Below are 144,179 nucleotides of genomic sequence, written 5' to 3'. Positions count from 1 at the left end.
TAAAATGATATGTCTTCTTTCTTGGATCACAGACTTTCTATCTATTCTTCCTAAGTACACCACTACCTTGAAGTATGAAGCAGAGTTATTATATATTTCAAAATAAATCAACATTAAACTTCATATCCTATAGTGATGATGCTCAACATTTCTGTCTTCTTTCCAGTGTGAATGAGCATAAATTCTCAATTTTTTAATTATAAATTTTCCTTACCTTCAGGTAGCTTCCAGACCCATTCCATGTTTTATATAAAGGCCAATCTTCTGAGGGAAAACAGGCTGTATATGGCGTTTTTGCAAATATCATAYAAGTGTTCATACAAGGATGTCAAGATTATGCTCAAGCAAAACTCAGAGATTTCTTGTTGCATTCTTTATAAAAAAAAATCCTGTAAATATCTGCATGATCTCTTCTTCACACCATCCATGTGTTAATGTTTACATTTAAATAATTCTTTGCATTCATTTGACATTTCAGTGTTATTGATGGCACCTATGGTTCCCTTCTGGATCTTGCTTTTGCACACTCTCAAAATTTCTTCTCCTCCTAGCTTTCTTCCAAAGATATCAATATAATCTCTGTGTTCCCTGCATTTCATGTCAAGAATTTAGTGTCAGTTCTGTCTCCAGCTTCATATATCCTTAAGATTTATCCTTTTTACTTATTTATTTTTCCTGCAGGCAAGAGCTAGGGACTGCAACTGTGTGAAGAGAGCAACAACTGGCCTTGCGACTCCACCTCTGCCTTCCCCTGAAGGGTACAAATAGGTTGGCCCCAGAGGTCGCCTTGGCTCTTCTTGGGTGACAGCAGCTCTGTCAACTTGCGGGGCCCCTCAGGAYGGGGATGCTCTCCCGCAGTTACTTCCCTGGGACTGAGTGTACGTTGGCCCTGAGGCATCGCGTGGGTAAGGTCAATCAGAACCGGCTTGCCTACTTCTTTCGTTTGGGTGGTTACAGTAAGTACAAATTAGCTAGMTTTGTCTGTTTACTAAGTAGTTACTACTAGCATAACTTTTAGTGTAATTAGAAGTATTTTCATTAAGTTTCTGCTAATACAAATTGTTGCTTTGTACTGTTACAACTTACGTAGTAAATTTTGATCTTTGAAACAAGTTGTGGAGTCATGCAGTAAATCTCTTCCCCCTCTTCTCCTCCCTCCACACGAAACCCACACGGTCCAGGATTGTAAAAAGATAGTCGTTCATCCCACGATAGGCAGAAGTGTGGGGAAAGAACAGGGAAGGAGTTACTGGAGCTTGTTGGAATGGCTGATGATGGTGGGATATTCAGGGAATTTAACTGTTGCACTTTACCAAGTCTACTTGACAGACATATTTCTTCAAATAATGATAAATTTTGCAATCTAAAAGCAAATTATTTACAAAAACCTTAATCATTATTCCAAGATGCCCTACAGCAAAGAAAATAATAGCAAGAAAAAAGCAGTACTATTTCGTTATGGATAGAACAATGCCTCCAAGAGATACTCGAATAGAAATATTTGATGTGTAAATGTGTTTATTCTCTATACAGAAAACTTTTTTTTCATGAGGAGATGTTCTGATGACTTAGAATAAAATATTGTAACTTCCTCAATTTCTACCWCATATTTGAAATACTTAGAAAATAGAACACAATGACCTATTACTGYAAGTACAGATATATGTTGCTTTGAATCCACTTTTTTTTTAACATTTTTACTGTTAAGACAGCTGTAATTTGAAAAGTATCTGATTCAGAGTTTCTAAAGATGCTCTTTTGCGGTTATTATACAGTTCTCTGGCATTATTTTTATTAATAATTACTTTTTCAGAAAAAAATGCATGTTATTCGTTATTATGACTCTGTGATTATTGAGATATTATTTACATAAAGAGCCCCCAAATATCCAAGCAAAATGGTACCTGACACAAAAACTGTAATGGTCTTTGAGATCTAATAAGAAAACAATCAGTCTTCTCTAAAGCCACGAATGTATAATATCATTTTCAGTAAAAGGTGCATATTTTTAAATTTTTTCATTAAAGCTTCTTATAGTTCTATTCATGCCTCCTATCAATAAATTTTGAATAATATTAAGTTTTAAATATATAGAGGTATGATACCATATTCAGTGAAATAAATAATCTTTGAATTCAAGACATATAAGGCAAAGCCTATCAATGAGACAATCAGTCAATAAAGATTATAACTAAAAATGTAATGGTTCAATGTATGACAAATGAAAATCAAACAGATGAAAGTAAAACTACGTCAATAGTTTATAACGATAAAATTAAATATTTAAACTGATCTSATTTCCTGTCACCAGATTGCTTTCAATGAAAGAGCAATATACATAGTGTCTTATTGGTTCTTTCAACCAAGCCTTAGTGTGTTTTTTGCAGATATGTTCCTTATGGTCTATTCTATTGCATTTTTGTGGGCTGGAGTCATACAGGTTGTTCTGCCCTTGCCAGGATTTTCAGCCATTTTCAGAACTGTTGATGTTCTACTAKTTTTGAAACTACTGGTAAAAATCATAAAGATTTGTGGAATAGATTTGGGTTTTTAGGTGGTTTTGAGTGTCATTACTACATCCTTCTCCTCTCACTCTCTCTGCACTCTTGAGAATCATTCCAGACTCGATGAAAGGGAAATATACCTGCGTCTGACTTCATGGAAAGTCCTTTTCGGCTCCCACCCCTGAAAAAAAAACGATAYGAACAAAGAAAAAATATATTCTTATCATGATGTAGTGACTTCAGATATCATCATCAKCAGCAGCAGCACTGCGCAGCCAGCCCTTTCAGTTTTCCTCTTAGTCTTGACCACAATATGGATGAGAGTATAACACAAAGAAGAAAGTGAGAATATGAATTTTTGTTTTCAAGGACAGAAATATTGCAAGCAGAAAATCGTCATTCTCATGGTGAACAATTCAAACTTTTCTAATTTTAAGTTGGCATTTATAAAGATTCTAATAAAAGTTTATGGGAGGCTTAAGGAAAACAAAATAAGCTATTTACACAAAATCAGTGCCGTAGACAAATGGAGACAAAATAATAGGTTCACTCAATCATAGCATTATTCCAAGAAAGATATTAATAGGTGTTAATTATCCAAACATAATCTGTAGATATATGTAGATTCTATCAACAGTTTGATAATTTCTACTTACGGTTTGTTTAAGGTTTACTGAAAATAATTTAAATTTCTTCAATTCAAATTCTTCAACTATTCTTCAACTATGACATTTAGGGAGATAAGATCATAAAAAAAAATCTTCTGTAGAAATATCAAAGCCAGGTGCCATCAGAGATTAAACACCCTCTGCTTTCACTACAGGCCTTGATACCTTCATTTGTCTGTGTAGTGATCCTAACCACAAGACATTGAGCAGTTATTCATGTAACTGTGAATCTGAGAAGGTGCAGGCTTGTGCTGTGTCAGGCTGCACTGTGCCACATGTGTAGCTTGGCTGTCAGGCTTATACTGAGCTGTGTATATATTCCTTGGTTTCAGGATAAATCTAGCTGGTTAATTGTAGCAGAGGAGACTATAGGCAGCTCCCACTGGGTACCAGCACTTTTACCACCTGCATATCTTAATCTTTATCTTAAAGTGAAGCAGCAAGTTTCCAGGTGAACATCCTTTTGTTGGACAGTAGAAATGATGAATAGAATTGTTTTCTTCTAAGAAAATCCCGTAAGAGCTCTAAAGACCAAAATGCCAGCAAACCTCTCCACAGGTGGGATCTGCACCACACAACATGCCTTGATTGGAGATTTATCTCATGCTGCACAGCTCAGGGCTCTCAGCATCTGAAGAGATTTAATATTATCTATACAATCTTCCTTTTTCCTTCTAGTGCTAGCTCCAGTAATGATATTTTAATAAACACACTGTGGAGTCCGAGTGCCTTTCTTACTGAGATCACAACAAACACCAATTCCAGTGCCTTGCTCTGGTGTACCTCAGTCTGTGCAACTTTATTTGTACCTGATTTAACCAATATGTTCTTTTCTAACGTGCAAATCTTTCAAAATGCCCGTAAATCAACATTATTTTAATTTACCAGTTTCAGGATCCAAATATATATGAAGTTTTCACTTTTACCGTTATTGCTTTTCAAATCATGATGTTGAGAAAAAGTTTGAATCCCCTGAAATGCCTGAAAATTCTTTTCTTTCAATGGGGAAGTAAAAAGTTCCAAAACCACCGTGTGGGTAAACTTCTCTGCTTCTGATTTATAAATAAGAAAAATTCTGTTTTGTAGGAATTAGTTCAGTCTTTCACAACATACATTGAAATGATAATTGCCACAGATGCAAGTAAAATGCTTATTTTTCACCATGCAGTAGAAATAATAGATATTTGGAAATATTTTGTGCTCCCCTCTCTCATAGTCTATGAACTAAGCTGAAAGAAAAACCTATCCTCTATTTTTTGAAAGCAGAAGATGAATTTAACCAGAAGTATATTCTACATAAGAAGGTAAGAAAGCAATGCAAGGGATCTAATGAGACTAACTCTAAATGATTCCTCATATATTACTTCTCATGTTCAATAATACCCAATCTGTTTCATAGAAAATTGTTTATTGTAATAATTTAAATGTGATAATATTACATGGAATTATGATGTAGTTTTTACCAGGATCTTTGTAAAGACGCTCAAAGCGATCAGAACTACAGGACAGCTAAATGAAAAATTCAGGTAATGCCTTTAAGATCTCTAGGTCTGGCACTTCTTTTACTATCAAAGTATCCATGGTGAGAAAGAAATTTAAATTCTATCAGGTACTTAATCTTTTGTGAATTGGTTTATCCTTTCCCTAGAATTTTATGCATGTACAATTTCTGTGCATAACTTCTGAAGATTCACAGCATAAATAYCATCTGTTTTCTAGGATCTGCAATGTGATGCTTTTATGTTTAACCTCTTCCCTCCTACTGCTCAGAATTGCAACTAATTTAAAATACTAGAACTCACAGAATTTCTTCAGGACTTTACGGAGGACAAGAGCCAATGGTGGGAGCCAAAGTCCTGCAATTGGCAGAATGAGAAGACTGMTCCTGGGAAACAAGGAAAAATACATTAATTAGATCTGTAGTAAGTGTAGCAAGATCAAACTACTTGCTGACCTGATTTTGCAAGCTACTTACTAGTAGCTTCTTGCAAGTTACTTACTTACATAGGCAAATATATAAGAATAGGCRTCTTAAGAATCCAGTCAGGATGAACTACTGCTAAAAAGCTAATGCAGAGTGGCACAAAAAGGATGAAAAGCAAAAATGGAGTCCAAGTCCAGTTATCTTTTTCCCTTTACTTATCAGCATGAAAATCTGAAAAAGAGTTACCCACCTCTCTTTACATACTTGCTTCTCATCTTTCCTTTCTCTGGCCTGGTGATTAAAAACAGGCACCAGCCAGRAATTCCAGTAGATGCAGAGAAAGGTAAGGACATTCAGAGACTCCAGTTTAAACTGGACTTGCTCTGTGATGGGCTGGCTGGATAATTGCTTTACTCGCCTCCCTTCTCCTCTTGCACAGTCTCTTCACTGTAGATCCATTTGGCACTTGCTTCTCTTTCCGTTTTCTCTCTTTGCCTATGATTCTAGTCATCTTCTTGTTAATTTTTTCCCTTCTAGTGTATTGTATCCCAGCTGAACATAATTCCTATCTCCACAACTCTCAGACTTGACATTTAACGCCATCATACTGTTTATCTTTCTTGACTCGATCCTGTTGTGTCCCACTTGAAGCTTTAAGGAACAAGAGGAGTCTGCTGCTCTGGTTTGTACCATGCTTAGTATAATAGGACCCAGTTAACTGAGCTGAAGCATGACCACTCATAATAAATGCCAGCTGGGTTGCAATGAGGTAAATGAGTTCAGTTATCTAGATCACTGTAACTACACGGCAGAACATGTCACTAAACAAGCTAGTCTAAACATAATTAATGAGATTCAATTCACTTCACTTTAGACATCAAAATATACAGAAGTTAATTTTCTTGTAGTTTATGTCGAAATGATCTCTATTTCAGTCACCTTTCRTTCTTCAAAAGATAAATAATCACTTTATAATTTTATATATCACACAACCTGKTTTTGTTTCTTGTTTTATTTGAGAATATTAAAAGTTTTCTCCATTTTGAGGTACACAAAATAGGACTGGCTTTATTATTTTATTTATTTAATTATTTCTGCAAAATCCTGTTGTCTGCATTGTAGCTTAGCAAAAATAAACTCAGAAGTAGTTCCAGTCTGTAAATAWTTTTTATCTGCTTCAACTCCAGTATGTTATGATCCCCATAGTTATATCTCAAGTAATTAAGATTTAGTTTACCAGCTATCTATAGAATCAAACTGGAAGACTCAATGGAGCACCTGAATGAACACAACTTTCAGTTTAATMATCAGTTCCTAATTCTACACACTGTTTCATGTATTTACACTATTCTTGTACCTTAGGAGGTATAAATTGATCTAGTTGAAAATTAAGTGTTTTTATGTGATWTAGAAAGTGTAGAAGATAATGTGATCAGTCTCAGAAAAAAAGTCTTCTTTGATGCTATCGTCATTCTGCAATACTTTAGAATTCTTCAGTAATTCAGTTCTTCATAAATCCTTTTATGGAGGGCCTTATCAGTGTARATTTTATTGTTGAACAAATATTTACTTATATTTTTATTTCACTTGCATAAAATAAATGTACATAAAAGTGAATAACTCTTGATGAACACAGACCAGGGAACAGCTGCCAAKAAATGCGTAAAAGTAGAGCAACTTGGTTGCTTTATTTACAATATTTTCTTTCCATTGTGACCCTACTCAGTGAAAATCTGCAGTTTTATTTATATATTTTGGTAATCCAGCTGTTGCTCAGGAAGTTACTTTTTCTGAAGTTTGTTTGTTAAGGTAAAAACAAGATTTCTGATATGGTAAGAGAATGAAAGAGAAGAAAACTCTGAAGAGAATGATAAGGGGAATATGACATAAGCAAAATGATTGCATTTTTTATCTGTTGTGTAACAGCTGAATAGCTGAATWGCTTCACCCATAGCTCATAAATAATCTTTATGTCTCTTGGCTGTAACTCTGAGTAAAGGCTGAGATATAACAAGAAAAATCCACGTAAAATATGTGTATATCTTGTCTGAAACAAATGATTGTGGCTACAGCTTATTTATGAAGTTCAATCCCATTCTAGTGCCATGCAATTAGCACAGAGAGCATTTGAGATGTATTGCTAATTAATTGTTAATATAACCTGCTGGGAACATAACCAAGACAGACACTAAATTGCAAAGCTAGTTATTAGGAGAAGGAGAGCAGAAATGATTTAAAGATTTTAATCAGAATTCTGCCTAACACTCCCCCCCTTAAACATATGTCATACAACATAGAGAAATRTTATGTCCATAATGGGAATTCCCTATGGAAATTTTATATTAGAAGTAGTGTGAAGGTCAGCATACTTGAGATTATGCTCAGTAAACAAGAAAGACAATTATGTATACATGTACATAATTACCACCACACTTTACATAGAAATCARTCTGAAGGAGACACTGCGAGAGCTGGGCCTCTTCAGCCTGGGGAAGAGAAGGCTGAGGGGGGATCTTATCGATGTCTTTAAGCACCTGAAGGGAGGGTGTCAAGGGGACAGGGACAAACTCTTTTCAGTTGTCCCCTGTGACAGGACAAGAGGCAATGGGCAGAAACTGAAGCACAGGAAGTTCTGCCTGAGCGTGAGGGGGAATTTCTTCCCTGTGAGAGTGACGGAGCACTGGCACAGGTTGCCCAGAGAGGCTGTGGAGTCTCCTTCTCTGGAGATCTTCAAGGCCCGCCTGGATGCAACCCTGTCTAMCATGCTCTAGGTGACCCTGCTGAGCAGGGAGATTGGACTAGATGATCTCCAGAGGTCCCTTCCAACCTTACTGATTCTGTGATTAATGAGATCACCAAATTCTGTAGGGAGAAATAGTGAGCTGATGAATATACAGACAAAAAATCACAAGAACTTTGAAATAATTTTTAATTGTCTTTTAAACTTTAAGGATATTGTCAGTGTAAGAAAGGAATTCTAATTTATTTAAAGTTACTACTAATCCTCAATCTTTTGTCTTTGAATAATATTCTCATATCTCAAATGTTTTTTACAGAAGAAAGAAGTGTTACTGTTAAAGAGCACTGGATATCCATGACTGAAAGTAGGTTATAATTATTCCCTTGCTGCAAAAATTCTTTTCATGTAATAAAGTGATTATAACCCTTTGAATATGTTGACTTTCAAAATGTAAGAGCCAACTCTAGCGAGCTGAAGAAATAGTAGAAATGTTTGGGGATCATTGAGATTTTGTCTTAGTCCTGTCATGCAGAATTTGAAAAAAGAGAAAAAATCTTTCATAAAACATACCTGCTCTGAATGTCAGTCATTCAAAGAAATGCTGAAAACCAGAATATTGTTTTTTCTGAAAACTATATATTTTCTTTTTAACTTACCTGACACTGTTTGTCTTTAAGGGGGACCTACTTTGACTGCCTTATGTTCCCATTCTCTCATATGGGCGAGCTACTTTCATTCAGGCAATTTCTTGGGAACAGTTTTCTGGGAAGTCTATGACACTGGCTAGACAAGACGCAAGGAATTTTCTCTATCAGTTTTAATTCTTGATACTGAAAAATAGTGTGTTAAGTATTGAAACTTAAAGATGAACATAAATATTAGGAAAGAGCAGTTTTGTAATGAATAATGCCAACTCAATCAGACTATGATAAAGGAGAATAAACCAGTTTTATTAAGAACAGTTTTTTTAAAAAAGTGCTCCATGTTGAAGARCAGTTTTTAACATTTTAGATTCCATTAGATTCTTTTGCCTTTTATTCTATTCTCTCATTTTAACCACAGAAGCTGGTATTCTTAGGCAATCAATACTCCTTTCTGTAAACAAGTAAATTCACAAACAGTTGTGGTGCCAAAGAAAGGGAAAATAAGGGAACCTAGTTATAACCAAGGCCATTTAACTGGCAAAAGAAAACTGAGTTATTCCCTGGTCTCCCTCCCCAACTGTGTTAAAGGATATAAAAYTGTCAACGGTTCCTCAGCGCTGCTTTATTTTTTTCCTGCACGTAACTAAACCATTAGAGAAAGGCAAACATTGTCCAGACCCCATTTGTCCATGCTTTCAGGTAGGCCTCCCCATAACAAATATCTGCGTTTGTTTTGCTTTCCCAGAGTTTGCCAGAATCAGCTAATGAGTTAGATGTAGTAGATGTGGTCAAGGCCTTATTTGCGTAGTGCTTTCAGGTGGGCTTTAATGCTGTGGCAGGCTGGGATCTGAACTGCTCTCTGGAGATGCCCTTCTCCATCACCTACCGAAAGTGTGTAAAGCCARTGGGTGGTTTCTATTAGATGTCTACTTTTGAGCTTTCTGAATTGCTCTTGAGATGCTTCACCTCTCTCTCTCTGCTTCAGCATGGTGCAGCGGGGCCTCGCCACCTCATCTTGTGAACACTGGACGCAGCTCACGAGGCAGCGGTGCTGCACTTCGCTCGACTCTGTCTGTACCCACCCCTGCTAAGAAAATCTAATTTAGGTTATCTGCACTGCTCTCTTCAATCCCAATTTTCTTTTTTTGGGTGCAATCCCTATGTTAGACATTTAATACTGGTGGCCAGGTTCTTGTATTTAGTGCTTAGAAGTATCCCAGTAGTGAGTGACAGCAGTCACACACATCCAAACTGATTTACTGTCGGGGATTAAGAGAGTTCTGAGGAGAAATTTCTCAGCCCCTCAAGCATTTCTTAGAAGACCCCATGAGAAACAAAATAGTCCTAAACTGCTTAATCCTGACTATTCCAGAGAGACTGGTGGATAGACTTAAAGTAACTGTACTTTAAGCACGAAATAACAGTAATCATGTTTACTGTTAGTAATCRTAAATATATTGGCCTGTTAAAGCAACAAAATATTTGCACCACCAATCTAGAGCATTCATACTGTTATTTCCTTAGAAGGTGGTAACATCTTGGCTGCAYTGAAGTCAACACAATCTTTGCTATTCATTGCAAGTAAAACAGGAATTCTTGCAATCTTTTTGAGCTTTGCCAAGTCCTCCTACATGAATATTATCTCACCAGTCCAAATTTAATTTTCTTTTTTTTTTTCATTTGAAAAATTTTATTGCTTGCATAAGAGCTCCCCTTTTCCTTCCTCCAGGTCAGAAACATATTTCATTGGATATGACAGGTCTTAAGCCCAGTATATTGCGCATGCTAAGAAACAATGGGGAAGTTAAATTACTTCAACCTTGAAAATCGTCTTATCAGTTTTGAAGGCGATAGAGTCAGTACTTCGTGCTTTGTAAGTATTAAAGTAATGAATTTCTGGCAAAAATGTGTTTAGCTTGCAAAATCATATTGGCTAAAGTACTCTCTCCTTGAATATTTGCTTTTCCATATAATGTATCTCTACTTCCAAAGCAACTTTTACTCACTTTTTACTGTATGTGGACTTTTTTTCAGAAAAAAAAGAAAAATCATTATGGGGATGAGTCCAGAAAAAATCATTCTTAAAAAAACACCTTGAAAGACAACTTCAGCTCCTAAAATCCAATAGTTACTGCAGTATATCAGATGAACAATACATCCAGTTCATAATTATGCCTCAAATAAATGATAAAGTTAATTAGTCTTAGAKTCTTAGTTAGAGTAGATCCACTTAGAGGAGCAGATCTACTCATAATGATTTTTTTCTTCTTTAACTTTATAACATTATTGATTGAAAAAAGCTGTAATATCTATCTTTTTGATTTCAGAAATATACAAATATTATATATTATAATGTATAATATAATCATATATTCACCCAATCCAGTCTTTAAAATACTTTCTTTATAATTTTGATGGGACTCACACCATGACAATGAATTCAGTAYGGTAATTGTGCATGTTCTCTTTAGCAATTCAAATGTGCTGATTTTTATTTCTGTTGAATAACATAAAAAAAACCACTATTGTATTTTCTGGTCATATTAATATTTAGTAAATATTTTATKTAAGCTATGTAAAACACAAKCTAACTTTATTATTATTATTATTAATGACTTCGGTTAACCTATATATCCTATGTGTCCTCATTGTCATATCTTGGTAATCTTCTCTAGCTTAATTTATCTAATCTTGTTCAGGTTGATCAACTCAAACTCACATAGTGTGACAGTCTGGTTAGGTTACTATTCGATTTTTTTTTTCCTAGATTATATTTTATCTCAGGTTACAAATGTTCCCCACTTTTTTTTTTTTTTTAACCTATACTTTGAATTCAGACTTTGAATCATAGCTAATTTGCTCAGATAACCTCTGTACACGGAAGAAATAATTATTTTCTCTTGTCTTTGGGGAAGATGGGTTGGAAGGTTGTTTGCTTAGCTACCTGTGTCCCATGAATCTCTTCTAGTGYGTAGCTAGCATTCATTCCAAAGCTAACAAAAATTAAATTCCCTTTATATTTCTTCTCATAGACCTCAGGTCTGTGGAGATCTGCTTTTTCTAGGTACTAAGCACTAAATCTTATTACTTATTATAAATATCATTCTTTTATAGCAGAGAGATTTTCTTTTTTTGCTTTCTTATATATTTTTCATTCTAAAGAGTCATAATATGATTTTTGATATTATTATTATTGCCAAAAGACTGCTAGTTATGATTCTACCATGATTACTGTTATTTCGTGCTTTAAGTACAGTTACTTTAAGTCTATCCACCAGTCTCTCTGGAATAGTCAGGATTAAGCAGTTTAGGACTRTTTTGTTTCTCATGGGGTCTTCTAAGAAATGYTTGAGGGGCTGAGAAATTTCTCCTCAGAACTCTCTTAATCCCCGACAGTAAATCAGTTTGGATGTGTGTGACTGCTGTCACTCACTACTGGGATACTTCTAAGCACTAAATACAAGAACCTGGCCACCAGTATTAAATGCCTTGTTRTAAATGTTCAGCCTCTTCTCTGAGGAAAAAAAAAAAATTAGAAGTTAAATTTTTACAAGCTTCTGTTTCTGACAAATTACTTCAATATGGATGGACGTATTGGACCAGATTTATTCTTACTGTAACAGACTTATAATAGAAAACATTTGTAWGCAAATTTTTTTCCAGGCACTTTTGGGAAGATAATACAATACAGATACTACAATCATTTTATCTACTTTTTGGTAACCAGCGTGCAGCCCTATCTTCCAAAAAATTGTCATGTGCTTCCAGAAGTTGTGTTAATAGGGGTCTTATGGACAAAAATTCATGTTTACAAAAATACTTCTGTTAAGCTTGGACAAATTCTGTAATGGTAAACTCCATTTTGTCTCCTTTTCTAACTCTTATAGATCTATTGGGACAAAGTATTTTTTTTTTTTATTTGCCTCCTAAACTATGCATCTTCTAATAAGATTCATTTCAAAGTACCTTCAATTTTTTGAYGAAAAACAAAGTGATATAAAGTGATTTTTCTAAATACTATATCTTTCAATGTGCAATATCTCTGGAAATACTAGGAATGTATTTTATGAAATTTTGGCTACCATTATGACTACTGTGTCTTATCTGCTCCTATGGAGGTTACTAGAATATAATGTAATTTTAAATATTCAAAATTTACCAATTAAAGAAGATGAAAAAAAAATTAATTCAAACACTGAAAATGAAAGTACTTCACAAAAAAATCAGAACTACTGTAGTAGAAGTCTTTGTGTAACTATATATGGCAAATTCATACTACCAGCTGCATTTCCATTCTGAATAGCAACTATGTAAAAACGATTCTTTTATAGATCTATTCTTTCTGTGAGCTAAAGAATGACCTATTTCTTATGTATTCTCAGAGACACTTTTTTATGTACTTTAGTGATTTTTTTTTTCAGTACTACTTGCACTTTAGAGATACTGTGCCACAAAGCAGTGGAACAGATGAGATTAATCCTAATCTGCTAGATGCCCAATAGCAGATGGAGCCACACTTTCAGAAACAATGCATTTTTAATRATAAACACTTATTTACTGAAATCAATGAAGTTTCAGAAGTGTTACTGAGGACTGATATGTTCTCACAGCATCTTCCTTGTCAGTAAGGGAAAAAAAAAAAAAAAAAAAAAAAAAAGCTTGATTTTTGAATTGTCACTCAGAAAAGAGACATTGGACATGATGTTTATCAGCAGTGAATCACTTTCAGTATTGACCAAGCTAAAACACAAACTTTCTACGCAATAAAAGAAAAAAAAATGAAGGTGTACAAGTGGAGCTCATAACAGGAATGTTGAATAATTAAATACCCAAGCCATGCTTTGATGTTTTCCAGCAGGAAACACTAAAGCTCTGTTACATCTGCTCTTGTGCCAGAAAACACTGTTTTCAGTATTATATTAGCCGAAATCATCTCTGTTTCTTCTAACATGAGAATATATTTTTATTTCTTACAAGTTCTAATGATCATACTTTGCTTCATTTGCAACAAGCACTACAAATTCTTTTAAACATACTGTCTCTAACACTAATTTTACTGAAAATTGATAAACAGTGATGAAGGTTGAAGTCTTAACACACATGGGACCATACAAAAAGCTTCAACAAAAGTAAAAGGCCCATGTTACAAAATGTACTTACATTTATATACCTAGAAATCTAGCCATTTTTTCATCAATGCATTTTGCTCCCTGCTTTTATATTGATTTCGTTGAGAAAACTTCTTTTTATCTATGATTTAATTTTAACCAGCCACCGACATCAAGAGAGAAGCTTTCGGTGCTTGAGTAATGCAGAGTAGGTTCCGAATGATTTATGTGTGAATTAAATATTGATGATGGAGAGCAGAAATGCGATTTTGGAAACTTCTCCTTCCAACTTATAAAAGTGAGATCACATTGACGAACAAAGATCCCTCAGTTCCAAAGAGTAAAATCTAAGAGATTCTTGGCTTTCTTCCACAATGCAGCAAGCTGTCGCACATTCCTTTGCGACACCGAATGCCATCAAACTGCAATGAAATCAGTAAGAACTGAGAGTACTCAGATAYGCATCGGACAGAGCCTGCAGAACTACCTGTTCATTCTGAGGTTTTCTTTTTTTCTTTTTCCTTTTCCTTTATGTCAGATTTTAAACTAATGCTTTGGTTTGGAATATTTTAAATGCTTTAAAATCTTAGAATTTCTTTCATAATTGCCACTTATAAAATTTCATTTTGTTCACATTTTATTGATATTGTGACATCTTCAAATCTGTAATTCATTTTTTTTAGGCTATTGGGTGCAAAGTTATTGGATGTAAAGGGAAATGTTATTAACAGCACTATATATCTTGCAAATTAGTTTTAATAAATCAGGGTTATTACTGTGATATTTAAATTGTACTGTGTTAAGCAAATTAAGATCCAACACATGTATACAGACTAGTTGTATTTTGAAGCATTTCTGTCAAGTAGTCAAGAATCTGTGTAAAATCATTATAAATCTTAGAAATGAGTACTTCATTCACAGGTAACAACTTCTGTTTGTTAGTGGAAGATAGCTTCTGTGAAATAATTAGTAAATCTTGTTTAATTGCACTTTCTAGCAAAATTCAATTCAGACATGGCTACTTGAAAAGAATGTGGAGATCTTGAGTGGCTTAAATTTCTAAGACCTATGTACTRGAGAAAACTTTGGGAAAAAGATCCAACAGACTTATAAAACTATCTACTAGTTGCTTTACAATCTGTTTTCTTTTCATCCTCTTTATACTACTGCATTCATATTGGTATTACWCTAGTCAAGGAAAAACATTAATGAATAAAAATAGTTTCTTCGCCTTTATTTCAGAATAAACAACTTCCTTATAATGATATTCTGTATTTTATCCCAAAGTATTCCTAAGTGACATGTTAATCAAATACTTTCCTGCAAATTCTTATTTAAATGTTTAGGGGTAAGCAGTTTTGTTAAACGGAAAAAAAGTAATCTTTGGCAATGATTGATCTTTTTTTAAGTTTAATACATATATATTTGAAACTTTTCAAAGACATTCCTATAGACATATTTAACATAACATTTCAGTTTTGGTCATTCTAGTGAGTTTCTGGCCAAATTTGTTCATGGCATTTTATGCTAAATGATTAAAATAGACCAGAAGCATTGTCACGTAAAAATATTTATTTCTATGTGCTGATTATGGTCAGAAACACATGTAGAGATATGTGGATTTCTAGCATTAGATGAATATCACTGCAGGAATTCCAAACCAAGGCCTGCTATGTTGTAGCACCTACAGGCTGTAACTTTGCAACTTTCATGAAACAATTCAAACAAGTAAGTGAAAAATCATGTTTGAGACTAAATTAGAAAACCTGCAATTCAAATGAACAGTGTTAATATCAAAGGGAGTATACTCAAAGGTGAATTAGTAGAAACTTTACAATAGAATAAATCTGTGTGCTCATATCCCCTGAAGAGGAAGTCATATTTCTTACATGACTAGAAACATTGTCCTCAGCTTCAGCTGATCTAAACGGAAAACGTGTTTAAATTAATTAATCTAAAAAGGATAGATGCTAATCACCATTTTACTGCATTCTCAAAATAACTTTTTAATAATAAAATAAATAGATAACATTAAGCTACTGAAGTTTTCAAAAAATTCTCTATAAAACAGGATATAATTCCATTACATTTTACCCTTTCAAGAAGAAGACAGATTTGATCTATGGAATATCAATATCAAACAATTTCCTCATATATTTAATTATGCTTTTGTTTTAATGAGAATTGTTCAACCATATCTGAGGTCTCAAAAAGTGAAAAGAATTGAATGCTTCATTGAAACAAGTCTGAACAAACTGCTGAACAATATGGTAGTATTTAAAATTGGGAGAAGTTCATGAAATAATCCGTCTGTTATGAAATGGTTCTTATTAAAATAACATTACTATATTATTATATCCATAAATAAATTCCTTTTTGATATAAGGTATAAAGAATAAAATATCAGTTTACTGTAAAGGTGATGATTGAGAATTTCAATTAAATATTTGCCAGAAGATACCAAATCCCCCATGCTTTTTTTTTTTTTTTTTCATTAACTCAGAAAGATTTCAAGGGAGTTTTCACTTTGAAAATCAGATTTTTTTTTTCAGACGTTTTAGTTTATTATTTACGCCTCATATTTCTCCAATTGTGTATTTTTCCAAGTTCTATTCTTATAGGTGCTTGCCATTTCAATAACCTTACCTTACTGCTGCCCTCTCTACTATGTAATGACAAAGGATAATTAAATATTAGAATATTCAATATTAGACATCTGGTAATGTTTCAAAAAGGCTAAAGTTGTAACCTCTCAATAAATGAATTGCTAGCCCAAGAAATATATTTAGTAATAATAATAATAATAGTAATAGCAATGGTACTAAAGTGACTGAGGCAGTCTATCTAGGGCTGTAGAAGTATCTACTTTTTGTTTTACAACAGCAGTTATGTGTTCCAGAGACTGAACGAGGCTCAGAGGACTTAGTCCCTTGCTCTTTTCCAGTACTGCTGTATAAGCTGAAGACTTTGCTATGCTCAGCTGGCTGCTTGTTGATTATCATTGTTGCCTTTTGTCATTTTCATTCAATTTTTAAGCACTGCACTTTGCATTATTGAGCTCTACTTTTTGAATGCCATTAGCTGGCTCTAAATCTGCCTAAGAAAAATTTTAAAAGCTTGGCTGTCTATCACAGTTCACTGGAATAAGACTTGATTTTGATATCTGATATTGAAGATTATGCTCCCAAATACTGAACGTCCAAGGCAGAGTTTTTCTGGGTTATTGTGAAGCCTTTTTTGTTAGACTCAGCCAGCTGGAATCAGCACGAAGTAAAGTAAATCTTTTCCTCATGTCTTAAGCAATAAATGGTCACTGTAAATCCAGYTGAGACCAAAGCATCATGATCTTGATTCTATTAGTGGAAAAGTGAAATTTGATCTTTTCCTGGAAGAAGAGATAAATATAGATATATTTTTTCTTTTTTTTTCCCCTTTTAAACTTACATACCTGATTACRCTGAAAGTAATACAATTAAAGTTCTTGTAAATTATGGAGGGAGAGAAAGGGCTGTGCATTTGTTTTCCCTTCACGGACTTGCAAGCTTTTTTTCTTTTAGAAGACAACTTAATGAAATTTGACTGTATAAGCTATCCATTTCATTCTTGAGTGTTTATGTCATCAGTTTTTCAATAGCAAAGATAATTTTTTAAAGACAATTTGAATGACTATTATGCTTGCTACAGCTGGTTCCTTTCATTACTTGTATCTGAATACTTAAATATTACATCAAGTCACTAGAGTGAAGCGGAAAAAAAATACTTATTTTCTCAGGTCGGTCTGTTAAAAAATAAAAAAAATAAAATCAACAACAGGCTTCTATATACCTATTGTCTCCTAGGAAAAAAATATATACTCTTTAGCTTATCAATATTATCATTTTTCATAAGCTCACTAGAATTTTTTAAAGCATTGCCAGCAGAAAATTCTGCAGTTATTTGAGAGAGTTTTTAAGATTTTCTCTATGCAGGCAGGAKAGAGAATGTCTTCCTGAATGTTAATTAATCACTAACTGTTTGAGATTTTTTTTTTCATTCATTGCTATAGTTCTTGCACCTTCCAGAAGTTTCAAATTTATTTCGTGATTTTTCTTCCATCTGTGAAGGATTCAATCCATTTGCTAATAAGTCCTTTACATGSGCTCCCTTTTGGGAGCCTAAAGTCCTTCCCATTTCACTTCTCTACAAAGATGAAAGAATTGCAGATAATATGCACACCATATTCAATTCCAGACTRCAAGGTTTTTAATACACAACATTAATATCTACAGGCCTTTTCCTGAAAGGTGCTGAACTCTCATAGTTCTGATTTATTTCAGTGAGTATTAAGGATAATCAGAACTTTTCAGGAGGTGTTCAGCCTTTTCAGGCTCATGTTCAGTTGCTATCGGTCAAGGAGGACACAGCTGGTCAGACCTGGAGGGCAGTCATCAGTGTTTGGAAGCAGAGTGAAATTATAAGATGCCTTTTTTTTTTTTTTTTTTTGGTCTAGAAAAGGTCTAAAAATATGGTAAAAACAGAAAGAATGAAGTACATATAAAGTCAAATATAATAAATATTAATTTTATTTATTTCATTTTATTTCACTTTTTAAAAATTTCAGTCAGTTATTCATGTCATTTTAACAGCCTATTCTGTTAGTGGTGCAGGTATTTGATTAGGATTAAATATTTCTGGTAGTAACTTCTGATTTTCATCTAACTTCTAACTATCTACCCAAATTTAAATTTTATTATTTTCTGAACTTTACTTACTTCATGCATTGCTGGCATAATCCTAACTGCAGTACTGATGAATGTAAAATGCATTATAGATCAGAGCATATTTTGAGAACATCCCTGACAATTCTGCCTTTTATCTCACATGTTTAACTTTCTACTTCCTATACATCTTTATACTTCTTCATTCATACTGTTGTCTAGGATACCATCATTTCTTGCAAATGCAAATTATTCAAAAAAAAAAWWWTTTCCAGACTTCTACAAAAAAAATCACGCTTTCATAGAATTTGAATTACTTRCTTATAAATTGCCAGGATCACGATAGATGTAGTTTTCTTTTTTTTTATTTCTCTCTCTCTCTCTCTCTTTTTTTTTTTAATGCAATCTGTCACTAAAATCATGCAGGCTCCTTAGCACTTTGGGGGTTCATTATGAAGTGTTACTGCGTCTGACACACATGCAGTTTGTTGCACATGAGAAGAATGAGTGAGCATACCTCTGTTCTGCAAGGGCTGTTTTAGGACATGGTTTGCTACAGGTCTCATTTCATGCACCTCATCAATATGACAGGCCAAAGCTTAAGAAAGTCATTTGAATAATTAAGTGATTTTGTTCAAGATTGTACTCAAATATTCTGAGTGCTGTAGGTATGAAAATTAAATATGCAAACTAGTTGAAAAACAGTCTTCCTTATATTAGTCAACCATGTTCTATTCCAGACCTGGTGGTCACACACTGAAATGGCATTTTTTTTTTAATTATTAAATGCTGCATGAAGCAGTTTTTACAAACTTGAGTACTGGAAGAGGCAGCAGCTCTCTGCCATTCAGTTCGCAATTTGCTTCTCAGGGTTAGCAGGACAGGCACCATTTACATACTTCACTTACAGCGCAGCTCATCTCTCAGCATATTCTGGGAGCCAGAAGTCCTTCCCACTTTGCTTCTGCAAGAAGATGAAGGAACTGCAGATATTTCTAGAAAATTATTCTCTGACTCTGGCAGAAGCCTTTGATGAGTGCTTTGATATCGGACTGACAAGTAATATGCCACAATCAGATCTGTCTGTATAAAGAAGTCACGAGAAGTTCAACAGATAAACTTAAGAAATGTCTTCCTCATGAAAAAGGAAGTCAACCAGACACCTCCTCTCCGAAGAGCTGCAGAATTTCAGCCTCTACTAAATTCCCTTTACATTCAAAGATGCTGCTGATCGTAGGGCTATTCTCTTCTTAAACCAAAGTTACTCTGTGCTCACGTGCTTGCTCCAAATGTCCCTTTTTTCTTCAGTACTCAGACTGCAGAATTCAAGCTGGGCTTATCCTGATCCGTAGTAGAAAAACATCATCTTAGTAGCCATTGCAATATGGTAACCGTATGAAGTTATGGTTGGCATTGGAAAGGAAAGGAAGAGAACATGTGGCAATGCAGAGACTACAATTTTATATCAGGCTCCTAATCGAGTATTGAAATGCTCCTTCCATAGAATTAAAATATTCTCTGCTGTGGAATAATACCAGAAAAACATACCAATGTATTGAACCCTATTTTCTTGAAAAATCCTTAGGGATAAATTCCTTCATAAAATGTATGCATTAAATATCAATATATCGATGTACATAATCATACATACAGACTACCCTAGGTACACTAGCATCTGATCAAAAAATAGTTATAGTCAGTAAACATTTATTGCTGAAGACCATTTAGTAAACAAATTCAAAGAGACATATCTGAAGCAAAAGATTTTTTTTCTTGCAAAAATTAGAACTGTCTTATCTTGTTGAAAAGTCAAGATTATAGGTATGCTTTGAAAAAAAATAGTAAAAAAGGTCAATTATTTCTGTAGACTTCGATCTCTTTTTTTTCAAATTTTCTATTAATTTTGATTTAAAAATAAATAAAGAATGAAATACAATCAGTTTTTTAAAACTAATTCCAATAAAGTATTTCTAGAATTGAAGTTATACATCTTTTTTTTTCTTAATGAGRAATATTACATTTTCTTTCACTTTGTTAAAATTTAATAGAATTTTTCTTTAAAATGTTTTTAGCCTTCTTCCTTATTAAAATAAGACACAGAATCTTTAAATCTGTGAATATTTGTGTGGTTGTGGTTGTGCATATTTCCTTAATGACATGAATATCCCTTTGCCAGTTTCAATAAAATCTGTGAGAAGAGTAGATATTCCAAGACACTTATCCTCCTGCAAGTACTAGGAAAACTTATTAGTATTCTTCTCAATAAAAATAAAGGCTTAGATTTTTTCCAAGAACACTACTAATGATTCTTTTTCCTTTTATTTAGTTAAATACATGGTTTACGAYAGAGAAAAAGACTGTGACACCTGCAATATTTGCTGTGTTCATACAGTGCTTATGTTTCATTTCCTTGACTTCTCTTGTGAAGAAACAACATAAAAAAAAAAGTTTAATACTTAACTTCAGTACAAACTACAAAAAGTTTGATTCTCTAGCATCTTATTGGAGTTTCTGAGCTCACATAAGAGAATATGTGTTTATACTTAAAGTGAGTCACTGTGTTATCTTTTCCCATCATTGTTGCAAAATATCTAAAAACGTTATTAACAATCAGTAGAGAAAAATGACTGTTTATTCTATTATAATCATTCTTGCATTATTTTCATGATTTCAGTGGTGCTTAATATTGTGCATGATGATTTTGCACAAAAAAAGACTGCTGGCAATAAAGTGAACACTATGAGAGAGTATTTTTAAAGACTGTTCTTGAGAGATAGAATATAATATAAGCTATTTCTTACAAGGACACACATAATTGCACTTACGTGAGTAGTCTTATGAATGTGCTCTAGCCCGACCAGTAAAGSATGAATATATATATGTTATCCTCCAGCTGGGTAGCCTGAGCCTTAATGAGAAATGTTCATTTAGCATGAGTGCAATTGGTACATCAGATGACTGATGCTAACGCTTGATCATAATTTAATTACTGTCATATGGATTCAGCTAACTTTTTCATTTGTTTTTACTTTTTTTTTTGGGGGGGGGGGGGGGGGGGGGGGCTGTTCTAAGTCCTGTTCCAATCACTCTAGGAAAAAGGAACGTTAGATCAGAATATTTTAGCACAGGGGACCAGGTAATAGTCCATAGCCACCTATGGCCAGTAATTTAACACCTTTGGTGATAAATGCGCTAGCCCTCTATGCAAAAAAGCAAGAATAAGTGCTTTCTGTTGTTTTTTATCTTAAAATCTGTAACTGTTAAAACACACCTTAAAAAAAGAACCAAAGATGTATGATAAACTCACTACCTGAGTTGACCAATTCTCTGTATTTTCTACCTGAAATATAAAAAGCGTAGGGTGTATATAAACACACACATATACTACATGTATATGCACGTACAGCCATCAGACTTCCATCAGATCATCCCATTATTCCGTATTCTGTATTCCGTACTCTGTATTTTTCATTCTGTATTCCTATTTTCTTTCCTTAATAGAGTGGCTAAGAAGTTAAAGGAAGGGAATAAATATGCCGTACCAGCTTCATTCTCCACATCTTGCTATTGTTTCTTATAGTCGGTTTAAATTTGCTGCATCCATGTTTCCTACCTTTTTTCATTTCAATTTTGTCAAATAAGCCATATTCACATTAATATCAAGTAAGTAGCTTTGTTAAGAATGGGATAAATTCGGATACTGTTTCAGCTGAAAGAAAATATTTTTAAAGGATGCTGCCATGGAGATACCTTATTTCACTAATGTAGAAATCACCTCGGAAAAATTTCATTGCCTTCACTTTCTTTAACAGCCATAGTTGCCAGCTTCTTATCCAACTTAATTTAAAAATAAGAGAACTGCAAATTTCAGACATAATTAACTTGATCTTCGACTACAGTGTCAAAATAAAAGAAGGGGGAAGGCAAGGGCAGGTTATATTTAGAAATAACTGTAGCATAGCAATGTAGGAGAATGGGAATTTGAGAGAGAGATCTAAAACAAAACAGAGGAATATATTATCCATTACTTAAGCCAAAATAGGTGTATCTGAAATGCTGGTCTTTGAAGTGAACAGCTGTGGACAAACTTTAAATAGAAATTGTAAAACAGCTGCTGAAATTTAAAGAAAGATATTTCTGCATTCTTTACTGAAACTATCTGGAACTGTCTCCTGATCTTAGTAAAATTACTTTGATTTTTGTTAGTGAAAGATTTGGCCCTAAGAATTTCCAAAAAAAAATTGATATATTGGAAAAAAAATCATAACCCCTAAAGATACTGATTTAATAAGTCCTCTCTCTTGGGTTGATATTCTTACTTTTGAATGTGCTCAAAGACAAGAATTCTTCAACTGCACCATTTTGAAGCTATTGGAAAGGGTCTTTCTTTCTGAAAACAGTCCTTGAAGTGGAGCTTATTCTTGATCTGCCAGCTCCTGATCTTATCAAGTTAAGCAAATTCCCTGCATAGCTGCAGCCAGCTGTGCTGTAACCTATCTCACCTTCATCTCTCTTTAAATAGCTGTAATTCTTGAAGACTTTTATCTTTTCTTCAATTTCTTTATCCTCAGTTAAGTTTTTATTCAGAAGCTATTTGCAATCTCTTTCTGAGACTAGACCATGCGAAAAGATACATCCTCTCAAATTAATATGAAAAAGAAAATATAGAAACAAACATTACATTCATGTTGCCAAAACAAGAATGCCATTAGCTGTATTGACAGCAGAAGATAAGGTGGATTCCACTTTTATAATGAAGATAAACATCTGGCTATATTTAATGCATAGGATGCATTCTTCATATGTGACAGTATTCACAACTGGTCATTTTCCTAAATGGCACACAAAGTACAAATTATTGAAGAAATGCATGAATCACAGAGAGAAATTCTAAGATTAAATCATATAAGAGGATTATGACTATCATCATCCCTTCACAGTAAAGGACACATGAATAAACTGTTTCTATAAAAACAGATCTATAGCAGAAATAATAACAACATATTAAACACCAAGATATGCCAAAGAATTGTTATCATAACTTTGTTGATGAAGAGTTAAGAATTCAAAATTGTACCTCAAATGTTTTCATTATTTCAGTTATCCATTTATTATATTTCTTTCAGTATAGATAGCTTGTATTTGTATATAATATGTGTAGATATATATATGTATATGTGTACATATGTAAGTTTCTGCAGTTTCCACAATTATCATGGTTTGAAGTATGCTTATGATTGCCTGTATTGCAAAAATTTATCTGCTTAGTACCTTAGACACTAAGTTCCTAATTGTGTTCTTGTAGCATATGCTGAAAGTGTCTAGGTCACTCGGATTTTGTAAATTGATTAATTTCTGTTTTGTCCTTTGCAAGCCTCTACTTAGAAGGACAATGTATGCTTATTATAGATTGGGAAGAGGACACAGCCTGTAGGGCATATATAGAATGACTCTGCCTTCTATTATTCTTAGTGTATCCACTTCTGTTTGCACTGTAATCAATGAATGCTTTGAGAATGACTTTTAAAGGAGCAAAAGTGAAAGAAAACAAAAGCTAGATATATAGCATGTCTGCAATTTTTAATTTCTCATCTTCAGTACTAATATTGCCCCCAAAATGCAGCTTTCAGAGAAATTCAGTGGAAAGCAACTTGGAAGAGATTCTGAGTAAAATATTATATCACTATTAGKGGAATGAAGAAGAGTAGCTTACCTAACCAATAAAATATTTTTGTATAGCCTCCATCATCGTTCAYATCACTGCTAACTTCTATCAGTTTAACAAAAAATGAAATAGGAATAAATGTGTCTCATTTTTTCAAAGGTAGTTTCATTTTCACATGATGAACAGATGTAAACAGTCTATTCTRGTTACTACTCACACATTAACTTGAACAGAATCAGGCATATACGTATTAATATGAATATAAGTAGTGATGCTTAATAAATAAAATATACAATTCTTGGCTTGGTTTCACATAGGTGAAGCTGTCATTGCAGTGCTTAACTTTTAGGACTTTATGTCACTGTAAAATTCTAAATCATAAAGTTTAGGTGTCTTACAACATGGTTTATACAAATCAGCGTGGTGGAGAAAGTAATACTGAAGACAGCAAAAGATGAGAATAGCAAAAAATATATATTTCACATTTCCTATCTGTAAAGGTGTGCTGTTACTATATTCTACATTTGGGATTTCAAATATGAGTCTTCTTCTGGAGTAAAACACTTGAACTACATTAGTCATTTCTTTCTCATTGCATAATCTCTTTTAAATTCCAGAATACGAAACAGTTTTCTGAGACAAAGAAGACAAGATTTTCTATCCAACTGATTTTATTAAGTATCTTACCATTTGCAAAGTATTCAGATGCTAGGATATGAGGTATTCTGAGTGAATCTCTCAATCTGTTCTGTGAAAACTACTCTATTTTGTATAAATATTTTAATATTTATTGGAAGAGAACCTAAAGTGGAAACATGCCAAATGTGCTTTCAACTTTTCAGATTAGAGCTTTCCAGATCCCCAAWAATATTGTAGTCATTAAATAAATACATAAACAGTTCTTGAAACAATAAATGCAGCCCAGATAATCCCACACTCCTTTAGGTATGCATTCTAATAACTAAAATGCAGATTCAGGTATTTCAGTGTGTCCTTTGCTCCATTTTAGAGCTGCTTTGAAGCAGGAAACTGCAAGGAGGTACATTAATCTATTCCATAGCTGAATAAGTGGAATATTTCTCTGCTTGCCTAGAATCCAAATCTCTGCTCGGGAGTGAGTAATACAGTTAAGTCTGGGTGTCTCAYACGGCTGGTGAATTGTTCAGTTGCTAGGCATTAGGAAGCATTAGAAAGATACCATCACAGCACTTTCATGGTCTCTTGGCTGAGGTTACTCAGGGGATGCAGAACATGCCTAACAGATTGCAGATAGGATAGTAACTCACCTTGCTTAGTATTTAGACATGCTTCTGCATTCTCACCGTCAGGCGTTCGGTTGCTTGGAGATATTAAACTAGTACATAGCTAAGGGGCAACTAAAATTTTGTACTTGGAGGCCTAAAAGGACATGTAAAAACCTAAATCTCCCTTTTGAAGTGACTATCTGAATTGTATACGATCATGAGTACATCAATAGCGATTGTATATTGTATGTTTTAATTCTTTCCATCTCTTTCTCTCTTCTTCTCTCTAGCTGTCCCCTTCTTTCCTTCTCATTCCCTCTACCTTTCAAAATGTATTTCCTCCTACATTTTAAATATTCATAAAAAGTACTGATAAAATGTCACTGCTTTATCTCACTTTTGAGGCTGATGAATTACCCTTTTCTTCTAGACAGGCTATAATGCAAATTAGGATTTTTTTTTAAATGTCATTCCATTATTTAATTGGAAATACTTGTGATGCATCTAAAGAAATCTAGAGAAATCAAGTAAAATTTATGTTATGTTCATCAAGAAGATAATAATTTATAAATAGCTTAACTGGTAACAAAAATGATTAGGTTACATAGGCCACTGGGTATTAGGTAAACAATGATTGACATTAAAAAGTTTGAAAATTGCCATTTTCAGGAAAATTAAATTTATTATAATCTTTATCATATTCCTGTAATTACAATGCATTGAGACTATTGACTAAAATATAGAGTAGTAAATTTACGGTGCTATTAATAACCCAGTAATTCTATATTTATAACACTGATCTTAGTGAAAGAAATGAATAAATGTGTCCAAATGCAATTGCTTTGCACACATATTTTTCTTATGAATTGAGATCTATAGCGCATTTTGGACAGACAGCAATTACTATTCAAAGGGAAGATTCACATTCACTTGGAGGAAAGTTAGATTGTGACCTGGAATTGAAATCTTTCTTTCCTCCTTCACTTTTAATTCTATTTTGAACTTCTATAGCCAAAAAGTCCTTATTTCAGTAATTAGTCAAATAGAATATGCATACATGGATATAATAAGTCACACATAATTTCCTCCTGCTCCGGTCTATTTTCCATTAAAATTGGGACATGTCATTTCAAACCCTTGTTCAGTACTTGTCTACTTCTGTTATACACTTTAACTTCCATGGAGCGTCTTCCTTGAATCTTAAGAAAGATTCCATGAAGATAACTACATATACTTAATGTGAAGAGAATATTTTTTTAAAAGGCACATAGATTTATCCACTTATATACATATAACAGACATAGATTTATCCACTTATATATGAATTATGGAATAGACGAAATCTGGTGGTATACATCAAAAATAAATTTAAAATAAATCATTTTATATATTCTTTTAATGTGCCAAATAACCAAAGGCTTCATTGCCTGATTGATGTATGATTGGGAAAAAAAAAAAANAAAAAAAAAAAAAAAAAACAGTATCCACCATTATTTGTCATTTGTCAGTCTTAAGGATATCTTGGCCAAGCAAGTATTTTGTGGCAATTGGCAGCAAACCTTATGTGACTCTATCATTTCAGAACATGCATCTTTCAATTCCTGAATGATTTCCCTTACTGCAGGCTACTGTGCTAAAGGAGAACTGCTTTTCCTTCTTGAAGGTCGCCCATTGGAAAAGAAGAGCTGCTCTGATGAATCAGTACTTATTTGCCAACTGTTTCATCTTTTTAAATTGAATTTTCCATTCTGAAAAGGTAATTTTTAGTATTGTTATTTTTTTTCCACTTGGAATAGAGCACAAATCTGAAATCTCACTGGCATGAAATGGAACTTCCACTTTCCAGCCCTAGATATGAGCCTGTAGTAGAAATTCAGGGGTGAGGGTCTGTGCTAGTGTGTGCAACGGATGAGATCAAATTAGATGTATGTAATCAGCAATTATGGTCTTAGACTCTATGAATTAATTAGACAAATAATACTCTATAGTGAGTGCTGTTCTTTTAAAGTTATTTTGATTTCAAATTCTATATTAACTACATAACTAAGACAGGATAAAAATATGTATATTAACAATATGCATGCACAGTATCAAAAAATTCTTCAACAGAAGACAAAGCAGTTGGTAATATACATATTTTCTCATTGTGTTTCTTCTTTAATATCATGCATCAAGTAGGAAGTGTGAATAAAATGCTTATGCTTGGATTCAAACTACTGCAGCACTTAATATTAATTGTTGTTGACAAAATGGGTGTCAGAAAAGAACAACAGTAAAAAAAAAAATTGAGTGAATATCTTTTGTTCAAATCCCAGCTCCATTAAATCTTCCAGACAGAGCTTCCTTTGTGGAAAATTTATAATTCCCACTTTCCCTTTTAAAACAGTAGGTGTCCCTTACATGAGCTATAACTCTTGCATAATTGGGCAGGCTAGGACTCTTTCCAAATTTTCTGTGACAGGCATAATTTTTCATGAACACATCTGCCATAAGTAAAAAAAAAAAAAAAAAAAAAAAAAATCTAGGAACAATTATCCACAAAAACTAAATTATGTGATTTACACAGTGTCTATAAGATGTGATATAGAAAATATTGTCTCTGTTTCTTTTTCTCTATTAAATATTTATTCTGTCAGGTGGCACTTTAACCCCCTTCTAATAATATATAATACAGGCTTCCTTCTGCTATTTGTTTTCTCATGTACTACTAGTTTATCAAGGAAAACGTGCCGCTTTATATGGAAAACATACAAGCCATTTGAAAAAAAGACACTCCAGATGCAGTGCTAATATCAGGCTTTATATCACTCCAAAGGCAAGTTTATTCTACTATTTTTCTTATACAGATTTGATAAGTATTACAAAACGTAGAAAGCAGTTTGGGTATTCCTGTTCATAAGCTTAAATTAAACTCCAGTAAGATCAAAGTGCACGTTCCTATTGATTTGAGCTAACATAGGAGCTGAGTTTATTTGTGTGGTGGTGTCATGGTCCAGATTTCAAAAAATAAGGAGCTATTATAACACCTTATTCTCATGCTATGTTTACTACCTCAAACAAATTTCACTCATTAGTTTGCCTTTTGGATCACCAGAAACCAACCAGGCAAGAAATTAAGTATGACTGAGATATAAATGAAAAGAGCAGAATTTTGGACATAGAGGGCATTAGCCAGACTCAGACTAACCTCTCTGTATTTGAGATTCTGAATTAGCAATTCTTTCCTTGAGTTAGGTCTTTAGCTTCATATGAGGAAATGAAAGTTAGTGGTTGTTTCTACACTATGAAGCAAACGCTCTCTGTGTTGTACTGTACAGTCCTAACTCAAGCTGCGCAGACTGGCTATTAACTGATTAGCAATGTATAAGCACATAGTGACAAGGAAAATATTCAGAATAATAAATATTCATGAAATAAATATTCAGAAATTCAGAAAAATATTCACCTAACCTTGGAATTGCATATATTCCTGTGTTGCCATTTTTTTAAATGAAGTGCCTTCAGCATCTAAATTGTTGAAACATAATATAGTCTAAAGAACTATATATCATAAATCAGGATCAAATTTCATTATGATTTCTTTAAGAGTGACTTAACAGTAACTCTCCCTTTAGGAGAGGTAACTAAGCTTCCACCTATGTCCCCAGCATGTGTAATCTCTTTAGGAACTATCTCTGGCTGTCAACCCTTCAGTCTTGGTCTTGATTTCCCCATGGGTAACATGGGATATATAAAACCTTAAACAATAGGAATGAGACCTATCAATATCTATTGATACCACAATCAATTCTGTGACCGTGGAATGAGGGAATTACAACCATCCAAAATGTAGCTAAATCATTAAGAAAGTTTGTTGGTCTTATCAAGAAAAGTTTTTTTTTTCTTAGCTGTGCAGACAAAACACTTCTGTCCTAGTTGGAGTTGACTGTAATTTTTGTGACAAATAAATTAAGTCTCATCATGATTATATTTTAGTGTTCATAGAGCTCCCTGCAGACTGTCTGCAAGTTGTTCATCATCTAGTAGAGTTGATTTGACATCAGTTTTAAATTCCATAACAGCAAAGATGTCATTCAAACCACTCTTGACCAAGGTGACTTAAATTATCTTCAACCTGAATGCATTCGGAGGTCCAGTATAATTATTCTAAGACTGTTTTCTGGCACAGATGAAATGACTAACAAAATAAAAAAAAATAAATCAAAATGACTGAATTACATTAATTTGTCAGCAAGAGCTCTAGGGTAAAAGAAAAGGTATGAAAAATGGTATGTTCTGCATTGAACTGCTGTTAATATGGTAAATGTGTCTGAGCATGCTGTTCTTTCCTTTTTTCTGAGGCATTTGCACAAAAAATGTCACCGGTTCATATGTGCCAATTAATATATGCATTTGTATAGGGTATCATGAAGATAATTTTAGTTCAAATAATCTTCTACTAGCTGTACCACAAAAGTGAAAAATATCTGGTATGAAGAGATGTTTAGCAGATGTAAAACTGTCATACATAATCTATAAAACATTATATCAGCGACAGGGCTGTTGTTGATAAAATGAACAGTGGCTGCTTGGGCTTTAGATAAGTGTCCCAGTTCTGCCAATTACAAGGTGACAAAGTTAATTCCCTTAAAGCCAAAACTCTGAGATATATTATCGTAACACCATTAAAAGCCATTCAAGTCCATATTCCCTGGAAAGTGACAGAATTATGAAAATTTGAATTCTATAGCAAGGATCRGATTTTGGAGTGAATTTAAAATGTCCTATGGGAGTTTTAAGGCTCTGAGACTGAATGTGACATCTCCCATTATTAGGAATCCCACCCCTCTGGATTTCTTTAAAGCAAGTGATATAACATCATACATTGATTGGCAAGCTGAAGTGTTTTTCTGCTGTCAATCCAAAAGCCTAAAATACTTACAGGTCTTAAAGAAATCACTGAGGAAAAACAAACAAACAAACAAACAAACTAACTCTACAATTTCTATGTTAATTTTCTAAACATATTCTTCCATGTTCTCTAAATCCATTAATAAAATTTCCACTGGGAGGTCTTAGTTGCCGTCATGTTGATACATGGTGCTTTGAACGCCAAAGGAAAGGGATATTATGAAGAATTCAATAGAATGAATTTTATACCTTATTTAAAGATGTACTTATACTAAGACTTTGTTTTTCTTCTGTGTTACAGCTCTTTTGGACAAGCTTTTGACTAAATTATACCTTTCTTTAAAAGGCTGAATAATATATKCCTTGAATGTCCTGAATAAGGGTAATGGAGAGGTAGAATGAAAAGTAAACTACAATTCTCTCTGTACTGATGCACTGGTGTTAATTTTTACCTACTGTTACCCATCTTTGTTTATAGTTGTAAACAGAACAGTCATTTTCATGCTATTTCTWATCTGTGACTTGGATAATTGATGAATACCAAAAAGGTATTCAATCTAGTTTCTGTTAATATTGTTTATTGTGCTAGCTAGCCTGATCTTTGCTATAATATTACCAACTTCACTGCAGGTGTGCCCTAGCAAAGAAAAGTAAAACAAAGACTAGACCTGAAATGAGGTAAAACAAATTCTGGACTTAACTGGCAAGGAGAAAAAGGTGAAGTGAATTTGGAAAAGAAGAAAGTATAAATATAATGTGAAAAGAGATGAATAGTCACATGAAGAAAAAATCCAGGAAAACAGAGATGAAGGAAAAGGGGAGAAGTGATTGTTGGGGCAGGACATATAAAGAGCAATGAGAAATACAATACAGGAAAGAGGTAAGAACTTGGAAAGGAGGGGGGACATGAGGTGAAGAAAATAAAAAATAAAATAAAAAGAAGGCAGTCAGTTCAGGTATGATGAGTTAATAATGACCAAAGAGRAAAGTGCTTTATACTTTATGTTGTTTGTTTCTTTTTAGAAYTGATACTCAAGAAACATGGAGGCTTGTGAATAAAAAGCTGAAATATATGAAGTGATCCAGGCGAACACGAGCAAAATTTTGGCTCCACCACGAGTTAGAGCTCTTTTCTATACACTTTAAAGAATAAGAGAAACTTCTGTGATTGCTTGAGAAGTCAGTCACGCACTACTGTGGTAGAAGTGGGCCCAGCTACTCGTTTTATAAGAATGAAGAAATAAAGCCAGTCCCTGAGATTTCACTGTAATAAAGATGATATTAGTTTGAACACATGAAAAAAATATTCCTGCTATAATTATTTAGGTGTGTATTTTGTCATATGAACAGATATCCACACAGGCATAAGCACGTGTAACTCTCAGACATACTCACGTAGAGGAGTAACAATATTCCGCAGAAGTACAAGTTTTTGCTGTATATGTGTTTACACATACATTCTAGAAAATGTCAAAAGTGTACTTTATTCTCAGAAGTTAAGAACTAAAATTAGTGTTCAAATGTGACCAATCATTTAACCGACCTAGAGGCACTGAGAAAGTACAAACTCAATGTGCCAAGGAGCCAGATGCTGCCTTTGGAATAATATTTTTCAGGTCTTGGCATCGGAAATCTGTGGTGCCATCCAAATGATTCCTATACACTATAGAAGCTGATTTTTTCAAACAGCACACTAGCCATATTAACTACCCAGCTACGGAATTGAAACAGATGAGGCTTAAGGCATAAGCATGCCTTATTTGGACACAAACTTCCCCTATTTGGACATAGGGATTGCTGTACACAATAGTGTCTCTTTCAAATGGATACTAATCTTACATGAAAGTAAATGTAGGCATTTATTATAACTGAGGCTATCCCTTTAAAATGATACTTTTAAGCATTAGCCAAAAGGATGAGTATGTGAAAATCAAAAGACATTGTTGTATATGCTATGTAAACCTTATTTTCTCTGTCTAGCACAAATCGATGAATTCTGCTCAGTGCAATGTTAATGCCATATAAGCTTGAAGACAATGATCTCAAATGATTACTATGAACTGAAGCTAATTATACACACATATTGTTTTGAATGATTCCTTGAGGAAAGACCTGCTTTTTCACAATAGGAATTTGAGGTCTGCTGGCAACCCAGCCACTGATGTTAATGGGAGTTTCACTGTTTATTTCAAGGTGATTGAGATTAATCCATGAAGCTCTCGTTGTAAGACTTTTCTGGATTTGTTTTTTTGCATAACTTCATGATCTTTAATGCATAGTCCTCCATGCAGTTCAAGGAATAGCAAAGTCACATGAAAATTTCTGGATAAAACAAGCAGGCAGAATGTCAAAGCAGGCAAAACTGGTCCTTTTGCAGCTGTGTGAAGAGAAGACACTTGTTCTCCTCACCCTCTCACAGCTGCTCATCCCCAGTCCCCCATGGATGGCCATCACCCTTTTCATTTGTCGACTAAGTGCTAGTATAGAAGTATTTTACTAGACCTGCTTAAACTGCTGAACTCTCTTCAGTGTTGTTTCAGTGTGTTTTTTTCTATGTTGTCAGAAGATTTACCAAAAGGCTTTATTAAAATATCTATATTGACATTGTAAAATCAAGTATGAGAGTTTGAAGGAATACTTCAGTTTATATCACTCAAGCCAGATGCCTTCCTGTGAGTACACACACAGCAGTATTTGTCATTAAAATCAGTATGTAGTGATATAACATGGGAGTCCATTTTTCACACTGTAAGAGAGGGGCTTGCCCTATACATGAATTTGGATTCTGACATCTRACTGGTCTAGTTGTTCTCCGCAAGGGCTATGGAAGAGTTTTACTGACAGAGATAAAGAACTAGGTAAAAGAGGCAGGCYAACTCCCTTCTGTACTAGAAAGCAYGAAAAAATTCWCCTGTTCACCATTATAGTATGTTGTATTTGATTGAAGACCGCTGGTTCTAAGATTTGAATACAACCACTTCACTACTTCTGCTCTAAAATATCTGTATGATATTAGAAAAACTTCCAAAACTACACATTTCATAAGATAATTTAGTTTGGAAGGGAATTCTGAAGGCCATTTGATGCAATCTCATGCTCAGAACAGTGCACACTTGGGTAAAGTTGTTCAGGGCTTTTTTTCAGTCAATTTTTTAATATCTTCAAGGATAGACATTCCACAATCAGTTTGGGTAACCTCTTCCAATATTTGATTACCTCACGGTGAATATATTTTTATTAAGATATAACCATAATTTCCCATTTTCAGCTTGTGTCCTCCTACACTAATGACATGTATTAACAAAAAGGGTCTGACTCTATCTCCTGTATATCTTCTCTATAGATAGACAGCAATGACATCTCCTCTCAGATTTACTTTCTGAGGACTGAATACACCCAGCTCTCACAGCCTCTCCGCATATACCATGTGCTCCATCCTTCTGACCAGCTAAGTGGCCTTCACTGCATTCTCCCCAGTATGTCAATATTTTTCTTGTACTGAGGAGCATAGATCTGGGCACAGCGTTCTGGATTTGGTCTCACAAGCTCTGCATACAGCAGTAGGATCGTCTCCTTGGACATGCTGGCTGTTCTTGCTAATATGGTCCAATACATGCTTGGCTCCCTTCTCTGGAAGAGAACATGTGGTCAATGAATGTATCTTCCTTATTTTCTGAATACCTGACTTGAGAGCTCAGGGGCCTAATTTGCTGACAGGTTGAACCTAGAGCTCAAAACTAAATAATTCCCAGGCATCTCAAAAAAAGAAAAATAAAATAAATTGAAAACTTTCACCTTAATTTCTCCATGCCTCTTTTCATGACCTGTAAAATAAAACCACTCCATTTTTCAGAGGTATCATAAAAATAAATTAATTAATGTTTATGATACACTTTGATCCCAAGAGGAAGAGCTCAGAAGATAAATAATTCCATCTTTGGAGCAAAATCTAATTAATGTACAGAAAAGAAAAAAAGCTTAACAGATATAAAAAATATTGCAAAAAAATGCTTTATAACAAACTCCATGGATCTTAGGTAATAGTTTCAGTAGAACAAGGGAAAATAGTTCCATCTTTGGAGCAACACTAATTAGTGTACAGAAAAGAAAAAAGCTTAAGAGATATGAAATCATTGCAAAAAATGCTTAGTAACAACGTAAAATGCTTAGATGGTAGTTTCAGTAGAAAAAGGGACCTTACTGAGGAAAAAATGTGTATGATATGTATTAAACAGACAGTATCATAATACAATAATGCTTATGAAGGAGTTAAACTATTAATTGTAAAGGTGTATTTCTAATTGCTGCATTCTGTTTTTTTATATATAAGAAAAGAACTGTTATATACAGAGTTTTAGGTGCTCATACAAACAGAGAGAGAGCCTATGATATTAGTGTTAATTTTTGTTATATATTCCATTGTWATTGTGGTAGTGAGTTCACTGATTTTTTTTTTATTGCAAAAAGCTTCATATACTCACACATCTATATGCACAARTATACACAATACTGATAATTAACCTTTTGTTCTACTATTGATTTAGACAGTATTATCCAAAATATCAACTTCTGTTGCAGGTAGCTGTCCTGATATGCTCTCATAAAAATCCTCTTGAATATAAGGTTTTCAGTAACTTAGATCTTATATGCTCTCATAAGTAATAATATTCTGTAAAAAAAAGTGAATCACAACTCTACAAAATATGAAGATATCTGTTCTAAATGTCTTACATTCTAAGACCTTTAATACTCTCTAAGTTACATTATTCACAGTATAATAGGAAATATTCTCATTAATATAATCAGTCAGCATGCACAATAGACACACACATACAAGGCCTGAACCTCAGCTTCTGTGACTGAGGTTCTCTTCTGCTCCACAGCTCACCCAAAAGAAATATGTGCATAGGCTGCAAACTAATCTTGGCAACATGAGGTGAGTTTGGGCTTGAGCAAAACCTGAAGTTCACATATGATATACAGCATAGTCCTGTCCTGTTTATTCTTCTTATGTATTTTCATTTAGAGAATCATAAGGTGATGATTAGCAAGACTTTGTATGTAAGACTTCATTCAAGTCTTATTAAAAAAATATTTGTGTCTGATTTCTCACAATGGAAATGTGGGAAATAGATCTCAAAATACTTACRATTCCATTCTTATGGGTACATTGCTAGGYTCATTTAGTCAGTATTTGTAACACCTCACAATATCAATAGATAAGACATCACTAAACAGGAAGCTAAGAAATCGGTTATTTTCTCTCTCTCTCTCTCTCTCTCTCTCTCTATTTATTTATTTATTTTTTAACCCCAAACCATTTACTGATGTACTACTACTTGACCTTAGTCAAATTAACTCTAGGTCTCACTGCTTGAATATTTGTCATTTGGAAGTAGATATATCATCCCTCATAAAATTCTATTAAGACTCATTAATAAAAGACACCAAAAGAGCTAATTATTCTAATTAAAAATGGTATGGTTTCTAAAATATTATTTTCTCTGTTTGTTTTTAAAAGAAAAGAATATTTTCATCCATATTGTTATTCAATTTTTTAATTCATTATTTGGTTTTATAGATACTCAACATCAATAACTTATTATTGTCATTTTAAATTGGTATTCAGAGGCTCATGGTTATTATTAGCACAGTGCTAGAGTACAGWAACGCATCCTCCTAAGAAAGCTGTTGCATCAGCCATTATAAAAATCTTTTTTTTTTTAATCTAAATGACAATAATGTAATTAAAATGTTAAACAACAGAATCACAGAATGATTGGAAGGAGGGGACCTACCAAGGAATCTGTTACAATCCCTTACCAATGTGCAGTAGTTGCTTGCAATATATTTTATACTACCTTATATGATCTATTTTTATATATCCAAAGAGATATTCCTCCTATTATTCCTTTCAGATAAGATTTAAACTGTTTCAAGAAAAAGGAAAATCTTCTGATTCATTATAATGTTAAGAAAAATCTTTCCTGAGTAGACATTCTGTATATTCTTATCAAACAGATACCACTATGTACCTGTTTATGCATTACATAACCARAAAGAATATTAAATAAGTGAATTAAGAATCAAATAACAAATAATATAGTAGTTTTTAATCTTGTTTTTATAATATTCTAATAAGTATGTCAGCAGAAAGATTGCAGATAATAAGAAAATAGTGCTCATTGCCCCAAATCAAAACTGTAATGTTTTTCTCAATTGTGGCACTACTATGTCACATCTAGGTGCAAAGCTGGTAATCATTCTTAGGATATACCCGTCTGATGCAAAAGAAGAGAGAAAATGTTTGTAGTTTCCTCACTGCTAATCTAGACTTTCAGTATCTAGGAGACTCAACACAGATACAAACTCATATTCTGCTTGGTTTAGATTAAATATTCAGGTTTCTTAGCTCGCATGAAAGCATCATAATCAATTGGAATGGAATATTTTAAAATGATTTTCTGTCAGTCTTGTCCATTAAAATGGTTTGGAAATGTATACAAGTTTTAAATAAACAAAAGAAGTTTTAAAGAAACAAAAGTCTCTACCAAGAAGTATCAGACAGATTTTGAAGTCTGGTGTGCAGGTGATCACTTGGGAGACCTTCAGAACATATAGTATTCATTTCCTTCTTGATATTCTCCCCCAAAGGAAAAAAAAAAAAAAAAAAAAAAAGACCTGTCTTAAGCAATCACTCTAGAATATGATTGTTATTCTGAATAAATCAGTATTTCTCCCTAATCCTGACTGAAGTTTCTATCTCTCAGAAAGGCAGGGAGCAGCCTAGGCACTCCACTTCTGCACAGATTAGTCAGCTGCTATCAGCGACTATCACAGATGTCTGTGAACCTTATTCTTAGAAGCATCAATCTTTCCATGAATATAGTTGATAATATGATCCTCTATCTGAAGGGTCTAGCTTAGGTAGTAGGACACCTAAGAGTCAGATGCCTCAATCTTCAGCCAAAGTCTCACTTTGTGTATAGTGTTAGCTATCACCAGGATATAAACCGGCTGTTTTACATTTGCTTTGTGTTCTTCCCTACCTCCTTTCTTTTTTTCTTCTATGTTTTCCCCTAGTTTAAATCATCTTACTGAAATTACTGAGCTTAACCCTCAGTTTTGTCTGATTTCTCCTCTGTGGGAGGAACTGCACACTGAGGCAAGCCAAAGCTCTGCCTGCCCAATCTTGGAGAAAATTAGAGCTATGCRCAGACTGTTGTTTTGTTCTGTTTCCAATAGCTTGAGGCCTTCAGTCACACACCCTTTTCTCAGCCACTCTGTTGACCTGCTCCGTATGCCCTAATATTCCCTGTTGGCAGCATTTACTATATTTGCAGGCATTTTATACCACCAAATGCATAAAGGAACCCATAGGAGTTGGACAATCAGGCCCTGAAGGGTTACTGTATTTGTGTGAGTAAAGGGAGCAGGATTTCTCCCAGGCAGAGAGCATCACCCTGTCTTTACTATTCATCTTCAAGAATGCATTTGAAAAGTAAGTCTGTAGAATATTAGTATTTTGGCTAAAATTCAGTTGAATAATCATTAGAAGCCTGTGGCAAAACCAGAGTCTGAGTAACTACAGACAGAGAAAGAAAGAGCTTTCACAGGAGGCTTAAGTTTAAATATGTACACATATCCTTTGGGGCTTGGGATCTATTTTAGGAGTTCTTGTATTAAAAACAAAAGCATAAACTTACACTTTTGCTGGTAAAGATTTCACTACCCTGTCTTCTGATGAGACAACCACCCATTAAGAAAACAGTTCTTCAGAGGAATAATTTACACATCTTAGGAGAAGTTGAGTTGATTAGCATTAGTGCAAATTAACATCAGGGACTTTACCAAGTTCATCCAGATTAACTGTGTTTCATAAAAAAGGGAAAGGCAACAAAAGAGAAGGTGAACTTTTTTGATCAATTGTATTTAACATTGTTTTTTTAGAAAAGCCTTTAAGGAAGCCAGACACAGCCAAACAGATAAGGAGAGCATATCCTCTGTTCCTAAATTCATAACACACTAGAGACGGTGGTAGCTATACAGTCTATACTCTCTGTAATCTTTCTGTTTCTACATCTGTAACATTTACAGTGGCTTGAGGAGATGTTATATCTAAAGGCAATATGACTTTATGGGAAAATATTCTTTCGGCAGCATCAACTGGCCTTGCACACACTGAACTTGTGAGCATTTGTTCAAGGGCCTTGCTCTCAAATAAGGAGAAAAACTCCTCTAGCTGTAGGTCAATCAAAGCAAAAAGCAAAAAAACTAAAAAAATAAAATAAAAATAAAAAAGGCAAAAACCGAAAAAAAAAAGAAAAGATCTCAGGGACAAGGCAATCTAGCAATCTTATCAGCAGCTTAATTCCCCAAGAGGGCACCAGGGGCCATTACATGGCCATTAGCATTGCCAGCACTGGAGTCACAGACACAGCAGAGGCAGCCAAGCAGCCAGCCAAGAAATCAGCCACGGGCTTTGCGACAGACACAGATGTTGCTGCTAAAAAATTTATTCTAGACCTTGGCATCTGAGTCCTTTATCTGTCAAACATGTCCTATATGAGGCCCCAGCTGTTAAGTTCGCTGTTGGAGGAAGAAGAGAGGAAAAAGCTGAGTAGTGTTTAGCTCACCATCAGTAGGGCCCACCCTAAGGAACCATAAATTACAGTTTCATATAGTGTAAATATTTCCTTACATTTTTAGATATAATGATTTGTGGTCCTTGGTAATCTTATGCTTGCACTGAAAATTCATATGCATAATATGAAACATTAGTACATCGCCTAACACTTGCTGAGGTTGCCTTGTTCTACTGTAACATCAACAATTATAAAACCCAGCAAAATAGAACTTCTTCAAAATACTCAAGAAGTATGAAAACAATAGGATTTTTTTCATTGCAGGATTGTGTGTGTTTGTATATTCTAGCTGATAGCGTGTATAGATTTTATAAACTGAGAAATCAGGAGATGAGATACATACTTAGAAGAAGGACTATTGCCTAGAATAAGGTAAAATTAATAATAAACTGTAGGCAATCATTTGCCCACAAAACAAGCTATATCTTGCTGTGGATGAAAATGAGGGATTTCTTTTCTCTGTGATGCTATTAATGTATATTCTAGTAGTAGAGTATATCTTAGTAAATAAAATGTATGTAAAGGGACATGATCAAGGTTATTTAAAAAGAACTTAACAAAAGGACATTTTGCTATGCCTAAAATGTGGACAGATAGTATTTTTGTTATGGTCTTCAAATGTCCAGTAGTTAGAGGACAGATAGAGCACTACTGCTCTATTCTGGTCCATGTGCTTAAGTTTCTTTTGTATAAAAAGCAGAATTTGGGGAGCTACTGAAACAAAGGTATCATACACTGTTGACTTACACTCAGATGAATCTGGGTGATGTTCTTAAATTCCACAGGATATCTAACCATCTATCTCTTATGATTCCAGCTGGTGTAAAAATGTTATTATCTACAAGAGTTAATATCTCATTTAATAGAACTACCTTTTCTGGCAGTTTTCAAAAATTTCCCACAAATTGTAATAGTCTAATACTTCTTACTGGGAACTCTAGGTCCAACTGTAGTCAATGGCAAAATGTTTGTTTTCTCACACATAAGAAGGATTAGGCTGCTAGGATAGAGAAACTACGGTAAAAGGGGGATTATGGATTAACTATGTCTAAACTTGATTGCCTCATCCATGGTATTAGAATAATTCACCCTGCAGGAAAGAGAATAGCTGAATAACCATCATTCTTGCCCTTTAAAGACCTCACATTTGGATTATTGATCCAATTTGCTCAGGAAGCCTGACACTTGTTTGGCCTTTCTCTGCTTTTCTTCCCATTTCCAAAGATCACACTGTGTTAGCTACAGTCCCAAGCTCTGTGTATGCTTTGAAAGATCTGGTACGTACACTTGCCTTAGCTTTCCTTACCTACAATGCCAAGTCAGTGGAGCACCTTTCCTCTCCCCTGATATTCAATAAATAATATTACTTTTGAAATGTGAATGAATATTGCTTTTGAAATTTTGATTATATCGCAAGTTCTCCCAATATCTCATGGATATTGTAACAATAATACATAACAGCCCTTTAAAATTATTAATGAAAATTACCATAAATAATATAAGTAGATAGCAGCAGATATAATCAGACATAATAACTGAATGTTAATATATATTATGATGGGACAACTCAAGCAGTACAAACTGGCTTAGTGGAACCATAATTGCTTGCATCCAGATACATATAAATATGTATTTTGTTCTATAAATATGTATTTTGTTCTAGAATCTTACTTACTCATGGGTAAATTCATAAATACCATTTTCTTCTTCTATCTCTTCTTATAAAAAACTATCGGTTTCTAGTGTATGTCCTTTTTATCTTTACCACCATTCTCAGTTAAAATGTATCTTTCCCCCTCCATAGCTGTACTGTTAATGTTGCTAGACCAAACTTCTGCCCTTTCCATAACAAATAACTAACTGCACTCTGACCCTTTTAATGCTATATCCAGCTGCTCTTTCTTATCTTTTAAAGATAATCCCTGAGGGTTTGAGGACAGCTGCTCCATTCTGTTTGGACTAATGTTGTTATAAATTCCTGCACTGTTTTGTCATCTAGTATGCCCTTAATCAGAGCTGCTACAGAGTATATTGTGCACCAAGAAGRAGTGCTAATGAGTATAAGGTAACACAACAAACTTTTAGGCAAAGGTAAGGATTTGAAAGAACAAATTCAAGAATAGAGAACAATTTCTCTTAGGTCCATCAAAGAAACCTCAGATTTGGCTGATACATTAAAGTAGACCTGTAGTCTACTACAGTAGACCTGATTCCTCTTTCTTTTAAAGCACTAGCAGAGGATAGATACTACTTTTCACCAAAACTCATAGGACCTTTGCAGGCAAATGTCCTTGCCACAAGCCTAAAATATGAGATTCCTTCCTTCCTTCCTTCCTTCCCCACTCCCTTTTGCTCTCATGGCCCAATGACTCTTGGATTGCCTTTTGTTCTATAATGCAGTGTTGCAGGGAAGGCTAAAAAATATACCAAGTAATAGTTCATTTATTAACACAGTCTCCTAGAAAAGGTAAATTTGATCCTCTCAACTCAAAATGAAGCAAGAATTAAATCAATGTAATTCACTTCCCCAATGGTTGTTCTAGCTGGTAGACTACCTTATAGAAATGACCAATAGTGTAAGTAATGATTCTTTTCCGGTTGTGCTTTCTAAAGTTACCTAATTTGCCAATTCTTTCTAAAACAAGTTGTAGGTAGTTACTCTGGGAAGGATACAGTAACCTGTAGTCAGCCAGTCAATCATTACTCTGACAACTTGGGTCAATCACCAACTCCAGAGAAGGACTGAGTTTTTAACGTACCTTTCAATCTCAGCATTTTTTCTTAGTTTGCTCTAAGAAGCTCTCTGTGATGCACAATGCATGTTCCTTCAAGTATTCCTCTATACACAAGGTATTGTCTGCCTTACATCCAGTCAAAAAGTCCTAAATAGCCCTGTTCATTTTTTTTATAGAGCTGGGTGTCCAATATAAGGTTTCTGGATTTCCCTCAGAAATTAAAAAGTCCRCTGTGCTGTAATTGCCATTTTTTAAGGCAACTATTTCCTCTATAAATCATTTTTACTGGTTTTATAACTGCCATTTTAGGACCCAGTTTTGATATTCAGGCACCAGTTATGTGTGTTTAGGCTGCAGGGCATACTTGCTGTGCTGTGCACTGTCATCCTTTTTCTGAGAACGTCTTGCAGCTATGTCACAAGTATGGGGAAGGGACATGCCCCATTGTCGCTTATGGACATTCAGAAGGGGGAACTTATCAGAGTAAAGATTATCAAATATGCCATTTTTGGGAGAGGGTTGGGGGGGGTGTTTTCTTCTCAACAATTCATGTCTTCTGAGGAGGAATGGAAATGGRAAGCCATAGCTCAGATACAGACCCAGGAATGAGGACACAAGCTTGGAAAAATCTCTCTGGTAGACGCAGCCAAAGSACTTGCCATCTACTTCTCCAGAAAATCCTGTATGCCTGGACGGATAGGCTAGTGACTAGAAAAATGTGAATGGATAAGTAACTGAATTCTCAGTCCCCCAGACTTGAATCCAGATTTCTCATTTTCTGAGTATGTCCTTATGAAAAAGAGGCAATAATATGATGGCAACATACAAATACGATACGATAGCTTAGTGAGTAATATATTCATCAGTAGTGTCTTTCCTGCCATGAATTTTAATTTTTTTTATGAAATGAAATAGATTCAGAAGGAGACTCTGAAATCAATTCAACATTATGGCCAGCTAGAAGGCAATCTGGCTAGAAAACATTCTTTAAACAGTCTGGGAAAATTAGCCTGTTTAAATAGAGAAATGTAAGAAAGACAGATAGGTGTTTAGCAGTGCGAACAGGCCATCCTCATACAGAAAGGGCTGTGATAAATCAGTTTAGAGACTCTTGAGATTTAAAGACTTCGGCACTATTCATTTTCTTACCTGAACTAGGCTGCACGTGCTGTAATGGAACCGCAAGCCATAAACTCCAGCAAGCTGAGCAGGGACAAACCTAATTAGCATTTCAATAAAACATTTAAAAAGAAAAAAAAAAAACCTTCTCTGAATACTCCAGTAAGTGTTGCTGATGAGTCAGCAAGTTGTACTGTCCCCTTTTCAGGCTTGATTCAAAGCACTTGAATATGTTTCTTAGTTTTAAACATATGTATAATCTTACTGTACTTAGAAAATAACTCAGTGCTTGTCAGCATTCCTTATTTAAGTTAATTACATGCTCGAGTGCTTCATATAGTTGAACTTTGTATGAGTATGGGTATGGATATGAACCAATGAATTTGTATATTGCTACCATGCAATTGAAAATAACTTTTCAATGAAAAAATACCACCATAGAAGCCATCTCGTGTTTTTTTTCTTTCTTTTTTTTTTTTTTTTTCTCATAAATGTAGGCATATTAGTTCTTCATATTCTGGAACGTAATAATTGTATACTTAATTATAGTTCGAAAGTCATACTGATTCTATGATAAATATATAAATAATTCTATGATAAATATATAAATATGCATATACATATATATAAAAATATAAAAATTGCAAATTTCTTTCACATTACAGTGCATTTCTTTCATGCCTTGGATTCAATCATTTTTGGAGTGGAGTTCAAGTAGTAATATTGCTTTCAGTATGTAACTATACCATCTAAAGAAAATAATTCTGAAAAGAAATTTCCTCATTATTTCCACTTCATAGCGGATTTTGTGAAACTATCTATATCAAGATAATTTTAAAACAACTTCTTGTATGAAACAAGATTATTTTTAGCATCTCTGTAAATACACTTTAATCTAAAAACAATTTACCTATATCTTAACCTATTGTTTCAGTTAGAGCTGTGTTAAAAATTGCAAAATTCTTCAAACTTTCAGAAGAGCTGAGTCAAATAAATGGAGGACGGGGCACCATTGTCAATTTTCCAGATGTTTGAGTTATTCTCTCTTCATTTACTAGCATCTATTCCGAGAAAGAGAKTTTAAATACTTCTATTTAAGGCTTTCTTGATTAGAATACCTAAGAGAATGTTTAATTAACATACCTAATACAATTAAAACAAGCATAAATCAGAGTTGTTTGCTGAATCAAGTTCAAACAGGTAARTTAAATCTAATCTAAGAATATACTATTGAAAATAACATGAAGCCAAAAGAATAATTTGGAACATTTGTTAAGAGGATCTTCACACTTCTCTGTATATTTATTGTGTGCTTATTTTATGTTAGTATAACTTTTTAAAACAGTAGTTATTACAGGAATTCATAATTGAAATTTGAAAACAGGTGAATCGTTTTATGTATATTTTGTTTCAGTTCTGGTTAAATAATCCTTAGGCTAATACAACTGAGATTTAAATGTCAGATTCATGAATACGTTGGGAAAAAAAAACATTTTTTCCTTTGCCTTCATTAAGAATTTGAGGTATATCCCACCCTCAAAGTCAAGACCCTGAGTGCACCAGCAGGCTGTGCCCTGCTAGTCCTGAACTGCTGCCTCAATTTCCCTTCACGGTCTCAGACCTGAGCCCTCATCTCACTGCTCCTCACCTCACCTCTCCTCGTTACACCTCACTTTGCACTGTCTGATGATTACGGGGCTGCTGAGGGACCTTGTTACCAGCAGCCAGCTTTGCTCAACTTGAGGCGAGGGCACTGCTGAYGCTGGGGTCACTCTGCTCTTGGCCTCCCAAAGGAGAAGCCCCACCGCAAGGCTCCCTGATCAGCCCCCTAAAACACAGATCCTTCCCTCAGGAGGACAGAAGTGCCCTAGTTAGGATGCTATTTGACCACGACTTCCTATAATTAATGGAGAGAGAAACCTCCACAGACTAGTTTAGATCCTCTATATCAAACAACCCTGGAGGTGCTCATCCTTTTCTCCTCTGGTTATAGGACTTAGAGAGGATCAATCCTATATTATGGAAAACAAAACATATGTATGTAATGCCATTTCAGGTGTCATAGGATTTCTGAGAAAGCTACTATAGGCTGGCAGATATCACAYGGGACATACCAGAAACTCATCTTATTTGAGCTGGAAACCAAACTGAATACACTAAAGCCATAAAATGACATCACACTTTTAGGATCCTAAAGTTGGAATCCAAGAGTCAGGAGGATGGATTTAGTTGCAGTTCCTATTTCAGGTTTTCAACCTGAATTCTCTTCAACCTGGTTTCTTTTCTTTACTSTCTCTGTGCCTTGATTCTCCATCCTTTAAATATGATAAGTACTTTTCTATCATGCAAAGCCACAAATTACATGGATGATTGAGATGTGTTCCTTTATTATAATGGAGATAATATTTAWGTATGTAATGAAGTATATGTATATGTAAGTATATAGACAGACTCAATGTTTAAGTTAAATCTATATTACCACTTTCCAGTCACTAAAAATCAAATTTCAGAAATATTGAATTATAAGAACAGTCCCCTACATAGTTTTGCTTGAACCAATTAGCACTTTTCCCAGTAATTCTCAGGTATCATCTGAGAGATACWATAGAAGTTCCTAATGTTAGGATGTTACCATACTGTTTGGCGAGTAAGAGAATTTAATAATAYGAATGTAAGCTCTTCTGTGCCAGCTGGCCTCAAGACCAAAGAACAGACCTTGACATGTTTAATTTACAAGGCTCAATGTAGCTCTGGTACTCTTTCATTGTGCTCACTCAGTGGTAAGTCCCCTAACAAAGAGTAGGATCCTTGACAAACAAAAAAGAAAAGAGCCACATTTTTATGGGAAACAAACAAACAAACAAACAAACAAACAAACAAAAGCTTAATAACAATTGTACCTAGGGTAAATGAAAGGAACAGCAATATTCCTTCCCTTGAGTTAACTGACCTAATGAGCACAAAAATGAGCAAATTTCCATAACCTAAATGGATTTTTTTTTTTGAGATTTATAGAGAATGATGTCATACCTACTGAAATTGCTATGTCTAAAATTTTGTTATGGGCAAAGGCAAACACAACCTATATATGTTACATAGTTTATTATTTGTTTAAACAAATAAGATTAGACTCTTAAAGTCTTAAGAATCATGTCAAAATCCAACAAACAGTTATTATTAACCTGATTATAATGATAGTAATACAGTCATTGATTAAGACTAATGTACATAAGTTTTCTTGTGGACCCCTTTCCTCTGGTGTTACACTTACCCTCTGCTGGCCCTCTGGCCACCAGAAGTTTCACTCATCCTCAGGAGTGGGGGTGGGGGAGGTAAACAGGATTCATCAGCTTCTTGAGGTCTTTACTAGAATATGATGTTTATTGTAGAAGTTTCTCCCCAGGTGGGGGGTTATTTTTATACATTTGGTTAACAGTCTGCTTACCTTCACTTTTTCATTGGTTCCCATCAAAAGTTCAGCTATCSGTAGCACTCAGCTGTTACTTATAGCTGCATAATAGCTTCCCAAAGCACCATAAAGGGCTAATGTTTCTTCATTAGTGACTACACAGGATTGTCAGACCTTTACAATACAGGGCATGCACAGAGCTAAGCCAAGACAAATTAGGCAATAGTCATCTGACTCCCAGGCAATTACTACCACAGCTAAAACAGGCTAAACTCAGCTCAGGCTCCAGCAGGCCAGGAAAGCCCTGATAGTGTTTTCTTTGTCAGGTCAATACAATGACTCCACTAGCAATGGCAAAATCATATTTTCTAGCCTTCAAAGTAAACAAAATCTTCTCTGTACTTTGGAGACATAAGAGAAAGCATCTGATGGGTGCCAGGATCAAAAATTCATTTTAAAATACTGTTTCTTGATAAATTCAGTTTGTTATTTCATGAGAGGCTACATTGCCATATGAACAAGATAAAGAGCAAGAAACTTGCATGTGAAAATACRGCTTGAAGATTCTGTTCATAAACCTAGTGAAATCAGTAGCTAACTATACAGAGGTTTTGGATCAAGCTCTACAATCACACATACATATGCACAAATACTATAACTTTTTAAAATTTCTGGACTAAATTAGCTATGGGTCCCAATATTAAGGTCCCATCTTTTGAATGTGCAGAATGATCAACCATATGTGAGCACTTATTTTTTTCCTGCTCATAATTAAACACACACACACACACACACACACACAGCTTTTTATATCTCCTGTGTTAAAAATATATTTATGCATAAACATAATATTATATTATCTAGATCCTGTAGTAAGTTAGTATGATTATAACAAAAAGGTGGGGTTTTTTTGTTCTTTTTTTCAGTTTGATTTCTTTCCCCCCCCCCCCCTTTTTTTTCCTTGACATTCTTGCTTGTAAACTCTTTTTTCCCTTTCCAGGACATCTGGTACATAAAAACAACAGCAGAACAGATCCAGACTTTCTCATTTTGTAATTAAAGAAAGCCTGGATTTTTAGGTCTTGCTGTGAAGATCACAGTATGTATATTTATAAGTCTGGCATATCCTTCTTGCTGAGTGACTAACCTAGTTGCAAAATTTTTTTTAACATTCTCATAAGCACAGATAGCTGATAATTCACAGTGTTTGTGATGCTGTGAAGGGACCTAATTTGTTAAAAAGCTGACCTTGGAATTAGTTTTAAGGAACAGGATCTAAGACATACAAGGAAAAGAGGCTGGGAATTTCACTGGGCGTAAGGATTCATCTGACCTATATATCTATATGTCTAAAGCATAGACATCTATAACATTTGAGCTAGCCACCATAGCCTTCCTTTACAGTCAAAGGAAAGAACAGTAGTTCTTATACCAATTTAAATATTATAAATACTAACTTGTATATCTTATACTGAACTTAGACATCTAAAATAGGTTAGAATAGTGACCTAAAAGTTCATTTTGCTTCTTTGATTAAGGGTGCTTGAAGTAATTAGTTAAGATGTAGTTATTTCTTCTGCAAGTCTGGTGCAGCTAGGGAGCCATGCATACTCTTTTTGTGCAAGATAAGGTCAGTATGGTATTGCTAGAGAACCTGAGGGCACATTTAGTAGCAGGAATCTGCATTGCATCATAGTTTCTCAGATATTTGAATGATGTTAATGTAAGTTGCAGGTCAGTTTAACCCAAATTCTAGTTCTTTTGYGTCACTTCTTGTGTTGCAAAGACAGTTTGACTTTTGTTTGTAAAACTATAAGAAAAATTCTGACTAATTAAAATAATAAAATTTCCATTCCTTGACAATTAATCCTAACATATATGTCCCCGTGCTACAATCAAAGGACTAAGAAAAAGTGTTAATGAGAAAATGAATTTGAATTCCATCTTTTTACTTTTTCTATCATTATATAATCAATATCTAAATAGTTGCTTTAAGAAGCCAATTTAATTATCTTCYCTGTGGAACCATTTTAAGAAATGGAAGTCTTCACCATTAACATTCAAAGAAATGTTTGATTTAGGTTGTCAAAACTATGGCAAAAATGACAGAATCTTCAATTTAGCTTTCACAAAACTTTTTTAAATAGCCTCTGGAGATTTATGAATTCATTTAGAAACACATAGGAAGATGCGAAGTACCAAGAACCATTAATATGCTTTGCTTAAGCAAAATCTATCAGCTACTGCCAGTTACACCATCCAAGGGTATGTTTTCCTGCTTTACAGATGGTGATTGCTCTCATCCTGCCTATATGCACAATAATCTTTATACGTGGACCTCTGTGCTCAAGTAACGATATCCAATAAGTGAATTTTTAGGGAATCTTTCCAGCACTAATCTTTGCTCAAAATTATCACATTCAAATGCAAGAACAATTTCTGACACTTTGTTCATCCCAAGCAGCATTACTTCAGCAGAACTGCTTGTGTCTAAGTCACAATTCAACAGCATAAAAAGTTGTTCTGCTCCATTCTAGGAGGAATAAAAAAGGGAAGTTTTTGGAGGAAATGTATTTCTCAAAAAAGTGTTATATATGTTAAAGTGGTTTTTGACTTTAGGCACCTTTAGGATACCTCATGCATAATTTAAATCATCTAAGAAAGCACAGAGTCTATAGAGAATAATTCATATAAGGTGTACCTATTTTAGAATAGAATAAATTGTATTCTAGAGATGTCTATTTGTTTTCACAGAATAAAAAGGGAGCATAAACAACAATAGTAGACTAGACATCTACATTTTAGATTTTTCAAGTTGGATGAGATTAATCCCATGCCGAGTATCTGTAACTTTGAAACACTAGCAGTTTCAAATTGAGAAATCTAAGCTCATGAGCAGGATCATGAACATTTTTGCAAATGTTGATGTTAATGACTACAGACACATGAAATAGATATGCTATAAGAGCTACTTATTTTCTGGTATTGATAGTAAAAGGACAGGCTGCTTTATGCTTTTCAGAACTTTTTCAATTTATCTTTAGTTTTGCTAGACTAAATCCCCRCAATGGTGCAAAGTTAAGCTCTATTTTGGTGAAGTTAATTTCCCAGACAGTTTGTTATTTTCCTTATAGAGATTTTCTTTCCTCCAGTTCCTATTTTACTTTGATTGTATTGGGGCAGCTCACAAATGATAGAATCTGATCTTTTGTGAACTTATCTGCTTACCTACCCAGGAGAGTTCCTGAGAAGACTAGAGAGGAAAAAAAAAAAAAAAAAGGAGAGAGAGAGAGAGAAAGAGGAATAAAATAGACTCCAGTCAGTCTGTCATCAAGGCAAAAGAATGTCATCCAAATTCCACCTAAAAATTTGAATTTCTGAAATTAACATTTATAATTGTAAATAAATCAGTGTGTTCAATGGGAACAGGAGATGATAGTCTGAGCTGACAGAGAGAAAAGTTCACACTTGGAATGTGTGTTTCTCCTCTCCTCTCCTCTCCTCTCCTCTCCTCTCCTCTCCTCTCCTCTCCTCTCCTCTCCCTCTCCCTCTCCCTCTCCCTCTTCCTCTCCCTCTCCCTCTCCCTCTCCCTCTCCTCTACCTCTCCTCTCCTCTCCTCTTGGTGGTTATAGATAAACTGCAAACTCACACTGCTTTTGATCTGGATTTGGTTTGTGTTACCTTTTTACCCTCTTTAATAATCACTGCAAGGAGGAGAAGGACACTATAAATGGATCTGAAGTCCTTTACTTCTCAGCAACTAGATAAAATTCCCCACCTCTTTTCCAAGMTGATCAAAACGTGTTCTCTGTACTGTGATCTTTTTGCTGTAAACTGAAGTACATTATCTATTTCTGCCTAGAGCACTCTTTTCCCCCTCACCCCTGGCAAGCTTTGAGGAAACCATGTGTTGGCATTGTCTACCATAAAACTTTTGTGCCTGATCAGACTGAGAAGAAAAAAGGTCTCCTACCTAGAAATCATGAGAATATTGAAGGTGTTGTTCCATCTAATTCTTACTCWAAGAAGTTATCAAAGAAAGCATTAGTTTGTGGAAGAGTAAAACGATTACAGCATTTAAAATTCAAATTTATTAATAAAGACTTCACAAGTCTAGTTGATCCCAAGATATTTACTTTGTGGTCAAAGGTAATTAAATTAAACTACAGCTTAATTCAAAGGGAGTTTATACAAAAATTCACCAGTGAACTTTGTACAAATCCATAGTAAATGTTGCCACCGTTTAAAAATAGACAAATTTCTGTTGTTTCCCAAAGGAACCAGTGATGCTGTTTTTAACAATACCTGGATACTGTCACCTATGTTTTATTAAAAGATATGTAGCTAAAGAAAGTCTTCATCACATGAAATTAATTCCAGTTATTGCAGTAATCTACAGGACAGCTTAGGTGCATTTCATACTGTCAGAGAGAAATAAAAAAAAAATTGAAAAAAAAGAATAAAAAAAGAACTGTAGACATTACTATTAAATATTACTTCTTTTAGACATGGAATGAAATTTATTTCTATTCAGTTTTTGGCAATTAAGGACTAAACAAAATGAACCCTTCCCAAGGTTTAAAAGCCTTCTTAACAATATTAAAATAATTTTCCAATACTTTTGTTCCATGTAGACTCCTACTCCATTGTCTTGCCAAGTACTAAGAGGAATTTAGTGTACTTTTTATTCCTCTTAGTGTATTCAGCATTTCTTTCTCTCAAGATCTCTCATATCTCTTCTCTTGTCTGTCTGTCTAAACATTTTTCTGCTACTGTATATTAATTGAGATTTGGAAAATGCACATTGGTAAAGAGTATGTAGACAGAAATTTCTTTGTGATCCCTAACAATTACTAAGAATACAGCTGATCTCAAGTTTGTGTGTATTTTCTGAGTTTATTAAGAGTAAGGCAGTTATAGAAAATCTTATTTTTTAATTACATTCAAAAAGGCATACAGGGGATTGAGCAGCACCATTAGTGCCAGAGTCCTATAAAGAATTTATTCTGAATGTTGTGGAAGAAATCCTTGGAAGGATTAGGCATTACATTTGAAGGGCTTTAAGGAACTGTAAGATATTTCATAACATAATTGTGATATATATAACATAAATATAAGAAATCTATTTTTTGTAACTGAAACAAATCTTATTATCATACATTGTCATGACAGACAGCACAAAAGGAAATCCACATATCTCAGCAATTTCTCTTAAGATTTTATCTCTTCTCATATTTAATATGTGTATCTTGCAGTATCGCTCCTGAAAGATCATGAAATATAACAGAAACTTCCATAGTTGAAATCTGGGTCATTTTTACCTGAAAATTATGCTAACATAAAAAAAGCAAATGTAACACTGAATCTCTTTTCCCCTGTTTTTCATTCTAAGCCTTCCTCTAAAATGACATCTAAGGACTCTTCATCCAGAAACGCTTTCAGTGTATATAAATTCAATAAATGTTATTAAATCTTCAACTCTGAAACAGCCATGCAATATATTTGTATGACTAAGTAACAATGAAAAAATATGCTTGTCTTTCTTTTATACTTTATTCTTAAAACAGCTGACTTTATTTCTCATTATGTTGAATGCATTCTCAGTAGAGAGCTGTGATTACGATATATATGGCCTTCATAAGAAGCTTGACAGCTTTTTTTTTTTCTTTTGAGGCAGACTAATTTATTCAACTCTTTTTTTCCCTRTGTCTGCTTCTATATCCATTTTGAAAATGAGAAATACTCCACTTCTGAAGCTTTTCCTCRCTAAATTTTATGCCAAACTACTTGCTCTACAACTCAGTAAGTCACAGAATTATGGAATCAGTAAGTCCATTTATTACATATTTCTCTGAATTGAAGATAAATGATCTATAACAGCATATTATTAAAATAAAACAAAAAAAATCCTCTTTACATCTTTTCTGTGTTCAGAAAAGGCAAATATTTTTCTGTGATATAGTCTTTTTTTTTTCCTCCTTCTTGTTATATATACTGTAAGCTTCGGACTTAATGAAGATTCTGTGTATGACTGGATTGTTATCAGAATTAAAAGATATCARGCAATCTGACTAAGAACAGATAAGAGTGTTATTTTAACTGTTTGACTATTACTTTATCTCTTTTGAGACTTTTCTTTCAACACACTATCATACTGAAATGCCTGAAGACCAGTTGACCAATTGACAGATCAATGATCAATTGACAATGTTTTTTTTACTATGTATTCAATGGTAAAATCCCTCTAGAAAATGGCTAAGTAATCACCTCTTCATTAATGAATTTTCTATGAGAAAGTTCTAGCAAAGGATGAGAGATGTTTGTTCTACTATAAACTCAAAAAGGATCAAAGATGCTTAAAACAATAAAAGGAAATAAACAGTTCTTTTAGGATAAGATCTAACATGCTTGACTTCAGTACCTAACTTAAACTTAAATCTCAGCATTAGTGAACTGGTGTAAGAAAGTGATGTTAGGAGTTATCACACCTATTTTTAATCATATGAAGTCTAAATAAGTCATCCACATTCCTTCCAAAACTCTGCCAGCAGCCTAAGTGTTAGATCTATAATGTTGAAATAAGTTTAATCCATGTGCTAGCTGTCTGCACAGAACCAACCAGCCAAGTTTCTGCAGTCAATACACCACAAAGGAAAAAAAAAAAAAAAAAAGGTGTCTAATTTAGATCATGTAGGATATTCCTGCAGGTGTCTGTATCTCTCCAGGCAATACAGAAGGAGTTAGAAAAATCAGGTATCCATTGTAGCCATCTAAAGTGAAGCACAAATTAGTAGAGAAAGAATGGCAGAYTGGCTCCTACCTTCAAGTTTTATCCCTTTTAGATCATAGTAAGCATAAGAGACCCAAAGAGGATTAATATATCCCTAAAGCAGCACCCGGTCATAACATCTTTTATTAGTTCCTAATGTAGCTTTTAACTTACTGTTAATTCTAGCAGAACTGTGTGGCTGTGAGGATATCACAACCTGAAAGGGATGAAAGGGAAATTATCATACATTTTGATGGCATTKATTACCCCTTAAACTACCACTTACTTTGGTCTCCTTTTTGCTATGTTTGCTCTTTAGTTTTCTAACAGTGATTAATTCYGGTTTAATTACACAAACAAACAAAGAAGCAAACAAATAAATCACCCTGGCAGGGAAAAGTAAAAGAAAAAAAATTAAAAAGCCACAGAAGAATCAATGATATATGTTAATAGATCAAATATTAAAATATGGTTTGAATTCCCATWGAAGAATAAAACACATTATGAGCACAATTCTTTCATAGAATTAGGAGATGTTATCAACAGGYTGAAATATGTCATAGGTTAATGGTTTCCTGCTCTTTCTCAAATGCTGTGTAATGTATTCGTTTCCAGAGCAATAAACATGGATTGTATGACAATATTCTATTAAACTGTTTTTTCCCCCATTACACAAAATAATTTATAGTTGTAGTCATTTGTTCTGGATGCTAGTATTCATGTCAAGCAGTTACTCATGTCTGTAGCCGAATACTTGATTTCTAATTGGTTTATAAAAGCATATCAGTTGTATGTCAGACTATTTTATTGTGAAAATTAAAGTTTTCTTATGACTGACTTATCTTAAATAACAAGCTGTTTTTTGCTGTAGTTCGCTCACTGTATGAACTGTCAGATCTGATAGTAAATTTAGGGAATAATTGAAAGCAGTTACTATCCAATATTGAATTTGCATTTTTTCTTTCTGTTTCTGATAATTGCACATTAATGGGTGCTGTAATGTCCTAGTAAGGAGCTAAGACCTTACAATGTGAATTTGTTTAAGTTTATAGGGTTTTTTTTTATTTAACCTAAATCAGATGAACAAAAAATAAGAGGCTTTTTTTTTTTTGGGGGGTTTTCTTTTCAGATTTTTTACATAGTYTTTCTAGACAGTTGAAAATGCTTTTTCCATTAAGAGAATGTTCCTGAGGAAATTTTTGGATAAGGTCTAGTTAATAACATTTCAGAAAATGGCCTTAAACCCAGAGGAAAATGAGAGCTTAAAACTAAAAAGAGATTTGTGCAATAAAGAACCATAGTAGTCCAGAGCAACTATATATAAACTAGGGTGGATTATTTCTCACATCAGTTTCCTAGCAAAGGTTTGTGTGACAATCAGAATATGTAACATCCAGGAGYGATGCCCTGATCTGAGTAAACCCTATTATATGATTCGTTCTTCAACAAGTCAGTGCTAGAAGAGAAAGGAGTAAGAATCCTGAGAGGATGCCTCTCTCCTTTTCTAAGGAGATCTGTATTAATAAACTTCAGAAAACCCTGAACTTAATTAGGTATGATATAATATTTGTATTTAGCCTATTAAGAGGGAAGCAATTAAGCAAGGAAAAGGACTCTCCTTTACATTTTCCTTTCTAATCTATAAATTTATCTAGTACTTGCAAGGTATCTTATATTTAATGTTACAGGTCTTTAAGATCACTTTTAATCTTATTAGTTTGTTTTTTCTGTCCAACAAGCATTTTCAAACTTTACCACKTTTAAATGAAACAGTATGGTAAATTATGTAAAGGAGTGCTTTCCTCTTTAATAAATTAAGAGATAAGGGAGAAGTTATAGTAAGTTATTTGTTTATTTATTTATTCRTAAGAAAAATTTGTTAATTTTATCTTATGCATCTGAAAGCTAGGCAACAAAATTTGATTTTCACAGTCTGTGGAGAGAAGCTAAAACAACTTTGGGGTACTTTAAAATATACTGGCAACCCTCACTCTGTAACACAGTTAAGTATAATTACAAAAATAGTACATTACCACCAAGCGGTAAAAGGACACTTGTAAACAGTTGCACAAACAGTATACAGGAAGATAAATATAAGTAGTAAATCTTCAAGATAAGAACAAATACTGTGGAATAAACAAGAAATATGCCTGATAGAACCAGGATAATGCTGTGGAATAAGCAAGAAAGATACTTAGTGAAACCCAGGAACAATCTGGTCCTGAAAATAAGATGAACTATGTCAGAAGCAGATGAGATCACACTTTTGTTTTTTTTGTTTTTTTTGTTTTTTTTTTAATCTTGGGGAAGAGGAGAAGAGAACATAAACCCCAAAGATGAGAGAGGAAAGAGGGTTAAGAAAGAAGAAAACACACCAGTCCCAGCTTCATTCCTCAAAGAACTCCTGAGCTGTCGATCCTCTATATCAACGTTTCTGACCAAAGAAACGCCAAGGACCACAGCCATCAGTCCTTGCTATAAAACACCAGCTCTGTTGTATTGTTTAATTACAGCTAATTTAAGACACATATGTTAAGGATAAATTATTTTGTAGGTGAAATAATCATAAAATCATAGAATCAGTAAGTTTGGAAGGGACCTAGTGGTTGATAACGATTAAGAACTAACCATGTGTAATGTACTTTGGTGATGAATGTCAATTGAGTCAATCCAGTCTCAAGTTTCAAACTGTCCTGATTTATCAGTCTTCTAAACACTCCCCTCACAGCCATCTCTAATTCCCTAACATATGTATGTATGCATAAACACATAGATATTAGTGTGTTAATATTAATGTGAAAAAATATGCAACAGGAGTTCTGACGTAGGCATCTGAAGTTAGATTACATGAATCTCACATTTTCTAATTAAGTTCTTTTTCCATAAAGTTGTGTTCTGTGTTATACTACGATCTAGCTTCAGATGATATTTTGGAAAGACTAAATCATTAAGTCATTGTTACCAGCAACTCAGTGAAAATAATGTATTTGCAATTATATTCTATTTACAGAAAAATATGTACAACGTACACTAATTATTAGAATGAAGAAAAATCTAAACAAAAATACAGCTTTCAGATATCACTTTAAGAAAAAACAAGTGCATATGGTATTTTACAGATACTGAGGATGATTACTGCAGTCCAGGCTGAACTGATTCATATTTAATAGATTTCCATTTGTAGTAATGATAGATTCCATGAGGTCAGATTATGGCAAGCAGGATCAAAYGGTCAGCAGGCTAATGGCAAATCATAATGAAGAAAAAGATGAAGAACAAGACATCCTATAACTGGTATAGCCAGTAAATGAAGAGTTAGGTGTTGAAACTTATGAATAAAAAAATACAAGAAATAGTGATTTTATAATATTAATAGCATATTAATAATGACAGCATAAGAGACAATTCATAGATATTTCATAGATAATGAAGAGCATGGGGTTGAAGATGTTAGTATAAAATTTTAGTATATAGGGGCATTTATGACAAAGAAACAGATAGTATAAAATACAAATAATGAAGATAAGAATATCTTTTGCTTCATCTCACAGTAGTATTTCAGATATCTTTATGAAGCAAAGCAAATAATACTACTTTGTTACTATGACACACTAGTGAATGAACTAAGGGAATTCAGACACGCAAAGAATGAATTTACAAGAGAACAAGGAAAATTGTAGCAGATTGCTAAATACTCAACAGATAATTGATGAAATGTCTGGTTGATGTGCTTAACATCCTTTTTGATAGTAGGGAAAAATACGTTTTAGAACAAACAGCTATAATTTAATTAAAATATCTTTCACTGCATCACCATCAATGTTAGATTTCTATTTTTTTTTTTAATCATGCAAGAAAATCCTCCATGCAGTGGCTTTAACACACTATATGGTAATTACTGCCTCCCTCTAAAAAGTGGGAGAAACTGAGAATCTGAGGCATTGAAGAGTTTAGCTTATTGTGAACAAAATAAGATAATAATGAGTATGGACTTATTTTAGGTAGGTATAGTTATATACAGAAAAATGTTCTTTAGGGCTAAGTAATGAACTAAAGACCTTTATAGGACAATAAAGTTATGTAAGTGCTGTCTAGATAAGTCAGTCTTGAAGAATCTGAACATTTATTATTTGGTAGTCTACTGCTTTCAGTGAACTGGGTAAGGATTTTGATACTCTAAAAGTGTAATTTTCATGGTAGTCTGAAATGAATCAGATATCTAAATTGAAACTAATCTGGTAGCCCAGTAGATGTGAAGTTGCTGCAGGTTTAGCTGGTAGCAAGGGTGAACATGTATACCTGATAGCTATATAGGCATACCCATAACGCACACATATGGCTGACCACATAGATCAACAAAGACAGCAAACAGCACCTCATCAGCATCCACATAAACACCAACAGCACTCACACAAATGTGAACTGTGCAGACAGCCCCGTTCTGTTCCTGCTCTCCAGCTAATTAGGAGTGAAATCTTCCTGGGGCATGCATACCTACACATATATATATATATGTATATATATGTATGTATGTGTATATATATATATGTACACATACACATATGTACATGTATATGTACGCAAAATATGGATCACTCCAGTAGCTGGCTTTAAAGACTCAGGCTATCAAATAGCTGACCCCAGATTTCCTGGTTTCCCCAGGTGTTGGTACCTGGACATACAAGTCCCCAAGACCTACAACCTCACTCTGGTTGCTAGTACTCAAACCTCTTCTCATTTCATGCACAGTCACAARTGGGTCTCTCTGGTGGCTGCTCTGGACGTACAGTGCCCCAAGTAGCTGACACTTGGATCCCCTGTGTCTCCAAACTCCAGCCCTCAGCCCGGTGATCTGTTGCTGGCTCCTAGACATCTTATCCTACTCACCAGCTACTMTGGCCAGAAGTCTGCTGTTATCACACATACACTGAACAGAGATCATCTTCATTTCAGAATAAGAAGAGAAGGTGGTACTTGCCCAGATAAACTTGCTTTTCCATAAACATCCCACAGGAAGCCTTGCACACTCCAACARCCTCCTTAAAACATCCCATAATAAGCTTTACACAGTCCCCAAATGCTCTTGCTCCAGCATCGTACAATGCTCCACCTCTGTAGGCAGTAACCTCCTCAGCCTGTAAGTTAGTTTGTTTTTGTTCCCCACCCTTGGAGAGCTCTGTTGATTAACTCATCTCAGGAGGCTTCACACCAGGCAATGGGCAAACTGTTCTCCTTGGCCAGTCCTGGGATCCGCTGAGCGACAGCACTCCATCTGTAGCGATGGGGAAGCTGGATTCCCCTGCCTGTCACTGTTCATCTGATCCTTGCTGAATATCTGTGTATGCTGTGATTGCCCTTTAATCATATAATCAAACAATGCATAAAGAAGTCGTCATGAAATTAATGCAATGAAAATGTAAAAAAGTTTCTGTCCCACTGAAATCAGAAGGATTTTTTCCTCTAACAGAGTGGGATGAGAATTTCATCACATAACTCATTTAGAAGGATAGTTACTACTTATTTGCACTTTTTTTAAGTCTACTTTTGGCAGGGGTGTTATTTATTTGGTTTTACATGCCCATATCTTTGGAGGAACACTAAATAAGTAGTTTTTAATCTATTTAAATTTTATGCATTTTGAAAGCATAAATATATACTCAATCCCTAGCTTTTTTTTTCTAATGCTTTCATTTTTGTCTTAAAAAGTGTGTAACAGAAACAAGAGTACAGTAAAAAAAAAAAGAGAAGTAAAAATCAGCCTTTGGGACAGAAGGAGGTAAAAATGAAAAGCAAATATGAACTTAAGGAAAAGAAACTGATTATCTGAAATATTTGTTCTTTCCTAAAACATAAGCTAGAGGCATCAAAATAGAGTTACAGGACTTGAAAGTGGATCCCTATAGTAATTTTTTATTGTCTCAGTTGTATTTTCCTTAGTAAAAMTTGTCTTTCCCATTACAAAGTCTTCAAGTTTTATAGCCATTCTCCCTTTTGAATTAATATATCTTTCACTCCCCCCATCACTTTCTCCTTCCAAGATTTGCYCTTCAGTGTATGAAAGATTCCCAGGTAATTACCAATCCATTTTAGCTGTTACCCAAGGAGCTGTGTGAAGAGACCTTAAGGATGCCTTTTAGTRTCAGATGTGTCAGTCTTAGACTAATCCATCAAGTCTCCTTATACACAGGTAGAGTGGTCAAAGAGGGAACCTGCATCCAGAAGAATATCAGTTTTACTTTCTCTAAATATGGAATAAATTGCTCATTGTTATAAAAAATGACAGAAAATCATAACTCRAGTCCCTTCAGATCTATTAAGCTGCTATATTTGTTTATATTGTCTCTAATTACACTTACTGTCTCACCTTGCTTTAGAGATTAAATATTATTAGTGGATATCATTTCTCTTCATAAGAAAAGCCAACTCTTTGTGTTAAATGCTTTTATCTTCATCAAAAAATTGAGTTTATGGAGATATTTTCATTGCATTAGATTTTCAGATTTCATAATCATCCCATTTGTAATAACATTTAAGTTAGTACAAAGGCTAACCTCTGCACAACAAACTGGGATGGGGAAAGTGATAGACTTGAGCTTAGATAAAACGTGTTCAACACTAATTTGTGTTAGGTTGCCTCACACAATTCCCTAACAATTTCTAGCTAAGACTAGGTATAAGCTGTAAATTCCATAATGACTTTTTAGCCTTTAAAATCCAAGATACCTTCAAATYCAGACTGTTGACACCTACACTTGTGCTGAGAAAGTGAAATTCGGTTGCCTAAGTGTAAGTATCTAGTGCCTTTTGAGAGACCCTAGCATACCCTGTCTGCCCTCTAGCTCCTTCTCCAGAAGGAAGGCCATGGTCTCCAGCAGCATCTGTGTCACATTTGACAGCTCCATGTAAATGTTTCAGATACTCTAAGGTATTTAAAATAACACTAGACAGTTATGTGTAGCAACTGACTCCCACCCAATGTATCAATGTAAGCTAAGTGCCTAAACTCTGATTCTAGCTRCTGGAGTCACTATAAGCAATGGTGTCTAGAAAGATTCAATTCAGCTTAAAGCAGAGACCTACATTTGATCAGTTGTCAAGCTGTCTACACTTCATTGTAGACACATTGCCTACACTAATCTGGAACTTGATTTAATGACAGGTGAATCAGAGGCTAGGAACAATACATTAAATCAACTTTGTGTGGTCACTTGAATTAAATCCTAAATCTTTACTGTCAACGATAGTTTAGGTACATAATTCATATACAGATATCTACACTTATATCTCTTTTTTCTTTTCTCCCACCCCCCCCTTTTTACAGTCAGCAACTGACTTCTAGCCGCAAGGCCAGTTGTCATCTTCCCCTCAGGTCTTACCAAATCCATTCAACTGCGTGTGCCTGAAAGTACCTAGTACAGTAGCTGCACTTATGCATTAGTAAACTAGCAGATCACACATATGATATGTCTCATCCCTAATGACCCATAGAGTAAGAAGAAAACTGTCCACTGGAAAAAAGCCTATGTGGCTTATGGTATACATGATGCATGAGAGTTTATACGCAGGGCAGAGGCAAAAGAAGTACCCCGTAACCCAAGCAGTGTTCTGCAGTGTCACCCCAACTACTTCTTCCATGATTTACTTAGACTCATATCTGACATAGCTGAAGCATTGGCAAGTAATATATTTTAGTTTTTATCAGTATATAGACACAGTTTAGAACTCTGCCCTAGGCAGCAGAGCTAAAGCAGCAAATTGTGAAGGTGGCATTATGCTCCTATACAGCCTGAGCTGTGTATGAGAAATAACCCCAGTTCTCTCACTATTCTCTTCTCTCCTCTTTCTCCAAACCATAATTTGCATGTACCTCCCCAGACTCTTAACTTGTTCAGTCTCCCCACTCTTCCTAAACTTTATTCTCAAGTGATAGTGCCTACCAACTTTTTGTCCTCAGAAAACATTCCAGTATTCTCCTAGCTTCTGTGGTTACATTATTAATCATTAAATAGATGCRTACTATGGCCAAGCAGCCTCCCTCCTGCCTGATCCTTCAAGTCTCATCAACGAAACAAAAAAAAGAACAACTTAGTCTCCTACACTGAATTCTTTATAAAAGTCGGTGAGAGTTAGAGAAATAGATGAAAAGGCTCCAGACATTAACTTAGCTTGTTTAAAAAATAAGAGTAGGAGGGCAAAAACTAGTATTTGAGAAACCAATCATATCTTACCATTCAAGAAAAAAAAAGAAAAGGAAAAAAAAGAGAGGTGAAGAGAGGTGTACTCTACTCCAGTCATCACCCATTTTGTGATTCTTATGTTCACTAAGCTGATACAGAYGTCAGAAGAACTGAGTGGAACAAAGTGTCTATCCTGAATGGCACTACCCACAATGACAGGAATTCTGATTTTCAGTGGTCCTTCATMACTGTTATCCTAACAGTGATTTGACAAGTCACAGATTGCATGGATATGAGTAAGTCCTGGACACCTCTGTAAAGGGGAAGTTGTTTCGTTTCTGACTTTTTTTTTCCTCCGTATATGTAACTTTCCATCCACAGCTAATTTATTTTCATCTTCTCTTCTTTTACTTTCTGTACTTTGAAGTCTTACAGACTTCGATTACCTGAATCTTGTGCTATCAATGAGTTAGTGTTAAAATAACACATTTTCACCGTTTTTTCTAAGTGTCACCTTTATCTCTATTGTTTGATTGGCAACTATCTAGTCGAGTTGTTTTGTGCAGTCCTTCTAAGTAGGGAAAACTAAGAGCAAACACAGCTCTTCTCATTCCCAAGACCAACCGTTCACAACCTCAAGCAGAAAAATAAATAAATAAATGAAAGGGAAAACGTGTGAGTTGATGAGGCCAGGCTATCAGTATCATCCCATTATTTAATTCATGGGAATTTTAGAATTAATACCAAATAGATCCCTCTCCTGGAGCTACAGCTACATTCAGTAGAGAATTACTCCCTTATATCTCAGAACTTTGAAATTATGTTAAAAGTCTCAATGATTTCARCAGTTTCAGACTGTGTTTTATGACATTATTGAAGTTTTCTTATCAATTTTTTCAGCTGAGAACTTGCACATTGTTGGAACCTTAAATACTTTATGTTTACACAACTAAGGTTGTAAAGTTATGCTGACAGGAATGTMGGCTCTACAATGCAAAATTTAAAATATGACGTATAAGAAGATTTAAATAAAAATGGAAATTTTATTATATTATACTTTCTTATGAATCAGATTCAAACCAATCAGTATAGATGACACTATTTTCTACTTGATGCTCAATGAGAAAAGAAATATACCATACACTGGAACTCATTTCTTAAGGAACATATAAAATAATAATGAAACATGGCTCTGCAGATGGCTTCTGTATGTTACTGTTTTGGAAAACTTTCAAGTAACTTTAATTTCTTTTCTCAAGCACTATTTAATATCTTACTGAATATAGATTGGAATTCTAAGAAATAAAGCAGACTGCTGCTTGGAAATGTAGCCGCACAATATAAACAGAAGACACTAACTCTGTGTTTCACTTTGACAGCACGCTCTCAGAGACAAAGCTTTCTTTCTTTTTTCCCCCCAAGATATTTTTCATGTACATATTTTTCCTGTTTATCTTTATATTGAGGAAGAAGGTTTTCTTTTCTATTTATTGAAAACTATGCTAACACAATTAAATCAAATTCACAAATGCCCAGCTTGAGTTATTGAAATTTAATTAGAAATGACAGCTGTGCCTGGTTTTGTCTTTGGATAAAAACATGCATGGCGTTGGGAGGAGGAATCAAAAAATGAGGGCATGAGAGAAAGCTGAAATATTATCTTTGAAAACAAAGATTTGGGCACAACTGTCTCCTGTTAACTCATCAAACTCCCAAATTCCTATATTCTTGTGTCYGGACTATTAAATGTAAACTTAAAAAATAGGGTTATAAAATACATTCTAGTTTCCTACAAGTTATGCAGTATCAAATCACCACATTGAATGCATRTCTTCATAAGATACAGAATTAGTATATATAAAATTTCCTTTATTTTTGTCTTAGGGAAMTAAACCACAATGAGGGACTTTTTCTATTTTTCATCATTTTTGTTACATTATCAAAAATTAATTTTGATCTCCTATGTCTTAAACAATTAACATGGGCTAAAGTCATGTCAGTGTGATATTAAATCAAAATATTGTTTCTGGGAATATAGGATGTGTAAACTTTTAATAAGGTTTCAGTCATAGAAGATGAAATTTGATGTGACAAAAGGCACATGCTAGCCTGTGGTGAAAAACCTAATGTCATGCACTTTATGAATGGTTGGTGTGCAAGAAATCTAAGTAAAATTTTCATCTTATCTGGAAAGTCATTATTAAAGGACTGTGGAGGTTAAAGATAATGAGCCTTTAACTTCTGTAGTTTTCCTTTGAGTTGCAGAGGAGAYAGTCAAAATATAGAATCTTAGCAGTCAAGCCAAATGAGCATTATAAGTTACTCAAAATTTTTTTCAGTGATATATACAAATTGCTCTATTTTATTTCCTTTTTTGCACATAGGTTTCTTCAAAACTGTTTTGTGTATATTAAAACTCTATTAAGAAATAAAAATACAGAGGCAGCAAAGGACAGTATCATAAATACCTTCCTAAGGTTCATCTGGYTTGATATATGTTATTTATGAACAGTGCACTCCACAATGTGATTGGCAACATTAATATCATAGAAAATACAAAACACACTTAAAGAAAGTAAAATATTAAAATATCAATAGGCTCACTTCTGTCTGGGCAACATTAATATTTGCTATCAAATTTTGAGATTACAATGCTTATTTAAAAGTGTGCATGATTTCTACTTTTGTTATGAGGAAGAACAAATTAACTTGTTACTTGTTACTTTTCTTCATATTTTACAGAGAATTATTTCAGTTAGTGATGGAAAAGACTATACTCTCAACTACCCTTATTTTCTGGCATTTTATGCCTGAGATTGCAAAATTCTCCAATATATCCTGCTTGTTTTGATGTACATAGATTCTAAATTATTTTATTAGGCAGATGAAATGTCTCATCTGCTTATTTTTTTATATGATGGTGAACCTCTGATTCAGATCAATATATGGTTAGACTGAACAGAAGGTCTGATTTCATTGCTGAGTTTAGTAATTATTGGAGCATCTGGGACAATTTGCCACTTTTATAAAGTATATTAAATCTGACTGTAACTCCCTGAAGTCAGAGGGGATCTGTCCATTGACTTCAATAAGGTTTGGATCAGACTTTGCGAAAATGCCTCCTTTCACCCAGTGATGGGATCAAGTGATAAATAGGACACTAGGTGCATAGAGGGCACTGCTGAATAGGTTAATACAAGTAGAAAAGAGAGCATTCAGGTGGATTCAACAGAATAACACAATGTTAGGTGCCAATATTCTCATTCATGTTACGTGGTACCTAACTGATTAAAGAGTTAGGGTGCTGCTTAAGGAATCAGAGCAGGACAAATGCACCCACTAGTACCTATAAGGAGCTTGAAGAGGAAATGCATGCCTTAAGATCTAAGCAAATGCTCTGATAATACATCCATGAAATCATTGATTAATGCAGGACTTGCCCAATGCTTACCAAGCAACTCTGTTATCTAAAGTACCTGCTTGCCTGTGTACTTTCAAAGTACCCACATTRCTTGAAGATCAGCAGCCATGATCACTTTCTTAAAAAGAAAATTGATCAAACAAACATAGAACAACACTGTGTCCAGYTCTGKGCTCCCCAGGACAAGAGAGACATGGAGCTACTGSAGAGAGTCCAGMKTAGGGCTAYGRAGATGATCAGAGGGCTGGAGCACCTGCCCTGTGAGGAACGGCTGCGAGAGCTGGGCCTSTTCAGCCTGGGGAAGARAAGACTGAGGGGGGATCTKATCRATGTGTRCAARTAMCTGAAKGGAGGGTGTCCGTGGGATGGGGCTGGACACCCAGCCCCAGTAGTGCCAAGCGACAGGACAAGAGGCAACAGGCACAAGCTGAAACACCCGAAGTCCCACCTGAATATGAGGAAAACAACAAAAACCCACAACCACACACACACACACACACACCCCCTAGACAGAAAAGTGCCGGTGCTGCCTGCCTTCTGAACAATGTCTCTGTAGTTTTAACCCTGAAGCAGGAGAACTGGGTTTGCTTCACTCCTCAGACTGCAAGATCTCAGACTTTTATCCTGCTCTGTCCCACTCTCTTTCTATAACTGACTGTTGAAGCTTGATCGCTGCAAATTGAAGACACGGATATAAGAAGGTGATTGAACATTTTGTTCCTCTTTATTCACACTTTGAATAGCAAGCAGCTTTGGTGTTTATCAAGTGATGAATAATATATGGTGGGGGTAGGAGGTTTGCTGTTATTCAGCTGGTTTGTTGTTGGTGTTTTTTTTTTTCAGTTTCAATATTCTATCATTTAATCTCATAAACTTTCCAATTGAGTTTCAGATAACTAGGGACTATTTATTAATGTTGCCAAATGCAAAGGAATAGTTGGTTTTTGTAACTGTATTAGGTAGTCCTTACAAAATTGTGATCCATCTATCCATGTGCTTATAATGAACACTGACTGAAACCTGCTTGGTCTGACTTCACTGTACTTGGGACAGTGATGTCTAGAAGCAGTAGAGTTCACTATCAGTTCAGCAGTAACATCAGTGTTGAAAAAGGCCTGCAATACATATTCTTTCTAGGATTTGTATTGTGTTTTGGTAGAAAGATGATTCATTTATCCAGGCTGGGAGCATTTTACAACTCAAGCCTTTGTTATACATTTTAAACAAATATTGAAGTGGATTTTGTATTTTTCTGTAGATGATAAAGATTCTTTTTTCTGTTTGAAAATCTTTCTTCTTATACTTAACCTACTTTCAATAAATCATAGCTATTTTCTTAAAAAAAATCTATACGAAAAAGTTGTGAAAAGACCATAATATGCTGCATGATAGATTATGATTAGTTAACATGCAGATTACATCAGCAAATTAATATTAACAGCAGAGACTATTTATTTGCATGCTGCACCTCACTATATTAATGAGTCTGTRTTTTGATTATTTTCTATGAAATCAATTCAACATAATCTCTTTCATCAAAAATGATATTTTTCTAAAGTTTCTTTTTATTCTGTTTCTCTTGAGGCAGATACACATGCAGAACAAACATGCTTTATTTCCAGTTGACATTTAAAGCACATTTTTGCCTTTTGTATTTTTCTGCTTGAATAAAACAGTTACCCAATATAATAACAGAAATTTTTCAATCTCAGTCTTGCTGTGTTTCTTTGGAACTATAACAGAAACTGTCAAAAAAATGAAAGTAAGAAAAATAGCACACAACAGATTGTAGAATAATTGGTGATGAAAAAAACGTATAGGATGAAATATTTTAAAATATCTAGCTTAAAAAAAGATATATAGCTAAAGTGTTAGCCTTTTTATAAAACAATATCATAGAAAAGATAATAAAAATTATCAAAACTTCTGAGAACTTTGTTGTAACACAGCTTTTTTTTTYYTTTTTYYWWTTTTTTAATAGACTCAGAGCCTAGTCATGCTGTGAAGTTAATTGCAAAATCTTTTTGACATTCATGAGATCAAGTCCAGTCCTTGGAGCACACCTAAAGACACAGTGTCCTGAAAATAGGAACCACTGGTTTTGAGTGTCTCTATTTTATTTTTATCAAGAAAAGAAATTTAATTTAGAGATGTACTGAGAATATGTAGATCTCATTCGTCCTCCCCTTCTTTAACTACAATGTCTTTACAAAATAGCACACTCTAATTGATTAACTATGGATTTATATCACTATCTGAAGGCATTCGCGTCAACATAAGACATTATCTTCATACACAGACGTAAATCAAGTAACCACAGAKACTGTTCAGGACTGATCCTTCCATTTCTGTAGTGCTGTCGCTTTCCAAAAAGAGGGAACGTTTTCAAAATGAAAGCTCAGTGTTCAGTCGTGTCTTCATCCCCTTCTTCCATCCTAATCTCATCTCCTCTCTTCTTCCTCACCCTCTCCCTCTTCCTCTCTCTTCCCCTTTTCCCTCTCTCCCTCTCCCTCTCYGTCTCCCTTTCTCTATTACATTCCTTCTCATAGCTTCTGAAATCTTTCCAACACATTAAGTAAAATGACTCTTGTCTGTCTATATATTTATTTGTTTTCCACTCAGTCCTTCTAATATCCACAATGCTCTGAAAATCAAAAGAAAATGAGTCAGTGATGTCTTCATCTGCTCTAGGTCTGTTTTTCCACTGCTTCGAATTTAAGTTTATTCTCACCTTTAGGTGAGATTGATTCCTTCACTGTCATAATCTCTTCTTGTATCTTGATGCGTTGTCAGCTGTCACTTTGGCAAATCCAGAATCCAGTTTTCATACGTACTGCTTAAATTTCTCCACACACTCCAAATTCAGAATTAGAAATATGCATATTTTCCTGCATTTTTTCCCATGTATAATTATCTATAATATGTGTTTATGAGATATTTAAAATGTGGAAAACACTCTATTGCTTTTTTTTTCAGTAAAATCTATATTCTCTGCTAAAGATTTATCATTTAAACATAGCAATAAGACATTCATTATTGACTTCTGTGCTGAGCAGACAAAAGTCCTATAACTTGGTTTCTAAATGAAACAGTTAAATATGTCAGCAAGTCAACATTTGTAAAGCAATGCAGATCAATGAAGTTTCAGTTACGAATACAAGATTATTGCTCAAATATTGATATGGCTATTGATTTTTTTTTCAGWTAGTATTTATGCAATGTTGAGCTAACTTTCAGTGCTGGCTGTGATGGGAATGCCTGAGAAGTCAATTCTAGTTTCAGTTAGCAATCTGATAAATAAATAAATAAATGAACAAAAAATGGGATTTTCTGTGTGGTTATAGTTTTTAGTACAAGGAAAAAGATTCTGTCATTTCAATAAAAATTGCCATTTTTTTTKAAATTGAGAATAATAACAATGGTAGATGATTTACTCTGGAACAGGACATCCTCTGTTTATTCCCTTTTTATTGTGTTAGTTTCAACTAAGACAATAAAATAATAAAAACAAGCTATTACATCTAAACATTAGAAAGTTACAAATATTCTTTTTATATTTAAAAAATGTGATGAGTGTTAGGATAAATGAAAAGTGACAACTCCTATTCCCTCTTTAATCTTCTGGAACAAAAATTAAAACCAAACAAAAAAATAAAAAGSTTGGAACTTTTTGAAGTTCCAGAAGATTAGAGTTAATCTTCGCAAAGATTCTATTAAAGGAGTTACTTWATATTTAGAATATTTTAACTTAATCAGTAAAATCAATGTAGTACCACTTAGAGAACCTTTAGGATTTTATACATCCTTGACTTTTTCATTTATGTTTTTACAAAAAGTAAGCAATCATATAAGAAGTAAATATTTTATTTGATCAGCAAACAGGTAAGAAAGAGAGACCTCCCTGAAAGGGTGGAATGATTAGTCTTTATTATGAGGAAAAGTCAACCTTTCCCCCCACCCCAACACAGAGATCCTTGTCTAATATTGTYATCTGTCATCTCCAAAAACGGAAGCAAAGATTGATATATGGAATCATGATATTCAGATCATTTCAAGTCAAGGAGGAGAGTGCAGAAGTGAGAGTAGACATAGTAAGATAAATTTAAAGAAGGCAATTTAATATAAATTGAAGTTCTGTGTTTACAGATATTTGGTAATATATGGGAAAGATTTGAATTCTTTACATACTTCTTTATATTTTAAACCAATAAGATAATCTCCAGAAAAGGATCTGTACATTAATGGGGAGAAAGCAATTAATTTTGCAGATTGAAAAATATGAAGTTACTTGTAAAAAGCATGTTAGGAATATGACTGACAATAACAGAGAATAGTGAAGCAATATAAAACAAGTATGGGTTCTATCATAAGATACTGTGCTGATGCGTAAAAGCTGCATTTATTTCACTGAGAAGCAGACAAAYAAAAGAGGAGGTCATAAATTACACACAATAGTGTTCTATTTCAGAGGAAAAAAGAAAAATCAAGAATTCCTATACAGATTTTTCCATAACTATGGACAAAAAGCTTTCCAAGAATTTGAAAGGTGTCATACTTTAAAACCCATAAAATAATTTTTATAGAGTTAATGTCTTCTGAAATGACTGAAGGGCAGCATGAAAGTATTTAGGAGCCAAGAACCTTGGATTCTACCCAAGGACCAAATTAACTCCAACACGGGATAAGAAGGAAATCTTCAGTTACAAATTTTTACTGCAAGCTTTGGAAATGATAAACAAAAATAACAAGCCAAAACTCTTCTTTGGGCTTTAAGACATAAAGGATCTTCTTAAATATTTTAAAATATTCCTGCCTTTCTTCAGCAGATTTTTTTGGACTACATTATGAATAATTTGATATCGGTCACTGAYAGACATTCAGTTTGAAACCAGACAGACAACTAACATGATCTAGTATGACAATTCCTCTAATCCGATAATAAAATACACAATATGATTGTGCACCCCATTTTGTTTCTCATTTTTTTCATAAAACAAATTTGTATGTACTTGAATAATATAAATACTATTAATCAACAATGACTGAAAATGTAAAATTATAAAGGTTTTTTTTTTTGTTTGTTTTTGTTTTTGTTTGTTTGTTTTTTTTAATTTTAGGATCAGTCAGATGCCATAGCTTTCTGGATGACTTTATATCCAAGAAATATTTGATCTGTTATTAATCTGTTATTAGCCTTTAAAATGCAATACTATGAATTGTGTGTGTCATCTTTTTTAGTGTATGGTTAGCATCAGCATGCTCCTGTTAATGCTTGCATGGCAAATAAATCCAGAAAAATGTATTTTTGTGATTGTTCATGMGAATTAATATTGACAACTTAATATGAGACTCCTTTAAATGTTCTTGACTATGTTACAGTGTGACAGAAATAGTAACAAGAAAATAAAGGGCATATTCTATATCAAGCCTCATGTGAATTGTAAGTTTGAGATTTGTGTCATCCTTGTTGCAGTACCTACTCCATTTTCTAACAGTGAGTACATCTTGGTAAATAATAACTTTTACAATGAACTGAAATTAGCCTGTCAGATTTCTTTATTACGTAACCAGTGAAATTGTACTTTTAGTGCTTCTAATAAACYGTAGTTTAATAGTAAATGAGTTACTATGATCTTGATTAGACTTTTCTTAGAATGTTGTATTTGCTTAGGATATTGTATTGGGTTCTATCCTATCTTACCTATTTTCAGTCTTTTGTAGTTTAAATTTTTAGTTATGGTTACATTCTTTTTTACATCTCATTTACATCCTTGAAATTGACTGTTCATATAAGTAACAATTAGATTAAGTCATCCTTGTGTGTATCAGACATTACAGAATATTATTTGTTATTGATTTAGCCTACTACAAAGTTCAGGTATCATCAAGTAAACTTGACAAACTACTGTAGTTCTGTGATGAAAATTCAAAATGTGCTTTTGAAATAAATATTGAATGTGACATCTATCTATTTTAATCAAATCTGTTCACTCCCTTAATGTGTTTTCCTTCACTTCAGTTCATGTCAGATCATAGGCAATGGCATATCTATCTGTTTATCTGTTGAATGTCAGGACAGCAAAGCTGACCAAAGGAACAAATGCATATTCATCTATTAATTCAGATGGTTAAGGAAAGCTTTGTTTCATATGCATTAAAGTTGAGTTTTAATAATGTACCCATCAGAATATTAAGGAACAAAAAATTTCTTTGCATACACACTTCACAGTGTTGGGTATGAAGGATTTTTTGGTTTATTAGAAATAATTATTTATTATAAATACTCCGGAAACTAACAATACAGAAAGACTGACGTGGGAGATAACAATATATTGTAAGAGTGAGGCTTCAGTGCTTCATTATGTGACCATCCTTCACCCAAATAATCAGACTGACTTCATCAGTTCTGCTTGTGATAGGAAAGATTTCTTGTCTTAGTGTAAGTACATATAGCCATAACCCAGGTTACATCCCAGTGAACAGAAATCGTGAGTATCATATTCTATAATTGCTTAGAGGGTTATTTTATTTATTTATTTATTTATTTATTTTTATTATTTCTACTTTAATCGCTTGAGTTCTGAGCTGACTGCTCCTTTTGTTGATGATGTAAATCAAAGCATATTAGTAATTATGGGAATTGTACTTCCTGTGGTTCTATTTATCAGATACTCAAATGTCTTAAATTATTGCAAAAATACTACTTGAAATCTCAGGCTTACTTTTAAACAAATCTATAATAAGCCTTCCGTACTCAACTCAGTAACTCAATTGTGTTGATYTATTTGTAACTCTGACATAATGAATTCTAATGATTGAACATTTTACTTAAAAATAATATTTATTTATTTATTTATTGCAAATCATTCTCTCTTCCAAACAATTTTATTGGTCCTTTAGTGAAATTTAGAATACTTAGGAATTTCTCCAGAATTTTGTAGGAAGAATGGATGACCATTGTTTTGTAAAGCCATAAATTAAAASGAATCAGATGAGTTTATTTTGGAGGATTATTTAATAAGTAAAATTATATTTAATTTTTCATCTATAAAGTGGCATTGATCATAMCTAACAGTTAGTGATCTTTTGTCCTCTATAGTCAGCATTGAARGTCATTCTTATGAAGTGATTCCTCTGACCTAATAAAAAGTAAGATAGCTACTTTTGTGAATGATTTATCTCTAGTGACTAAAGGAGCTTAGATAAYTAACTTAACCTATATGGAAAACAAACAAACAAACAAACACCAAACTTTTAGATGGCTAAATATAAGTAGGATAAATTCATCGCTTAACTTTCAGAAAGTTAAATTTAGAAAAAATATTAACACTTCTCATAAATAATGCTAAAGAGAAAATCTTGTTTGTGTTCAAATAAATTTCACTTTTGCTACTTACTTTTAAAAAGATTTTTTTTCTAAATTACATGGAAAAGTAAAGCCTACCTGACATAAGACCCAATCATCCTTCTTTAGTGGAAATGAGGGACCACCTCTGTATCGCACTGATAAGTCCTTCTGCTGATAGGAAACTGATCGCAATATTGATGTATGGTACCAAAAAAWAAATTATATTTGAGTCAGTATATCACATACAATTTCAGAGATGGTACTATATACTCTATCTATAATAGCTCTGGCCAGCTTAAAATATTAGTTACAAGAAACAGTCATGATACTTCACTACCTTGAGCGCTGAAAGACCTGTATATGCGCCTAGTTCATACAACTGCCTATGATTATTGCTAATGATTATTTGATTGAAGGAACAAGAACACATGGAAGAAAGAATGGGAAGAGTGGGCAAGAATTATATGTAATAAATACTTGGAATTGATCATATTGTAGTTCACTCAGATAAGCTAGTAGTCATAAATTGGGCTATTTTTCAGAAGTTTCTGCCTGCAAAAACCCATTTTCTTGACAACCTTTGGTTTTTTTCTTGTTTGCTGCGTATTGATTTCCAATGGAATTGYCATTCTAAGTGATGAATTTGGGTAGGCATATAGAGCACAGATGTTCTCTTTCTTTTTCTTAAGGTAAGTCGCATGTGAACATCCTTGCTACCTGCCCAAGACAATAGGGAAGAAACCTGAAAAATGTCTTTGAAAAGAAGACCCAAAGAAAAAATATCAAAGAAAAATGAATAAATGAAGGATTTAGAGATATGATTGTGGAAATATGCAAACAGGTTTCGCAGTGATGTGACAGATGTTTGAGAATGAGGCTTCATGATCTTTTCTTGCAGTTAAAATTTGATGTAACAAGCAATTTTTATGGGTTTAGAAAAAGGTATTTGTTCTGAGTTTGCATGTGTATTTGAAAGCATCATATTTTGTTTTGTCCTTCTCACCTTTTATTACATTTATTAAAGACAGTGATAAACTTTCTATTAATGTTAGTTACACAGAAGCAGGTTCAGTGAATGAATAGCGCTGAAGTCAGATCTATCTTACGGATTTTTTTTTTCTTTCTTTCTTTTTCCTCCCAAAGTACAATTTATATTATTGTGACTTCACTCTACAATTGGAGGTGAATAGAATTAAACTGAAGAATTATAGTACTAGTCTGCCTACTCAGATATAGATGCTTTCTCTCATTAGGTGCTTTGTCATAACGTGCTAGATACAGCACACCTGTGAGAAAAGGATATCTAGGAGATTCTCTGGGAAAATAGTTGTATGAACAGCAAACAAAAGGCACAGATTCTACGGTTTCTACAGGCTGTAGAAGAGATAAAGGGGAATGAATATTTAATTACTCCCATTAACACAGAATTATATTCCATTAYGTGATCCATAGAGGTGTTTTCAAGCTGCTATTCTGTCCACAGAACTGRAAATGTTGCTTAATCCTCACTTTGTTCGTGAATAAACATACTTACAGAGAGGCATTACACTGTAATGGAACATTTGTGTACAATCTGCCCTTTATTTTATTGTTTGGAATCCAGATCTACAACAACTGTCATGCCACTATATATCAGCAGCTGTCTAAGAATAAAGATTCTTGTGTCTGGCAAGTCTCCTATTTCTGTTAAGTGGCTCACATATACTTGGAAAATCTTCTAAAATAATAATCTGTGGAGGTTTCTTCCTAAATCATTTCTTCTCCATGTCAGTAAATGAATGAAGTAATTCCTAATTTAGTGCAGTACACACACACACATACACACACACAGAGAGAGGGTTATAATGTGGATATATGTATTTTTCTGCCATTTTTGACAAATTAATTATTTTTAATAGATAAGAAAGACTTGATTTTCCATTATGAAGCCACATTGTTTTTTGGTTTGGGTTGTTTTTCTTCTGTTTTTTTCCAAATGTTTTCTACTTCTGTTTTGCTTACTTTTCCTCTGTTTTTGTAGTATTGAAGGAAGTACATAAATTCTRTGGCTCAGGCCACTTTTAAAGTGAATTATGACAAATTCAACCCTGCAGACTTCTTCTATAATAATAGATTTCAATATGAGTATAATATTTTGTTTAAAGCAGATCCTTTGTTTTCAAAAACATAAGAAATTTTCCTTTTTCTTCCTTTTTTTTAATTTGCTGCAGCATTGTTTATCTTGACACATCAGTGTCTCATTATCTCATCTTTTCTTAAGTTAAATTAAGCCTCTATATCTCAGTGCAATATCTTCTTCAGAGAAGATTAAAACAAAAGGCAACAACACTTCTAGGATCCTCCCAGTGTCTATTTCAYACTTAATAATTACCTGAACTCTAGATAGGCTAAGAGATTTTCAGATTTGTTTACAGTGCTTTTAATTGGCTATATTAGAACGGTTAGCATTATTTTAAACTGCGTTTACTGACTATATTTAATTTGGCTTGGATTGCTTTTCCTTTTGCAAAGAACTTGTAGGTCCAACTTTTACATCCTAACATACATAGAACATATTTTCCCATATACAAAGTCATATATATATATATATTATTAGATCAATTTAGCTTTATATTTGAAAATTAAAGAAATAATTTTAATTATTTATTGAAAAAATAAAAGGAATAACAAATCTTGCTTAGCTATATGCCAGATATATCTGCTATCTCATTAAACACTTCATTTTGATCATTTGTGTTTTAAATAATCACTTCTAAATCACAAGCCACAAAATATTTCTATTGTGTCTTCTCCAGATGCACAGCTTAGAGTTTCTACCTTTAATAAGTTAGGCTGGACTTGAAACTCAGTTCTCAGTATCATGATAGAAGTTTAGCTGTTCTTTTTCTGCTCCATTACCAAATCCTTTCAGCTACCTAGTTTRTGTGCTTGAGAGGGTCAGCAGGAGACATTGTCACTTACTATCTCAGTGGGAGAGCACTGTTTCAGAACTAGTCAGAAAAAAAAAAAAAACTCGTATCTGTTTATTCTTTCCATATTTGAGACTCCAATTACTGCCAAGTATTTACTGCAATTATATGTAAACTTCCTGTGAAAATGCACTCTGTCATGTTGAGGCAGAAGAACATTGCTCATGAAAGACGAAAAACGTGCCGCCATTGTTYGCATTACCCTTCTCTCACATGAATAACCTCATTTTTGTTAACGGCACTACTCCTGTGGCTAAAAAAAACACCAGTGTGATTACAGAAAACCTAATTATGCTCCAAAATCACAAGGGATAAGCAGCAGTAGACGCAGCAGAGAGCTGGTTATACATTTCACAAAGAAAGGCAATTCACCAACGGAGACATTATTCTCAAGAGGCTCCAGCCAAGTGAATGAATCATCCAAGTGAGTCCTCCTTCCACGGCTGCCTCCGTAACGGCCACCTCTCCTGTAGGTGGTTCTGAGTCAGTTCTTAGACAGCTGCCACCAGGAAAATAACTTCTAACTGAATAGGAAAACAAAGTAATCTGCCCCATCCCAGGGTGGGGGAGAGAGGCAAGAGGGCGAGGAGGAGAAAAGTGGGGGAGAGAGACAACCGGATTCAAAAGACAAGACATTTCTGTGACAAATTACAAAAGAATTTTTCTCAAATAAATTAGTAAGCCTGACTTCTGCTATGGCATACATGATAGCAGCTTGGAAGAGAGCTGAACTGGTAATGAGGAGAGTTGCTAAAATACATGGAAATCTATCTCCTCAAATAATATGTCATCACAGTGTGCGATTCCTTTGTTCAGGAAGCAGAGCAACGCAGACAGGAGCAGCAGCAAAAGCAGCAACAATGTCTGCCCGTATCCCTGTGCCCGCTAGAGCTAAGGCTTCTCTTCACTGATTAGCAGCCAAGGTATTTTGATTGTCAGCACAGCACTGGTTGAGGATGGAGTAATGGAGCAACTTTCCTTGATGCTAGTATATCTTCTTTTCACATTTTGTATATATAATTCCAGGTACTATCAATTTAAAACTGTATTTTTTTTTTCTTTTCAACTGTGAGAATTTCGCCAATTGTGACAAAAATGRCCGTTTGAACCTACTAACCTCACACACGAGCGAGGGTGTTAAGGTGAAAGGAGGAGAGCTTGCTATTCTTTCCAGTCAAAATGTTCGGTGTTACAGCCAAAATCAAACTACAGATTTGTGGGGTTCATCTTTTTATCATATTGAATTTTTAGTGATGGGAAAAACTGTATTCCTACTCATTCAGAGATATTGATAATTTACACAAATGGTGATTGCCATATATTATAACCATTGACTTTTTTTTTTCCAAATACTTCAAATACGTTTAAAGTCTGAGGTACATTATAAACCCTACTTCCTCAACATTTTAAGATGTTTTTCATATTGCAATTGATTAAAGTCATGACTGATGTGTTTTGTTTAAAAGAAAGATGTAAAAGCCATTATAATCTCCACATTTCTAACCTTATGTATCATGTCATGTTGTGTTACATCAATCTGAACGCATTCATTTTTAAAAATATGATGTGACACACTGTAACATGATTCACACTACTTAGAATTTAAGAGGCACTACTGCAATTGTGAAAGACAGAGTAAGAAAAAAGTACATAAGTTTTTTAACATCTCTTAGAGATATTTGTAAATAATACAACAATTATATGTGTGTTTTTGAAGAGAACGTAATCTCAGTAAAGAATGTTGATGGTGGAGCACTTCTTAATGTCATAGCTAACAGGTTTTCTCAGGTTTTTGGTGACTATTGGTATATCAGATATTCAATTTTGGCACTGAAATAATTTTGCTTACTTAGTCTAATATAAATCTCAGCCACAGCTTAAGATACATGAAGCCAAAGGTATCAGCTTCTGAATGTCAATTATTTTATCAAAACTGCCTACTATGAAATAAGCAGTATAGAATCTCTTGTCTTCAAGTATAATGCTGCTTTGTATAGCAGCATTATATTTCCATCRTTTCTATTGTATTTCTAGACAGTGRAAGGTACAAGTAATTGTAAGTTCATTTGCTATGGATGTTTTAGATTCTTACATTTTAARAAATAAACATAATATGCCTGAAAATGCCTGTACATAAGCCACTCATTCTCTTAATAAATTGCTACTCACTACCTAGTAAGAAATAGAGTCACACAAAAATGATCAAATTTTTAAATGTGGCAGATATTTTGAAACATACACACACATTTTAAGAAACAAAATCCTCTCAGATCCCCCCCCCCCCCGTTTTTTTTTCAACTTGACAATCTAACTTTATTAAAAATTTCTTCAAACTTTCTCTGCTAACATTTTGGACTTACTGTTTTACCACTTACCTTATTCTGGAATCTGCTGAAGAGTGCTTCACACTATTGCAGAAAGATAGTTAATAGGTTTAAGAGCTTTAATGTATCACTATTAATTAAAGATTTACTCCTGATTATGCTTAGATTAGATTTTTACTGACGTAACACTGATTATTTCAATCAAATKACTCTTTATTTACACCAGAAAGAATGAGTCCAGAGTGAATTGGGACTCATCAAGTTGAAATGGACAACATAAAAGCACATATAGMAAAATACTTCATTTCACAACTAATTGACAGATAGATTTATAACAGTTTAATTCTATTGGATAGGGAARACAGTGYAGWGTTAAGAAATTCATATGGACCTCARTTTTGAGGGAGGAATATGGGGAAAAGTAAAGAAAAGCTCACAGAGAACTTTAGATGAAAATCATTTGTAACAAAAATAATGTTCATTCAACTTCCTGTAAAAGTCAATTAGACTGGTAAATCCCACAAAACAATCATATAGAACTACTTTTTATAGCTTGTGTTCTAAAAAATAATTATTAAAAAGAAGGGAAACCCAGCTCCTTATACAATAAACCTATCCCATAAAGATATCCAAAGACCTGTTAGGACATGAGTGACAATAATGAAATCTCATGTATTAACTCTGTAGAGCTGTCACACCTAAGAGCACATGAGCTGCAGGCTCTCTTTTATTTTGTTTTATGCATTGTCACAGAATACTTAAATAAATTCCRAACAGTTACATCTGATTAAACCAACAGAAGGCAAGGGACTATCATCTGTCACTAGGATTGTAAGATGACTATGGGGTTGCACAGGTGTATTTCATGATCCAATCTGGGCTTCAAAATGCTTATTACTAGTGATGGAAAAAATCGCAGGCCAAGTTTCAAGAGCTGGCAGCTTGAAAATAAACTTTTTTCACTTGTAAATCTAGCACAGAAGTTTGTCATAAACATGAAAAAAATAGCAAAAATATGATTTCTGGGACACTTTTCAGAGCAGGAATGCACTTTCAAATTATACAATCCTTGCTCCTAATCTTCTTAGGGCACTGAGTCTTCCTGGGAGATATCAGAGAAATCCATTATATCACTGCCTTCCAGCAGTGTCCCTTAGGTTACAAACTGGAGCTCACAAATTCGATCACCAAATGACACTGGTATGTGTAATATTTGAAAACATGTTTCAGAATATAATGCACACCACAGCAAAATACACTTCAAGAATCTGAAGATAGATGACTGAAGATATTGAATGAAGATATTGTAAAGAGTCTTGGCAGCTTGCAAAAATTAACAGGTATAGTGAGCTACCATGAAAATTGCAGGAAAAGCTTACTTTCTCACTGCTGCCTTTAAGCATACTTGGGTGTAGCTGAAATAGAAAGACATGCTATTTAGATAAAATTCTGGCTCTTTTCAGTATCTGACTGGAACTTGTCTCATCCTGTTATAATCAATGAGAAAAAGCCATTAGCACTTCACAGGACAGATCCCAAAATATCTCTAACATTTCAACCTGACTTTTTTAATAAATCTCACTCTGTGWGTGTGTGTGTGTGTATGYGTGTGTATGTGTAGAGTTTTCTCTTTAATTGCTTACAGAACACAACTAAAATTCTTTTGGGAATTATTGTTGTGTTTTTTTAAAAGTCATGGCATCTTCACATTTTCAATTTTCCCTGGAAACCCTGTTGAGACCCTTTGACAACCCCTTCTGTCACGATGTATCTTACATTTTCACAGAATATAATTCTATCATGTAGCAAAACAGACTTGCAAAGTCAACAAAAAGAAATCACCTGGAATTCTTTTATGATGATTAAGATTAAAAGGAGAGCTTATTTTACAAACAGTCTAATCACTGATTTTTGGAGGATGTTTGATATTATTTTTCCTTGCGTCAAATAAAGTCCTACATCTCATCTGTACTCATTTTTTTTTCCTTATGAAAAGACTTCATTTACTTTTGAGAAACCTCCATGACTTAGAGTATTTCTTTTCCCCTRGAAAAACTAGGAGACTTAAATGCCTTAGTTCAACTTAAATGTCCTTTACCATGTTCAATGGAAAACTGTAAGTATCACCTTGTGGCTCAATTGTTTATATTTTTTATATATTTCTCATGGCATCCAATATTGTCTATAGTATGTGTGAGGGAAAGCCTCTAAGCTGATTTGGTGATTATAAATGGAAATTACCATAAGTCATTGTAAGAAATATAATGGCAGACATGAGACTGAGCATGTATGGATATTCATTTATCTGACCATCCACTACAGAAATATGCTTGGGCCCATATTAAGAAATTTTGCAAATTCATACAGTTTCCTCTAACCATGCTCTATCAATCACTTAACCCCAACCTAAACACCACCTCTAGTATCTTAACTTCCAGGAGCTGTGATGTCTTTGAACTTTGCTTCAGATATGGGTCTGGGCCTGCGTTTAAGATGAAATTCTGAGGTAGGTAGGTTTTAAGACACACAAGCCTTTCTCTAAGTAAGTGTCTGTACATAGCTGTCTATTCATGATATATATGATTAAGGACCTAGAACACTCCATAGAAAGGTAACGCTTTATTAAAATTACCAATTAGAGATGTTTAATAAAATCTGGAATCCTATGGTGTATCTCAGGTAACCTCAAGTTGTCTATTGAGAAATAGACAGCAAGAGAAATATATGGGTGTCCCACATAGCCTGTGTTATATCTTCGAAGAACAGATACATAGCTTAGAAATCCAAGTACTTCTGTAGTTAATGAATTTAGTTTCAATGTTAGGTGATATTAAATGTGTAAACTAGAGGTCTGAATACAGCTTGTCCAGTTCCAGGACAAAGGAGGGTCCAACTGAGCATAAAGAACATTAGCTATTAGTGTTGCTAAGTGAGATGTTAGCATTGACAACACACTAAAAAACATTGCAGAATTAGGAACTGAACTAACCAGGTGTGACTGGATGATATAATGAAATAAAAAAGAGTTGCAGCATGGCTAGAAACTTTCCAGTGCTGGTTCCTCAACCAAGTAAGCCAAGTAGTATTACATACTTGGTACTCAAACTCAGCTTCAGGAATTACCTGTGAGATGATTCCTTCCAAATACTAGTGTTTTTGAGATGCAAGTGTTACTCTGATAAATATCTATTGCTACTGTCTGACCATTTTCTCAAGGGCTTTCACAAGATGCTGAAAAGACCATCTGATATATTTGAATTTCTTGGAGCTGTTAGGTTGGTCTAGTGGATGAGGTTATATTTTCACTTCATCACTATTCATCATACTATCTCAGACTATATTATCATCTTTCATTCACACTGTCTTGAAGCTTTGCTATCTTTCTTAAACAAATACAGGGTACCTTATGGCCATTATTGTTGAGTGCTTAGAGAAAAATCCAGAATGTAAGGAAAAGATGCCTTCTGTTCATCATCAGGAGTCAATCTGTCAGCACTATCATTCTGGTTTCTGTTCAGTATCCTTAACTTAGTCCAGCTTTGTTTAGTTTTTCTAATTTTTAGTCTTTTCCCCAGACTAATTATATTTCATATTAGAAAACATTTTATTTTTACATGTATGTATGATTTCTTCTCAAAATATTTTTGCCAAATATCATATAGTAAGGCCGTACTTTATATATAGTAAGGTTATTGTTTGGTCAGTGAAAACATATAAAGCAGTATGGGAATTTTGACTTCACAACTAGCTATGAAAAGTTTTATTTTTTTTTAACTATTTCAGGAAGATCATAATCTACATATTCAGTTTAAGTTTGCACTTGAGTTAAAAAAATAAAAAGCCTCACATCTTCTCTACAATATTCAAAAGGAAAGAATTCATAATTGAATGTTTTGACAAAAAGGCAACAAAGCATTCATAGTTTACATTTTCCCTATTTTATAATGTATTTCTGTCAGTTTCTGAAAAGGTGCTCAAAGTTCTCTTTTTAGTTTTGAAATAGTATAAAGGTATTCAAATTCTGTTTTTTTTTTTTTATTTTTTGTGGATTTTTTTGAAATAATATGAGAACCAAACTATCATTCAAAGATGCAAAGCATCTTTTTTGTATACATCTTGATCTTGAAGCTCATGTATAAAACATACAGAAAAACTTTACATATTCTTAATTATTCTTAACGGGATTACAGTTGATCTTCCTGAACCAGTATCACCTGTTCACGTATAGCTGCATATATTTACCTGCTTCTGCAGTTTACCCATACACAGACTGCTTCTTCTGCCTTCATATGTAGGATCAGAATTTCTAACATTAATATTTTCATTCATTTCAAATAGAAGTCCTCTTAACTTGTTAGTTCTTAAAACTGTACTCATTCATTATATACACTTTTAAGGTTAACAAAGGTAGAAATCATCCTAATGTTAAACCTTAATTAAGCTCAATTTACTGTTTTGTTTTAAAACAAAACAAATTGCAGTAAATTAACTGTTGATGTTTTACATTACATACTACTTTTCTGAGAAATGGCAAGTAAGAGGAAAATGGAGGAAAGTGACTGCAAAGGGAAACAGAAACAAAATCTGAGCAGTTAGTCACTCAGGAAACAGATGGAAGGTAGTGAGTGACCTCAGGTTTGACTGAAGGTGACAGTTATTAAGACTGGTAGGTAGGAGATTCTGCTGTGTCACTACATGGATATTCTGATTTTAATGGTAATTCGTTTTCAAGAAGCATCCTCCTCAGCTGAAGTCAATTTCTCTTGCCTTAGGTGGATTTCTTACTTCCACTCCAGCCAGCAACTCAGATCAGACTCCTTAATTTCTATACCACTTAAACTTCCAYGGTCCTCTCTGGACACTTCCTTGTTAACTAAGTCTTTCAAATCCAATCTAGTCCTTGCTTTTCTTCAATTTCAATCACCTCCCCACCTTCTGCCCCCAACACAGTCTGTTCTTCCTCACACTGATGCATCTTTGATCTCATTCAGATTGGCTTCTTTCTTTTCTTCTCCTCCTTCTGCTTTTTAGGTCATACATATATTTTAATTTCTCCCTTTGTCATGTCAGATTATTTTTAAATTGGAGATAGTCAGAGAGGGGTCCAAGAACTATACTTCAAAAGCTGAAGTTAAGTACAACTCACTTAGTAGCTTACTTTCTGATTCTGATTTGGATCGCTCCATTTATCTCTTGGTAGGACAATTTTGGGGTATTTTTCTGGTAAAATTTACTTTTGGGGCTACTGCCATAAAGCAGTATAGATGAAACCACACCAAACTCATCTTCTTCCACCTTACAGTCTTCAAGCACTATCCCTGGTGACTCTTGATCTTCAGAAAAGGTCTATATTTTCTCAAACCGTGTCCCAGCATATTCAACTCACACCTATAGTTTCAATAAAAAAATATTACCTTGATACAAAACTGCTACGAAGACTAAAATAATCTAAAAACAAGAAGTAAGAACCCTCAAAATATGTCTTACATTATAGGAAAATAAATGCATAATCTTTCATGTTTCTTCATTTTTTCTTCCTATTTAAAAACAGTGTTTAGTGAGGAAACAGAAAAGTTACTAGCCCTCTTCTAAAATAGGTAAGTGCTAATCTGGCAGTCAGAATTATGATTTGTTATGCAGCTCAGGTTCTGAGCAAATGATCTTAAATCTGTGACTGACACTGGAACTGACGGTCTTTTTGCCTGCAGAAAGTGTGGTTGAGGAYCTCTGCACCAAGTCAAGGAACTGTGGGAGAAGGTTCACACACCATGTAGCATTAGAGAGGATGAGAAAAAGATCGACAGGATCCTCCCTGAGACTCTGAAGCTTCAAGAGCCCAAACCACCAACTGCAGAATTGGCATCATAAAGTGGAAACTCCCGTGGTGAAGACTGGAAGCTGGTGACTTCTGACACCATAAGAAGGGCCTCTGCTCACTTGAAGRCTTGCAACTTCAGAATAGGTTCACTTCCCTTGTAGATGACAAGGAGCTGTTATTTTCAAGTGGAACCTCTGTGCCAGCTGATCTTCTACCACACTGGAGCATCAGGAGGAAATGACAAGAATTGGTAGTGGTAAACTGCCTGCTGAGGAGGACAGAGGCCTACATCTGCCAACCTGACCTGACATCTAGTGAGGTTTCCTACTTGCCAGGAGCTCACATCTGGGATGTCATGGAGGAACTGTTAAACCCTACTGCTCTTCCACATTGGCACTAATGATGCTGCCAGGGGAGAGCTGGAAATTATCAGTTGTGACCAGTTTGCTCTGGGGGTCACATTGGGGTCCGCATAATATTCTCCTTAATTCTGTCAGTGAGGAGAAAGGCCCTGAGAAAGACTGAGCAGATCTTTTGAGATCTGCTATTGTTTGTGTGGCTGATRTTGACAACAGTGTTTTGGTTTCTACAACCACAAGACCTTCTTCAGGGAGGAACAGCTGGTAGGATCCACCTGACAAAGTGAGGCAAAAGTATCTGGCARTAGGCTGGCCAACCTGGTAAGTAGGGCTTTAAACTAGGGATGTTGAGGAGGGAAAGAATGAGCTATGGTCAGGCATGGAACTGGTGGATAGGATTGGAAACCAAAGATGCCTTTTAATTAACAAAACAGAGATGAAGCAAAATTGCCTCAAACATATGCATTTAAATAAGGAAGTGCCTATGKGACCACGTCGTGGTGAAAACTCCCCATGCCCTTTCTGGGAAGTCAGCATGCTGAGGTGCCTCTGTGAAGTGCCTGTGTGCTAATGCACACAACATGAGAAACAAACAAGAGGAATTAGAAGTCTATATGTTGTTACAGGGTATCCATCTCACTGGGATCATGAAGACATAGCTCATGACTGGAATGTGGCAACAGATGGATACAGACTCTTAGAGAAGGAGAAACTGGGAAAGTGAGGAGGCAGCAGTTACTTTTTATGTGAGAGAGCAACTGGAATGCATGGAGTTCTACCTGTGGAAGGGTAAGGGGCTATCTAAGAGTTTATGAGTTGGGATTAGCAGGCAGACAAGCTAAGAGGCAACACTGYAGTAGGTGTCTGCTATAGGCCACCTGGTAGGGAGGAAGTAGATAAGGTCTTCTTCAGACAATTGGATGAAGATTCACATTCACAGGCCCTAGTCCTCACAAAGGACTTCAACCACCCAGACACCCRAAAGAAGAACAACACAGCAGGGCACAAACAATCCAAAATGTTTCTGGAGTGCATTGATGACAACTTCCTAACTCAGGTGAAGGAGGAGCYCACAAGGGGAGAAACTCTGCTGAACCTCATACTTACAAACAAGGAAGAGATTGTCAGAGATGTGGAGGCTGAGGACAACTTTGGCTGCAGCAACCATGAGATGGTGGAGTTCAAGATCCTGAGAAGACAAGAAAAGGCAAAAAGTAGGATCAYAACTAGCCTTCAGGAGAGAAGACTGTAGCCTGTTCATGGACCTACTTGGAAGAATCTCATGGGATCTGGCCCTGGAGGGAAGAGAAGTTGAAGCGAGGTGGTTGATAATCAAGGAACACCTCTTCCAAGCTCAAGAACTGTCCACCTCCACAAGCAGGAAATCAAATAAAGGCAGCAGAAGTCCCTCATGGATGAACAAAGGTCTCTTGAAAAAACTCAGCCATAAAAGGAATTATACAAGAAGTGGAAACAGGGATGAGTAGCCCAGGAGGAATACAGAGTCCAAGCCTACAGGGCTACAGGGTTAGGAAAAGAAAAGTCCAGATGGAATTCAATTTGATGAGGTATATGAAAGGCTACAGGAAAAGCTTCCTCAAGTACTTAAACAGCAATAGGAAGCCTATGGAGTAAGTGGGTCCACTGCTGAATGGGGCAAGGGTTGTGGTGGCAAAAGACACAGAAAAAGCAGAGCTGTTGAATATATTCTTCATTTTGATCTTTATGGGTAAGACCAGCCCTCAGGAATCCCATGCTTCTGAGAAAAGAGGGGAAAGTCTGGAGTAAGGAAGACTTATCCTTCATGGAGGAGGATCAGGTTAGGGAACACTTAATCAAACTCAACATTTAGTAAAGACATGGGCAAATTGGTCCATTGGCCCTGACAGGATACATCCACGAGTGCTGAGGAAATTGACCAAAGTAGTTGTGAGGCCACTCTCAATTAATTTGAAAAGGTCATGGTGTTGGGGAGAGTTTCCCAAGGACTGGAAGAAAGTAAATGTCACTCCTATCTTCAAGAAGGACAGAAACAAGGACCCAGGGAWCTGCAGACTGGTCAGCTTTACCTTGATCCCTGGGAAGGTAATGGAGCAAGTAATCCTGGAGACTGCTTCCAAAGGTACAAAGGACAAGAAGAGAAAAAGAAGAAGATTCAGAGGGTTGTGATCAGTAGAGCAAAGTCTAGTTGGAGGTCTATAACTGGTGGTGTCCTCCAGGAATCAACACTGTGTCCAATCCTGTTCAACATCAGTGACCCAAATGAAGGGACAGAGTGCACACACAGCAAATTTGCTGATAACACAAAACTAGGAGGAGTGGCTGATACATCAGAAGGCTGTGCTGTCATACAGGGGGATGTCAACAGGCTGGAGAGATTGGCAGAGAGAAATTTCATGAAGTTCAATAAAAGAATGTTCAGAGTCCCACACTTTTGGAGGAATAACCCCATACACCAGTACAAGCTGGGCCCTAACCTACTGGAAAGCAGCTCTGCAGAGAAGGACCTGTAGGTCCTGGTGGAGTGCRGGCTGGCCATGAGCCAGCAATGTGCTTTTGTGTCAAAAAAAGCTAACAGTATCCTGGACTGCATTAGACAGGATGTTGCCAGCAGTCAAGGGAAGTGATCCTTCCCTTCTGCTTAGCTAAGGTGATGCCAAACCAGATGTAGTGTTGTGTCTAGGTTGAGCTCTCCAGAACAAATGAGACTTGCCAGAGTGAGTCCAGTGAAGAGCCACAAAGATGATCAAGGAATTGGAGTGTATGAGGAAAGGCTGAGAGAACTGGGACTCTTCAGCCTGGAGAAGAGAAGACTGGGGGGGGGGGGATCTGATGAATACGTATAAATATCTGCAGGGAGGATATAAAGAGGATGGGGCCAAACTTTTCTCAGTGGTGCCCAGAGATAGGACGAGAGGTAATGGGCAAAAACTGAACCACAGGAAGATCTACCTGAACATGAGGAAAAGCTTCTTTCCTGTGTGGGTGACTGAGCACTGGAACAGTCTGCCCACAGAAGTTGTGGATTCTTCTTCTCTGAAGACATTCAAAACCTTCCTGGATGCAATCCTGTTTAACATACTCTAGGTGARGATGCTGTGCTTGAGCAGGGGGTTTGGACTAGATGATCTCCAGAGGTCGCTTCCAACCTCAGTCATTCTGTTATTYTGTGATTCTCATCATGCCCCCAGCATTCATGGATTTTCATGCTTCTTGACATTAATCTGATGGATATTTTTATGAAAGAAGTTGCTGGGTATTGAAGCTCAGAATTAAAGTTTAAAAAGTTTTAAAGACAGTTTTGAATATAGCTATCTTCTGGATGGACATCCATATGAATTGTTACAGCAGTGTGACTGAAAATGCTTTTCTATTTCTACAGCAGATTTCTATTCTTGGTTCACAGTACATGGGAAACAGACATTTTGTATTCATTCAGCACATACAGTCAGTGCATCAAAGATGTGTTTGCATTGTTTGAAAATCATATAGGCTAAAGCTAGTGGAACAAGCTAATCATTCTCAAGTTAGGATARCCACAGCCATGGCAATGGATCATGAAAAATGAATAGGAAAGGGCAGAATTGGAGARTACGGCACTCCAGCTAACTCTAGTATCTGACCCTTTAGGAATGAGAGAGAGAGAGTGTGAGTTAGAATAGCTTCCAGCAGCTTTAACGTACACCAGGGATCAGCTCTGGCACAACTGATTTCGTGACAGCCCCTCCCACTGCTGTGCTGGAGGGAAACTTGAAACTATGGAAAAGAYGAGCTATTTGCACTGTTAAAACCATCCATGTCTGCATAACCACCAGATCTTTCCTACAAACTGTTTAATCTTTTCATGTTGTTATTCATACGTAGCTGCGGTATATCTRCTTACATTTGTTTATCCTTAGGTAAAGTCTTAATTTAAACAGCCTGACTACATGGGGCTGCAAAGGAGAGTATGGTTCTGATCATCCTCTCTGTGCCCYGTATCCTGAAGGCTGGAACAGTGGCTAATCTGGCTTCTATTATTCAATTTTAGTGATTACTTCCCTAGTTCCCACATGTGTTCCAGCATACTAAATAAAATGTAGAAATCTGACTGGTTTCCTGACCTGTAATGCGTTCTGCATGGTTTATTTGGATTTCCAGGCACAGCTTATAAAGGTGGTGAATGTTGCGGAGGTAGCCTGCTTAACCTCTGAGCAGCAGGGCAGGAGAAGCAGAGTTTTACATTATTCAAGCAGCAATTCCTCACAGTGATCGAAGAATAGCTTTAGTAGGTCCTGAAGGGTGAAGCCTTGAATTCTCACTAGCCAAAAGCATTATAGCTTTGTTCCAGGTCTTCAAGCTTTATAGCTCTCTGTAGCAGATCAGAATGGTTGTCTATTAAGAGCAATATGTTGCCCCTGGGCTTCAGAAACAAATGATAGCCCAACYAGGCAATTGACAATATTTACCAGAAAAAGCAAAATTCCTCCCCAATTTCTGTGGCAATATTCTTAAAGCCAGAAGAATACAACTCCTTTAGTGTATGTCATTACACCTGGGGAATAAGGGGAGGCAAGTTATAGCCCTTTTACAGTGCAAGTCCCATAGAGCTACAGAACATCAGAAATTACCCCTTATTTATATAAATATATATTATGCATATAATACACTAGGGAGCAAAAACAGTGATTCCACAGCAAATCAGGATTTTTTTTCTTTGATAATGAGGATGCTGATCAAGTAGTATTTACCATATTCACCCTCGTTGCATTTGTTGAGGAAATGAAGCAATTGAAAAGATAACATTTTGTCTTATGAAGCTCTTTTCTTTTGTTTTACACAGTTCAAGTATTTCAGATGATGTTGACCCTGTCTCACCTTTTGCTTTTACATGAGACTATTTCAGACTGCTTTCTAAGCCATAAAAGTTCAAGCTATCAAAAATTCTGTGTAGCAAATGCAGATTACGATTTTCATCCACATGAAGGTACTTTTTTGTTTTTTGAAAAAAAAAAAGAGGACCACTAGATACCTTTAATATTAACATTTTCTTTTATGTACTTTTTATCTGACACAATTATTTTCAGAGCATATTAACTTTACCTGTATTTGAATGCCTGGTAACATGCTGGATCTGAAGTGTAATTGGGTCTGGGCACATCTGTTTTACAAAAAAGGTTATAAAGATAACAGAATATATGCATTAGCTGGTTGAAAATGTTCTTCTAGAGACATTAGATATCGAAACCAAACTGCTGTAAAAATATCTGTTTTCTGACTGATCCAGCTGATTTAATGAAAGTATCAGTAAAAATCCTACTGGGATACAGCACTTGTTTTCTTTCATTATACTTATGATATTGAATGTTTTCCTGGGAATATAAACAATATAAAACCAAGGTAGTTTGTCACCTCATTACAGCTGTTTAGTGTGAAATGCTGAACAAATATATATATTGTGAAAAATGTTATTGTTGTCAATAAGATAACATGCATTCTGGTGCTGTAAAAAATAGTAAATCTGAAAAGAGAGCCATAGATATTTTTGTGTGTCAATCAAAGTATAAAGGCACCTGCAAAATATTCTGAAAATATTAATATTTCTTCTTAAATATAACTCTGAAAATTATACATTCATGTCAGCACTTCAGAGATATCTCAGACTGTAGCGTTGACTCCTGTGTATTTTTTATGTCAGAAAAAAAATGTTTTTAAGAAAGTTTACTTGCAAAAAGCAACAGCAGATTTTAGTTTTCTGCTTTTTTTATTATTATTATTATTTCCAGGAAACGTATTCTCAACATCATTTTTCTTTCATCCTGAAGAAGCCTATCAAACATTTTATAGAAACTGTTTTCTTATGAGTATGGAGCAAAAAAGTTGAATACAAGCTTTCCTAAATTTGTCATATAATAAAACCATAAGATGTGCTCTTGCTCTTGTGTACTTGAAGATTTGGTTTGGGTCTTTTTTTTTTTTTTTTTTACTGTGGATGAGATCTAGTCTAGTCCCATCGACAGAATGGCCATTTGAGGCTGAATTGCACTAAATGAGCTCCTGCAGAGTATCTTCTGTTCTTTTTTGTCTGAAAGAAATCCAGTTCACATACCCTGAGACCATTCCACAATGCGAAACAGATGGGAATAATCGGAAGTTTGCTTCAAAAGCTCGCTCTTGATCCAAACTAAATAGTAATTCAGACAAATCCTACATCTCCAGTAGCCCTGTGTATTATGTATGCTTAGAAGCGGTTTTACTTACTTTCCTAAGTATCATACTGGGTTTAATTAATAAAATTTTCTTCCAACATAAAGGAAGACTAGTAAAATCAGAACAAACCATTCATTGTACGTTTAATATATTCTGGGGAAAAGAAAATTTACATCATCAGTATAAACATTTTATTTTTTTATTTCTTTTGATCATTCTATTCTACTTTTCTTTCTTCTATTTTCTTTTTTTTCTTTTAATAATCTTTTAATAGTTGCAGCTAGAATAATAATGTCCGTATTGTTYTGATTACATGGTGTACCTCATATCAAGTTCATGTCAATATGTTTATAAATGGATGACTGACTGTAAYTCAAATTTTGTAACTTCCATTTGTATTTGTGCAAGATACTCAGGTYTGTTGAAGCACTGTTATATCTATCTGCACCAGAAGCTTAAATTTRTAAAGAACTGTAATGCTCAATAACTTCGAAGTCTGAAGTCCTAARTAATACGAAATAAGTACAAAAGGTGTCCATCGTTCTTTACTTGCTCAGAAGTTAAAGAACGTCATAGAATCAAGGAAARGGGACCCTGAGAGGATCATCCATAGAGGAAGTGTCTTGAAGTGTTGGGAGTCAGAGCACAGTTAAGGCTTCTGGGGTAGGATTTAGCTCCAGTTTCAGACACTTCTATTTAGGTATTTATATACATAAATATATGACTTTTTGTTTAGGTTGATAGTGAGCAGAACTTATTTCAGCTGATGAGCATGAGCATCTACTGTTATCTGAGGTGTCAAATTCTGTGTCTTGCCTGGCATCGATGCAAGAAGTCAGATAAGAACTGACAAAAAGTCAGTTTCCTATATGGCAGCTACCAGTCAGTATAGATGTTTCAGACACCCTTACCACTTCAWTCAAGGGAGTATAGAAAGCAAAATAGATCAGCAGATGCAGACATCTACTTTAAGACACATTAAACAGTTTTCTACACTCTCTTTTAACTAGATCTTGTTCGCTGTACTGGKAGCTCCGTCACCCATCTCTTACATAGATATCTATGTGGTATTTTAAWTGAGACATCTTATGGGTCTTAACTAGTAGGTGAGTCCCATCCCCACATTACATGCAGATTGACTATACTTCCTTTCAGAAAAACCATTGCAGATTAAAAGAAACCATCCCATCATATCTTATTTTCTTTATTATMTCTTTGCATACGCCATGGTTTACACTTATTCATGTCATATTTTCCAGATGAGTTTCAGACAGTAAAGTGTTTATAGAATCATCAAACTAAATATATTATTGTTTTCTATTTGGTCACCAATACATAGGTACTACTCACCTGTGCAGGTGCCTTTGGGTCAACAGTATTTACTATTGCAAAAAATCAAAAATCAAAATCAAAAACAAACAAAAAAAATGCTATCATAGGGAAGAAAATGCTGAGGCTCCTAAGAAAATGCAAATCAGTCTAAACTGAATAGACATACCGAACATCAAGAACTGTTTTATGTCTCTCAGGACTTTCGAATGAAATCAACATCCAGCTGGTTAAGAGCCCATAACTAACTGTCCGTCTAGTCACTGTACGGACATTTCACTCAGACATGGAAGCCAGCTGCAGAATATTATACCAGGTAGCTGACAACAGGCGGTGACATTTGTATTAGAACAAAAACAAAATAAATAAATAAATAAATAACATTTTTTTTTCTCATGTGTTATTTTCTGTTTATGGACCTAAACTCCAGATGGCATAGTAGATGGTTGCTAGTTTGGTCCAGTAATATGGAATAAGCTCATAGCCACAGMACAACAATGTCAAGAAGTCAGGTTAGGAATAACATTCATTATTCTAACTTTCCTTCATGTTTATTTAAAAACAAATTTCTTTAAAAAGAAAGTATTAGTGCATTTCAAAATGCAAAATAAAAATATTTTGTTGAGGATATATCTGAACGGACTTGTAGTCCTKCTTGTCAGAGCTGCATCTTAAACATCAGACTTAAACATGTTATATATGATATTTTGAATTTATGACTATAAGTTAAGATATACATCTAATTAGGAAATTAATCTAAAGAAAGAGGACAAATGACAAATATTTTGAATAATAATTTCTTTCTGAGCATACAGTGACTAGAAAATACGGAGTATTGCCTTGCTTAGACTGTATGTATGGAAAATACCAAGCAACATTTAAAATGTGGAAAATATCAASTGACATTTAAAATAAGAAATTAAGGGAAAATTCCAAAACATGAGAAAGAAACCTGTATTAATATRTATGCACATGGTACACAAAAACATATGTTCATGTTTATTATATATATATTGTAAAAATAATTACTTAAAAAAGCATAAATTAGAACTTGTGTGTATATTATGTTAATGTGAGTGCTGAAATATATGGAAAGAAAGAAGATAGAAGAAGAAAGTATTATTTAAACATAGGAATAGATTGTAAGCTTGCTATATTAAGAACTTCGAAGTCCTGTAAGGTATTACATCACAGTATAACTCTTTCTGTTTTGGGGGAGAGCATAATAATTAATTATATCCTAACARCTGAGTATTACAGGTTAAGAGAGATAATTTGCAGTTAATGTACTRCAGGAAATATGTCAAATTGTTCAAACTGTCTGGGCCTGCCTTTCTTCCTGATACAACAGGGATCATACTTCCTTTTCTTAGGACAAGCTATTGAAAAGCTTAAATATTTCCTACTCTTTTAAAAATTAAAAAAAAAAAAAAAGTCAACCAAAGCACTTTGCAATTAAGCTGTATTACTTTTATCAAGGTGCATAATGATAACAAGCAGAGAAAACGCTAAACAAAAAGGAATAAATTAATTGTTGCATAGATTTTTTTCACTTGGAAATATAAAGGAAARGAAAATATGGTATAATTATATAACTATATACTGGCAACCACCTTTATTTTATCTATAGCTACAGTGCAATAGTCAGAATGTGACATTAGCCTGCCTTGAACCTAGGTGTAAGGATACTAAAACAGTATAACTAGCAACACTATACAAATAGTACAGGTATTTTGTAACACTGTGGTAGCATACCATTACCAAGCGTGAGATCAGTGTGATAACTGAAAGGACAAAAAAGGATGGGGTATAGTTGCACGTCACAGGCATCCAAGCGACACAAAAGAAAGAACAAGAGAAGCAGAAGGGATTGCAAGTAAGCAGGATGGTCTCCTGAATATGCAAGCTTCCGTTTTTGGAAGGAGGTCATTACAATAGAAATGTCAGGCATGAGTTCAGAAAATCAGAGAAGAATGAAGACAAGCTCACTTCAGTTCAGCCTTCTCTTGCCAACAAGCTAAGTCTGATTGCCCTGACCTTGCCAACTAAGAGTCACCAAGGACTGTAGATATCAATGAAAACTGTAAGATATCAGCTCCATGGTTGTTGTATAWAATTTAGGTTATAGGTGTAAAGGACTAACAATCTTATATACGACCGTGGTCACTACTGCAAGCCAAAGCAGTTTGCTTGTCTGACTGAAAACTAACCTTACATAAAAAAAAGAAAGAAAAAAAAAAAAAATTAAAAAAAAAAAAAAAAAAAGTTAGACTTTCAACACATCAGCCAGTTGATCTGATTTACTGGGTACTTGCTACAGCCCGGATAAGGGAGGCAAAGGGAATGTTGCTGCCTGGGCGGAGGGAAGAGGCAGAAGGGATGTGCTAGGATCTTCTTCAGCAGGAACACACGGACAAGCCTAAACCAGCAGTGGAGGATTGCATTGATTTGTGTAAAGGCGATCTCATATTTTTATAGTAGCTGTCATTCCATTTCTTTTGCATCTGTATACTATGTTTACTATTTAAGTACATCTTCACATCAAGTAGAAGCTTTCATCTGCTTCCACCATGACAAACCATATGCTTTTCTTACATTTCATTTCAAAAATTATTTGATGATAGGATAGTTCAAAGATAGGGAAAGTGTAAATACAGTGTAGGGAGAGGATTTACCAATTTATACTTAAATAAATATTTCATATGTATCAATATTCAGTGTTATTTGYAATCATGCTCTGCAATCTCTGCTTCTGGAACTACTACAGTATGTGCATTCATTGATAAATACATCTAACAGATAAAGCTATATTTATTTATGTCTTCTCTGTGAGTAGTTATAATTCCTTTGTTAAATTATATTACAATTTATTTATTTATTTATTTATTTATTTATAATAAGAGAATTTAAATAGTAACAAGGAATATTTGAAACTATTGTAATCTACTCACTCAAAACTTATTTATCTCAGGGCTCACTGGTTTGAGAGAAAATAATAATTCTCCCTGAAACTTCATAATGAACAGATTTAGTCCTTGTAGGTATATGCATTGTGGTTTATGGTTTCCRGCACTATATGTGGTGTTATAAAAAYACTATTGAATTCTAAATTGTTTGCATTTCTGTGAACTAAAATTGGGTAAACTTAGTTCACCTTTAAAAACTATTCTGTTTTATTTTTGTATCTTGTTATATGTTACCAGGAATTATATATTAAAAAAAATGAAGTAAGTTTGAATGTATCCTCATATGTCAGCATTAAATAGCATACAGTAATCTACAGTAATATTTTAAATAAACAGTTTAGATACTAGCATTATTACAGGAATATTAGAAAAAAAAAAAAGAAAAAAAACACACACTCTTTGCTCCCCTAATTTACTTTACAAAGAAGTGAACTGCACTATGCATAGCTGGAGAAGAAAACTGAGAATATCATTATGACATCGTATAAATCTATGGTTTACTCTCATCTAAAAAAACTGTGAACTGTTCTGGCTTCAAATCAGAAAGGGTGAATCATACTTGAACAAAAGTTTAAAGAAAGGCAATTAAGATTTTTAAAAGTATGGAATAGCTTCTGTGAGAAGGATCAATGAACTTTAGTCTTAAAAAGAAATATTGAGGGGAAGTATGACAGAGGTCTGCTCAGTCATGAACGACACRAAGAAGGCTGATAGGTATTGCCTCGTGTACTTTCACTTCTAGCAACAGGGCATGAAGGGAAAGAGCAGAAGTCAGAGTAAAGCTAAAAAATAACACTCCAAAAACACAAAGGAAAGGTTCTTCTTAACACAACAGGGCTTACACAATTTGCTGAAGGATATTATGACTATATTAAATTTGAAAGGTCTCAGACGCAGATGGGACAAGTCATGGAAGATAAATCCATTAAACATTACTATTTACACAGAAATCACAAWTCCTTATGCTGTATTAATTAGAAAATATTAAGGAGAAGTGTCATATATGCTTATCCTGTTTCTCCCTAGGTACCTGTTTATGACCATTGTGGAAGACAAAATAATAATGCGGATGTATTTTGGTCTGCTACAGTGTATCCACTTTCATATTCTAAAAATCAGGTACTGTATTATTGAATTCCCTAATGAATTGGAGAAAACACCAGTAACTTCAAGAAATGCAAGATCTTGACTTAATTGGGCACTCTTTGAATCTATCTTGAATAACAAAAAGGAAGAATAAACCTCTCTCTMTATATTTTTTTTTTTCTTGAGAAGGGAAGAGCTACTTATCTCATTAGATAGAAAAGGTTACTACTTGATAGCATAGGTAACTTGTTCATCAGACAGAAGTAGATATGAGTCAATTAAGAAAAAGTTACTTTGAAAACAGAGTATTATCAAACAGGAATTTCAGTGCTTGCTTAGTTAATAAGAAGTSCATGTCTGTGAGCAGAAAGAGTTCAGGATGCAGTTAATGGATTATCAAGGTCAAAGCACACAAGAACTTGAAGCTAGCAATATCTATAAATATAAGAGAACATGATATTATTATCATTACATTTAGATAGCCTTTTTTTTAATGAGCCTGGTGGTCAAATTTAGCCCAAAGATTAGGTGTAACTTCAACCCAAATCCAAAGCAAGGTTTAAGCTCGCGACTGTGTAGAATTAGAGCAAGATGCCATAACTGCTAAGCAACCACAGCCTGTGTAGGGAAAGTGATGCTGTTTTGATAATTCTATACAACTTCCTTTATTCAATTCTTAAACAGATGTCATTGGCATTTAATTTGTCACTATGAGGAATATTGCAGAACAAATCCATGCTAYCAACCAAGTAGAAATTATTTAACTGACTTTCTTTAATGGCACTGAAATAAACTACCATTGTTTAAAGATCCAATCTCGAGATTTTTTATTGTAGACTATAAACTTCTGAAAAATGTGTTTTAATAGAACTGTTGACACAGGCTTAGCTGGCACAGTACAAGCATCTCAATTATAATACACTGTCACCTTTTTTCCGAATGTGCATTTATGTTTCTATTGTATTAAAAAAAATGCAGAAATTACTCATGCTTGTTGAATCACACAGTAATGAAAAGAAAGTCTTGCTAAGTCCTGAGCAGAGTACCATGCAGACAGGCTCAATCTTCCAGGCAATGTCCTTTGACAAGTTTTATCTATTACTGTTTACATTCCACAAAGACTTCTCTCRTTTACCAATTTTGCATTTCAGATGTGGATCTTCTCACTGAATGGAAACTCTGTATAAAACGGTGATTGCACCCTCCGGTACTCTTGTCGTGTCATGCTTGCTGCACAATCTGAAGTATAATAGCAGTAAAGAGAATGAAAGATTCTGATGGCTTTATGACTACAGAAACATACATATGCTTTTAAAATCCTCTCTCCCCTCTTATCCTCTCTAAARAGACTGAAATTTGGCTGTATATCACCTGCTCTATTTTCAGATGATATTTCCAACTACTGAAAGAATTCTATTCCTGAAAGTTATATATTCTGAAATAATTAAACAAATATACCACTGAAAAAGAAAGTCTATATAAAACAAAGCAAAACTGTTGATRCTATAAATAGACAGAGTTTTGCTTCAGAACTAAAAATGTATCAAGATTTTTGCAGAATGAGAACACCATATTTTTCTCTCTTCAAATAGGAAGTAGTGTTTGTATGTTATAACAAATAGTTTCTGATTTGGGGCTACTTTTTTTTTTTTAGCAACTCTTTTAAATAGTATTTTATAACAAAAGGAGCCTATATTAAATAAGAGGAATTGGAGCGTATACAAACTTTTATACGTATGAAATGGTGTGTAATACTGCTGTTGTACCTTTAATGTCATATGATATAAGCAGGTAATGTGACTATATCTCCTAACCTTGGAGACTAAGATACTACAGGTCAAATCAAATAACATGTGGAATCAGTGCTTATTAGATGCTACCGCCTGGGTTGGTAGTTAAAATGACTTTGGAAAAGCAAACACCCATTGCTATTTTCATATTCATTGTGTAAGCGTTAAACAAATGATGATCATAATAGCAAGTGAATCTAATTCTTTTGCATTTTAGGCTCAAGATTGCCTTAACTCATTTGCACACTGGTTCTCTAAAAGATTTTCAGCATCTGTCGTTCTGATTTTTGCTAAAAAATACTGAATTCAAGGTTTTGTAGCAAGAACTACTTTAGCTTTCTTAAAAAGAATAAATGGTTTTGTTTTATGTATAGAGAGAGACAGAAAGAAGGAAGCAGAGACAAAGGGAAAGAGAAACAGAAAATCGCCTGTTTGTGCATTTTTGAATACACTTAATGTTTTTGACTTTTGAATGCTATCATCTCTGTAGATGCAGTAAAAGGTATGGGCAGAGTGAAAAAATACTGCAATGTAAATTCTATTAGGTCATTTCTATGTGTTAATTTGATACACTTATTTTCAATCGATAGCACATTTTCATATATAGATAAGCATGTCTGGCATAGCCMCCGCAATTTACATGCACAGAGTAAACATCAACTACACTCTGCCTTGTGGATTTCTAACATAGAATTCCAGGAAGCCAGAACAGCTTTTTTTTCTTTTCTTTTCTTTTATTTTATTTATTTTTTTTAAAATCAGAATTTTGGCATATAAAAATGGTTCACTGAGCTAGCTGTCTGTTTTGTGCTCGCTAAATTAACAGTCTGCATAGAGCTGCTGAAAGTTATCAATATCAAAAGTTGTCACTGACAGTGACAAGAGAAAGACAAAACGTAAGAAACCAAGAATTATTGCTGTAAAGACATTGGTCTTTACCCACTATGCCTTTTACATTAATCGTTAGTACACAGAAGAGTTTGAGTCTCATTAGCAAATCAGGACATAATTATCAGCTATTCTTTGTCAGGAGAACTAGCCTAGTGGATAATATTGAAAMAATAGAAATAATAATATGTGACTTTTAAAAAAACTTTGATATTGTCTAACATGACATTCCAAAATCAAAGTAAGTTATATACCCAATTGAAATCCTCAGAGACAGGTAAAAAAACTGACCGAAAACTACACCGAATGAAGATAYGTCAAATTTTTAATTGCATAGTGTGTAAGATTTCTGGTTTGAACCTGATTTTGTTTTACTTAATAGACTAAAAAGACTACCATGAAAAGGACAATAATTATTTTGTGAGTGGGGAAAAAAACAAAATTTATGTCAGATATTAAGAAAAATCTTCATAACAAAGGCAATGAAATACGTGAATACGTTATGAAAAAGATTATAGAATACCYTCTTTAAGAACAGATTAGGCATTTATCTGTAGTTATATCTATAGTAAAGTTATGTTTTATCCTACCTCAGTGAAGGTGGATTAACTGGGTGACCTTTTAGATTCCACAGTAGCCTCCTATTTATATGATTTGGGGATCAACACTAATAAATTGCAAAACATTGTTTCAGATGCCCTAAGCTGGAAAAAAAATGTTTGGTTTATTAGGAAATATATCATAATTTTATCTTATGATTATATATATGTATGTATGTATATGCACGTACATAGAAACACAACTCTGGTTTATGAATTTTATTCTTATGGTCTAGCTAGCTATCAAGAAGAAAAAAGAGAGTTTGTTCAGATGTTATTTCACTTCTATTTTAAATCTTCATGGACCAATACATTCTAACAGATATTCTCCCAGATGTTCCCCAAAACCACATTGTTGCTACTGATAGGGATGAATATTCCCCCCACCTTTTTTTTTTAATTATAGAAAATTTTAATAGGTGTTTACCCATACAAATACTTAATCTTGTATTTTCATCAAAGCTGCTCATATTTTTATTATGATATATCAAAGTACAGATTTCTATGTGCTAGGTTCTGAACTTCTTAACCAGATTAATTGGAACAATACATTCCAACTAGGAGAGAATACAGAAAATGTATGTTTACCCTAATATTATTTTCTTCTCAAAACAAACACTATTGACCAATTTTGGAAACGCTATATTGTGCCGAATGGTCTGATCCTGCATGGTTAGAAGCCATTTTTTCACAGGAGTTTCGTCCTTCACTCCTTTAATCTGAAAATRGGCTCCAAAGAGAATCAGGATATGACTACATATTCAGATAAAGCCTGACAGAAAACACAAAATAGTTTTGTTATAATTGATAGAGTAGGAAAAGTCAAATCATAGTTCATGCTGGCTTAAAAAACTCCTGAGGGATGGGAAAAGAATTTGTATGAATGCTGACATAACAGAGCTACATTGAGCATAATGCAGTTTTACTGATACTCAGCTAAAAATGAAGTTACATTTTTCTTTTAAAAAAAGCTTAAAAGCATATATATGCACACATATGACTTCTATAACTGCAGATTACACATTTTTACTCTTAAATCATATAGCCTATATAATATGATACTGCCACAAAAATAAATTGTTTTTTCCTGAATAATTATAGACAAATTCATGCAGTTACCTTGCTTGTCAAAAAAAGAAGAAAACAGAGACAAGAGTTCTATAAATGCAAATTTCATCCTTACCAAACACATGTAACCAATTAAATACATAAGTCTTTGTGAATATTGTRCATGTTTTATTGATCCACAGCATTTTAAAATGTACTATTCACCTCCCTCAACCATTAAATGTCAGGAGACAAAGCAATGGAAAATATCTTAYTGAGATGATTGAAATTTAAATCGGTATCCAAATAGCTTCCATGGCTTGCCTAATTTTCTTAATTTTCACCCAAATGCACATATACCTTCCTATCCTAAGTAGAAAATCCATCTTGTTGGTTGTCAGACATGTTAAATACATCTCAGAATACAAGCCTTACAAAAATACATAGCTGCATTTTCATTTTCTTATTGGTACTGGACAATAGTATTTTGGATCCRCAAACTACTTTCCCCCCTGACTGATGTCACTACTGTTCAGCCCTCTGAGGTTAGCATTTATTGATTCTGCTTTTACTTTGATTGGRTCTTACCTACTTCAGTGCTTTAGTAAATTGAAACCTTCTGCAGTTCATGGAAGAAATCTGAGAGCAAGGCTGTGAGAAAATATACACTGACCTCAATTTGTTTCAGACTACATTGGTAAAAACATTGTCATCACGTTGCAGAAGTGACTTCAGCTAGCAGGATATAAAAATCAAACCTCATAACCTCAACCACCCTTTAACAGAAGCAGATTTAATTATTCCAGAAGTACAAATCACAGTATTACTTTCCTATATTCTGTAAATATGAAAATCTCTGTCTCTCAGTCTATAAACTCATGTATCTCCTTGTGACATATAAATATCTAGGAGGCAATACATCAGTCTGCCTTGTTTATCCTTTAGCAGCCTGGAAACACTACAATTTACCTTTTACTTATTATTTCAGGATTATATTTTGTAAGTAAAGCATTAATAAAATGTTAATTACCTTTTAAAAATAGTATTTGAGAAGAATAAAGAATATTGTATTTATGTATTTTATGTATGCRTGTACTTATGTATTTATTTATTTTACTATTTGTGAATAATCATTGATAATAATTTCATTATGGTTTTGCTATCACAACCTAGAGGCTAGTAGTAATGTAGCCCTGACTAGACTGGACTGCGCCATAAAATTATTTCTAGTACCTTCAGCTGGAATGTTCAGATGCATACCTACATACTTACATAGTTATTGCAGGATTTTATTTTTATCCATTCATTTTCAAAACAGAGATTATTGTGTTATCTTGCTAAATATAAAGTTCAGTATCCCAATGCATTCTACACTGAGTAAACTGATACTGTTTAATGTGGTGACTGATATTATTTAATKTATTTAATAAAATAATAATTTCATATTTGTTTCACATCAAGAATGTTTAATATATGTTTGATATTTTACAATTTGTATATTTTTATAAAAGGAATGTTTRTACTTCATATTATTAACTAAATCCTCATAACATTGACATGTTTAGCCCAGACCTGTAGGACAGATTGTGAGTTGTGCAACTAATGTTGCTAATTCTAAAGGAAGTGGGTGACTTCTGTAATTTGTTCGCTCTTTCCAGAGATAAGTATCCATTACTTGTTCAGCGTGGATTTATACAGGTGTTTGAACTTGAGCTTTATCTTCCTCAGAGTAATGCTCATCCTTAYAGATGTGCAGCTTTCACTAGATGATCGTTTTGTATCTTTTTCATTTTCCAAGGGCAAAACGTTGGCCAGTGGGAAAGGAAATAGTCACCAGTTATTCCTGCATACGTATTTCTCATGTCATAAGTTAACAAATAACTGTAGCTGTCCCTCCTTATGTAGCGCTCCTCTAAGGATCTACAGTATGTCGCTTGTTCAAATTATCAGTTTCAGAACTGAAAACAGCAAACAAACAGAGAAAACAAGTTTGGTGTTATTCTAGGCATGGACTCCTTTCTCCTTGGTAAATTCCTTATTTCCTTGTATCTACTTTTCTGTCATGGTCTAAATATGCAAAAGATGGGATAGCTCAGACTTTCAACGAGGATTATTTCAATTAAAACAAGCGCTCAGGTTGCTCCGCAGAGTGTGGGGTCAGTCCTGGTCCTCCCTCTAGCTCCGTCTGAGGCAGAACTGCATAGAAATACATCAACGGAGACTGGAGACACCGAGCTGTGTGGAACCGTTTTAAGGCAAACAGCCCGTTAGTTCAGTAYGTCACACCTGAGTGTGAAACAGCAGATCTGCAATGCAGCAGATGGAAGTTAATAACTGCAAATTCATTCAGAGGAAATTCYTCACCTGAATTCATGTGAATTCACATATGCATGGAACAAATACACCTTTAAAATCTGTTGTACCCCAGCAGATTTTTGTTTTGTTTTGTTTTCTTCAATTTCAGCTCCTCAAAAGTGTGTTAATTTGTTTGCCATAAATCAAGTACCAAATAGGTAAATTAATACCAAAAAAAAAAAAAAAAATCCTCAGCTGTATTTGAAAACAAATTTATCCTGAGGCTCACACTGAGTAGACTTCTGTAATATGTAAAGAACAATGTATATTTCCCCTTCTCCACCTCACTTTAGTTTTCTAGGTAGTCATGCTAGAGTTTTAAAAGATTTTTTTCTTATTCAACATTTCTGTTATCTTTTAATATTCTAATGCTGTATCCAAAAGAACTTTGAAGTTACTAACATCATCTGCTTACGAGAGATGACAGTGGGAAAATCAAATCACAAAGTCCTACATTTTACGTTATTTTCTCACTCTCCTAGTGGAGGAACACATAAAAAATTCTATATTGCTTCCAGCCTCGCCTAAGTGAAGTTATAAACCAATTTTATCTGCCAATTTATTTTGCAGGCTTAATTAGTGCTTATTAATAGATAGCACTAAAATCAAATGTGGTAAAAAGTATTCCATAGATTTTGTTCTGTTTTGTTACTTTATTTTTTTATGGGAATAAATSAATTCTACATCTTTCATTCAATCCCCTTTTCATAAAAATTATATGTAAGGATAGAGGATGTTTTTGGCATAACAAGAGCATTTCCTACAAGATTCATTACTATGGTGGCCAAATTAGCTGTTTTTAGAGGCATACCCGGTAGTGTAAGTCAACACAGAGCTCTCCTCAAACCTCACACACAGAAGACAAACATTTTCTCATTTGCCCTCTCAGGYTGCTCCTCAGTCTTTACAGTTGAAGTAACAACCCAAAACCAGTATGCTAGGAGCCTTGAGGTTTCAGCTCTGTGTTGGCTTACGCTACCAGGTATGCGTCTAAAAACAGCTAATTTGGCCACCATACTACTGCAAATAGTTAAAATACAGCAGTGTTTCACGTCTGAATACAAATGCCAGTTATGCTGGCTTTAAAAAGTTAGTTCATGTTTTTTTCTTAAAATCTTTTTATACATTGCAAAGTATTTGTTTGTTATTTTTAATTTGACCTTAAGTGTCACATGCTGGTATGTCAAAAGAAGTAGTTCTGATCATGTGAAATTGGAWCTTGTCTCACATGCATCAATTTGACTGATTAAATCTGACAAGATGCATCAAAATGTGACACATATGCTTCAAAATCAGAAATAATGTGGGCTTCTGAAAACAATAGTGTTTGTTAATCATTTCTGAAAGATTTATTTTCCCTTGGGAATATAAAGCAAAGAATTTCACAGAATTAAAGAAGGAAGAGAGAAATAGATAATTTTGTTCCCTTTCAGGAAATACACTAGTAAGGAGACTGGAGGCGTCTCCCATCTTATTTCAGTGTAAAATAAGTTATTTAAATAATATTTTGTTATCTTATAAATAWTAATAAAAAGGATTTGGGCAGAAATAGGCCTGAGATATAAAACAACTTTTACATTTCCTTTAAATACAGCCCCTTCATAAATCTTACAATATTGTGTAGTAGCATCTAGTAACAAACTAATGGGGCATCTAGTGGCCCAAATCCCGTCCAGTGAACTCATGTTATTGTATTCACAAAATTCACAGAAGTATTTCCATTGAGGACAAGGAAGTGAATTTACTTTTAGCAACAGAGAAAATGAATTGCATTCCAACTTAACATAAGCAAAATGGGAAGGCTTTGGTTAAATGTTTTATAAAAATTACTGTGCTCTAGGCTTTCTAATCTTCATTTGGACTGACTAACACCACGATTTATGACATAGCCACAAAATCCAAGAATAACTGATGAAATACAGAAATAATGAACTCAAAACATGTATCTCACTTTGTGATTTTTGCCTTCCCTTCTCCCTTTCTCCATTTTTTTTCTTTTACCTGAGTGGCTTCCCATTAAAAAAAAAAAAAAAAAAAAAAAAAAAAAGGGGGGGGGGGGGAAGAAAAACTTTGAAACTTGTTTCCCTGAACCAAAGAGAAATAAGAGTGGATGCTCTGTTTGTTCAGTGTTCACTTAACCCAGAAACCTCCCAGCAATTTTTTTTTCTCATTATCATTTTAACATTCAGTATCTACTGGGATGTGTGGCCTGGAAGCTCTGTTTGCCTCCTTCATGATGTCCTTAAACTCATAAACATAAGCCCTGATCAGAATGAAGTATTTTCATTTTGGGTGGGTATTTATGWGCATGTTTTGATTATAGGCCCTGATCTCCCAGCTTCTATTCTCACATCTGCTTGTAGAGGCTTCTTCATGAAATCTTAAAAGAAAGAAATTAAAACTGCAGATTCAGGGACATGTAAATGGCCCAGAAACATGGTTTATCCTGGAGTGTTTTCTTATTTGTAAAACACTATGGACTAATTGGATTTATGCTATTGTCCTTACATATTTATGTCAATTCAGTTATTTCCATGGAATTCTGAAAATATCTCAGTGTAAAGTGTGTGTAAAGTGTAGAGGTAGAAAATACCTCAATTAAGTGGATTTTTTTAATGAAAAACTATTTAAAATAGAAGAATCACATGTCTTGATATAACAATATTTCTATTTATCTCTTTGGAGGTTTAGGACCACAAAGTAGACCCCTACTACTAAGAGACCTGCTAAGAGTCCTAAGGTTCTGTGATATTTTCACATCATATCTTTTCCTGATACTGAAATTATCAGATATATGTAGATGATTTTGAAATGAGTTATCTAATGACAAAAATTACAATCCAAAGAGGCAGTAGATGGATTTGGCAGAAATGTTATCATTGTCACTGGGTAAAGAGAAAAAAGATAGAGTGAAAAAACATTATTGAAAGCTGAGAAAAACACAGCTTTTCTGTCAAGGATTTTCTGCTGGCATTTTTCCCCTAAGTATATGCCCCAGAGCATTTTATTCTTACTGTATTTCWTTATCTCACTTGCATAGATTCCACAGCATAATTTTAACTCAACCAAAACTGGTAGCTAAACAATTATATTTAAACTCTTTTTTTTCCCCTAGGTTTTTAGAGACTATTTCTGATTGCTTGAGACATTAACTTGAATAAAGTCTGAACTTAGTGCTGGGATGTCTACCATTCCTTCCAGTRTACAACTTAACACAGAATAGAAAGTTGAGGAAGTGGTCAATACTAGAAATTAGAAAATGGAACTAATCAGTGGAAATTTTCAAGAGCATACTTTTACCTACCTATTAATTCATATTAAGGTATGCACAGTGTCGTGGCTTATCCTAACAACCTTTGATATTTTGTTTTCCATTTTGGCTAGGAGCCCTTGGTTTCCTCTATGTGACACGCAAGAAATGCGGGTTTTGTGGGGGGGGTGTTGTGTATGCCAAGGTATATACCTTAAATTGATTTAAGTACACACTTGGATCAGGGATTTGGGAGAACTGATCTCTTGGAATAAGTGTCTTATTAAGTTCAGAATCAGTGTAGCCTAATGTGAAACAAATAAAAATGGAACGTGTTCTATTTAAATTCTGCTTTTTGAGATTTTTTTTTTTTTTTTTTTTCATCCTGTAACAGATGCTGGCATTGGCTTTGCTTGATCGTATTGTTTCAGTGGACAAGCAGCAGCAGTGGCTATTGTATCTCTCCAATAGTGGCTACCTGAAGGTGCTTGTGGATAGCCTAGCAGATGATGATCTGACTCTTCAGAGTTTACTCACACCCCAGCCCCCTTTACTTAAAGCTCTGTATACCTATGAATCCAAAATGGTAAGAGCAGTTCAGGGACAGTTATGTGTTGTTNTTTTTTTTTTTTTTTTTTTTTTTTTTGTAATAACTTTGAAGGGAACAGCTCTTTGTAGAAAGAAGATCTGGGATGGAAAGTGATGTGACTAAAAATGCAGTAATACTGTGGTGAAATTCATTCTTAATTCAGAAATTTATAATGTAAGCTTTACTTCTAAGCTAACTGTCTAAACTCTATAACAAATGGAGGGGAAAAAAAACCCCAAAAAACTACACTTAGGGTAAATGACAACAATTAGTGTTAGGTAAAGTGCAGGTCTTACGTCTGTATCCCGGGCTGCAAGGCCATGCATGCAAAATATGAAGTATCTGGCTAAAGAAGCATCAAGGTCTGCTGAGTCAGAAATTGTGCATATGTATATCTATATATATTAAAATATATATAGATATATATTTTTTAATTTGGAGCCTGGTAGTTTTAAGGAAAAGTTTGCCCTCACTGTTATTTTCTCCTTTCCTTAAACTTCCCATGTGAAGCTGGTTTCACCTAACAGGTGAACGTCTATTATCTTTTTCAGGTCCTCGTTTAGGACCAGATAGACTCATTCAAAATGTGAACTTATAGCACGAATTCAAAATGTACAATTGAGCAATTAAGGATTACAAACAAGTAATAATGCAAGAGGAGAAAAAAGACTACTACTGAAGAAGTAAGTTGAAACCTCAGAGGGAGAAAAGCAGCCAAAATAGTGAGTGAATTAATGTAGCCAGAGGGTTAGAGAAAATCAGGTGGGCTACAACAGATACTGGGTGGAAATAATAAGGTGAGATTTGCTCAGTTAAATGGAAAAAAAGATGAAATTAATGAAGATTATTAGCTTATCTGATGACCTTTTTTTAAAATAAATAAATAAATAAATCAGTATGAGAGAAAACAGCCAAGAACACGTTTGGCAATTAGAAGGAAATAAAGATCTTATAAAAGCTTCTATTGATGAAGAGCCAGAAAAGTAGTACTTAGTTAATTGAAACACACAGACATAAGAAAGTAAGTCAACTGAAGACTTGATTCAATTAGAGCCTTACATGAGCCTACTTTGAAACAAATGAATACTTTCATGAATGGCAGTAACATGCATAAACTAGGCAGACTGATAATTACCTTGCTGAATCAGGGTTTATACAAGATCCAAACAAGATTTCCTGACTTACAAAGTATTTATATTATTTTCTGTAAATAGTGTTATTTATTTTCCCTTCATGTTCATATCGAGCTGTTGGACATTCAAGATGTGCAAAATCTATGGATCCAGTAGAGAAGGCTTTTAGATTTAAGTCATTCTGCCTCTTAGTGGTCAGTCTTAAAGCTTTATTTCTTGGACTGTTTACACTTCTTAGAGGGTCATTGATTAAAAAAGTGCAAGGATGGAGCYGGAGCTGCCATCCTCCCTGAGGATGCCCTCAAGGAGCATCTGATTCAAGCTGTAAGTGAGCCTGATTTCAGCAGTGACTCATTTTGTTCTGAGTTTGCAGTGTTTGCACAGTCATTCACAATCTAGGTCAGTGATATAGTGTGTGTTCTCTTATAACACTCAGTAGCTTAGTATTTGGGTACATCTAGGGGAAAATGAAATTGTTATTTCAAATCAGTTCAGAGTGAGAGAAGCCAGGAATGCATACATTTTATTTACTGCCTGGGTAAGTATCCTAAACACTGAAATACTCTATAAGAAACAAGGCTGACACTGCACCACAGGAGTCAGTAGAGTTAGTCAAGCTTATATCACATCTGATAAATCAATCTTTTTAGGGGGGTTAAATGCTCCAAAGCCTGTTTTCTGCATTTCAGATGTTCTCAGGCAAAGACAGGTGTTCATTTGTCAGTTATGAGCACCCATAACCCCAAAGAACAGAACTTTTCCAAATGCTTCTGCTGTTACGTTACTATATCAGACCTTGCAACACATTACAGTTCTAATCCATTGTCAAGTCTTGAAAAAATGACTTAATCTTTCTAGGAATTTATTCCCTCTCTCTTTCCCTGATACCCGGAAACTCTTCTTAGGCTATTGATGAGTGTTTGTAAAGTATTTGAGGTCCATGGTTACAGCATTTGTACAGTATGTTCTAATACACTATTAGAATGTAACTCTAATGTGACTCTTGGAAATGGATCCAAGGGCCATCTTTCAGCTGTCATTGTTAATTTTAAGTATGCCCCAAATATTTTAGTTACTTCTTATTACTTAAGAGAAAAGATATTCTCACACTTTTATGTTTGAATGGCCAATAAAAAATATTTATATATAATTAACTCTTTCAAGCACTATCTTGAACACTAATTTTATATTATTTCTGTTAATATGTATCAAGAAGTAGTTTTAGGACTACAAAATACACATTATTATTCCAAATCATATACTAGTAAAAACAAACAAACACACAAACAAGCTTTCAGAGACTAAGGCGCTTTAAGTATCTTCCATATCATCCTATTTTGACAYGACTGTATTGGATAGAAATTTGTTGTCTTTCCTCACAAATCTCTTTWTAGTTGGAATCTCTTTTTTACCTTTAGGGCAAATCATCTGGTCCTGCTAGAATCATTTTCTTTTCACATGGGGACCAGATATCTTTATAAGGGATTAATCCTTAAATCCCTGTAGGCTAAGTATGTGTAAATGTACTTTATTAGTCATACTTGCCAATCTGGCAAAAAGCCAATCCTTACAAGAGTTTTACCAAGCACTAGGCTATAACTTGTACTGCAGCAAGAATCACCAAGTACTGGAGAGTTTCTGCTTCCCGTGGGCCTTTTCCGCAGATAAATAACAGAGTTAATCCCTATCTGACTTTGTCCCAAAGCACTGATTCTTTTGGAAGARGATAGGAGAAGAGGGTTCTCCAGATGCTCTCTATGAAATTTTACTTAAGGGCTAGAATTGCCCTTCAATGGTAACATTTTACATTGTTTAGCTGGCATTATCTCAYACCTGACACAATTACATTCCTCCTGAACTATACTAAATAGGTGTAAGACTTTGGGAGAATTCYATCTTTAAAGAATCTTTAAATTTTAGGCTTTAAACTTTACCTGCCATGTTTATCTACTGTATGTTTCTTAGAAAAATAAATGAAATGGTCTATATCAATGCTATTAGTGGACTTTTATAGCAGTATATTTAAATATATATATTTAAATAGGGTTTTTTTTGCATTTTCAGAAGACTCTCTTTGTTGCCATCACTGACTAAATAAACTGTCATAATTTTTCCACTAGGCAAAGAGAAATAATCAGACCTTAATTAAAAAAAAAAATGAAAAAAAAACTATTAGGCAGTTATCTTGAAAATAAAAAGGGAAAAAGAAAAGAACTGGACATTTGATAATTACGYCTTAAATTTTTAAATCTTTTTCTTACTTGTTTTGACAAATGTAGAGTTATCATCAGATCATTTCTGGAGTTTGGCCATTTTTCCTTAGTTTGAGATCTAAGGAAAAAGCAGATTAGATTTATTTTTCTTTTTGTGTTAGGAACCCAGATGCTGTTATTTCCAACTTTCAGATGGGGGAGTGTAAAGAAGACAGAGTCAAACTCTTTCGGAGATCTGCAGTGGAGGATGAGAGGTAATGAAGATGAGGTGCAACACAGGAAATCCAAACTCAGTACAGAGGAATTTTTACCATAAAGGCAGTTGAACACTGGAACAGGTTGCCCAGTAATGACCATCCTTGGCATCACTGGAGATATTCAAAATATTCAAAGCAACCTGCTTCAAATGGATGTGACCTGAGCAGGAGGCTGGACTAAATGACCCTTCCAATCTATATGATTCTATGTTTATATGATGCTTATGACTCATTCAAGCAAAATATACCACAGAAGTGCAGCAAACTATTATCAGTGGTGACTAAACTCTTCCCCTCCCTTCCCTTCCCTTCCCTTCCCTTCCCTTCCCTTCCCTTCCCTTCCCTTCCTATGCCATATACGTTTAATCTAAAAGAAGCAATGAAGAGGCAAGCCTACTAGATTATCCTCTCCAGTTGAGTTCTTTCCCTTTTAAGAAAGCACACACCATCACTGGGGAAAACAAACAAACAAACAAAAAGCCCAGCCCTTGTTAATTAATACTGAACTGTGAAATTGGATGTGATACTTTTGCATTTAAAACCTTTTWAAACTTTCTTTTAAGTAACTCCGTTGTGAAGAAAATAAATTCACACTAGCAGTCTTGACAAGAGACATAAGCAATATGGATGTTATGGTTTACTTCCTAGCTTTAATCTCACTTGCCTCCATTGCTCCATTGTTTATCCTGAACAAAACACTACATCTGCTGCTTCTCAGTGAATCTGAATCAATTTCCATGTCCAATGCTAGCATATAATCCTCTCCCAATTTAGAACTTTTTTGCCTTAATGAAGAACCATCTGAATCAAAGAGTTATCTCATAATTTATTAACTATAATAGCCAAACAGTTGACACAAAACAAACTTGTCTGTTATAAACATYCTGGCTACAAAGGTAACTGTGTCTCAATGTCCTGCAAAATGTAAGACAAAACTAGGATTTTTAAGGCACTGTTCAATGTTGCTTGAAGAAGGAGCATCTATAGACCTGTGAGTATAACCTTTGGCTAGATAGAAGCAACAGGTAATAAACRAAATAAAGCACCAGAGCTCTGTTTAGATGAATTTTGCAACAGTATGAGCAGAATCGTAAGGGGRAAAAAGTCATCATCTAACTCTCTTGAACTATATTATCACTTCCTTATATATTAATGTAACCTTCTCATCAGAATTGCTTCCCCTCCCCCCCATAATTAGAGTAGCTGTTATTTTACCTAATAGAATGGATTATACCCTGGACTGGTATCCTGAAAAGTTCATTTAACAGCAATGATTTAACTAAGCCATGATTTTTCTACCTCACTTTTGTATTGGCTGAACTCACAATTCTTTAACTGTATAATACCATGAAATAAGAACAACCAAACCAGACTAGGCAACTATATTTTTGTTTCCTATTTTTTGAGTTATCAAGCAAAATCTATAGGTCTTTCTAATTAACTGGTAAAATATAGCCTAACATCTCAAAATTAATATCATATTGAATCTTGGATTCCAGTTCAGATAACTAATTAACTATCTGTATAATAAGTAAGATAGAATTTGTCAACCTTAGGGCCCGGAGGAGAATTGAAAGGGTACAAAATACATAACACTGAAGAAAATGGTACTAGAAAGTTTATGTACAACACTGTGTAATTAATTAGGCTTTTCTGAAATAATTAGATAATTGGACTATCATTGTAACTGTATCAATAACAATAATTGTTTGTTGCATTTTGTTTAGACAGTTAGGACTTATACTAACATTAAGCTCTTGGCTTGCATATAAGGTATGTTTTCTTCCACCCATACTAAGATTTGGGATGTAACATTTTCTGCGTGCATCTAAAGACAGAACATTCCTCTGGAGTATCAACAGCCAGTTTCTCATCTCTAACCCTTGCGTGCAGTTTGCATCAAAATGCTCATGTATGCTGTATATTTGTCTGAGAAAAATGTGTCCAATTCATACAGAATGGGACTATAAAATACTTCTATGTTTATGACTGCTTATGTATTGAATTCTTAATATCAAGTAGTTTAAACCTGTTATGTCCGCATTGCCAATAGAACAATGTACACTTGAGTTTCTCTCTTGGGGAAATGAGAGTTTCTCTAGAATTGTGCAAAAGTTTGAGCCAAAATGTACATGTGGATTAAAACTTTAGCTAAAACTATAGATTGAAAAAATGCAAGGAGTGGGGGAGGTGTTTTCGTGTAATGATTTAGTCCCTCTCCTCTGAAACTCAAACTAATTCTAGAATGTATCTCAGATCAATAGGAAATGTTTTAAAATACAGATGTCTCTAGGTGTCCAGTTAATATTACTCCAGTCTTGAGAAATAGATGGACATTTTACAGTCAGACTACCATTGGATATAAACAGGAGATGTCAGGGAGCATAGGAACCACAGCTTTCTATTCTGTCAGATAAATGGCTTAGAAGTTATCCTAATTTGGAAACTGTACCTTGGGTCARACCAGCAGTCCAGTGTTCTTCCTATGGCAGTGGTCAGCAACTGACACTATGGGGAAAATACATGAAATAGGAAAAGTATAGGATTGTCACTTTGTGGTATATTCTTCAAGTGTCTGCCAGTTAGTGGTTCAGAGGTTTCATGAGCCTTATGTTGCATCTGAGTGATCACACGAGATTCCTTTTATTTGATCACAGTTCAACCTTAGTGTTTGTTTTTCTATCTGCATGAGACTGGCTTCAAAAGAAAGGATGAAGCTCTTTCATCTAGGATAGACCATACCTTTGTGAGCAGCCACCCCTATGTGAGATGGCAATCTAAGTATTCCGCTTCTGGAAGGTGCATTTACTCTTTGGTTATTTTGCCAAAGAGTAGGTTCTTGGCCAATCTTGAAAGACAGTTCTGAACACTGACTGGATGKAAGCACCAACTGTGAAACTTGGAGCGAAGCTCAAGTTCAGACACAGTTCACTGACAAAACATGTTTGAACAAAGGTGTTATGATTCAGCTGAAGTCTTTTTAAGGATCATTATTCTAAAGCAGGTTCCTCATTAAAATTCTCTGTCTCATCCTCTGAATGCTGTTAAAGRTACTTGGCTCTCTTCAGTAGCTACATTAGGAGTGTTACTGAAACAGTCTCAGTAACAAGTAGCCAAGCAGCAGGATAGGTATACAATTTTTAAAAGGCAGTCTGTATGTGTAATTGGGAATACCTGTGAAAGTATTTACTAAAAAGAATGATTATTTTGGGAAAATGATTTGGTAGTGAAAAGTTGGCTTCAAAAGACAGTCTTCTGATAACTTCTTAGATTCAGATTCTGATAAATGAATCTTTCAGAAAAAAAAGTTTAGAGTATTTAGTTTATTTTTAAAGGTTACAGATTTTTAACTATTAATAATTCTGTTTTATCTTTCAGATTTTCAAGAAGTAAAAATGTAATATATTGAATATATAATTTTGTATTTAAATTGTTTGATAAAAACCACACAGAATGATGAACAGATACAACATTTTAGAAAACAAGTGAAATAAACTGCAAAAATCAATGAGAAGAAGCATCCATGAAGTGAAACTGTTGTAAAAACAAGGAAATAGCTAGATGATTCAAAGAGAATAATAAGAAATTGGACTGTGAAGAAATTGCACTGAGGAAAGAGATAATGAAAAGTAACAGTATAACCCCAAAATGTGAGGTGCAAAAATTTGAGGTGGAAGTAGATAAAYCAAGTTTATAGTTAAAAATGAAATTCCACACACAAATACGAGAGAGAGAAAAAGGAAACAGCAATGACAAAATTAACAGGAAAAGAATATCAATTTTGTTTGTTCAATAAAGCAAACATTTATTTTGTTTTTACTTGATTTTTTACTATGATCTCTTGAGGTACAGAAGGCTTTCAATGTTTTAGCTATTAGAAGTTTTTTCCCATGTTGTGAACTCTTTGGAAACTGGCATTGGGAGTGTAATGCTGCATATTTTTTACTTTAAGTCAGTGAACATCAGTAAACCTATCAAGTCAGAGAAGCTATAACTGCTTCATAAATTAAATAGTGCTAGAAACTCACYTAGGCATCAGAATTTAATTTTCTATATACTTAAATTATTGGAATGGTCTGTGATATGATTTTGGTGCAAGCCAGCTAGCACTGTCCCAAAGAATTTCTGGACCAAGCAAATTTTTGGACTAAACAAAGAAGTTTGCTTGGGTCAGGAAACATTCAATAATAGATAGCTTGCAAATAACCATCCTAGTTCAGAAACTGAAAATATATTGGTGTGGAAATATGTCATTCTGTGCCTGATATCTTCAGTGTCAAAAAACAATCCTGAGCACATTTGAAAAAMAATAATAATAAAATAAAAAACCTTTCAAACATGTCTCTTTGGCATTTAGTTCTCAGACCCTCAGKTTCAGTGGGATCTGCCCCCAAATCCTTGACTTACAGACTCCAGGTCCCAGATCTTTTCTATATTAGCTAGTAGAGCATGAAGTTTAGTTGTCGATCACCTTTCCCACCCAAATGGGCTCCCTCCCCCTCAATTTGCACTGTTTGTGTTAAAATGACAAATCACAATTATCATTTCTAAAAAAAAAAAAAAAAAAATTGTGCTTCCCTGTGCATTTGTAAGGAAAACACTCAGTCTTTTCGCAAAATTTTTATATGTGTATTTTTGCCATGCTCTTGATGCTTTCTGTCCAGCTTCAGCACATGCTGATTCTTCAATATGCTTTCATTCTGCAATGTACAAAGTCTGAGATACAGAAAAAAACAATATAAAAAATCTGTTTCTCTTTTTTGTAAAGATCTAACATTCTTATGTACATGTATGGAGGTAAGAATAGATTCATATTATTTCTGAAATTCTGTACAATGACTTTTCCCTGTGGGAAACTTTGGTATCAAGCCTCCCTTTTCAACTAACCAACYATGAGAGTTATGATGGTGGCAGAAAAATATTGCCTGTCTGCTGGAAGACCTTGAACAAGAAATTAAATTATCATCATGGCTGTGTTTCAGCACTGAAGGCATCAAAATTGTTTCACTTTCAGAACCAGCATACCTGTCAGTATTCTGCTCTTCCACTCCAATGGGCAAAGTCTCACTGCACAGTATTACTTAATCTTGAAGGATTCAAGTAAATCAATCACCTGCCTTTTTTAAATGAACACAGATCTGTTCTATGTTGCTTCTTAACAACGCTTCACAGTGATTGTATTTTCCTTTATAGGAGTACTTCCTCCCCTCCCCATCATTGTTTGGTACTTTAGCCTACATAAATATTTTTCACTAGTTCATCTTGAAATATATCGAATCATACAGTGATATTTGCTCGTCACTGATCATTATTGCACGGAAAACCTTTAACTACAGAGAGGGAGGAAAAAAAAAAGGCACTGGAGTGACTGGAGTGCCCGGAAGACTTGACTTCACAGAAACTGATCCCTAGGGAGCTCAGTTCTTTGAAATTTGAAGACTGAAGAACGAGGTCATCAATAGCACATGGAACTAGAAATATTTCATTCCTGATGACCTCCTRAAACTAAAGCGCCTGACGTCTGTTCTACCACAATCCACCCCATGACCTGCCTACGAAAGCTTGTCTTGACATGTCAGCGTGCACGAAATTCCTTACTAGCATCGCCCTAGGCCTGGGCATACAGAAACCTACCTGCTCTGAAGAATGACTCTCATCATGYGCAGACCTTGTTAACAGAGCTTATTTACAGATTTGTTGGCTTTCTGAATAAAAGCACACAAACTATTCATGAGGCTACTGTCAGCGCATTCCTCAAAACACTGTGTGCAGGCGTAGCCATTAACCCTTGATGGTATAAGAACATTGATAGAGCGAGGCTGGGGTGAATCCAAAGCTTCATATTGACATTTTTTCTAAGATGTTAAAGTGGTGCTAATCACATGATAAATTAAAAGGTCATTTCAAAGCTGCAGAGACTGGAGACCAACTCTATATATCTAAATTAGATGAACAATTTCTCCTCAATAACTAACAGCAGTCATGAGAATGACATGAGAGTTTTTTTCCTTCTGTCAATTATTTTCAAATTGTTAGCCCTCTGAAATAATCTTTAATTCCCTGTATTTTTTTAAATAAATCATGGTCTGAAAACCTGTCTCCTGTTAGACAGAGCAACAGCATATCATATAACATTTTGAAAAAAAGGATTGAAAAAAGGAAAAAGAGAGATTAATAACATAGTAACTTCAGGACATTATTAGATAAACTCTTTGAATTTAAGAAGAACAAATTGGAACTTTAAAGGTGTGACAACACTACAAACTGAAATCTGAAATTTTCAAAACACTCTTAAGCTCCAAAATTTTACRGGATTTATATTTGAGTTAATGACTCAGTATTTTGGTCCTTTGAGAATCCAAGTGTGCTTTGCAAAGCTTTATCACGTCTTTGGCTTCAGCTGATGCAGTCAAAATCATGCTGGAGTGTAAAAAAGTAGATTTTCATAACAAATACTCTTTTAAAACCCTTCAAACAGCTTTGTAAACTTGTAAGTATGTTTAAAAAATTGCAGATTGTTTATGCCATTGGTCTCTTCTTATTTCTTTGATTTCAATATTGATGCTTTGGCTATATTTTTTTATTATTATTATTTTTATTTCATGTCTTAAGTTTGTTATAAGGTGCTGGAAGATTCGGGGGTTCAAAAGAGTGGCAAGAAGCACAATAAATGATATGTGATCTTTGTGATTCCACACAGAGATATCCATTGTATGGAACTGTATTGTGTGTCAATGTGAAATATGGACCTATTTGTTAGTTCTGAAAAAATAAAACGCAGGGACTATATACGTGTGTATATGTATATATAGATATAGTCAACAAATATTTCTCCTTTGATTCATTTTATTTCATTTTGCTTTCAGTTTAAAACTGACTTATGTTTTAAGTTTGTGACAGCTCATTTAAATGGTGGAAATCTTCTGAACTCCATTTGGACAGAAGTAGACAATAGACTCGTACAACAAAGAAACAACTACCTGGAGTCTCATAATAGCAGTTGAATAAAAATATGCAGTGAACTGGTGTACAGGATACAGGGAAAGGCTCTAACGTGATTATCAGACTGAATAAGGCTAGCTAAAGACCAGTGATAGAGTAAACGGTGTGTTAGGATAATAGGGTGCTGACAGGATKGTTGCCTCCAGCTGAATCTCTCTTCTATTCCTGGAAGATTTTGTAATGGAGAAWTAAGCATTGTCTACCTCAGGCTCACTCAGTCAAAATGTATTTCTGCAGATGAAGCTGCTGATATGACAACTAAAGGCACAGGGATAAGTCTTATTGCTTGCAGGCATGAGTCCCTGCGCATTGAGCAGGCAGGGTCAGTGCCGTATCCTCGAGACAACAACAAATAGAAAAGACTATGCAGGCATAGAACAACAGTTGATAGAAAAATAAGTCAAGCACTATACTGTAGGGTCTGCTGTTACTATTGAGAAATGACTCCCTTAGGGGTCTGCAAGGAAAAACATCAATATGCAAAACTGCTAAGTCTTTGGAAAGCATCTTACATTGCTGAATTATACTTGAAAAGAGTTAGCTCTTAGATTCGTTGTTATACAAGAGAACACTCACTAATAACGACTAATAATAAACAGGAGACAAGTGAATGGTAAATCRGGAAAAGCAATCAGTGAGGATGACACTGAGTTACATGTCTTTTAAAATTTGCTGTATGTTACTCACACAGGCAAGCCAAAAATTGCCCTCTCCAGGCAAAATATATTTTTAAAGTTTCAATTTAACCGAAAGCAGCTTTATAAGCATTTTGCTATTGCAAACAGGTAGGATTCAGTGATTCAGCTAATCTTATAACAACTGATATTTTTCTATGTGCCTGTCAACAAGCTGGAAATTGATAAGGACTTAATAACAAACAGAAAGGACTGAAATAATAATAAAAAAAGTATGAATGTAATTTTCCACTAATGCATCTTTATTACTTGTTAAAAGCAACATTACAATTTTTAAGCAAGCAGTTCCATAAATACGGTGAATAGTTTTRTGTCTAAGAAGGTGCAATCTTCTATCAAGACATTATGTTTCCAGCAAGGATAATTGCTGAGGATGGGGGGGGGAAGGAGGAGGAGAGAAAGAATATAAAAATCTTGCAGCAATCACAAGGGAAACCCATCAGGGTTTATGCATTAAAAATGACCATTTTTGTCAATATCTGATAAGAAYATACGTCGCAAAGACAAGGCTTTCAAAATGTTGGAATTTTTTCCAAGTTCATGTTACTTCTAAATCTTAAGATATTGTCACTCATATTAACATTATTCACTATAATCTTACAAATTGACACCAATTCCATTTTATTTTSTGTTTGGAATCAACCAGGTCTTCAAGAGTCAGCATCTTGCTGTAAACTTCTTTAAGAGTCTGGATATTAATGTTCAAGTCACCAAGATACCATCTCAGAGTCATTGGCAGATTCCCAGGGTGTTTATGACAACTGTAAAATGTAAACTTGTAACTTTAAAATGTAAACCTTTCTTTTCTGTGATCTTTATTTATTTTTTTTTAATTCTTCTTCTCTAGTGTTATAAGCAATATTTAAGAGAGCTTTTTGGTTCCTCCTCCCATCCTGTAGCAAAGGATGTGACTCTCCTAACTGTTAAACCATTTATCCACATATTTCCTGCTAACTATAAAACTATAATATTATCTAAATAGAAGATGTTATATACTGTGTATTTCCCTTTTTAGCTATGTGCACGATAAACTTAAGCTTCTGCCTTCTTTCTGTGAAGTTTCATGTTGTTGTTTCCTGATTATCCTGTCTAACAATCTCAGTTCTTAAATGCCCAATTTRCCTCTCATTTGCTATAATGAATCATGAATATGAGAGTTAATGGTTGTCTGGAAGAGATTGTTTCCACTGAATTTGAATTTCAGGTTTTCAGTGAGATTTTGCTCACTACAATATAACTTATTTTCTCTTTTTAGTATGAATATTGCTAAAAGAATTATGTTCTGAAATATTGACCTGTTACGGACCGTGTACTGACTACAGCTTTGAGGTGGATATGCCTGGACCATTCTTCTTCCCAAAGAAGGCTGAAGGATTTTTAAATTAAAGTGCCAATTTTTATTAAAATTAAAGAACGTAATATTTAACTCTATAAAAAAATYGCAAAGGACTAAGGACAAAAGAATAGAATGAAAAGAGGGTTATATATATGGATCTTTCTTAAACTCTCTAATGTCCCTTACTGAGCTTCCAGACACCGTTTTTGCTAATTTTCTGACTTTCCCACTTGCCACAAGCTCTGTRCGGTCCCAAGTTCTTTCCCTTGTCTCTGAAAAGCAGCTATCTGTGCTTTGCTCTACTCAGCAGTTTCTTAGCCTTTGCGTAGTATAGAGGCTCACACYTTGCTGTCCGTCTTTTCCTCTTACTCCTCACTCAGCAGCCTTTTGAACCTCCTCTTCCCTGTTTTCCCAGTATTTCGCTAGGAGAATGAATTTTCTTCCCCTCTTTTTACATGTGAATGTGTAGGCACTATAGGTAATCAATGAAAAATTAAATACAATATACAGAAAAAAAAATCAAAATGTTTAGCATTAGGCATAATAAACACTAAAAAAAGGCCCTGAACACTTCCTGTTCAACAATGCAGACTTACTCTCTGTCTTTACAAGTTGGTGACTCTCACCTTTTTTCTCCTTTCTCTTCCTGCAGTGTGGAAGTGTCTTATCCTGAAAAAATTCAGTTGCAGCTACCTGCCCACCAGAGGTTTCCACATGACCCAATCACTCTTCTCTCCCAGGAATATGACTATAAATGAGAATTTAAAAAAATATATGTAACAGATACATCTTAGCTAAGTCCTGATTCATTCCAGAGTTCCAAAACTAATTACAATTAATAGGAAGAGTCTCCTTTGTTATAATAGATTCTTCATTTTATGAGCTGTTAACATTTTGTAGTTAACCAGAAGCATTTCGCCTTAAGTCTTAATCACTGGAAATCCATGTATCCAGCATGATGAATGCTATGCTTATAGTGTAACTGTGAAAAAAGGCAAATGACTATGCACATAGAGGGAGAAAAAAAATCAAGAAAACTTATAGAAGTCTCATATCACCAGAGGAAAACATGCATGCTCTCTCTTATCCTATCAACATTGAAATAAAATCAATAAATAAAATTTAAGTTAGTGAATGCACCAATTAATTTCACTTTGCAAAAAACAAAAYATTTGAAATACATTTGAATAGGTCCAGATATAGATTTAAACTTACACACCCAGTAAAAATGAATTGCAATTTGTTTGAAATCAGCAGTGTTGTAAACAGAAGTATCAGTTCAATATTTGAGAAATTCCATAAGGAATTTGAATAAATGCTTAAATCTTGTACTATGCATTATGCTACAGATTCTGACATGGTATATCTTTATTTCTAGTGAAAATATTCAATTTTTATGCTACACCATCTTTTTTTTTCCAGAAATCTTATATGATATAGGTCTTTGAGTCTCCCCAAAATTCACTGTTTATYCCAGTGAGTTAATTGGGCTCCAGTAAAATACAGCTGTAGACTGTTAATTGATCTAATCATATTAGTAATSAAATCACTGTTGTTTTGGAGTTACACATCTAAAGTTGATGGATTTCATTATGTGATTGCAACAAAAGTTTACTTCATTTTTATTGAGATGTGTTTTCTATTTCCACAATCTAATTCCAAATGCTCCTTGAAACAGTAGTAGTAGATTTGATAAAAGACAAATATAGTTAAATTTATTCACGTGAAAGYTTAAAAAAGGAACAAAATCGTAAAGTTAAATTGCCCAAATCTTTGCTCTGCTAAAGTCTACAGGTGTTTTGCTACCAATTAAATAAGATTAGAACACTAATGCTTACTTTTTGCCCAAGTATGGCCAMCAGCTTGAATCTGCAATACAATTTGCTATGGATAGATCCATTAAGTGTGTGCCTTCAGTATTTTTTATTAAAATCACRTTGTGACACTTTGTATATATTTAAGGTATACCTGTATGATTGTTTAAGTACTTCAAAATACATCATTATAAGTGAAAAAATCACTCTGTGATTCCACTGAAATACATTCTGTAAAATCAAGTTGCATTTTTTGCATTTACACTTGCATTTTTGAGAGAAAATTCTTTAATGTACAATCAGTTCATCTTTACTAAGATATCAACGCTATTACTTCCGAATCTTTTACAAGTTATTTACTTGAAGGCAGTTGTGTAAAATATCCTCTTGGAATTTATTTTTCTCCCAGTTTTAAACCATCCTCACATGTTATTCAAATTAAATCTGCTATTCCTGTCTATGAAACTGTGACTGTATCAAACAACTTGGACTTGCTTCCTATGATATTCTTCACATTGTCTAACTCTCCTTTTTCCAGTCTACGTTTTCCACAAGAGCTTCCCCCCCCCCAAAAAAAAAAAAAAAAAAAAAAAACGTAACAGCAGCTTCTGTGCAGAATTGTCACAGCCTCAAGCTATATTGACTTCCAAATGGCTTGATACACTTGTCCTCCACGGTTGTATATAAAATTCCTTCTAATGAGATGTGTCATACGGGCAAAGTGGTGTTTCTGGTTGCAATCCACATTTTACAGGTATCCAGCCATGTGAACAGGTGTGTCTCGGGCACATTCCTGAGCATGCTTTTTTTCACACCTTTTCCTTCAGTAGCAAATCTCAACCTCTGCGACTGGGTAATCAAAAGGGAGTTATCTGCTTAGGTATAATTTCGCACAGCTTTCAATTATTGTAATTGAGAAATCCAACAAAAATATTACCATTATAACTCAGGGGTATATGGAACAGATTTGGAGACTTTTTATTTGTAAAACAAGGAAAAGTTTATACTGCTCTGTATATATAGTTGAAAATTTTTGTCTGCTGGCTTTCTCTCTGAGAAAAGTACATCATTATACTAGTTTACTAAAGAATAAGGATAGAAAAACAAACTGACAAACGAATAAAAATTTATGGACAATGAAATTTCCATTATCTATTGTTATTTTTTGACCCAATGTTACAATAGCAGCTTTTCAAGTGTTCAAGTGTTTTGGTCTAGGTCTTTTCTTTGTCTTTTTATTTTTTTTTTCTTTTGAACTAATCTACCAACTGAAAAGAAATTCTTAATATCAGGAACCATAACAAATATCCACCTTTGATACTATGTGAAAATATCTCTGTATATTGTAAACCAAAATATTTATCAGTGATCTGAGCTTAATTCCAGAAGTACAAAAAGAAAGGACAAATAAAACCAAAAAAAATGTTCATCAAAAAAAAAGGAATATAACAGCTTTTGGAAATTTTAAGGAGCTCCAAAATGATAAATTTACACTTAGAGTTTGGCAGTTCCTTGAAAGAAACTGAAACTCACTTTTTTGCAGGAAGAATTTAGCRATTACTCCTATTAAAAATCAGTCCTACCAGTCTTATAAGCCAAGGCTAAAGTGTAATGCAGAACAGATCCTGGCCTCTGCATCACAGCAGGATCTCACTAATAATGCTTCAGATATAACCCAGGAGTGTTAGTGGATAGAATAATGAACAAGGGGCAGGGGCAGGAAGGGACGGGAAGGGAAAGGAAAGGAGTAGAAGGAAAAGAATAGGAAAGGAAAGCTGCTTCCCACTACTAATGGGCTTGACACCACACATGAAAAACGCACTTGCAATAATTAGTTTCATAACAGTGTCTCTCCTGACGTATTTTTATGAATGAACCAGTTGTTTACAAATCATTCAAAAATTTCACAGTTTTATAAATACTGTCCAGTTTTCATGAAGTCAGAATTGTTTTCAAACTTCAATAAATATATTAAATCAATTTTTTTATGCATATATACTATCTTCCCTATAGCTATGTTACTGAAGGCAACAATCCATTGCTCAATTAAGAATATAAAGAAAAAAAGCCACGTGAAATTTTCTTTAACAGTGAAGGAGAAGAGCTGCTCCTGGGAAATGTAATTAAATTTCAAGTTGTCATATATAAGAAAGATTGTAGCCAAATCACTTGTGGAGATGTGCAAAATGTGACACATCACATGTGACAGGTGGTGATGTTTTTTCATTACAAGATTCACCTCACATATAACAATATTTCCTTGCTATCTTTGCATCATCTTTGCAGAAGTTACCTATGAATTTGTTATGTATTATATTTTGAATTGAATGCATCATCTGAAATTAGATAACACTAGAGAATGCATTACTGAAACTTCTGGACAGTTTCTGTTTTGTAAGCAGGAATGAGGATGAGATTATTGTCATCCATGGAAGGGGCTTTTCCCTGGGAGGTTCTGCAGAGAGAAAGAAAGTTTTGCCATAAGGAAAGGCCACGGCGCAAGACTGTTAGAACAGCTGCTTATTTATGGAGCACARCACAGTGAGAATAGCTAGCAGAGCTGTTAATGTCTTCTTTGCAGAATAGCCGCAATAAAGGTCAGTGATGGCAGCAATGCATGACAAGATAGCATTCTCATCTCAGCTTTATTTGTATGAAGATGGAGAAGTTGCTAAGTGCTCCCCTAATAGATCAGGAATAGAAAAAATAATTTTATCTAGTAGCTTCTCCAGAAGAAATTCTGGTGTCTTCTATAACCACTGACTACAGTAGCATTGTTGTAATGTTCTCCTCTATTTCATTAGTGGCATCTAAAAGATCTTTTGCAATTCTGTCCATATTTCAAATTTGTTTTGTTCATTAAAATAGCTGATGTTTCAGCTTCTGGTTACAACTAGTTTTATTTTATGAACTGGAGTGGAAATCACCTTTTGCCTAATAACTTAATGAATTTATTAATGTAAATTAAGCATTTATTTCTGTCTGTCAGCAGCATATGGGACCTAGGATGAATGTCAGGTGGCTACAGCAGGTCAGAACTCTGCCCACATTATCTGTCTTTTGGTTGTGTGTCTAATGGGACACCGCTAAAACACACTGAGATTTATAAGGAGTGAGTAATAACTTTTTAAAGATTCTTTTAACATCACACCTTGAAGAACATAAAAGCTGTTACCATTTTTGGAAATCTTACCTGATGGTAATTTGATACAAAGATTTTTTCAGCAAAGAATAATGCGTCGTGTGATCTTGAACTAACTCAAGATTATAAGGCAGATTTTAATGTAAAATTGTATGCTTAAGAGATTTTTCACTTTAATAGCATAATTACAAAATGTAGGGGAAAAACAATCAATTTGAGCCCTTTGTAAAGTCTTTTTATTTTAATTAAATGTATGCTAACTGTAAGAAAACAACATTTTATAAAGATGCTTTGTTTTAAAGTCTTGGAAAAAACTTTTTTTTATTAACATTTTCCTATACTTTCTTTTTACACTTTGCAAAATTTGAGCTAATATATTTAAAGTATTTTTACTGTATCACTATGMAACACTAAGAATCTCCAACTGCAGAAATTCTTACAGTCAATATAGCCTGTAGAAGTGGGTAAAAAAGTCTTACATTCTTTTTGCAAACTGAAAAACAAACTATCCACAATGTAAAGATGTAGTATTCAGGGTGTAATATACAAAAAAAAAAGTACAAGGATCATGCATAATTCAGAATGATCTACTCCAAGAATGAACAGGATATCAAAAAGCTTCTGACTGCACTTCTGTTAGCACAGAAGAAAAAATGTATTTTTGCCTGATGCTTTGGCAATGGGGTCGATGTCTAAGACAATAAAATTGAAACATAGGTTACTGTATTTTTACAGTATGTTTAAAGCAAGAGACTGTATATGTACTTTGGACTACACATAATTCTTGAGATATATTTTCTTTAGACCTATCACAAATTGTAGAAAATAATTATTAATAAAAAGGAATTAGAATTTTCCCTAAAGTATTGGGAGTTGGGTGAACAACAATTTTTTGAGATAAAAATGAGACTAAAGTGCACACAGGGGACAGAAGTATAAAAAATTGCAGGCAATTTTCACTTGCATTAATCTAAGATGTCATCTCCTATTACTACTGTAGCTCTGCTGTTGGCTAATAAGAGAGTTGTTTTGACCTTATGAGCTAAAATACACAAGTCAAAATAGAGCAAATATATTGATTTTTTTTTTCAAGAAAGGGATACTAAAACCTATATAGACAGGAATTCTTTTTGTATTAGGGACTCTATCAACATCTTTGGAAAAAGTGATCTCTGATAGCCAATAATGTTTCTCCTCAATGACTTTGGGTGGAATTATAGAATCATAGAGTCATAGAATCAGTGAGGTTGGAGGGGACCTCTGGAGATCATCTAGTCCAACCTCCCTGCTCAGCAGGGTCACCTACAGCATGGTAGACAGGGTTGCATCCAGGCRGGCCTTGAAGATCTCCAGAGAAGGAGACTCCACAACCTCCCTGGGCAACCTGGGCCAGTGCTCCGTCACTCTCACAGGGAAGAAATTCCCCCTCATGGTCAGGCAGAACTTCCTGTGCTTCAATTTCTGCCCATTGCCTCTTGTCCTGTCACATGGGACAACTGAAAAGAGTTTGTCCCCATCCCCTTGACACCCTCCCTTCAGGTACTTGTACACATTGATCAGATCCCCCCTCAGTCTTCTCTTCCCCAGGCTGAACAGGCCCAGCTCTCGCAGCCGTTCCTCATAGGGCAGGTGCTCCAGCCCTCTGATCATCTTTGTAGACGTATGCGGGACTCTCTCCAGTAGCTCCATGGGTACTTTGCATCCTGCTCCTGTTTTTTTTCTTTCTTTTTTTTTTTTCCTTAAAAGCAATTTATTATGACCCTTGTCCCTCTATTACAAATGTGAAATTATTTCTTATTTTTCCCTACTTAGTGTAAAATTTCTAGAGAAATATTGTTAAGCATGTATTAAAATGCTCTAATTTTCAGAATTCCTCAATTCTACATACACCTACCTCTCATCATATTTTTAAAGGCCAGTGCCTCAATCTTTTAAACTAGAAGCACCACTTTCTACCAGCTGAGGATCTTCTGTATGTTTTTGTTTTACCTTTCTTTTTTCTTTAAGGTCATATATCTATATCTATCTATATCTGTATTTCTATATATCTATATCTACACAGATACATGCATGTCCACATGAAAATGAAAATTTTATTTCTGAGAAAACATATGAAAATGTATGAAAATATATTTATGTGGGAACATTGTTCTTATAAATGTTATATAAAATCTATCTTTCTACCTTCCCACTTTTCATTTTGATCTTAAATGACCTCAAAGTGTTAAAATAGAGCTGAAAGCCTCATCTCTGGACAAGAATCAAAATCTGTAAGATTGTTTTTGCAGAGATTTTTTTAAAGATCAAAAAAATTGGTTCCTTGATCAGATATCTTAACTATCAGAGTTTCCATAAATCAGTATGATTCCTTGTTTAAATAAAGATGATCAAAATCTTCAAAAGGATTACAGCTAAACATCAAGTTGATACTGACTACCAGTTAAATTGAAGCATAATACGCTATATTGCATTTAAGGTGTCTTGTAGCCCACTCTAGAAATGTCCCCACTCAATTTCTGCCACAGCGATATAGTTTGCATTGAAATGTCTAACCTTAGACAATAGCTCTAGGTGGACTGAACCGATGCTTGTTGCAGCCAAACCACAAGGCCATCAAGCGCTGGTTGGTGAAAATGAGAGATTATGCAGATAGATGCATTTTTTTTTGTATATATCTGCCTATACTAGAAATGTATGTACACCTCATAACATGCTATAGCATGGAAGAATTTGATCTTAGTAGTTGCCCTTAGCCTGCAGATTAAACTGGCAGAGTAAGAAAGCTCTTTAGTAATATCTCCTCCCAGAGAAAATCCCTGAGCTCCCCTGGAGGCAAAAACTAGAGTTTGATGAGTCTTTGCAGAACTCTGCCTTTCCTTGGATAACATTTGTGGACTTGTTGTTCCTCCAGGACTTCTTTTTCAAAATTTCTGACAAAAAGAAAGCTCTTTGTCCTATTCAATGTAATTCTGTAAAATCTTCCTAGGAATCGGAACATTTTCAAAGCTTCTCACCATTCATTCATGGACAAATTGCATGTACGTTGCTGGAATGAGTCTGCTAATTTCAGAAGACAGGATAAAAAAGATGCTTTAATCACACAAAACCTAGCTAATGTCACTTTTAAATCTTCAAAATAATAATTTCACAGACATTGCTGATTGGAGAAGCAGAAACAGAATTATACATCAAACTTCCCAGGTTTTTCATGTAAGTGATAAAAACCTTTTACAAAGAAATTATTCAATTTTTTTCAGTTACTACGTAAAAAAAGTTTCTACTTTCTATTGATTGAAGTGACATACCAGCAGTTTTAGAAACTGAAGAACATACTATGAGGATAAAATTATCTCATTCTGTGAATTAAGATCAAATATCTGGAGATGACTTTGCACCCTAGGGCATTTTGTAAATCCTCAGCTAAGACAGTATACAGCTGCTTGCATGAAAATAATGAAAAATATGCAAAAATCAACAGGGAAATAAAAGATTATGATTAGGCTAGCATGGAACTGGCCATTATTACTTCATCACTATGAAGGATATACAGAAAAAAATCAAATAATTTGCTCTTTGTTTTTTTTTTTTTTTTTTGGGATTCCCTTCTGCCTCATCTATATCTCACAGTTCCCTAAAGTTTGTCAGTTCACTCTGCAACATTGCTGTTACTCCTCTAATTTAGTTTTCAAGTAATAGACTAAAGGATATTATCTCCAAGGAAAAGCATTTCATGAATAATTTAAAAGCTCCGACTCCTTGGAATGCTTCAGTTTCTAAAGGGTCACGTCAGTGAGAACCCCACACCTGCCCCTGAACTGAGAATTAGTTCTCAAAACTAAGTCAAGCTGTAAAGCACATTGTGGAATAGAAAATCGTTTCAGCTTCTTCCCCTTTCAAATAAATTAAAAAGGATTTTGTCTGCAGCTGAAAATGTCATTATCATCAAAGTCTTATTCTGTCACAGCAGAACAAGATCAATTTCTTAGAGACATTGCAGTAGGTTGGCTGCTGTATGTGGTTCTCCTGTTCCCTAAAGCTGCAAGCAACCCTTGACAAATTCACTTTGCTTGCTTACGAGTTAAAAATCAGGGAGGATGAATGCTACAGTAGAGCAATATTTAAATGCACCGCTAGAATTTAGCCTCAAGAAAGAAAGGAGGCTTTCTCTAGCAATCACTGAGGAGAAAGAGGGCCTAATTCCCATAGACTTAAAAAAAAGGAAGGAATACAAAAAGACAGGAGAAAGGAGAGCAACACTCTCCACACATGTGAGTTCAAGTATGAGTGCAAATGCAAATTGGGAGTGAAAAGAAGAAAGAAAAAAAAAAAAACGAAACTTCTTATATGTGTTTTTTTCTTGGTAATATGTTAAGAGTAGAACATTTTAAAGCTAATTAGCTTTAAAATCATTATTTGATATTCTCGATACTGGAGACCCCTTTTGCTAGAGGCCTTCTGAACGATTTCTCAGGTATTACTTGCGGGGAATTATTTTCAATAAATCATTGTAAATCATTGCATTCCATGAAAACCTTTCATTTTATAGGACATTGAACTTATATTTGAAATGCTATTCTATAACGTTTATATTCCTAAACTGGGATTTTCGGAAAAGACTTAAGTAATTTAGTAACCCAAATCCTACTAAAACTCAATACCTTATGTTAAAATTTTCCGTATGCCTACAGAAATGTTGGCCAGGTTTTCTAAAGGATAGCTATGTATCAAAAAGGCAGACGGGAAATTTAGTTGAAGAGTTTTATCTCTCAAAAGCTGAGGTCAGGCGTGTTTCTGGTGGTAACTCAGAGAGAGCAGAGGGGCTCCCCGGGGACGGCACGACTGCGCTGCGGGGCAGCGCTGCGCGGGGCATGTCCCGGGGCCGCTCGGCAGTTCCAGCAGTTCTCACGCTCTAGGATCCTCTCACATTGCCAGCACAACCCAAGGTGAGTCCTGCCGTACAACGTTCAGCATCCTTGGTTTAATGATTTGTGAATCTAAGTCTAGTTTGTGAAAAAGCTTATGTCGGTTAAGAGCCAGTTAAGTTAGCCAGTAGACTATGATGCTCTGTAATTGTATGTTCGTCGTAAGTGGTTCGGTGCTGCTAAATTGCCCCAGAATGTCAGATTATTGTACTAAGATTTTACAAGGCATTTTTAGAAGACTGTAATGATTTTAAATGATCAGATCTGAGGTGACCAACTTGGGATATGTAATACATGCTTAATTTTTAAGAGAATTTTCATTCACTAGTTTTCATTTCATTCATTAGATATGATTATTACAGGGAGAAACTCTTCAGTTCACTTTTTTTCTTACCAAATGATCAGGATTGAAGGGGTTTATTGATTTATTACCACATAATTTACCAGCGATCAGTGCATGCAGGATCAATATCAGCAATACAACGGATAAACAGATCTTAGACATATATAAAATGTTAATAGATACCCACAAATTTCTAAGCACCCTTCTGTAACTAATCCCAAAGTGTCCTAATCCCCCTCAGTGCAGACATAGATGTGCACAACACCTTCATCTTTCAGGCTCAGGCTTCCCATGCTTCTCCCTACAACCTGCTAGTGCCCACACAAGTGAGCATATGCCGCTGCCTTGCTCTAGCAAGTGATGTGATCCAGGCCATTTGCCAGGGGTAAGCCGTGCAAGCACCCCCACATATGTCTTTTTTTAGAATTAATCGTGAATTTTACCCTTAGAAATGACACAAATCAAAGATTTTTGTCACTATATATCTACAAGAGATTTTTCTTTGATTATCTGGACTGTCTTCCACAAAGCTACACTGCTGGAGATATGCTCACAGATTAAAATAAAAAAAATACAGTAAAGCCTATTTTTTGTATTAAAATGGGCAGTCACCCATGCACCTCAGAATAATGAGAGTGAGATTTGATACTCCATTAAAAGAGAGTTGTAGAAGCTAATATGCAGAAGAATAAAAAGTTGAATGAACATGTTTTCATGCAAGTCAATTCATTGCTTGGCAGGATACAGGATTCACCCTACTTGCAAATTCTGATGCTTTGACTTTATTTTCTTATGTGGGACTTATTTTAAATTATTAAGATGTTATTATATTCCTGGTAGTGACAGTTACACTTTATTATGTGTTGGGCCTTCAACCACTTGATATTGTAATGTGTAGTAGTTAATTAAGTCTGAAGAGTACATATTTGGTTAATGACATTTGTAGTTGCTGAACCAAGCTCCCTTCTCTTTTTCTTATTGGTAAGACTTATTTAGTTAAGAATTTAAGGCCGTGCTAGTAAAACTCTATAGGAATAGTTACTAACGTATACTTATATATACATATAAAAACTGACAGAGTAGCTTATTAAGAATCATCTTCCCCCTTCCCCCTTGAAACAACATTAATTAGGATCTATCTGCACAGCAAGTGCTTTTTCATACGATACAAGCAGGACTAGTACAAAAATAAAGATTCCTTTCTGCAAGAGAAATTGTGCTTAGACCTAGGCACTGCTCTAGTAAGCCTCCAGTCTTTTACCCTCAGCAGGGCTCATTAACTCAAACATCATGCAATCTTAATACTACTTCAAGTTTACAGCTGGATCTGGACAGCTCAGAATAGCTCAGGGAGAACTCACTTGCATCAGGCTGAAAACCAGTGAAATGAAATGAATACGTTCCTTGACTATTCAGCAGTTTTCTCTGATGTCTCCCTGTGCAAGTCACCATTCCTGGAACTGGAAAAATGAAGTTTTTCATTTCTTTGGGGGTTTTATATGTTTATATTGAGTCTTTTTCTGTCCTTGTTTTCATACTTGATTATTAGAATAAGGTGATTATGCCACGTTGTGCTGAAAGAGTTGACACTTTTTTTTTTTTTGATAAGGTAAATGTATAGCAGAAATGTTATTTTTTATTCTGAAAAATAGATGTTATCACTTTCTTCTATTGAAAGTGTTGGATGTTGACAAATGTACAAGCTACAGGCTGATTAATTTTCAAATGATGCATGGAAGTTATAGCACTTGAAACTATATTAAATAAAAAGTTTTCTATGAAATGTGTTAGAAATGTCAGACCTGAAAAAAGGATCTATTTCACAAACTATTTGAATAGCTTACTTATCAGTCTAGAAAAAAGTTATGACTACAGAGTGCTCTCGGATGTGCACTGCAATGATTCCAAATATCTATACTTCACATTAATTTTGACATTAATAAACCATTGCTCATCTGTTTCAAATTTCTGAAACAGGAGTTTGATATGATATATGATTTTATGTCTGCATATACATACACATGTATATTCTTATTTAAATCATTTACAGGTTTTAGAAATATTTTAGCAAGGTGACCTTATGTTAATTCAACTGGACTCCACTCCATTTCTTGATTTCACAGTTCTACCCTGATGCAGAGATAATATGTAGTTTCCAGATTATTATATTGACACACTCTTAAAACAATGACCATTCCTTTTAGCTGTAGATGAGTCACAGATCTAGATTTTGATAATGCATAGAGGGTGACCTCCCCACCCCCCGGAAAAAAAAAAAAAAGGAGCTGGTCCATGGTTTTGACATCTAAAAGGTGAGACATGTCTGCTGGGTGCAAAACATTGTCTGGAATTTATTTTAAAATAATCAACTATGAAATAGTTACATGCTATTTTCATCTTTTTATATGAAGGCTACTGATGTGTATAAAAACTTAACTTTTGAAGCTACTGTCCTACAGATATTCTAGGGAATGGTAGTATTAGAAAAATCTTAGAAAAGCAGGTTGAGTAAGTGTTTGTGTTTCTGGAGCCTCAGGTTAAAAAAATTATTCATCTATTCTGGTATATATAACCTGACTTTGGAGAGGTTTTTGCACAAGAGAAAAGGTAGACATGTTACCCTGAGTTAAATACTTCATGTTCATTTTACACTAAAAGTCAAAAGACCAGGAATATCCCAATGATAATTCAATACGTTCTAGAATAGCACTTTTAAGCCTTACTGAAAAAAAAAAAAAAAACTCGCTCTAGAGTTGCTTATTCTTCTATGTACACTGTAGAGGAATCTTACAATGGCTAGTGTAGGCTCAAGTGTCTGTCACAGAGGAATTAGGGGTTGGGTGGACACAAGAACACAATCACAGTACTCAATGGCATATAATCTAAAATTTCTTTATTAAATTGGATGGGGTGAGTGAGCAGGTAGCACCTGCAGTTCTAGAGTTCCTATTGCACAGCACACACACAGACAAAGCACAAACCTCAGACCCCCATCCCTTCCAATTTATTTTTGACCGGTGTCATAGGTGCCAGGGTAGCATGGGGCAGCCTCCCCAGCCACACAGCATGTCAGGTCCTGGCTCCATGTGTGGTTTCCACCTCAGCCTCAGCCTTCCACGTGGTGTTAGACTGCCAGGAATGATTCCGACTGCCATCCCAAGAGATCACTGTTTTAACCATTTACTGCTTTCTAAAGTAGACCATTTGCATAAATGCCCAATGGTCTTGCTGATGACACCGCAAGCTCATCTTTCATACTTTCTCCATATCTAAGGCCAGCCCAGCTGGGATCACCTAGTSGTGTTAGGAAAGTGTGAAGTTAGCAACAGCTACCTAACAATGTTCATCTACCACTTTGTTTTCCAGCTCATACCAGGTAGATTTATTTAGCTAGAGTTGCGATCAAGATCTTACTCATTTGGGAATGCTCTTGGGTTTCACTCTGTAAAAAGTGCCTGATTAATACTGCTAATAAGTAATATTAAGAATGTTTAGTATTTAGTTTGATATGAGCATACCACTACTGTCAGAAAACATAGTGGTGTTAACACAAAAAAAAAAGCAAAAGTAGTAGAAAGTGAATGGATGAAACACTTCACAGTAATACTTTTAGGGGAATATATGGATTAAATAAATACATATGTAAGTAGATGACAAACTGGAGTCAATACAGATTTAGGTACTAAAAGGTGCTGTTATGGAGTGTGCATCTCCCTGAGGTCCCGCATTAAGCCATTGCCTTGCAGATATCACTGAATTAGTACTCTGTCATGCTGGATGCTGTTTCAAATCATATTACTCACCAGTCATTATGTAAATGAGCAAAGTCCCAGATCATCACTAATGAGAGCTTAAATACTCAGTTCACGTGTACACAATAATACTTGGATGCCTAAGTTTAGGAGTCTGATGAAAAGCTCTGCCTACAGCTTATAATTATATCTTCCTACTCTTTAATATTTAAATTTGCTCAAACACTTCACTTATAAATGTTCATATCCTTATTGAAAATGTTTTCTATTTCTTCTTTATGTTTTCATTAATAATATTAACAAATTTAATTATAATGGCTAAATATAACTACAAAATAATGTATAGKATTTAACTGATATTTTTGCTACTTATTTCAAGTCTCTCTGCATACAAGAAGTATCTCAGAGTATCTCTGCTGTTTATATATGGCATTTTTTTCACAATGAAAGATTAATCAATGATTCCTTTTTCTTAAATAGAAAGCTTTTCTGCTTTCAGTAGTGTTTACATTTTTTCTTATATAGTAAAACAGAATAAAGTAATTTCAGAGTCTTTGTAACACCATCAGATCAGAAGACAAGCGGTAAGAACAGATCGTTTTAGAGAAAAACTGCTTGTCTGTGTTAAAAAGTTGCAGAAATACTATAAAGACAATAAACAAGATAAGATTTTTCCTTTGGACCAGAGTTTACTGATAACATTGCAATATTGCCCGTAAATTGAATATACTGCAATGCATTACTGTAATGCAGCTGCCTCCGTGCCCTCCTCTCATCGAGATCTTCCTTTTCCAAATGTCTCCATTTTGCTGAAATTCATATGGAACTATGGATGGCAAGTCAAAATGATTTTTTTWAAAAAAAAATTAACACCTTTCTCCTTTCCCATAATTTTTACTCATTTTCTATAACTTTTTGTCTTTCTCATTTTATATTTTAAATGCCATATGTATATAATTTATATTTAATCAGATTGCAGTCTGCCATTTTTCCATTTTTTTTTGTTTGAAGTATTGCACAACTGCAACCATGTGCAGTTAGATTAAATATCAGGTAAAATACTGCTTTAAATAATAAGGAACTGACTGTACTAGAAAATTGTACTCCTTTCTGAATAAAAGAAGTGCTTCTTCCTTCCCCTCCTTCTCGTATAGCACACATAAACATAGACATAGACACTGTTTAATTAAGCTTATTTCCATACGAGAAGAGAATGGCAATGCTGACATAAATCACCCTTATATGTATCTAATTACAACATCAGTATGATTTTCACTTGTACAAGAAATTTAAACCAACCAAAATAGTTACTTCAACAAAAATTTTAAGTGGAGACCTGACCTAACACTTTTGCTGAATCATCTTAGGAATGTTAACTGTGTAATGCTTCACAAAGATATGATTTACATATGAATTGTCTGTCTTTAACTGAATACTTACTACTAATTGCTAGCCTACTTTGCTGAAACTCTTACAACAACTGATGAAATATGAAACTATTTATTTTCTAACTGCTTCACTATGTTCTACTGTTACTAAATCCTTATCATTTGCTCTGTACATTGCATTATTTAAAAGGTTCTTTGACATATCTGCCGTTCAGAGAACTAATTTATGAACAAATTTGCTTTTAACATGCCATGGTATTTTTTTAAAAAATACTTCAGTTATTTACTATCTGCATTTCTGTGTTTTGTCTCATAGACGGCTGCATAAAAAGTTCACAAATCTGGTTATACGACACGTCTCTTCTGCTCTAGGGTATTGACATTTCTTGGTGGACTGACAGTAAACTGTAACTCCCTAAGCAGCTCATTAACTTTTAGAAGTTGATGATGTAAGAAGCACTTATGAATAAGGGCTCTCTTGGTGAGTCATCTGGCCTTCCCATGGAAGAATGAGTTAAAATGATACAAAATTACAAAGGTATTAACACAGCCCTATGGTACTGCAATCTCCACTGTAGTATAACATTCTGTTTAAGAGAAAACCTCATTTATAAAATACTGTGCCCCTCCAGTTGCTTTTCTCTTAATTTTCCTCTATTTCCTGATGTTTTGCTTAAGCTATGTGCTCATTTAGGAAGCCTTTGTACCAGTTAAATGATCAACAGCCAGGGACCATTTAACAACTGACGTATTTTTGCAATATGAGTACTGAGTTCATCATGGGATTCTTCTCACGTAGCATTTGATGTCTACCATGTGCACAGCTGTATATGAACTAGCAACTCTTGGCTGCCTTTATAAATACCAGGGAAAAATAAATATTTCTTGGGTATAGTCCCAACGGTGTCTAAATGAGGTCAGAGAAATTATGTCCTTAAAGCCTTATTTCTCTCTAATGACTATAAAGGAAGCCCAAAAAAACTAATTTAGATGCGAATATCTATGTTTGTTAGAACGATGAGATCCCTATAAAAGGCTATCTTCACTGACTTTCTTCTGCAATAAGAACAGTACTATTGAGCTTTCAAAGGGAAAATACCATTTATTTTACTATCTCAAAATTGGAAAAGTGTCTGTCCAGTTAACTATAAACTATTAATTATATTATAACTATTAACTATAAACAGGTGAATGCTGAAAAGTGCTGAAAAGTACTGAAAAGTATTTTAAAGGGACAATGTTGAGAAATGTCTGTCTTATGGACAAGTGGTATTTTTCCTAACTCTATGAGAATAAAATGTTTGATTGGAGATGGCAGAACATTAAAAAAAAGAAAGACTGCTTTCAAGAATAATATATTTTTAAATTTGTAATATTTGGAAAGGAGAAAAATGTTATTTTAAGTCAAATTTCTGGAGAAAAAAATCTTTCCATAAATTTTCCGTATATTTACAATTATAAAAAAAGAACCGCATTCATGTGGTATATAATCCTGCCAGAGAAACAAATGTCAGGTCTGAATAGCAAAAAAATCCAAAAATAAAAGCAAACAAAAAAGAATTTTAACACTCGTGCTTTGAAAGGCCCTTATATTTATAATTTTAGCTCTTATTTTTGGAATACCTTGACCTTCTTAGGTAAGAAAAAGAAAATCAGCTAGTCACCATAGTTATTGTTATATCAATCTTTCTTTAGATCTGTCTTTATGAGATTATTTATAGCAATGAAACTCCCATTTAAAATTTCAATATCTGTTTTTTTCCTCATTTAATTCATCTAAAATAGTATTATTAAAACTAAACCATCAAACATTTACATCTTCTCCAGCTGTTTTTCTGGAGCCATATGTGAAGGTGGCAGGTTAGTTAATATACCCTCATAGATCTATTTTGCCTGACGACATGAAGGTGAAAAAAAAAAAGCACGTATTTAATCTCTGAAACATGTCATGTATGCACCAGTACATGTTGGGTTAGCTGAAAAGCAGCTTTCGAGGCCCTGCTGGACACCAGGTTGAGCATGGGTCAGCAATGTGCTCTCGTGCACAGAAGGCCAACAGATCCTGGGCCTCATTARGCAGAGTGCTGCTGGTGGGTGGAGGGAGATGATCCTTCAGCCAGATAAGAGGTAATGGGCACAAATTRAAATATAAGAAGTTCTATTAATGTATAGTAAAAAAAGTTGTTGTTGTTGTTTTATTGTGAGAGTGAGAGAGCCATGGAACAGCTTTCTCAGAGACACGGTGAAGTCTCCGTCCCTGTAAATATTCAACGTCTGACTGGACAGAGCCATGAGCAACCTGCTCCAGCTGATCCTTCTCTGATGAGGGGGATGGGGTTAGATGATCTGCCTTCCAACCTCAACAATTCTGCAGCTCTCTTCTAGGGTTTAACTCTGGCAAAGCTGCTTCATACTGAGTTTTTGAATTTAAAATAATATATTTCTCTCAGTGAAGATGAAATCTTGGAATTTGTTTTTGTTTTGCTTTTTATTGTCCTAAAATCATGTTGTTTAACAATACTGCAATACTAATCAGTCCTGATTTATTCAGCTACTATCATAACTTCACAGCAGTTATATCAGAAGGAATCACTAAAGAATGCATTTAATAATGGATAGGGATCAGCTGCTTTTATTATTAGATCCATTAACTGTCATGAGGGATGCTGATCTTTGCAGCGTGGTCTGTATGTAAGTATGAGCTATTAATCTTTCTGAAGAGCTATCAGACATAGGGTGCCTCTTCATGCCTCTTCATCTCTCCTCATGCTCCACTTGTGTCTAGGGCTGCTTGGAATAAAGGGACATGTTGTTTTCATCCCTAGAACAAAATGTGTCTATACTAAAGTGTATTCAGGTCATAGATAAACTTGATTTTGCTGAGACTCCRGTCGGTCTAAACTGGGGAGGGAGAGTGGATTGGAGGAAAAATCTGGGAAAAATACTTGCTTTTGATTCACAAGTATTTATCAAATTATCTTAAATAACTTGACTGGAAYGGTGCAGGTGTAATCCAAACAACACATCCAGAAAGTATAATGTGAATCCTCCCCCATGCCAACATTTATTTGGAATTTAGACTGCTGCATTGTACTTTTTATTAGATTTCAGTTTAAAACCAGACTGGAGAGAGAAACTAATACATAGAATACTGCTTTAAAAGGTTTGTTGTTGGGAAAGTGATTCCAGTACTGTTCATTTTGTTCTAGTTGTCTATTGGAGTAAATTTCATAATTAATAGYTAATTTAGGAGGTAATAATCTGCTTTATGTGTCAGATTTACCACATCTCCGATGCCTACACCAAAATGGAGTAGGTAGCTAATAGGAACTCCACTACCTCTGAAAAAGGTGAACTTGGAGGCACAAAAGAAAAAAATAACTGCATTATTTGGAAAACTTCCTATCTCAGAAGCCTTATGTCATAGAAGTGGAAATTTTTAAAGATATCTACCTGTCTGAATTTTCATATAAATGACTAGACTTGATGTTGGGATTTTGTTATAATCTATTATGAATGATGTTGGAGGAGCTACATTTATTTACAGACATACCATTATTATCTYAAATTGAAAATTAATACTTTTTATAGTTTCTTGTACACTATACAAAATTTAAACATCATCATCATCATAATAATAATATGCCCTTTCCTCAATCTTCTTGTGTCTTTTGAAGAAAAAGGAGATGGGATTTCAATTACCAGAACTAGTCACATAGCTATTTTTGCTTAAAAAAAAAAAAAAAAAAAAGGCTAAGGAAGAGAAAAAGCTGTCTTATGATGATAATAACAGCAAAATAGCTATACTAATGATTTGACATTCATCATCAGTTTGCAGCATCTGCTATGGTAGTTGGCAGTCCACTTTAAATGAATCCCAGGAGGCCAGCAGTGCTGGACTCACAGATAGTTAGTCATGGATATTAAACGATCATGAGCATCTCAGTGCTACATAACTCCGGGGGTCACTGCTTGCTATTGTACAGGTGCATGTTCCAGCACTGAATACCACTTGTACATAATGAAGTTGAACTTTGGTATATTTAGGCCTTAGAAAGCATTTCTCCCTGGTATTAAGCAAATGGGTTTGAGTATGCACATGTAGGAGTGGGGAAGGGGTTAYGACTGCTGAAAATGAAACAATGCTGGATTTCATAAACTGGAAGAAGGCGGCAGCAATTTGGAAATTTTTTGCCTTTAACAAGTTATGCACACTGATATTAAAATTTTGAATAACATAAGTAGGGATGATTGAAAAGGAGACAAAAAGGTGTGAAAGTAATTTTTTTAATATACACATCTCTACCCTCCCCCCTTTCTCCCACAAGCACAAACTCCCCCTCTTTTTCTCTAAAAGAAAAATAGGTCATAATTATGTAAAGATTATGTAATTATGTATTTGAAAGAGGTATATGGCTACAGTAATGATAATCCAGATAGAAATAAATCTAATAAGAAAAAAAAAAAAAAANAAAAAAAAAAAAAAAGAGAGAAAGAAAAGAAAAAGTAGAATATGTAACATGCCGTAAGGATACTTTAGCGATATTGAAAAACATTACTTTAAAGATCTGTTATATATATTACATATGACCTGTCAATTGTATTTTAGAATTAAGTTGTATTTTTAACATAAATAGATATTTCATGCTGAAACCTTCTTATTCAAATTATTATTATTGACAAATCATCAAATATTTGGATTTCTTTTTCTAAATACTTTGAGTTTGAGGAAAATATTATGGATATATACCTTTGATTTTAAATCACTAGAAACTAGGGAAAACATTGTGTAAAAAATTTTTGTTATTTATTTTTCATTTTAGAATTTTAATTGGTAGTATTAAATTTTAGATGAGCCTTTTGTTTGTATCTTGGAGTGATCAAAATGATCAGACCCAATGAGGGAGAATTTCAGCACGCTTCATATCTCTTTGTCAAATAGTATCCCTATTGAATAATTAAGATAAATTTAATTCTAATATATAGCAAAAGAAGGAGATTCTAGGGAGTCTCAATCAAACCACCTTTTGTTTTAGCTCTATGTTCAGGATGATTAAATTTGCTATTTTCAGCTCTTGAAGGGAGTTGAAAAGGGGAGGTATTTTTATTCCCAGTTATGTCCCTTGCTTATAAAATTATAGATGGCTGATTTTCAAAGAAAATAAGAAACGTTCTCTTAAATGATCAAAATGCAGCTTTAGAYCATTGTTATGATATTGGATAATTACAGATTCAATTGTAATGTATTAATTTGTTTGCATATGTGTTTCCTTTTGCTGTTTCTCTTAGATTAGAAATRTTGAGTCATTCCAAAGTTTTAAAATAATTGTATTCTGTTTCATTCTTCACTTCTTTACACAAACTAACATTTTGATTACCGAGCTTTGTTGAATAAATAATTATCTCTCTAAGTAGAAACAAAATTTAATATCAAACACTCCAGTCTTCATAGAAAATCAATCCAAGTTTCAAAATTAGTTTTGATATTAAATATTGGGCTATTCCATACCCTGGGCTACATTCCCACTTAGCAGTATCGTTTAATATTCATGATCTCCAAATAAAATATATCAGTGTTTTTTTTTCATTCTTTGTTGAATTTTATATTTATTGTGCTTACCTAAAGAATTGATTTGGTCTTATCTCAGTTTAGCCAACTGAAACAAGGCTTCTTGCCAAAGCTAAATGGGTTATTTCCATATTTCTAGTCTTCAACTGGGGAGAATTAGGCATTTCCATGATGTGGCCCAGCTCATTCTATGACAAACTGCAGACRGGTTAAATTGCATTCTAAGACTCCTTCCTCTGCACCAAATGTAGACAGAAAGTATCAATCTCCAGTAAACAACTTTTGTCAAAAGTCACAGTAACAGAAATCAAACTCTTCATTCTTATCTTCCATAATAAAAACAAAACTCTACAAATATTTTTTGCTAGTGTAAAACATGTTCACATATTTGGGAAAAAACGTGAAAGATTCTTGTATATGTTCACGCTCTATTTTGAGGTCTAGGGAGCATATGTGGTTTGAGCACTGATAACAATGTAGCTATAGCATTATTGACTCTAAAACGTGCTTGCTACCCTCCATAAGTGCCTGGAAATCTGGCTTTCATTGCATTCTTTTTTACTAATATTTTTCATTGCTGAAGGTAGCCATTTTATCAATTATTAATGAATTAACACATTTAAACTATGTAACAGAAAGCATCATCCTGCCTTATGATTACAATATAGAAACATCACATACAATAGGATAAATCTGATAACTGTCAAATTTATTCTATTACACATGCGAAGTACTAGATATGTATACGGGTGCATATGCACAAAGAGCAGTAGGAACATTGGAAAGAGAGTCTAAAAAGTACCTTAATATGCCTTTGTGTCAATGGAAAAAAATAATTTTATTACTTTACCCTCAAGTTTAGAAATAGCAGCCAATGTAAAGGAGCTAATTAATATATGGCCTCAGGTTCCCAGCACCGATCAGTAGGCCAGTTAGAAAGGTTCCCTCCTCCTCCCCTTTAAAATGACAATTATTATCTTCCTCAAGGCCAGAATCTTGTCTCTGACACATGTAAAGCATTAATAAAAAGTGGCTCTTTGCTGCATATTGAAAAATGTGTTATCTGTTTGATTTAATACATCAGTCTTATAAATAGTAGTAGGTATTATGAGTAAGAGTATATATCATAAAATACTTAAAAATAACAGTGTCTGCAAATTTAAGAAAAGCCTGACTTTTCTCATAAAAAAGAAGAAGAAAAAAAAAAAAAAAAAAATTTACTACTATTTACTCATCCCTCCAAAGAGGTCAAGAGAAGTTACGTGCTTCTACAGTGTAAGTGATCAGAGAGGGAAATCATTGTAGTATATATACTCTTATTTGATATGTAAGTTGCAGTTCCACATGGACTGACAAAACTCAGGGTGGACTGACTTTGACCAGTAAAGAACTCATGTGATTGATTTCAGCTTTAGAAGTTATTGTGGAACAAAGCTGGAACACAAAGTTGCATTTCTAACAGTGAAATCACATTTTAGGACCCATCAAATCAAAGATACTTCTCTGTATATGGAATTAGTTGTATCACAGAAAGAGTAAAGAAGTTTTTATTTTATCTTGGGGCTCTATTTGTTAGTTACTTGCAGTGTGCTTATAAATGGAGACTGGACTGCTACTTTGAAAGGATTTTTATAGAAATTGAAGTGAACTTGTAAAATTCTGTCACTAATGCAATCCATTTACTTTATTTTTAAACTAGTAAAATGCTTCTATCTGAATACTTTGATTCATGATAAAATTGTTAGCATAATGCTTATCATTCATTATTATTGTCAATCATTTTTATTGTTTTGGAAGCATCAAGATGCTGGTCTATCTATAGCATTAAAATGCTATGAATTGTGCATACATAAAATCCCATCCCCAAAAATCTAGGGCATTTGGCTGGAAACAGAACTCTTTTTTGAATTAACAGGCCATTTAGGTAACCACTGAATGAAAGGAGACGTAATGCAAAGAAGCAGGAATCAGAACCAAAGCTCCATCTATTTATACTTCTTCAGCACCATATCTTCTTGGTTTACAGTCTCCGTGACTCTCGAATGCTTTCCTGCAGTGTCATGGCTCCAGTAGGAACAAGGGGAAATTTTTGTTCCTGATATATCTGTATTCCACATCAAGGAGTGATATAAATTATAGAGCATGTGACTGCATATCTAATTCAACATCCTAGATTGTAGTTCTGAGACAATTGCTTAAATTCATTCAGGAAACAGAGCTCTGACTGATGTAGTGGTTGTTACAGATACCAGTTTTTAAATCTAACTGTCCTTCATTTCAGAAATTGCGGGGTATAAAGTTGGACAACTAGTCAACCTGGTGAAAATTAGAACTTCAAACAACTTTTTGTTCTGCAGCCAACAAAAAAAAAACCCTACTCTTTAATGCCTTTAACATCTTCAGGTTCTTCAGAGATGGGAGATGGCTCAGGACTACAAACAAATAGCTGACAAGCACTTTTCAAAATACACAGGAAAAACTCAGACTAATGTAGGAGAATGTATAGAGAGAACGCTTAGTTCTATATAAGTACATTCCAAGCAGCACCTCCTTTTTCTAACTCAAATTTTATTGTAGTTAAAAGAAACAGGTATATGAATCTGGAGGAATTTTAAATAATAAGCCTACTGTCTGTGAAAACACTAGAGCTTTTGCAACTGTTTCTGTACTTGGTAATAAGCGTGGTGTATTTAGAGCTTGAACACACAATACAGTAGCAGGCAACTAGAGTTTAGTGAGGGACCTGACATCACCGACCACTCAAAAATACCAGCACATCATTACTGCAATAGGAACTGAAGAGTCAACAGGGAGACTGGTGTTGTTTCAATGATGTTGTAATGGAGAGAAAGATTAACAGGTTTGCGTGAAATACCTCTAAAGTTCACTTCATTAGCAAATTAAAATGTTTTGGCGTGAATAATCAGAACAGCACAGTTTGTTGTGAAGTTTGGTTAAGAGTCACATCTTATATTTGTTCTTAAGATCAATATTTGAAGATTAATAGCTTGACTAGTTTTATATGCAATAGAACTATTCCAAATTTTTTATCATGTGAAAGTTGAAGATTCAATAGTGTTTTTCCTCCTCCTTCTTTTTGTTTTGAAGTTGCATTTTGAAAATGTTTTATTAGCTTATCTATTATTATCATTTCTATTATTATATGTTATCTCTGTTCTCATATGACTTCCAATTACAGAGGTGGACAATGCAGAGTTCATGAATATAAAATGAATTTCTTTCTTGGTTTTCACAAGAAATTAAGCTATTGCAATATCTGAAAGAGAGACAGGACACTTACTTAACACATCTTTTTTTCTATACTATTTAAATACTGTAGAACCCTAATCCCTATAATGTTAATTTACCAAACAGATAGCAGAGGTAAGCGCCTTTGAACACCTCCAGTCTGCCTTAATGTAACATTTAGACTAGATGCTTAAATTTGGCAAACTGGATCCCTAGGAGGAAAATAATAATAATTATAATAATAATGCTGATGGAAAATGTGGTTTTATTGTTTGTTTGTTTTGTTTTGTTTTTTACTTTCAATCTTACATGCTATTCTAAAATATTTTGTTATTACTTCCATGAGACAAATAAACAATCCTTCCAAAGGTATTAACTGAAACCAACTTGAGAGAGCATTCATGTGAGAGGTGCTTATACACAGAACTAGGCTTTCAGCCAAATCTTCCTGAAATACAGGAGAGACTTAGCATAAATTTCAGTGGGTGATGGATGTGACTACTATTGTGTCTTATTTAGACTGTCCCAGCTAAATAGACCCATTCAAATATTTGAATTTTCACCAGCCACGATGAAGTTCATTGAAACCTGGCGTAAAAGTGAAAAAGACAAAGAAAATCAAGCCATTTGAAGCCATTTAAAGTAATTACAAAGAAAGAATATATTTCAAACAAGACATGTTGTGCTTTGGGCCAGATTCTGACACAGTAAAATTGCACCAATGCCACACAAAAAAAATAGATGTTCACTTTTGGTGATTCATATGGAATGTTCTTCACTTTGTTTTTATAGACATAGATATAGAGTTATATCGAATAAGTGTCATTATATCATTCCAACATCTCATAGGTTGCAGTAAGCAGTCCTCCTTGACTTCACACTGAAGGATAAAATCAATTTACTAAGGCTGACAAAAAAGTTGTCAAATTCATAGCTCCTCAGTGGCTAAAACAGTTGAATTGTTTTTATTCCGCTTCTGTGGACTATCTACAATTCATGACTCTTCCATTTTCTCCTCTACCATTAGTACTGTGGTCCCAACAGGCTTTCATTTTGAAAACATAAATTCATATAATTTTCTTCATAGGAATAATAGTTTTTCTCTATCCAAATATATTTATAAAGTCTCTGCATCACCCTTGTGTCTTGTGCCACAGCTTACTAAAAGACTGAGACATAGATCTGCCAAGAAACTTAGATTTTGCAGTATTGCATTCTGTAACATTGATCTTTTAAACACATTCTACTGACAAATCATTGCTTTTCTTTTTCCCTCTATTACATAAGGTAATCATGTAAACTTTTAGCAACATATGGAGTCTAATTAATAATGAGATTAAACATGTCTGAAGTGGAAGGAAGCGCTTAAAGCTGTAAAACAGGAAATACTGAAGAGAAGATTGAAATATTTGAACATAAGGGTCTTCCTCATGACAAAAATGTGCAAATCATTCTTCAGTCAAAGTCATAGTCTGGAACACACTACTCGATACTGATACTTATGCCCTTTCACTCAAAACAAAACCATGATGAGAACTTAAAGCTTCATGACAAATTTAGCTGCTCAAAGACAAACTTTAATATAGGTATTTTTTTTTTCAGCTACTTTTGACAGGGGAAAATCTTATTGATAGCTCCAAAGAAGATCAAAGTGACATCCTCATCTCTGATTTAGATAGAGTTTCATCTAACAGAGAAAATGGCTGTGTAGAGAGGATTCAAAAAGACATGATCTCTCTTTCTGAGCAGAAAGACAAGTGCAAGCTTTTCGAAGTGATGTGCAGTATGCATTTGATTCCTGTTCATCAATTCCTGCCTCCATTTAGGTACCGCATGTCTATCTAGTTGCTTTCTTTAAACTTATGATGGCAAGTACATTTTTCTAAATTATGTAGGATTTTAGTGTTAGATAAGATTTTTGTCAGCTTTTATATATGAACCCACCAGAAAGAATTTGGATTTATTACAAAGAATTCCATCAGCTGTGAGATGACTCTGCCACTCAAATTAAATCCCTCTTAACCATCTTTGTAGGTCTTTCAATAAGTAGAATATATTGTTATTTCCAACAGAAACTTTCAAGCATTTTTATTTTCTGG

Source organism: Rhea americana, unplaced genomic scaffold (genome assembly GCF_003343005.1).
Source record: "Rhea americana isolate MKP2758 unplaced genomic scaffold, rheAme1 scaffold_3, whole genome shotgun sequence".
Taxonomy (NCBI): domain Eukaryota; kingdom Metazoa; phylum Chordata; class Aves; order Rheiformes; family Rheidae; genus Rhea; species Rhea americana.
This window is presented reverse-complemented; position numbering follows the sequence as displayed.